This window comes from Cupressus sempervirens, chromosome 6 (genome assembly GCF_028749045.1).
Source record: "Cupressus sempervirens isolate cs-2001-9-10 chromosome 6, ASM2874904v1, whole genome shotgun sequence".
Lineage (NCBI taxonomy): Eukaryota > Viridiplantae > Streptophyta > Pinopsida > Cupressales > Cupressaceae > Cupressus > Cupressus sempervirens.
Window position 1 is genome coordinate 153,059,075 of NC_143123.1, and position 144,179 is coordinate 153,203,253.

At 34.8% G+C, this 144,179-nt stretch overlaps 1 protein-coding gene across 3 annotated transcripts; it reads left to right on the forward strand.

Moving 5' to 3' along the window:
• Positions 1-637: 637 nt before the first annotated feature.
• Positions 638-61,002, forward strand: LOC149551697 (C4-beta,C20-epoxidase-like). 3 transcript variants are annotated; one of them, XM_089789729.1, is made up of 4 exons: positions 638-714; positions 824-1,139; positions 60,277-60,604; positions 60,687-61,002. In XM_089789729.1, exons 1-4 carry the CDS (start codon positions 654-656, stop codon positions 60,909-60,911), a joined length of 930 nt encoding a protein of 309 aa, XP_089645855.1. In that variant the 5' UTR covers positions 638-653; the 3' UTR covers positions 60,912-61,002. The 3 variants fall into 3 exon arrangements, with proteins under 3 accessions (XP_089645855.1, XP_089645858.1, XP_089645856.1); XM_089789732.1 differs by having other exon boundaries at positions 60,277-60,539; positions 60,687-60,910; XM_089789730.1 differs by lacking the exon at positions 638-714 and having other exon boundaries at positions 734-1,139.
• The last annotated feature ends 83,177 nt before the right edge of the window (positions 61,003-144,179 follow it).

Sequence of the window (144,179 nt, forward strand, 5' to 3'; positions counted from 1 at the left end):
GAGGACTCTCCTAATTGAAGAATTCAAGGCTTCCAATGAGAATTGATTTTTAGATTCTTGGTCACTACTACTTTTGTCAAGCATGTGCTATATTTGTTAACTATCTTTGTCTATCCTAGTGGGGGAGCAATAACTAAATGAAAATGTAAATAAATATTAGCACCTTCAAACTACTGTATTGTGGACTACCAAAAAAACAAAGTATAGGAACCATCCTACACAATGCCACCCACCCACAAGTCAACACATACATAGTGAAAAAAGCCAATATATACACAGTGAAAAATATGAAATCAGCAACCCGAAAAAAGATTACTTGAAAAAATACCCACAATTAATAAGAAAGAAAGAAATAAAAACTTAAATTACACTTTAGTAGAGAAATTTGCTTAAACCATAACTTAGGAGATGTCGCAACCTTTTGACTAATAACTAACATTGCTACCTAATCCAAGATTTATAGCTTGATAAATCCCTTTGTTCACTAGCAAACTAAATGTTCGTGGATGCCCGTGAACCAATAGTCTATACAACACCCCAAAAACTCACGCTAACTTGGAATCAACTTCATTGCATAATTCTTTCTAACAGTCAACGTGACTCTTATATTAAATTCCAATCAGCTCTATTAAAAGTTTATCATTTTCCCTTTAATGGGGAAGCTAGTACCGGCAGATGCACTTGACTGTCAGCTACATTTAGCAAAAGAAAATAGTATATATTTCTTCATTGTCCCCAACCCATCTGTTACAATTTTCATCTATTCCAGCAACTATGGCTGATCATGAGCTCCCAATTATTGATGTTTCTGCTCTTCTTTCAGATCTAAAAGAAGACGATCCTGATCTTCAAAGGCTGTGCAATGAAGTGAAAGAAGCGTGCCAGCAATGGGGAGCTTTCCGTGTGGTGAACCATGGAGTGGAAGAGGAACTTGTAAACAGTGTGGATTCGGTCTCTCGAGATCTCTTCAATCTCCCACCCCAAGTGAAAGAAAGAGCCGTTTCTCAAATATTTGATGGGTATTCAAAGACTGGCCGTCTTTCATCTGGGGAGGCCATGAGTTTCCCAGCAGTGCTCACTTCTGATTCGCTTCAAAAGTATGCACAAAAGCTATGGCCCCAAGGACATCCTCAGTTCTGGTATGTCCCTCATTGATCTTTAATGGAGTTTAAAGTTCACTTTTCTTTGATATTTTTTTACTTCAATAGTTAATGCAATTGATAATGAATAAGATTATATATATACACGCACATGATCTAGTGTTACATTAGATTGTGTCATGTGTATTAGTTCATATGATATAATCTTATGTTGATGCTTTTGAATTCGTTTATTTTCATTCATGACTTCATTTGATTTTGAATGGATTTGTACAAGTAGAAGGACAAGGATCTTACTTTAAGATAAAATGAAGACCCCTGACCTTTTATTAGTAATCAAATCTCTATAAATGAAATAATTATTGTATATATGTCTTGTGCGTCAATGTGGATGCAAATCTTATAGATCAATAAGGAGATGAAATGCTTAGATCTAGAATTCAACTTTTGATTGTCTAAAATAAAATGCCCTATGAACTAATCTATAGTATCAAATGACCTATAGATGTTGAGTACTCGAGACTAAGATGGTGTGTAATGGTGTTTGGCTAATGAGTCATACTAGTAGGGGTCAATTTGTGTACCAAATACATTGGAATGGAACGTTTAGAATGTGTATTTGTGATAGTTGTACAATGTGATTTAAACAAAGGTATGAAGTGTAACATATAACACTATATTACCCCTTCATTTTACCTCCACTTTGATGTGTGTATATATAAATTATAATATCTTTGTGTACATGTAAAAAACTACCTATTTTCACACAATTGCATGGAAGAAATAAGTTGACATGCATTAAGTGTTAGTGCTAACGACTATGATCATCATCCAAAGCATGAAAAGTGTGAAGTGAAAAAATAACGAGATGTCAAACATAGAGCAATGCGTCATGACATGTAAGATAGCGTGGATTCAAAACTAGTGTCTTATTCATAGAAAAAGATAAAGCTAATGTCAAAGGGGTCATGGAATACAATAAAATTAAAAGCAATATGCTCTGCAAAAATGTTCTTGATAATGTCAAAAGACCTTATGACAAAATAATTTAAATTTGGAATTGATCAATGTGTCCCCACAATGTATGCACATAAAAAAGTAAAATCTAAGAATCATGGTGCCTAAGTTGATGTGTGGAGTTGAGCTAGTTTTCCCCCATAAACCTTATACATCACAACATGGCTGATCACAAAATAATGTTCCCTCTTTTTATCCTAAACAAAGCATTGAAATTAACATTTTTAATCAATTTAAAGAAAAAACTTTCCATCAATTTGAAGACAATGTGAACTACTTCTTTTTATTATTTTGTGTAGAATTTAAATATGATTTAAAAAATATATTGTTTAAAGATATTCTTTAAAAAACTTGTATTTATATTTTATAGTATTTTTAAACATGCATTTATTTCATAATACAATTTTGATTAGAAATACAATAAATTCATGTTTTCTTCTAGATAAAATCACTAATACTAATATCTAATGGATGAGTACTTTTCATTTTTCTTGTACATTTTATGTAATTTTATTCCATAAAACATATATTTTTCTTTATTATTATTTTATTTGATTTTTTATAGGATTTTATTTATGCTTAGCATTAATATTTATTTAAACATGAACATTAGCTATCAATAGACACATTTTAAAGAATTTTTTCCATACGCATTGAAAAAATTATTACAATGACTCTTCCTCAAGGAACAAATAATATGACCAAGGGATCTGGTTGTTGCACAACCAAAGAATTGCCATGAAGATGAATGTTTAATATCTTCATATTAAGGGTGACTCACAAGTTATTTTCACTGCATATAAAACTAGGAAATCCTTCAACTAGAATTTGAAATATATGTTACAATAGTCTTGGAAGATGCTTGATTCATTTGAAGGTTGCATATTGTCACACACATATAGGGGAGGTAATAGTCTTGTAGATTTTCATTCCATTGTGTTGGGAGATGGATGTGAGTTTAAGTGGAATGACATCCCCCATCTAACAAAGATTGTTGAAAAAGAGAAGGTCTCATAGTGTAGTTGTAGACATCACTTTTCATACAGGGATAAACTATATGAAATGTCACTTTTTGTACAAGGATGGATAATACATAGTGTAGGATTTAAATTTAGTGTTCAAATTCAAATTTTATTTTCATCACATAATAATAATGTGATGAAAAAATATTTATATATTTTTCTTTTCAATAAGGGCTATTTCAATGCAGAGTTACTATTTATGAAAAAACTTTCTAGTTTTAGTAAGTTGGTCATATGAACTCAAAATGTTTTGATTTCATAGGTGGAGGTTCATCTTAGTTATATCATCTTGCTAGTGGAGCTTCGTTGTCATACATATGTATTTAAGAAGTTATTGAGGTTTTTGGGTACAAAATATTTGAGCTAGAATTTGAAGGCCTAAATGGCTCTAAAATGAGGTCAAACCTCAATTGGTGGATGCTTGCATGGTTAGTAGTTTTAGATTAGGAGATGTCATTTTTAAAAAGTACTTATAGTTTCTGATAAGAGCTACGATTTGAAATTTATGGCCTTTGGAAGTTGAGCTACCTAAAAATATAATTTGTAATTATTTTGAGTTGGCTTTATGTAATAAATATGAAAATGATAATTATTTGGGGGTCGCTTGACATCAAGGGTTTAGGCTAAATGTCTAGAACCTTCCTAGCAGGTAGAAAATTGCTTATACAAGGAAGGCCTATAGGGTTATCTAAGGTAGTTCTAAGTGGTGGTTCATGGCTCTCTCTTGAAGAATATTGTAAAGAACGCACACATGTGGCCTTGCATATTGTATTTTTGAAAATATGTGATTCCATACTTTTGGAGATAATAAGAAGCCAATTTTTAGTTTTGTGAATTTGTTGTTATTTCTTTATTTCTATTATGTATCTTTGGTATTAAGGGGAGAATCCTTTATCAAATGGATTGGAGTAGGAGTAGTTCCTAAGTGTGTAGATAGATTACTAATTATGAGGTACTTTGCACTAGGACTATGGTTTGGGCTAAGCATATAGACATATTACTGATTGTGAGGTTGTTTGCACTAGGGTTTTAGTGAAAGTGAAAAAATACCTCCCTGATGTGGTGAAAGAGCCCAAGGTGTGACACTTGAGGGTTTTAGACCCCTCTAGAGACAAATACAAGCATTGAAAGAACATATTCACAGAGTGATGAATCTTGTTGTAAGTGATGAAAGGGAAGATGAAAGAGAAGAAGGAAACATTGAGCAAGGAGGAGACAAAGTTTTGAACCAAGAGGAAGAAATACTTTTTAGGGCCATCTCTAAGGTTGAGAAAAGACCTAGGTTTGAGGTTCCCATATTTTTGGGAATTCTTAACCTAGAGGAATCGATCAATTGGATAAATGAATTAGAGGAATATTTTGAGTACTTAAAGATATCAACGATCTTGACGAGATCAAGTTTACGAAGGTCAAACTGAAGGGTCATGCGAATATTTTATGGTAGGAGATTCAATTGGAGGAAAATAGAATAGGGAAGGAGAAAATCACAAGAGGGGATTAGATGATAGCTAAATTGTAGTGACAATTCATTCCTTTTGATTATGAGCTTGATCTATTGAAGAATATGCAAGGGTTGAAGCAAGCGAGAAGATCTGTTCAAGAGTATATAGAATAATTCTACCGAGTTCTCATTAGAATAGACCATGTAGAAGTTGACAAGGAGAAAGTTTCACATTACCTTAATAGGTTGAGGCCAAGATTTGAGGAGGATTTGAGACTAATTCAAATTGATGCAAGGGAGAGACCAAAAGGTTAGGGCTAGAGGCTCTCCAAACAAGAGACCACTCTTGCATAGTTAACACAATGGAAGCAAAATACAAGAGGACAGTGCCAAAAGGGATAGAGGAATGAAGATTCTTTATTTATTCATCAAATTTACATCAAACATTCATGACTATGAGAACTTCTATGTTATAACCAATATAAGTATTCAAATAAACATCAAAATGCATTCAATATGTGAGATCTGCGATCTCCTATCCTGACTCTAGCTTCTAACTCTATTCCCCAAAAATGTCATGCCTAAATATAAACCAAGACTCACTACTTATACTCACCAAAATAACTTACAAAAGATTCTAGATCATCATATGGTGAAGGACAACCAAATAATGGTCTACACACATCTAAATGAGCGATCCAATACATTTAATGAATAATACAAATGAAATACATGAGTCGCCTCTCAGTAAGAACCAAACAAAAAACTTTGTGAAAGAATAACTAAAGCATCACCAAACAACAACAATAATAGCAAGAGTTGCCAAGCAACATAAATAACACAGAGCAAGGATTCAACCGGGATGAATTTCAAAAAGAGGCCAGTGACCAAGTGAATCAGGGGAACCAGATGAACACTCCTACCAAGATTTAGGGGGGCGTGGCCAGTCAGAAGGACAATGATGCTGTAGAAACCCTGCAGGCCATGGACACGGACGGTGACTAGCCTGTTCGCCTGGCTTTTCTTTTCTGTCTCTGGCCTTTGTTCTTTAGATTTGGGCCTTCTTTTGTCTCTGACCTTTTGTGGCAATTTTTTGTTTGTTTAGTCTGTTTCATCTCGCTCTTTTTGCTGTAAAACTTTGGGTTTCAGGATCCCTGTAAAACCTGTTTTACCTTATCAAAAACATAAATAACACTTGATAAATGAAAAACTTGATCCACTTGGTGAGTGAAGACAAGAGAAAAATGAAAATGAAGTCATCAAGCAGGTCCACAAGCATAACTAAGCACACATATACTGAGTAGGATAGAAAAGCAACCCAGGATGCTCTTACATCAAAAAATTAGGATCGAAAGAAATGGTTCTCCTAAATCACAAGCACATCAAAACTTGAGCTAAATCCTACCCATATTGAGGAATCCATGCAACATCATCCACTAGCCTGTCCTTCTACTTTACTAAAATACTCAAAGTAATCCTTTCCTCTTGTACTCTTTCCAACTCTCTGATCCAAAATATGTTATATCTCTTTAGTCTATTTTTTAGGATAATAACTAGGTATAGCCATCTCATCATTAGATTCATAATACTTGTACAATTAATAACATTGAATATAGGAGATATATACATGTCATTAGGTAACTCAAATTCATAAACATTACTGCTATCATGTTGTCATATGGAGCCTAATTAGACTCGAGGGTTAATTTCTCTCACTTTATTTGACATGGTTTCCCCCTAGATTATTACTACACTTGGGTTTTGGAGAAGCACCCCCAAGATGGGGTCAAGAGGTAGTGTCCCTTGTGGGGTCCTGGGGCAAAGCGTCCGGTGCCCTTCTTATCATAGTATAGTGTGGGGTTGAGGGGCAATACCCTTGCAAGGATTTTTAGGGGTAGTTCCCCCAAAAGCTTAACGAACTTTATGATTGTAATAGGTGTCAACTACTATTTTTTTATTGGATGACTTATTGTAGCCCTAATTTTGTAAGTGGCAAAAATCTTGTATAAAATGGATTAGGGTTAGGGATTTCATAATGTATGATGAGATTGTAGCTTCTTGCAATGGTATTGAGTTGTAATAGATTGTAGATTGTAATCAAGGGATAATAATAATATTGGACTTGTTGTTGGTGGATGTAACTCAGGGATTAGGTGAACCATGCTAAATCTTTGTGTCTTGTGTTCTCTTTTGTGTGATTTATTATTTTATGATATTGGTTATATTTGCATGTAATTTTTATTTTTGTCTCTTTAGTCCTAACATGTCAAACCTCTTCAAGATTCTACAAGGACCAAACTTCTTCATTTTTAACTTAATGTATGTGCCAATAGAAAATCTACCTTTAATTAAATGAACCATTACCTCATCACCAAATTCAAAACTAGTATGTCTCCTTGACTTATCTGTATTCTATTTGTATCTATGATTATTTTGTTCCAACTTATGTTTCAATTCCTCATGCAAAGACTTCATAAACTTAGAAAATTCATCACCTTCAACACTTGTCTTCTCTTCACCAACACTATCTCTTAAAGTCTGATATAGGTCTCTAGGTTGTATTCTGGTAATAATCTCAAAAGGTGTCTTTCTAGTAGTCCTATTCATAGAATATTGTATGAAAACTCTGTTTGTGCCAATACTAAATCCCAATTACTTAATTTATCTCCAACTAAGCATCTCAAAAAATTACTCAAACTTCTATTCACAACTTCTTCTTGTCCACCAGTCTGTAGATGGAATGTAGATCTAAACTTCTACTTAGTATTCAATTTCTTCCACAAAGTCTTCTAGAAATAACCAACTAACTTACTATCTTGCTCAGATTCTATACTCCTTGGTAATCCATGCAATCTAATAACCTCTTCAAAGAAAATCTCAACAACATACATTAAATCAAATGTCTTTCTACATGGTATGAAATGTGTCATTTTAGAAAATTTGTCAACAATAAAAAAAACAAAATCATGCTCTTTTTTAGTCCTTGGTAAATCAAGTCCAAAATCCATATTGATATTATTCCAGGGTTTATCAAGTAATGAATTAGGTTTAATTAATCCAGTATTCTAACTTACTCCTTTTGCAACTTGACAAACTCCACAAATCTTTACAAACTTCTAAACATCCTTGTACAATTGTGACCAATAATACTTATCCTTAAGAAAACTCAATGTCTTAAACACCAAAGTGTCCATCCAATCCACCACAAGTTTTCTCTTTAATAAAATTAACTCTCATAGACCCTCTTGGTATACATAACTAAACTCTAGTAAACAACACACCTTCTTGAATAAAGTAATCTTCATACTTACTCGGTTGATCAAGTATCGATTCTATGCATGCTGACCATGCCTCAGAAAAATCAAGGTTAATATTATACAAATCCTTCATCTCATCAAAGCTATGAACTTCAACCTTCATCTCGGTCAACAAAGATCTTCCTTTGCTCAATGAATCTACAACTCGGTTAGATACTCCACTCTAAAGGTTGATCACAAATGTAAAATTATGCAAATACTCAACCTGCTTTAGATGTCTCTGGTTCAATTTATGTTGACTCCCAAATACTGTAAAGCCTTATGATCAATATACAACACAAAATCCTTAAGAATCAAATAATGTCTCCACTTCTTCAAATATTGAACAATAGCATAAAACTCTTGATCATATACATAATATTTCCTCTTATTATCATTCAACTTTTCACTAGATAATGCAACAGGTTTTGCTTCCTGACTTAACATAGCTCTAATTGCACTACCACTTGCATCGCATTCAACTTGAAATAATTCATTGAAATTAGGTAAATCTAACATAGGTAATTTAACAACATTTTGTTTCAAAGTTTGAAAACTCTTATTAGCTCCATGTGTCCACTTGAAATCATTTTTATCTCATCTCATTGTCTCAGTCATAGCATTATAAAAAGAAACTATTTTTTTTATAGAATTCATGTAGAGACTTTCTAAACCATGAAATGATCTTACCTCACTCACATTCTCAGGTATAGTTCACTCAAGAATCACTTTAAACTTCTCATGATCTATCTTCAAACCATCAATTGAAATTACAAATCCCAAATACACAATTTTCTCTTTCATGAATGAACATTTTTTCAATTAAATCAATAGTTTGTCCTTCTTCAATATCTATAATACTTGTTTAATATGTTCAAGATGTTCTTCCTTAGTTGAATATCAAAATGTCATCAAGATACACAATCAAAAACTTACCCAAAAATTTATTCAAGACCTCATTCATCAACCTCATAAAAGTACTTAGTGTATTAGTCAGACCAAAAGGCATAACCAACTATTTATACAACCTTTCCTTTGTCTTAAAAGTAGTCTTCCCCTTATCATGTTCTCTAATTTTGATTTGATGATAGCCACTCTTCAAATCAATCTTGGTAAAATACGTTTCTCCACTCAAACAATTCATTAATATATCTTCCATCCGCAACATAGGGAACCTATACTTCACTGTTATCTTGTTAATAGATATGGAATCGGTACACATTCACCATTCACCATTCTTCTTAGGTGCTAGTACAACATGTACAACACATGGACTCAAACTCTCTCTGATCAAACCATTTTGCAACAACTCCTGCACTTTCCTATTAAGTTCTTCATTCTCAATAGGTGTCAATTTGTAGGGTTCTTTATTTAGAAAACTAACCGATGGAATCAAATCCATACAATGACTTATACTTTTGATAGGTGATAAACCATCAGGTACATTCTCAGAAATAATATCCTAATACTTGGTAAGAAATCCTTCAATTTATGTTGGTACTTAGTGAACACTGCCAATACTTGGTGATCTAGGAATCACAACAAAATAAACCTTCTCTTTCTTCATCTCTTTCACAAATTGGTCTCCATTAACCATATGTAAACTCATACAATCATATAATTAACCTAGTCTAGAACTGCAATTCAATGCAACAATACTTTTCTCCTTCCATTTACCTAGAGAGTATATTGATTCAATCTCCCATCATGCACAACATGTCTAGCATACTATCAAGGTCTACCCAATAGAATATAACAACAATTCATAAGCATAATATCACACAAGACTTCATCAAAGTAGTTCCCAATCTTGAATTTTGCAAGATATTTCTCATGTACTAGTAACTTATGTGCATCCTTGATCCATGAAATCCTTTGCAACTGCAACTTTGTAACTAGTTCTTTTGATGCCAAATTTAGTGAACTACCATTGTCAATCCTTGAAACATTTTCCTACCATCTTGCATTTGGTTTTGAAAAGAATCATCCTTAGGATAGGTTCCTCATCATTTTTCTCATTGCAAAAAATTCTTCTTACCATCAAATTTTCTCTAGCCTTAGGCCCATTCGGTGGACTCATGAATTCTCCAAGAACCACAACATTCTTGCTACTACGTTCATTCTTTTTCCTAGAATGGTTACATTCAAAGGCTCTATTTCCTTCTTTACCACACTTGAAATCCTCCTCTTCCATAACCACCTCAGTAAGAACTACCTCTTCCTTGGTAAAAATAACACCTTTCCTCTTGATTTTGCCTTTCTCGCCACTTTTCCATTCATATTTTCCCTTATCGTACACAACATTATAAAATCTACTATTTTCTCCATCATATCTACCTCTACCTCTTTGTATTTATCCATGCTTCTTTACTAAGATCTCCTCAACGTTCAAGGCATATTGATATGCTTCTTCTACACTATCCAATTTCACAAAACTAATCTCATACTGAATTGTAGTTATCAAAACATTCAAATACATAGCCACTTTCTCTACCTCATCATCAACATGTTAGGATATAATATCCAATCTGTAGAACTCTTCAATATACTCTTTCAGACTCATATCCTTTTCTCTAAAGTTTTGCATTTTCCTCAACAACTTGACTCAGTAATCAATGTGAAGGAAATTCCTCTTTAATTTACCCACCATCTTCATCCATATCCTTGATGGCAAGTTGGCTAGGTTACATAGTGTGAATTTGTCATTTATGGAAACATATAATCAAGATTGAGTGAGCAGATCTTGAAGATGAAGTTTCGGGTTGTAGATTTAGAAATTTGTCTAAAGTATGACAAAGTTTATCTGTCAGTACATACTCTATTTTGATTAGCACATTTCATAGAGTTATTTCTATCACATACACACTAAGGTACAAATAGAATAGAGTATGAAGATTCTATATCCATGAGCATGAGGTTGTACATATGAAGTTATTGTAGTTTTCCCAGTTATGGTAATGGGTCGACAATGCAGGGTAATGGAATAAAATATTTTATATTAAGGAATTATTTTACTTATGAAAATAATTGCTTGGTTAATTAGGGACAATATCTTAAATGTTAACCCTAAGTTAGCAAGATTTAATTTAATATTTTGGGAAGCATGTAAAGGTATGAAGGCTAACAATACAAGTTATTTAGAAATAACTTGATATAAAGGAAAAAACTTGAAAAGTGAAGTTTTTAGATATCTATGACATTGATAAGCTATTGTTTTGAGATGAAAATTCTGATGTTTGATAAGAGAAGTGCAAATTTATGATTAGTGTTTTGAAGAGAAGCAAAGGAAAATCATATACTGAAGATATCAACAATAGTAAGAGGTTATATGTACACACACGCGCGCGCACACACACACACACACATCTTGCATTGAATAACATTATTGTATATTGCATGTTTGGGCAATGGGCTCATCTTGCATATCTTGCATACTTAATTATAATAACAACTCCTTGCATGGTTGAGGCTTCTAACAAGGCCTTGTCCTCTAACAAGGACCAAGGCACTATATAGATGAAATATAATCCTAATAGTGTCAATGTATTTTACTACATACTTTTGATTAGTGGATCATTTTGTGGGCACCATCCCCACCAAGGTTTTCCCTTGGCCATGGTTTCCCTAGTTAAAAAAATATAGTTTTATGTGTTGCATTACTTTATTTTTGTATTTACTATTTATATTAATTAATCTACTTTCATATGAAAGTTATAATATTGTTAATGATATCCATAATTGGGAAAAAGTTTATGGAATATTGATTCACCCTTGCCTCTCAGTATTTCCTATTTCTAACAATTGGTATCAGAGCATAGTTACTTAGGGAAGCTCTAACAGATTGAGTAAGATCTCTATGGATATGAATAAGTTATAGAAGAATCTAGAAGAAGCTCTTGAAAAACTTGATGTACTTTTAGAAGAAAGAGATACTTTGGAAGACAAGTGTGAAGATTCTAAAGACTACACTGAGAAGGTAAAGGACAAGATTGAACATCTTAGATCTAAGAAAGAGTCTAAAGATCATACCAAGGATTGTAATGAAGTTTCAAGGCTTAAGAAATAAGATAGGATCTTGAAACATTAGCCAAAGATTAGAAATATAAAGTTGAGCTTAAAGGACGAAGAGAAGAATATTGAATCAGATTTGAGATCAAAACTTGCAAAGATGGCATCTAAACTTGAATCATCAAAGTTGCACTATGCAAAAATTTAAAAGTACAATACAATTTTGAAAGGAGAGTTAACTGTTAGAATAATTTGGGGGGAGGGGGGGTGGGGTCAATCAATTATCCTTAGGTCTAGATGTACCAATTCAACTTTTAAGCACTTCAAATACCTCAGATATAAACATTCAATAGTTTGGTCTCTATAGTAGATAATTAGTAATATAAACTTGCAGTCCGCTTTCCTAATAGGCTTGCAGAATGTAAAACATCAATGGTTAAAACATCTCAAATAATATCTGCACAAGTATGACACTAGGATTTAACATGGAAACCCAATTTGGGAAAAACCATTAGTAACATGTCACCAAATTTTCACTCGTCTAAAGTGAGCTTTGTTAGGAGCCAACCCTGATTAAGGTTACAAAATACACTGTTAAATGTGACCTTGTTAAAGGATTTAATCACCCTATTAAGAGTGGCCTTATTAGAGGGCTTAAGAACATTCCATTATAATGTCACCTTGATTAGAGGATTTACATATGACTATTAGGTCAACCTTGATTAAAGGATTTTAAAACTGATACAATGGTTAGAAAGTAATAGTAGGTTGATATGAAAAATACAACTCACTTTGCAAATACAAATCACAATTTGGTTTATATGTTGATCCGATAACTAGCCCCCATTGTCATCTTTGTCTCTAGCATGCTTGGCAACACTTTAAGCAATCATATTTCACCTCTTAACAACTCTTCTCAGCCTCCTTCTCAAGTTTTCCAATCAATAATATCAACAACTGCTCCAATCTCATCAAGGTTAGCCCTTATACCTCCTTAAATAGGTAATTTTGATTATTTTCCACTTAAAATTCACTATATATCTTAGGGTTGGGTCAGATTCATTGAATCCTTCCATCATTTTGTCTCCTCTTTTCTCTTCTAGAAACTTCTCCAAACTTCTCCTTGAATTGTTGCACAGAAATGCTCAAACATGGTTTCCTTGAATTAAATTCTCTAGGTCATCCATCCTTATCTTCAACATGCTTTACATATGCCAAGAAATCAACTATGTCAGCTAGAAATCATAATTTCCTTGTAATCTATCAAATGTTGTCCCCCGACCAATACTGGGTTTTGAAACTTGGTCATCACTGGATTACTTGATCACTACTAACTGTTCTATTTGGCACATTTACTAATCCTCAGCCAATATTGATGCTCGGTCAACACCATATTTTCTCAACTTATACTATCACTTGGTCAACACTAGCATTGCTCAACTTAAAATTCAAGTTCCTTAATCTTTTGCTCTTTTGCTTAGTCAAGCCTATGCATTTGATCTTTCTTTGATCACTTCTTCCTAGATTCAATACAACTACCTTCTTCACTTGTATAATGATTAAAAAATCACTTTATTTTATCAAAGTTCAACTAATGAAGTGTCCATTGTAGTTACTCATTACTCAACCTTTCCTCTAGGTCCTTTTTAACGTCCTCCTCAAATCCTCTTCATCAACCATCTTGATATGGAACTATAATTAGATAGAAAACTATCTTACCAATAAGGTTTGACATCAATAACAACATAAAAATTGTTCCAATTGTAGTTTCCAACAATCTCCCATTTTGGCATTGATGGCAACACCTCTAGCTACCATGCAATTTGAAACATGTAATTTCTTTGAGAATATCCCTTTGTATTTAGTATGAGATACTTGATTATATTCTTATTTTTATTCTGATTCACATCTCTATGTCCAACAATCTCCCTTTTTCATTTTCATTGTCATTGTCATCTGTGTAGCTTTGATATGCAACACATAGTCTCCCTCTATAATATTAGATCATGAAATCAATCAACTTCCTTTGTATTGTTGGCATCACCTTGAACATATGATCCCTCTTTGCAATATCTCTTTAACTTTTCATGAATAACTCCTTCATAGGGCAACAATATATTGTCTTTCTCACTTACATTCTCTCCCTATTTCACAGTAATTGACATTCTCTCCCTCTTTGATAACACTGCCAAAGACACTTCATCTTTCTAATTCACCTTCATCATGTAGATATATTCATTTAAGTACTTTTGGTTCTTATTTATCATATATCATCTTGGCTTATGACTGATACAACATTCTATTCTTCCCACTTCACTACTTTAGGCATCTCCTAAAGTATGACTTTCTACATCAATTTATAATATATTCTGATCAACTCATTTGATGCAGAGATCTCCCTTATCTTAGGTAGCCTTATATAGGAGAATCACCCCTAGTTTACCTCTTAGATAGTCATTTTTGGAAGGATTATTGGGAAACAAGATACTAAGAGGGGGTTTGAATCAGGATCTTAAACTTTAACTTCAAAAATCAAATTACTGAATTCACACCTAGTTCATCTCATATCTTAGATCTAACATTAAAATTGTAATACTAAAATGTAAATGCATACATCACATCCATGAAAGATTCAACATTTAACACAAATGATTTGGTAACCTAGAAACACTTCAAGGTGAAGGTAAAATTGGGGTGGGGATGAAACCCACAGATTTTCATTCTTGCAACAATAAATTTAACTTGTTAGGCCTACAATGTTTGATCATAATATATGATCTACCTTGTGAGGGGTATGCTATGTTAAAAGCTTCAATTCTCTTAAGTCCTACCCTATTAAAGGATTTCACACTTACAATTAAGTAAAGACTCTATTAGGAGATTTACATAGACTTATTAGGATCAATCGGTTAAATAATTTTCCCTGATTCAAAAAAGATTCAATACCTTACCTGTAGTTTTCTCTGCAATATGATTTTGAATCTCCTTTGTATAATGTTTGATCTAATTTCTTAATCTGATATCTCCTTTCAACCCTTCACTACTTTCATTGCTCTTTTTTGAACTGATTCCATACTTAGCCTTTCTTGCTCTAGTATGTCCTTGTTCTCTCCTTCACTTGCACATTCATTAGCACATACATATTATCCTCTATGACTCACTCATTTTTATTGTAGGGTTAGAATCCTTCTTAAATAGATGTTCTATGAATGTTCTTGACCTCAATTGACGCTTTACAATTCATCATTTTTTTTGTTTGTATATGGTTTTCTGATTGGTTGGTCTCTCAGGATCATCTCTTCCTTCTCTAGGCTATACTATTGGAGAAAAAAATCCAAATACCTCTTCCCACACCTGAATAGTGTCCTACTCAATTTCATGAGCTTTATTCTTCAAAATTTTATGTACCCCATCTCTTGGCATAAATTTCTTCATAGAATATTTAAGGGCTATAGACATATGTGTCTTCCCCAAATTTGGCATAACTTGTACCATTGTAGTTTGTCTTCTTTATTTTTTAGTGGATAATGCCTACTTCCATTTGACATATATTCGTTTGTACAAACCTGCTTGGAATCCATCTCCCAATTCCAAGGGTGCATGTCTAAATTTAATCATCATATCTATCATAGCTTCTTTAATTTTAACTTGATCATTATTATTCAAAGAATCATAAGTAATGTCTTTGAATCCTATGAAATTTCCAATTGTTTTACTTTGTAACCTTTTCACATACTTGATCTACAATCATTGGAGGAGTCTCTTTACAATTTGCACTTTTCTTGGTTCATCAGACTTGGTCTCTTCATCATCTCCTATGAAAAAATCAATTTTCTCTTTGGCCTTTCTTGTATATTCTTTTGTCGTGAACTGGTCAATCTTTTATTTGATGGACTTCTTTTGGTCTTCATAGCTAGGGGCTACGATGTCTTAGATCTTGTTATGATTCTTACTTTTGGCTTCTAAGGTGTGACAACCTTCTTCACATCTCTGCTAAGATCATCTTTAACCTTAGGATCAACAATTATTACTATTGATACAAAATCTTGCACCCTAGCCTAAGGGAATACTTCTTAGGTAGCCTTGTATAACATGGAAACAACCTCTAAGCTATAGGACTTGAACTGTGAGGTTGTCTCTTTAGAGAAGGCCAATTTCCTTTTCTGTCAGAGTGCACCTAACTACACTTGGAGAGGAAAGGGGAGAAGGAATGTATGAAAGAAAATCTACCTATTCTAACCTAAGGGGTGACACACTAAGATAGAGTTTTCAATCCTATCTCTACCCATACATGCACAATTAATCATCATGACATCAATATATACAGATTCAAATTTATTTAATCTATCAATCACATACAAATTAGACAACCAAACAAATGACATAAGGAAGAAAATATTCACTATATATCATTCATAGGCCAAAAGAGATAAAGTTATGCAAATGATAGACAACCACAATACATTAAAAAAAGGTAAATAGATCTTACATAATACATCCATGGCTGAAATAGATAAGGTAGAATATCATGAATAGTTCAGAGGAAAAGGAAATTTACAATGTACATGCCAAGGAAAATTGAGAAGGATTAACCCTAGCAAAGATTACAAAATTTTCTTTTATAGTTCAAGCATAACTCATATAACTTCTACCCTATGGCAAAGCACAACTACTACCATTAAGATTTCAAAGAACAATCATACATATCAAGAAGATCTCATCTTGGTACATATCCATATGCAATGGAATCCAATATTTGCAGAAAATAGAGCCCTAAGAAGATAGAAATGACACTAGTAATCGCTCTAACCAAGTAGATGGATAACCTAGATGGTGGAGAGATGTCCTTTGTATCATTTCTAGCCTTGCATTCATTTAGGAGTGGTTAGAATGGATCATGGAGATTGGATTGTGTAGGAAAACCATACGTCTCCCAATTCTGGCTTGACAAATCAGCAAGAATCAGCACCCAAACTTGGTCCTATAACTGGAATTAGCCACATAGCAGGATGGACCTATTATCCACTACTTATCTCATGTTATCCTATGTCTTAGCCATTTTTATGTTATATCCTTTGGAGTTTTAAGTCAGGATTGTGCAACTACCTTTCCCTCGTCTAGTCATCGCAGTTTGTGGCTTAACCATTTGTAGATGTGCGGAGGTGTGATGATGATCTTCTCACGGTTCATGTAAGGTTGGAGGAATTTCTATAATTGTGTGGTTTTGGCTATGATGCTATGATCACATGATGTCCATGGATGTAGGTTACAAGCTAAGGGACCCACTAGTCTCTGCCATCAGATTTTTCAAGATCAACGACGGGTGCTTTTTTGCTTTCTCAAAATGCAAGATGTTTAAGCAATGCGGGCAAGCACCTTACTACCATGTGGCATGTGGATCCAATTTCCTTTGTGGGCTGCAGTCAGTATGGATGTGTCAGGGCATGTTGGCAATTTGGGAAAAGTTGATGACTAGGCCAAGTCATAATATAGATCTTGCATGACCATCGATCTTGTGGTGATCGATGGTTGGCACTTCCCCACTTTATGAAGTTTATGAAGATGCAAGATTGTTAAGGAAAGCAAGAAAGTGCCTTGCCGATGCGTGGACATGTGGGACCTATTCTCATTATGGCCTATAGGTAAGAGAGTTTTCAAGATGAGTCAATATACAAAAGGCTTTTGGTTGGTTAAAGTATTGATATATTTCAGGAGGTGGGCTAGTTTTCTATCCATTGTCAAATCAAGGTTGATCAATGACAGGTGCTTTCCCACTTTTGAAAGATGCAAGGTTTTAAAATAAAGTGGGCAAGTGCCTTGAAGACACATGTCCTTGCGGGCCTAGGTGGAAGGTAGAAAGTTAACAACGGTGGTTAAGTTTGCAGTTTCATGAGTAGACATCGGTTAAGTTTGAAAGGGTGGTTGTAGTTTTGCAAGATATTTTATGTTATGTCCCTTTCATGTTGCAAAGCTATGACTCAAGGTATTCTAGTTATTGCTAAGTCACTGTGGTTAGAAGAAAATGCTAGAGTTAAGCTGCGAAGTAGTGACTGGCGGTTAAGTGCTGAGTTCGCAGTTTCGCATGGGTAAATAGTTTATGAAGTAAAAAGGTGGTAAAGTTGCAACTGAGTAAGGTGGTCAACATTTGAAGACTTCATGGGGTGGCAAAAATAAATAGGACTATTGGACCACATGGCTCATTCCAGTTGTAGGACCCAGTTTGAATGCCAATGCTTGTCAATTTGTCAAGCCAAAAATGGGAGAAGTATTATTTTCCTACACAATCTAATTTTCATGATCGATTCCAACCACTCCCAAATGAATTCAGGGCTAGAAATGACACAAAGGGCATCTCTCCATCATCTAGGTTATCCATCTACTTGGTCAAAGCAATTAATGGTGCCATTTATGTCTTCTTAGGGCTTTGTTTTGTGCAAATGTTGGATTTCATTGCATCTGGATGTGTACCAAGATAAGATCTTCTTGATCTGTATGATTGTTTTATGCAATCTGAATGGTGGTAGTTGTGCTTTACCTTAGGGTAGAAGTTACCTGAGTTATGCTTGAATTATAAAAGAAAATTTTGTAATATCTGTTAGGGTTGATCCTTCTCTATTTTCATTGGTATGCACATTGCAAATTCCCTTTGCCTTTGAACTATTCATGATATTCTTCCTTATCTCTTTGAACCATTGATATACTATGCAAGATCTATTTTCCTCTCTTCAATGACTTGTGGTTGTCTGTCATTTGCATAACTATATCTCTTTTTTCCTATGAATGATATATAGTGAATCTTTTCTTCCTTGTGTCATGTGTTTGGTTATCTAATTTGTATGTGATTGATAGATTAAATAAATATGAATATGTACATATTAATGTTGTGATGGTTAACTATGCATATATGGGAAAAGATAGGATTGAACACTCTATTTTGGTGCATCATCCCTTAGGTTAGAATAGGCATATTTTCTTTCATGCATTCCTTCTCCCTTTTCTTCTCCAAGTGTAGTTAGGTGCACCCTGATAACAAAGGAAATCAGCCTTCTTGAGAGAATCAACCTCACAGTTTGAGTCCTACAGCTTGGAGGTTGTTTCCATGTTATACAAGGTTGCCTGAGAAGTATTCCCTCAGGCTAGGGTGCAAGCTTTTATGTCAACAATTACCTTTCTTTGCTTTTTTTCCTTGGGCTCAACAATAGCCAATTCTTTTCCTTTTCCTTCCTCAGCCTAAGCAGGTTGTTTTGATCACTCCCCTTCTTCATTCTTCTTGTCTTCAAGACTCTTTCTCTTTCTTTTCTTCTTAGTATTAGGCACACTTGATTCTGCATTTAATTCTGCCATTTTTGTTTCACATGTGTGTAATTGCTCGACAATAGCATCAACATCCTCAATCAAAAGTGTAGTTGTTGCTACTAAAACCTCATCAACATTAACTTCATAAGGCATAGGCCTTAACCATGTGATTCTTTGTATTATTTCTTGAGCATGTACAAAATTTGTGTCCACTACAAAACATACCTCATCATAATGCTTATCAATGACCAACTTAGGAATTCTCATTCTGTTTCTCATTTTACTTTTGAACTCCTCAAAATAGTTATCCATTATGGCTTCAAAATTTTCTCCCAAGATATTAATTATGTCATTTAATTTCTCTATAGCAGGTCAGTTTCTATCCCATGACATTGTTCCAATCATACAAAATAATTTTTGTACATAGAAAAATATGCATACTAGACAAGATCTAAACTTACATGATGTATTCTTTTCTTTTCTAATTTCATATAGGTTCTCTAATAATTTTTGCAGTTGTAGCTCAACAAGGTCATAAGTATGATCCTTTTTGATAATTTTATATCCCAAATCCACTACAATACATGGCACACTATTTAGTTGGCTAGATTGGTAAAACTTGTGTGCAATCACACAGACTACAAATTCAACTACACGATCTTCTATCCCATCAATTAACATTCCTCTACTATTCCACTTTGCTTTTGTTAGCTTTTCAATTTCATTCTTTGTTGCATTCATCATGCTTTTAGGTTGATTCAAGGTAGGGTAATCAGTTACTCGGTGTATTATAGCCTTGTTGATCTTGATTGGTCCACCTTCTAACCATACCTTCCTGGTGTGAATATGACTGAGCACAACCTTTATCCATTCTACCTTGAAAGCCTTAGGGAACCCTAGGGCATAGGTAAGCCCTTTCTTGACAACTATTTTGTTCTCATCTTTCAAGACTCCATTTTTGCATAGCTTCTTGTAAGATGCCCTTATTTCAAAATCTCCAATCTCTCCTACTTTGCATAGGTGGTAGGATCTTACATCCTAAATAGTTAACACTCTAGGTGTAATTGACGATAGGGCACAAATATCATCTTTAATCTTTTCAAAAATTATACTACTCCTAAAATTTGGTGGAGGACACTATTCATTCCTCACAATTTGAGCATTTCTATCCTTCAACATTTTTCTTGATGATGCCATTTGAACTAGGGTTTTGAGAAATAAACTTTTATATGATATCTTCTAAAAATAATTTACTTGGTACCAAAAATTATCAATTACTAATGTTAACAAGTTTGTCAATGCTCCACTATGATTTTCTTGCTTCATTGTTGAAATTGCCTTAATCACCTTTAAATCACTTGTGAGCTCTAAAAATGCTTGGTGAATAAAAATTTATATTCAAATTCGATAAATACCTTCAAATTTTCATTCTAGGTCTACAATAAATGCTCTTGTACTTGGTTGGTGTATGACAACTAGCTCAATCTCCATACTTTCTCAGTCAAGGTTGCCTTACTCAGCCAACACTAATTCATTTGGTCAATACATCAACTGTGTCAATCACCCGATCTATACTACAAAGCTTGATCAATATAGACTATACCACTGATGCTTAGTACTTTATGTAGTAAATAATTCTCTTTTACTTTCCCTTTCTATGGTTTTTTTCTTAATGCATCTTTACTTATGTAGATATTAACTTTTAGCACATCTATGTTAGGAACTAATGTAAAATCTATAATTAAATTTATAGTTCCCACATACCTTCTTCATTTAGTTAGATGTGGTGTGATCACCTGATCCACTGGATTGAGTGATCTCTTCTTTGTTTGTTCTACTACTTCCAACTTGTACTATCTCTATCCATGTTTACCTTCTCTCAACCTTTTCATTTCCATTCCTTGGTGCTGGTGCTCTATTTCTACAATTTTTACCAATATGTCCAACTCAGAGACAACTAAAACATACTATTTCTCCATTCAACCACTTCTTGTAATTTCCTCTCAAATATGTCTTGATGTAGTTCTTTGGGATGTGATCATACTCTCCACAATAGTGAAAACTATACCATGTACTATAATCCCAATTATAGGAATTGACTTTTCTTAGTGCATGAGTTTGTTTCTTAGGTGTCCAATTGAACTTTGTCTTGAATCTGCACTCATGAGCTCTATGTCCATATTTTTGACAATTATAGCTATGTCCTTTAAATGTAGTGAATGAATCATTTTTATTTGATTTTCATTCATGTGTTTGATATCCTACATTCTTTCATTTAGAACAATTACTAATAGACTTAGGTTTAAAAGTTTGCATAGATTCTTGCTTCTGCAAATGTTTTCTATGTGTCTAGGTTTACCATAATGATGGTATGTAGGTTTTCCTTTAGAATTTCTTTGTTCTCCACTTTTTGATGATTCTCCTTTTTCAAAAGAGGCTTGTTGTACCCTAGTCTAGAGGTGTCTTTTGTTCTAGGTGATCTCATCAATTCTTCAAAGTGTTTGACCACTTCACTTGGTTTCTTCATTCTTTCCATAATTTCATTTGTATACCTTAACTCACTTCTTAATTGCTCATTTTGTGGCCTTAGGTTTTTGATCTCCAAGTCCTTTTTATTTTCTTCCTGAGTAGCAACTATCAATTGATTTATCATGTCCAACTAATTGTTTATGAGCTTCTATACAATAAATGATCTCTCTTCAAGTCTGATTTCCATCTGTCTTTTGTCTTCTTTAGCCATGACTTTGTCTTCTTCATCTTTCTTCTTTTGTTATATTACTTTACATAATAATATTGATTGAGTTTCCTATTCTATCTTGAGTTCTTTTGCCTCTTTGTTTAGAGTACCATTCTTCTCCAGTAGTTATGATATCATTTCACTATTATCACCAGTCTTTCTACTATCAAGTAGTCCTTCTATGTCTACTTCCTTGTATTGAATGTCATTACTTTGTATTTCTATCTCTTTCTTTTTTGTCAGTGATTTCCTTAACTCTTCTCTTTCTCCTTCAAGTTGCAATATGGTTTGGATTTCAATTATCTGGTTCTTAATGATTTTTTCCAACATGTATTCCTCCATCTCCATGATCTGATCCTCTTAAGTTGTTAGACTTCATTCAAGACAACTAGGCTTTGATATCAATTGTTGGAAGGATTATTGGGAAACTAGATACTGAGAGTGGGGGTGAATCAAGATCTTAAACTTTAACTTCACTTTTTTAAAATACTGAATTCACATTTAATTCATCTCATATATTAGATCTAACATTAAAACTATAATACTAAAATGTAAATTCATACGTCACATCCATGAAAGATTTAACACATAATCCAAATGATTTGGTAGCCTAGAAACTTTTCAAGGAGAAGGTAAAATTGGGGTGGGGATGAAACCCACAAATCTTCACTATTGGAATAATAGAAGTTAACTCGTTAGGATTACAATGTTTGATCATAATATATGATCTACCTTGTGAGGGGTCTTCCATGTCAAAATATTCAAGATTGTTAAGTCTTACCCTATTAAAGGATTTCACACTTACAATTAAGTAAGGAATTTGTTAGGAGAGTTACATAGACCTGGTAGGATTACTTAGTTAAGATATTTTCTCTAATTTAAAAATGATTCAGTACCTGAGCCTCAATTTTATCTACAAGATGATTTTGTATCTCCTCTATACAATGCCTGATTTGATCTCTCAATCTAATATCTCCTTTCAGTCCTTCACTGCTTCGATTGCCCTTGTCTGAATCAATTCTAGACTCAACCTTTCTTGCTCTATTATATCCTTGTTCACTCATCCACTTGTGCATTCATTCACACACATATATTCTCCTCTACCACTCACTCATTCTAATTCTAGGGTTAGTATCCTTTTTAAATAGATGTTCTATGAAAATTCAAGATCTCAATTGACGGTTTACAATTCATCATCTTTGTCTATTTGTATCTAATTTTTTGATTGGTTGGTTTGCATTCCTTAGGATCATTACCTTCTATAATGATATGTAATCTCCATTTTAAATGTCTCTACAAACATTAAATATCATATGGAAGTTTGCCAAAATGATTTTCATAGTTGTTTGTGCAATCAAAATCTCAAATAACAAAACTAAACTGCTTGACATCTAAATATCTTGATAGTTGGTCATTGTTAACATTCATACTGGAACTCAACTTCTCTATGCATAAGCTTCTCTATTCACTCAAAAAAAACTATCTTTTTAGTTGACTTGGTCTCTACTAAAATAACTCAGCTTACATATACTTTTAGTCTCAATTAAGGTACTCGGTAATCACTAACTTGTTTGGCAGGTAATGCAAAATAAACAAGTCCTTTGTTATGCTTGACCTTTAGTAGATGACTCAGTCACAATGATGATTATTCATCCTTACCTAGTAAATGACTAAGTGTTTGGACAGTAATAAACAACATACGCTTAGAGATCAAGACTAATGTACCAACTCTCTCAAGTAATGATACTTCATAGCAATATGCTTGGTCTTTATGTGCATAATAGGGTTATTTGATATATTTATAGCACTTTTGTTATCACAATATATAATAATAGGATTAGTGATCTCTTCCTTCATCCCTTTTAGTAATTTCTTGATCGACATAATGTTTGAAATATTTACTAGTGCTTCTACTATTGATTATGGAATACAATTCTGTTTCTTACTTGTCCAAGGAACTAGTCTCTTTCCTAGAAAGAAAGCTTTACCACTTGTACTTCTTTTGTCATCAATATTGCCTACCCAATCAACATATGTATACACTTTTAGTTCAAACTTGTCATTCTTCTTATAATATAGATCATAATCCTCTATTCCTTTTAGATATCTTAGTATTCTTTTCATAGCCATCATTTGATTCTCCTTAGGATTTGCAAAGAATCTTGCAACAATCCCAACTACCAATATAATATCAAGTCTATTGTGAATAACATATTGTAACTTTCCAATCATTGATCTATATAATGTCTAGTTCACATTAGTAAAATCATCATTCTTAGATAACTTATGTCCTATAGCCATAGGTGTGCTAACTGGTCTTGAGTCTTCCATCCCAAAAAAATTTAGTTTCTCCTTAATATATTTTGATTGAGTAATGTAGATACTTTGCTTCATCTGATATTATTGTAAACCAACAAAGAATTTTATCTCATAAGATATAAACATTTCAAATTCCTTCTGCATTGCATCTACAAATGATTTGCATAATGCATGTTGTCCTTGAAATATGATATCATCAATAAATATTTCTACTAACAGTATCCTTTTACCACCTCTAGTCTTCAAATACAAATTATTGTTATCATTAGTTCTAGAAAATCCAATCTTTACACAATAGTTTTGTAGCCTTTCATACCATTCTCTAGGGGCTTGTTTCAATCCTTATAGTTCTTTGTGTAGTTTACATACCATGTTCTTCTTGCTGGGATCAACAAATCCTTCTAGTTGTTCAATGTAAACCTCTTCTTCTACTATTCCATTTAGAAATACATATGACATCCATTTGGTATACTTTAAATCCTTTGTAAGTAGAATATGCAAGTAATGTTCAACTTCTTCTAATCTTGCAACTCGGGAAAATATTTCCCCATAGTCAATACCTTCTTGTGCATATCCTTTACATACCAATCTAGCTTTGTTCCTTGTGACTTCTCCTTTTCATTCAACTTGTTCCTGAATACCCACTTTGTTCCAATAAAATTCTTGTCCTTTGGTCTAGGTACTAGTGTTTAGGTTTTGTTCTTCTCTGTTTGTTCAATTTCTTCATTCATCACTTGGATCCAATATTAATTATCCAAAGCATATTTTACTAATTTAGGCTCAAATTCACAAACAAAACATGTACCACTCCTTAATCTTTTCCTTTTCATAACTCCAAATTCTTTGTTTACAATGATTTTCTTAGATGTATGATGTCTTCTTACATACTTTACTAGTACATTTCTTTTCTTATTTCTTCTTCCTTAGGTTCATCTTGAAAATTGATTTCAAGTTCATTTTGTATCTCTACTTCTAGTTTTGGTTGCTCAACATTGTCTTCATGTACCTCGACATCATTATGCTAATGCTTGGTATCTACAGTCTATTGCTCAACGGTGTGTTGCTATGACTTGGCAATTATATTTTGTTGTTGCTTGCTAGCTTTATTCTCTAGTTCACGTAAGGTGCAAGGAACACCTTTATTCACATAAATGAATGTGTTGTAATCTTCATATTCTATCTTGCACTCAACTTCATTATTTTCCACATATTCATCAACTTTCACATTCACACTTTCCACAACTTTGTTAATGTTAGAATTCAAAAACTTATAAGATTTACTCTTAATTAAATATTCTAGTAATATGCCTTCATCACTTTTAACATCAAGTTTTTCATTCCTATTTTCCTTCAATATGTAACACTTGCTTCCAAAAACTTTAAAATACTTCACATTAGGTACATATCCATACTATAACTCAGAGGGTGTAACATTTGTACCTTTCTTGAGTTGTACTTGGTTCAAAGTATATATTATCGTACATACAACTTCTCTCCAATATTTATGTGACATGTTCTTCTCCATCATCAATGTTATAACATAATCCATGATTGATCTGTTTCTCCTTTCAGCTAGTCCATTTTGTGGAGGGGTCCTTGGTGCTGACATTTTCCTTTTGATTCCTCTATCATTGCAGAATATGTTGAATTCATTAGAGATAAAATCTCCTCCTTTATCACATCTCAAGCACTTCAGATTCTTAACCATTTCATTTTTATTGCCACTAAAACAATTGAAAAACATCAAATTTTTCTTTAAGAAACATCACACTCATCATTCTACAATAGTCATCAACAAATAGAATGAAATATTTGTCTCCATAATAAGCACCAACAAATTTGATACCAATTGTTAGAATAGATTTAGAATAATTATTAACATAAACTTGTAGTCAATTGTCCTAATAGTAACAAACTTGTAGAATGTAAAACATTAATAGTAAAAACATGTCAAATGACATCCACACAAGTATGACACTAGGATTTAATGTGGAAACCCAATTTGGGAAAAACCACTAGTAAAATGTCACCAATTTTTTACTCTTCTGAAGTGAGCTCTGTTAAGAGCTAGCCCTGTTAAAGGTTACAAAACACATTATAAAATATGACCTCGTTAAAGGATTTAATCACCCTATTAAGAGTGGCCTTGTTAAAGGGCTTAAGAACATTCCATTAGAATGTCACCTTGATTAAGTGATTTGCATATGATTGTTAGGTCAACCTTGATTAAAGAATTTGAAAACTGATACAAAAGTTAGAAAGTAACAGTAGGTTGATTTTGACAAATACAACTCATATTAAAAATATAGATCACAATTCAGTTCATATGTTGATCCACTAACTTGCCTCCATTGTCATCTCTATCTCTAATTTGCTTGGCAACCCTTCAATCATACTTCACCTCTTCACAACTCTTCTCAGCCTCCTGCTCAAGTTCACTAATGAATAGAATCAAAAAATGCTCCAACATCATTAAGGTTAGCCTTTATACCTCCTTAAATAGGAAATTATAATCTTTTTCCACTTAAACATCACTGTAGATCTTAGGTTTAGGTTAGATTCATCAAATCCTTCCAGCATTTTGTCTCCTCTTTTCTCTTCTAGAAACTTCTCCAAACTTCTTGTTGAATTCTTGCATAGAAATGTTCAAACATAGTTTTCCTTGAATTAAATTCTCTAGTCATCAATCCTTATCTTAAATATTCTTTACATATTCCTAGAAATCAATTGTGGTGGCTAGAAATCATGATTTCCTCATAATCTGTCAAATTTTGTTCCTCAACCAACATTGGGTTCTGACACTCGATCATCACTAGATTACTTAGTCACTAGTAATTTTTATGCTCTACACATTTACTGACACTTGGTCAATACTAATGCTCAATTAACACTATATTTTCTCGGTCAATACTAATGCTCAATTGACACTATATTTGCTCAACTTGTAGTGTTGCTCAGTCAACACTAGCATCACTTGGCTTAAACTTCGAGTTCATTAATCTTTTGCTCTTTTTCTTGGTCAAGCCTATGAATTTGGTCTTTCTTTGATCACTTCTTCTAGGATTTAGTACAACTATCTTCTTTGCTTTTATAATGATTGAACAATCACTTTATCTTGTCAAATTCTAGCTAATCAAGTTTGCATTGTAGTTCCTCATAGCCCAACCTTTCCTCTAGGTCCTTTTGTTATGCCCTTCTTGTCAAATCCTCTTAATCGATAATCATCATGATATGGAACTATACTTAGATAGAAAACTATCTTACCAATAAGGTTTGACATCAATGACAACATAACAAATGTTCTAATTGTTAACAATTGTTCCAATTGAATCATAAAAGTTGCACTATGTAGAACTTTAGAAGTATAATACAATTGTGAAAGAAGAGTTAACACAATCTAAGTTACATCTTGAGAAGTTGTACTCCATCACTAAAATTCTTGATGAGAAGATATTTAAACAAAGACCCTCTTATGATAAGACTAGCCTTGGATGTTTTGAAGGAGAATCATCTAAGAGGAATGATGCTACAAAAGAATTAAAAACTATGATCCAACATCCTAAGCAAGAAAAATAAAATTTGAACAAGATTGAGCCAAATCAATTTGAAGATGCACCTAAGCAACCTAAACAAGTTGAATCAACCAAAGAAGTCAAAAGTCAATTTAGAGGAAGATGCTATGCATGTTATGAATTTGTTCACATGATGAAGGATTGTATAAGGTAAGTAATTTGAGCCCCTTTCTAGTTACTATTATAATTGTAATGGTTTTGGTTATAAAGCTATTGAATGTAAGAAACCTAAATTCAATAATGATAATAGTAGAATATTTAGATGCACTAACCCTATAGCTAATATACCTATTGAAGGAACCAATGTTATAAGGAATGTCATTATGTGTTATAAGTACAATAGCTTTGGGCATATAGATAGAGATTACATAGCATAGATCAATTAGTCAGGACCTAGATATGGAAATAGTGTTATAGTTTGTTAGATTTGTAAAAACATGGGCCATACAACAAGATATTGTAGGATGAATAATATGAGAATTCCTAACAACATGAGGAATAACATAAGAAACCCAAATATACTATCAAAGAATGTCATGTAGAGAGGGAGCAGGAGTAGGAGCGGGAATTGGCAAGATCAAAAATTTGAATTTTGCTTCATCACCTGGCCAGTCTAGGATGGTGCAGAGAAGGGCTCTGGGGCCTGCTAGGAAGAGGAAGATTAGGGGAATAAGAAAACCTGATTGAATGAGGACCCATGTGAACCAAGGAAGGATTCTAGGAAGGATGTAATGATATTTGGTTAGTCTATACCAAGCCCACACTCTACTTGTAAAGCCCTCAATTCAGATTCGATTGGTTAGTGGTCTTCTCTCTTTGGTATCAAACCCATAGGTAAGTCTTCCTTCTTGGAGAGAAAGGATATCTTCGATAAGGAAAAGGGGCAATATGCCATTGATATTCCCAATGAGCTAGTAGATCATAATATTTCTACAATGGCCTCTTCTCTGGTTGGGAAGTTCATTGGACCAAGGTTGAATAATTATATTGTGTGGACCTATGCTAGGAACAAATGATACCTAAAAGGTCATGTTGAGATTGTGGCTATGGAAAAGGGTTTCCTCTCCTTTGAGACCTATTTTTTGGAAGATCTCACAAGGATTCTTTGCACAGGGTCTTGGTCCTTTGGTTGATCCACCCGTGCTCTACAGAAATGGAATACAAAGATGGATCTTAATGATTCTTTCTTTGTTCAAGCTTTTGTTTGGGTTTGCCTTCCTAAACTTCCAATGGAGTTTTGGTCCAAAGATTTTTTTAATGGCATAGAAAAATATTTTGGGGAGATTCTATCCATTGACCCCATAATAGTGTCAAGAAGTTGATTAACCTATGCATGTATTTGTATTGGGATTAGTGAGGGCAGAGACATGCCAAAGATTGTGTATCTTCACTCCAAAATGGGAATGCATATTTAGAAGCTTGTCTTTGAAAGTTTCCCTTTTATGAGCTTCCACTGCAAGAAAGTAGGTCATGTGGCTAAGATATGCCCTAGATTTCTAGAGGAAAAATCTAGGAAATAGTCGTTGAGTAAGAATAAGACCAAGGGCATTTCCAAAGACAAAATCAAGAATACAAAAGATGGATATATGGTATGGAGACTAAAGGAAATTATAAACCAAGAAGGAGGGACCAAGAAACAATAGAAGGACCAAGTGGGAGCCCAGTCATTGGTAGATATAGTAGTTCAAGAGGTAGAATCTAGAGGAATCTCCATTATAGAAGTTGATATGCTTAAGCCTTTGGTAGTTCAATAGTGGGCTACATAAAAGGTAAGCACCAAGGTTGTTTCTCATGGAAAAGAATCTAAGGATATTGCTATCCCTTAGATTTCTAATCCAACAATGGCTAATTACAAGGTGGATCTTTTTTTTGGGGAGTTAGGGATTGTAAGCACTAATCATTCAAAAAATGAAGCTATATCACAAGTTCACAACTCTTAGGTTCTTAAAGGGCATTGGGATGCTACTCAAAAGAGTAGACCTTCCCCTAGGTAATTTATTATCAACCTCAACCTAGAGGTAGCATCCCTTGGGAAGGTTTCAAGAGTGATGGAAATGGTTAGATCCTCATTGCCAAGCCAATTAACAAGAATTGAGGCTCTTTTTGCTAGCTATGTAGATGAGTGATAGGGGGAGTGGACTATAGTTAGAAAGAAAAAGAAAAGTAGAAACCCTTCTTCAATTCCCCAATTGCTACCAAGAGTAGATTGAAAGTTGATGTTGGAGAAAAAACTAAAACCCCTAGAAGGAACAATCATAACCAAAATAGGAAAGAGGAAACTAGAAGGAATCTAGCAGATGGAAGTCAAAAGCTCATCCAAAAGGCCTGCCTTGCAAAGAATAGATGAAGGTCATATCCTAGAATATATGCGGGCTAAATGGATCCCACAAAAAAGAGGTAATTAGAAATATGATTAGGGACCATAGACCAAATTTTATGCTTATTCAAGAAACCAAAATGAAAAAGGAGTCCGTGTAGTGAATCTCTTTCAATAGTAGTTTGGAGAGGTTTTCTATGAATTCTAATGGGGCCTTGGGGGGTCTGCTTACCCTCTGTAACTCTAACATTTTCAAGCCCCAAGTCTTATATGGTGAAGGTAGTATTCTTCTCATTGAAGTACTTTATATCAAAAATTATGAAAGTTAGTATCTTTTGAATGTTAATGCTCCTAATTCTATGATTGGTAGGAGGAACTATTGGGTAAATATTAAAAATATTTTAACTAGATTCCAAGTGGGAAATTTTATCATTATGATGGACTTTAATACTCCCCTAAGGGACAATGAGAAATAGGGTGCTTTGGCCCTAGATCTAGATAGTAGACAGGACCTTTCAAACTTCATCAATGATTAGGCTTTGCTAGATGTTGAACTTCAGGGAGGCTTCTTCACCTGGTCTAATAGAAGAGTTGACAAAGATTACATCTAAGTGCAGCTGGACAGGGCTCTCATATCTTTAGATTGGATGAATTCCAACAACTGTAATTTATCATTATTGGCTTAGACTGGCTTAGATCACTCTCCTATTTTTCTCATTATTGACCCCCTTTCCATCAAATGTAACTTCCCTATTAGATTTGAAAGAATGTGGAGGTCCCACCCAAATATCTCTCTTCATATCTCAAAATGGTGGAATATTCACATAGAGGGAACTACCATGTTCAAGGTGGCCAAGAAATTGAAGCACATCAAAACCAAAATCAAGAAGTGGAATAAGTTAGATTTTGGTAACATATTCCAATCCAAAGAAAAGATCTCATAGGACCTCAACATCATTCAAGGTGTTATTTAGAAGGAGGTCTATAATGAGGAGAGGTTGGAGGAGGAAAAAATTGTTCTTTTTGAGCTTCACAATATTATTGGTCAAGAGGAAGCTTACTAGAAATAGAGATTGAGAGCTGTCTAGTTAAAAGAGGCGGACCAAAACACTAGATTTTTCCATATCTCTACTTTGAAACATAGAGTCCATAATAGAATTAGTAGAATAAAAAGGGGGCTATTGTTTTGGAGGAAGAAAAAGATATAGTGGCAAAGGCCATCTTTTTCTTCACTAATCTTTTGACTGGAGACCTTAATATTTTGGAAGCTGATCAATAGGAAATTATCTCTAATATCCTGACTTTGATCTAGCTAGAGCACAACTCTATGATTGAGGATATTCCTTCCCCTTTGGAAATTGAGCAGACAACATTCTCCCTCCCCGTGGAAAAATTCTTGGATTCAGATGGTTTCCCTACTTTCTTCTTTCAATTGTTCCAGGAAGTGGTTCAATAGGATGTTATCAAAGTTGTCCAATAGTTTTTTAGAGCTAAAATTTTTCCCAAGGAGGTAAATGCTACATTCTTAGTGTTTATCCCTAAAGTTGCAAAGGTGGTTTCTATGGATCTTTTCAGACCTATCAACCTTTGCAAATCTTCCTACAAGATTATTTATAAAGTCTTGGCTAATAGGATTATCAATATCCTTCCTATTATTATTGCTCCTCAATAGTCTGGTTTTGTTCCAGGGAGGAAAATCCTAGATTCAATCATGACTATTTATGAAGGCATCCACTCTTTGGAAGAAGGAAAGAGAGAATGATTTCTCCTCAAGTTAGACCTACCCAAGGCTTATGATCAGGTTGATTGGTCTTTTCTCATCAAGGTTCTTAGAGCCTTTGGGCTAGATTCTAAGGTTTGCAAGCTTATAAACTAAATGATTACTGCTTCCTCTTTGGCTATTATGATCAATGGTTCTCCATCAACATTCTTCAAACCCTCAAGGGGGTTAAGGCAAGGGGACCCCCTATCACCCATTCTATTTATCATTTTTGCTGAGTGTTTGGGAAGGATGATTTTAGCTAACAGAATTTCAAGGGCTTTGAAAGGAATCAAACCTTATTCTAGAAATAATATTGGAAATAACCTTGCAAGTTTCATTAAACAAGGAGATAGATAAAAAATCATCCAAATATTTAGATGCATATTTCTTCGGGACTAGGACATTACAATTAGTGTTTATATTTTGAAACATGTGACCTAATTTTAATGAGACATCAATAGCCTCACCTTAGTCTTGAAAAATAATATTCCTACATTTCTAAAAGAAACTAACTATAATATCATTAGGTCTAGGAGCCTTCTTTGGATGTAAATAAAAAAGCGGCTCCTTTACTTATGATAAGAAAAATTATGTATTTAAGAAGTTGTTTTGATCCTTTGTTATGAGAGAGGGGATATTTTAGAGTAATCCATACTACACTATAAGCTATGATCCATTGTGGTTTTTATAATGATTTTTAATAAAGGAAACAACTTCATTTATCATCTTCTAGTTGATAATATGATTGTTAGAATGTGATTAGCATATCTCCTTTGTTTGGTGATGTTATGAAATTATTTTATGTGTTAATCACCCTCACTAAGACAACTCTCCCTTGATTATATTTAAAAAAAATCTTCTTTAGAAAGATATTTTGATAGGCTAACATGAACCCATTCTCTTTGAAAAAAGTTCCTTGGCTCATTCCATTCTTTATAGCCTTGTAGCCAAGGGTTTACAATTTTTATTTTATAATGTTTTGGTTTTTAAGATGTCTTCGAAATGTTGCTTGATTGATTGTTTCAACTCTTCTTTGAGATATTTTAGTTTTTTTGTCAAAAGAAATATTTTGAGTCCTCAAATATTTTCTCTATCCCACCATTCCTTCATAAGATAAAAAAAATATTAGGTTTTTCATCTACGTGTTCTCAAATTGGAAATATTTCTTATGTAGTTTCTTGTCTCCTAAGATTCCCAACGTTGTGAAATAGTCTAAAGAAGTAGAACCAAGAATTAAAAGAAAAATGGAAAAGATGCTAGATCTCCACAAACTAATAAATCTTCCATCTTTTTCTACAATGTGACTAAAATTCAAATGTCTATTGGTCTAGGTATAATTTCCACTCGAGACATTAATTCCTATCAAATTTATCCTTTCAACCCAATTATTAAAATCTTTTCGGGACCAATTTTTTTTCCAACTCTTCTAACTTGTCACTTTTGTGGAGTATGGTATTAAAATAACCACAAATGATGAAATTTTTACTAAGAATATAAACATCTCTAACTCCCTCCACACTTGTCTTTTTTGATGTAGGCATCCAAACCATAAAAATTGATAAGAATAAAAGCTAGATTCAAACACTCTTGAACAAGTACAAATAAATCAATTTTTACCTTCAACTAATTTATCCATGCAAATAATATATGAGTTCCATAGTATAGATAACTGACTAGGAGAAAATTAGACCTAAATTGAGAATCCTTACCATACATTCAACTTTATCTTGAATGTAAATCAATATCAACATTAATTATTTTTCTTTATTGTACAAGAACTATTATAACTCCACTTGATTAAAAAAATTAAGCAAATGACCAAGCACTATTTGTTAGGGGCATTTAAGCCCCTAACATTCTATGTTATGAGTTACATGGGTCTTTGAAAAGGGTGCCTACCTACCCTAGTCTTAGAATCCATGAAATCTTAACTTAACCTTTGGCTTCTCTATCCAAGGCATGTTGTTCCTAATGAGACTTCCTTCTTTTCTTTCTTTTTTCCCCAAAATATAGTTTCATTTTTATAAATTAAGTCTAACTTGTGCATCAATTTTCATTATTTTTCCAAGGGACCTCTTTAAGAATTGATGTCATTAAATCTTTAAAAAGTAATTTCTACGAACGTTTCTTCATCTTTTAGATCTATCAACTTAGGATCTTCCTATTTTTGTGGATTCATGTCTAGGTAAGCTATATCACCTTCAAAAAAATCCCTATTTGTAATGACATTTTTCACCAAATTTTAAGCTTCCTCTAGTATTTTTCCCTCTAAAATTGAGAGAGGATGCTCATACTTCCTCTATTATGTACTATGTGGATTATCCAAGTGTGTAGGTCATGATTAGGGTTAACCTTGTGAATTTCTTTATCTTCATCCTACTATGTGCTCCTCTTGTGAACCTTCACCCAGGGTTCCTTTAGGTTTACACATATTTTTCATATGAGGATGCCTCTATATTTCTCATATCCTTTTATAAATGATTAATTTTATTGACTACCACCTCCTTCATTTTCTCCTCTTCCATTGAGATTGGATTTTTCCTTTGGCATGTTTGGTCTCTAGATTCCATAAAGGATCCTCCATAACAAATGCAACCTCTATTTTTTCATTTTTAGGAATCTTATCCTCTCATCCTGCAACATAACATGTTTCTCTTTATCATTTCATTAATTTGATGGATCCATTTCCTCTATGTGTATTATTCTTGTTATAGATGGGGAATGCATTTGATCCACCATGTTCCTAACCTAAATTTAGGTTTCTATTTTCCTCATTAATGAAACCCTTCTTAAAATAGTACAAAGGATCAAAAAATTGTCTACTTCATTTCCACACCAATATTTTGAAATTACTTCATGTTCTTAGTAATGATCTCCAATTCCTCACAATATCTTCTTTTGAAATCAATTTCCATAAGTAGTTAGTCATAGATCCTTCTTTCCTATTGATAAAATCTTCATCTATACCTAGTAGGGATCCTGAATCATCCCCAATTTTGACTAGGGCCTCACTCCAACATTATATGAGAAGCCCTACTAGGATAATTCAAATGTTGTGTAATGCCCCGCCAAGGGATCCAAAGAATTAACCTAGAATTTCACTAAGTTAGGTAGCATTTTTTTTAAAAAACATGAAAGAAAATCACACATATAACTTATACACAATAATGGAAGCAATAGCAATGTCCATCTGAAAGTAAACATAACATACATAACTGGTTACATTCTTAAAGATCCCTTAATGTTGAATTACATCTAAGTCAACTAACATTATTGAATCCATCTAATATAACAACCACATGAAATAATAATGATAAGTCCAATGTTTATACATTACATTTCAAATGCTCAATCATCCACTGTACATGTCACAAGGTATGAAAAGCTTAAAAGAATATACATATGTGAAATAAGGTACATCATCCTATTCTAATCCATGATACATCAAAGTAAAGATAATCACATGTCATACATGATACATCATCATAGAAGATATAAACATAATAGACTAAGTGCACGGTTCCTCCCAACCGTTAATAGCATCATTAGACCATCGTGGGCCCTAGACATCCCTCCGTGCGTAACATTCCAAAACCACCGAAGAGATCATCGGTATTAACATAGTAGGAATGTCACTCCTAACATATACTATATCATATGCAGAAAGTAATCTAACATGAAAATATAAGCATAAGATAACATCATCTAACATATGCTAATCATCAATGAAAGGATACATGTCCACCATCATGAAGGACGCATCAACCATGATGTCTCAATGAATCTCAAATGATAAGAGTGGAAAAAAACTACCACTCGACCGCGTGGTACCTAAGTGGTCCACTCCCATCGTGCTGAGGAGATAATCTCAAGTCCCAAATAGGCTATCCAAAACACATAGCATAAATCTTTACAAGTCCAGGAATCTTAAAAGTATAATAACTCAAGGGTTCCAAACACAAAACCGACATCTAATTCCCAAAGGCACACAATGACATGTAGGAACCTACTATGCAAGCGGGAAAGTGTCATCGCATATATCATGTACAATTTACCCTGGAAGTTAGCTAAACTCCATGGTTCCATACTGATCTCATGTGGCCACTAGTATCCTCTCATACTAACAAGGCATAATATGGAATGCAAGGTCACAACCATGCGTTCTCTCTACTCCCATCCTAGTCTGTACAAGCACTCAAGGCATGGGCAAGAACAAAACACTTATCTTTTTAGGTTCATTTAGTTAGTATTAGGTGTGAATGTTTTCACTTTTAACCAACTTACAATGAGTTACCCTGGCAGCCTCTTAGGGTCCTGGCCCTCATTGCAAGCCACTTCCCGACACTACATGCAGATATCCTACCCTAAGCTCATGGAATCAAAAATCTCAAAATCACAAAAGATAATCCATAATAAAATCATCAAATATGCATAAAAGCATCAAATCTCCATGAGCAAGCATCCATAGAAAATCATGATCACAACAACTCTCTATTGGCAACTGAAGTATCACTGATAATCAAAAGTATCCATTGGTTCTCAATAAACAAAATATATCTCAATCATATTGATCGAAGACTCCAAAATGGTTGAGTCAAAACATGTCACAACATGACATCATCAAGAATAAATCTACATTTCAGTCCCATCATGGCGACTAGAAAATAACCAAGGATAACTGATCGATGAACCAAAAAAAATGGTTAAGTGAAGTGTCTCATACATAAGAATCTCAACTATAACAATAAGTAATTACAAACATTACATAGAGCATTCCATCACATAACCATGGTTGGGTTTATAAAGATCGAGATTAAAACATCATCATGACATCACAATCACATCACCCCCAAGCCTCTAGTAGACGTCATATAATTGGTCAACACTAGTCAACCCAAAACCCAAAACAATAGCATAAAGAATACACAATGTAAACACATGTTTTGGTTTTGCTAAATTTACAAACTTGAATTTAAATGTAGAGGTCTCAGTTTATGTTTCCAAGTTTGGAGAATGAATGGAGGAACATTTTGTACGTTTTTCCTAACACATGTATTGTTTTGGATGGATAAAATTTTTCCTTAATAGGTCTAAAATCTATTTTCCAATTATAATATATGTTTGAAAACGTTCCCCACCAAACTACCAATTAAATTTCATATACTTTATTTAATAATTTAAAACAATTAATTAAATCTTAATAGTTGAATATTATACAAGAGTTCACCATTATAAAAATGAACCTTTGATATAAACCATTTATCAATTATATAATAATTCAAATTTATTAATAACATATTTACATATTACACACACACACACACACACACACACACACACACACACACACACACACACACACACACACACACACACACACATATAAATATATAAATAATTATTAATTTTGCATTTTATAAAAATTGAATTACAATAATTTCGATTGATACAATATAACATATGAAAATTTAATAACAATGAAAATCGATTTCATATGAAACGATTGTTATACCAACACACATATATAAATATGTACCATCGGCGGTATGCAGGACCTTGCGATCGTAGGGCCTGCAACGTCAGTGGGTACTATGTACCCCTGCCATCGCAGTACCTATGATAGTAGGTACACTACGATCGCAATGGGTATAGGGGCGCGGGTCTTGTCCCCCCCCACTTTTGCATATTATTATTATTTTTTTCAAATCGCATAAGCGATTCATTCGCCATTTAATATATGCGAATTCGATTTTTATCAAGTTTTTCTTGAATAACATTTTTAAAATGTATTCAATCAATCATGGTACAATATCATTAAATTTTTAATTTAATAAATATATATGTATATATATACATATGTATGTGTGTGTGTATATATATATATATACACACAGAGTTTTTTTTTCAAATATCACAACATATAAACATGTATACATATATACATACATATGTGTGTGTGTGTGTGTGTGCAGATTCAAAAATAAATAAGAAATTCTAATTTTTAAAATTTTCCTATAAACCTTTGATCTTAGATTTATTCAATAATTTATCTAATGGCTTGGCTACTATTTAAACCCTAGCCCCGTGTTCTTTCCGGATCTATGCATATAAGATTCTCAAATAAATTTAACTACCCATATTGAGAATGCATACAATTAAAATAGAAAAAATCTTCAAAAGACATATGGAAGACACGAAGAAGACAGGGAATGCAAGATGCGGAAATAGCATAAGTAAAATCACAAGAATCTACCCAGATTCTGATGCTAATTTGCTCTTCCTCAAAAAACCCGTAGAGCAAGCTCCTCCCTTCTTTAGAGTTCTCGAGTCCTCCAATGCTCCAAATGCTCTCCAAATGCTATGTCTAAGCTTCTAGGAATGCCTGAATATAAAGAGCTCTCAGGAAACACCTAGAATGTCTCTAGAAACAGCTAGAAGGTGTCACCAACTAAGCATGTGTCTTTTCCAACCTTCTAGATGAGTCATAGGGTTGTAGACACCATGTGCTTAATTGATGCACTAATCCCCGTGTTGTTGACATATTAGAAATAGAAAGGTGCGTTAACTCCTATGCAAGCTTATAACTCTAATTTACTTTTTATATAATTTCTATTTAAATTTTTATAGCTTTTATTATTATTAATATTTATTTATTACTTTATTATTATTTTATAATTATTATTAATTTTAATTTCTAATTTTATTTTATTTAATTCTTGATTAATCCTTATTTAATTAATTATAATCAAAATATCAAATATCATGATATTTTATATTAATTTTCTCAAATAATTAATTTATTAATTAAATCTATTTATTAAGACTTAATTAATAGAAAATTCACCATAGACCTCCAAGATAAAATATGAAAACCCATCATAGAACAATTCACACAAAATCAGTCTAAAGGGTTAAAAATCATGAAATATGTCATCTAACACATTCGGTGGGTAACATATCCAGATACTTGTCCTTCCTTACTAGGACAATTGGTTTAAGGGTTTGGGATTTGGACTTGAGAATTTATCTCCCTTTTCTTATCATTGAGATAGTATAATAGGGTATGCTCATCCTGGCAATTCAGGGAAGTCGATACCTGGTACCTGCAACCTGCAAAAAAACCATGCATGTGCATACAATATATATAATGCTAAGCTAAACAGGCAATGGCAGGAAGTGGTGCATCGTGTAGATCTTGACTAAGTAGGTGAATACGACTCCCTTCCTTAACCATATCAGAAACACCATACAATAAGAAAACACGCACACCATACACATGCAAGTATGGGGTAAGTATCCATAATAAAGCACATGAGATAATAAACCATCTAACTAATCATCAACAATAACTGAAAGCAATGTAATGATCATCATGCATACATGAAATGTAAAGTCTAAATGATCTCATCATATATCAACTGAATCCATAACATAATGTCTGATAGTCTCAAAACAATACCACTAATCCATCAACATAAAGCTAGTCTAACATAGTCTGATAATAACAGCAACAATGTCGAGCAAAGATGTGAACGAGGGCAGGCACTACATCCACCCCCCTTGGATTAGGCTTACTCCTGGAAGCCTACAAATAGGTAGGGATATAACTCTCATAATCTAGCTGCATCTTCCCATGTAGCTGAAGAATCATCAGTAGGGTCCCATTGGACCCTTACCTACTCGATGGTTCGACCCTTGAGGGTCAACTCCCGCTGCTCTAGAATACGAACCAGCTATAAAGCCAGCTGCCCGTCCTCTACCTGCAACACATTCCAATCAAGAACATGTACAATATCAGAAATATACTGTCAAAGTACTAAAACATGAAAAACATCGTGAATGCGAGCTAGGCTAGGTGGTAGAGCAAGGCGGTAAGCAACTGGGCCAATCCTCTCTAAAATCTCGAATGGTCCCACAAAGCGAGGTGCTAGCTTAGAACCCTTTTCGTATCGGATCAGACTCTTTCGTAGATGCACCCTCAAGAAAACCTTATCACTCACAGCAAACTGCTTATTAGTCCTATGAGCATCGGCATACTTCTTCTGCCTATCCTATGTCGTAGTCAAGTGCTCACGAATTCGCACTACCTGTTGCTCATATCAAGAAGCATCTCAGGTCCCAACAACATGCGATCCTCAAGGATGTCCCAACTCAATGGTGTAGGAAAAGGACATCCATATAATGCCTAAAATGGTGCCATGCCAATAGAACTATGATACTTGTTGTTGTAAGCAAACTCCACTAGGTAGAGACAGTCCTCCCAATGTGTCTGCCTATCCATCACATACATCCGTAACATATCCTCCAAAACTTGATTCACCCTCTCTGTCTGACCATTAGTCTTTGGATGATATGCTGAATCAACGATGTCCAGAATGCGGATGTGAATACAGGATCCATGTAAGAAATGATCTTTCTAGGAATACCATGTAATCTCGTAATGTCACGCATGAAGACATTAGCTATAGAAGCTGCAGTGTAGGAAGACCTGATCGGTGAGAAATGTGCCACCTTAGTCAACCGATCTATGGTGACCATGATAGCATCATGACGTCGAACAGTCATAGGTAATCCTACTATGAAATCCATGGAGATGATATCCCACTTCCAAGAAGGAATGAGATTTGGCTACAAAAGTCCAGCCAGGTGCTGATGTTCTGCCTTAACTCTCTGACACTCAAGACACCTAGCCACAAAATCAGCAATATCTCACTTCATCCTAGACCAAAATAACAAATGTCTCAAATCAGCATGCATCTTCTTGACACCTGGATGTGCTGAGTAAGGTGTATGATGGGCTTTTGCTAGAATCAAAGTGCGAAGCTCATCCAAAAATGGCACATAAATCCTCCCCAAATGTCTCAAAAGACCATCTGATTCTCAAACATAACCTGCAAACTTACCCTCCAAAGGTCTTCCTGAATCCATCTCTTTGCACACTTCCTAATACCAAAAGTCTATAGGAAGTGCCTGAATAATCCGACTCCTCAAATCCACACTAAGAGTCATAGATGATACCACATGGCTCTTGCGACTCAAAGCATCCACCACCACATTCTCCTTACCCTAAATGTACTTAACCTCAAAATCATACTCACATAGAAATTCCATCCATTGTCTCTGGCGAGCATTCAAATTAGGCTAAGTGAAAATGTATTGAAGACTGCGATGGTCACTGTGTAACTCGAATATGTGCCCTAACAAGAAGTGTCTCCACCTTGTCAAAGCATGAACTACTGCTACTAACTCAAGATCATGCATAGGGTAATTTAACTCATGATCCTTGAGCTTGCGTGATTCATATGCAATCACTCGTCCATTCTACATCAACACTACCCCAATCCCTTCAAGAGAAGCATCTATACACACCATGAAATCACCTTCTAGATCAGGTACGGCTAAAATTGGTGCACTGGTTAAAATCTCCTTGAGCCTCTGAAAAGCTTCCTCACATTTCTTCGTCCACACAAACTTCTTTCCTTTCCTCTAAAGAGAAGTGATAGGATGTGCTATCCTAGAGAAGTTTTGGACAAATCTACGATAATAACTAGCTAGGCCCATGAAACTACAAATCTCTGACACATTAGTCGCTGTAGGACAATCTATTATCGCTTGAATCTTTGTAGGATCCACTAAAATACCATCACCTGAAATAACATGCCCTAAATACTGAATCTCTAATTTGAAGAATTCACACTTAGCTGCATTGGCATAAAGCTGATTGTCTCTCAAACATTGCAATACCAACCATAGATGCTCCTCATGCTCCTTTTGAGTCTTAGAATATATCAATATGTCATCAAGAAACACAAGTACAAACCTGTCCAGATAAGATCGAAACACACCATTCATCAAACTCATGAAAACCGATGGAGCATTAGTCAACCCAAAGGTACCACTGTGAACTCATAATGCCCATAGCGAGTTCGAAAAGTAGTCTTGTGAATATCGGCTTCCTTAATGCGAAGCTGGTGGTATCTTGACTCAAGGTCAATCTTGGAGAATACTGTAGCTCCCTTGATCTGATCAAATAAGTCATCAATCCTAGGTAGAGGATACCTATTCTTAATAGTCACCTTATTCAACTGTCTGTTATCAATACAAAGGCGTAAAGAACCATCTTTCTTCTTCACAAAGAGCACTAGAGCTCCCCATGGTGATACACTAGGTCGAATGCTCCCTTTGGCCAAAAGTTCCTCTAGCTGAAGATGTAACTCACCCAATTCGTGTGTAGTCATGCGATAGGGAGCTTTAGAGATAGGCTTTGCTCCAGAAATCAGATCAATACTAAAATCAATGTCCCTCTTTGGAGGCATGCTTGGAACCTCACTTGGAAAGACATTTGCATAATCTTGTAAAATTAGGTGATCTAGAGACTTCCTCATCAAGATCATTTACCATAACAACAAATATCTGACATCCCTTACAGAAAATTCACTTCAATTGCATAGCAGAAATCATTCGCAGAGATATAGGCCTTGGTATCCCTACTATCTTCACATGATTCCCATGGTCATCTTGGCACATAATATTCTTCTTCTTGTAATCTATACTGGCTCTATGAGATCCAAGCCAGTCCATACCTAAAACCACATCATAGGAACCAAGGGGTATGACTCGAAGATCCACTGCAGTATCCAAGCTTCCTAGGCTAAGCCCACACTTAAGAACTATAGAATCTGTGGAGACCTTAATGCCTGAGGCTAGTTCCACTTGCCAACCATGATCTTGCTTCATCACATCCAACTTACACTTAGAAACTATAGATGGTGAAATAAATGAATCTGTAGCTCCTGAATCAAACAATACTGAAAGAGATATACCTCAAATAGCACCTGTGGTCTCAACCACTGTCCCCTGATGATCTGCCTGACGGTGATCTACTGCTGCAAAAACTCTATGAGCTTTACCTACATCACCCACTATAGGCTCTGAAATTGTAGGCCTAGGTCCTAAAAATTGAGGTGCTCGCTGTGGACACTGAGCTGCATAATGGCCAATCTAATCACAAAAAAAACATTCTGTATTTCTGCCAGATCCTCTACCCATAGGTGGTACATTTGATTGCTGACGATTGTTCTTGCTAACAAAAGATTGGCTGCTCTGAGCTGGCTGATTGGGTTGATTTTGTTTATTGCATTGAGCATTGCGATTGTTCTTGGAATTAGAACCTTTGCCACCACCTTGGGCCTGAGAATTCAATCCCTTTTGTTGTTGTGTCTGCTGAGACTGCTTCTGATACTATTTCCCCTTAGAGAAAGAAGGCTTCTTGTTACCACCTGAATTGTAGTTGCCTTTAGATCCTAATGCTGCTGGCGCTCCTACAAAACCTCCTTGACCAAGGTTGACACTTTTCTCAACAAGGATAGCTTGATGTACCACATCCTTGAGGGTTTTTGGCTCAAATACCTTGACACCCCCAATTATACGGTTGTTCAAACCCCTAATAAAATGCTGTATCAACTAAGCTGAATTTTCATTGAACCCTAAAAAAGATATGAGCTCATAAAACTTACGCTCATACTCGATCACTGACATAGTGTACTGCCTGAGATTATGAAATTCATCAGCCCTTTGCTATTTCCATTCCTTTGGTAGGAATCATTCATGGAAATTCTCTAAGAATAGTTCCCACGTGACACTGCTCATATCGATTCCTAGCTTCTTCTCCTCAATTGTCCACCAAGTGGCCCCAAAATTCTCTAAATTAGTGATCGCAAATCTTGCCTTAACATTGCTGTCAAAATCTTGCATGGAAAATATCCTGTTGAGGGAAATAAGCCACTGCTTGGCCACATAACCAGAACCTTGCCCATTGAAAGGCTTAACCTTGGATCTTGAAAGATCCTTCATCTAAGTGGACATAATGGACTTCTGACGATCCTTCCAAGGGCTCCTAGATCTGGGTCTATGCTCTTGTTCAGTCTGATGTGCTTTGGGCTGTTCTTGAACAAGAGGTAGACGTTTAAGAATAGTCTGCATCATCTGTCTCAAACCAACCTCTTCAGACTCAACTTGGTCCTCTCTATGGCTCTCTTCCTACTGCCTACTAGCATGCTCTCCTCTGCTCTCTTCATGAGCAGATCCCTCATGGGAAAACTCATGGACACTAATAGCTCTGCCACAACCATGGCCTCTACCACGACCTCTACCATGGCCTTTAATAGAAGACCTAGTCCTAGATACCATCCTACAACAATACAAAGTACTATTAGAAGAAACATGTTTGCAATAGAATAAGTTCAATTTTAGTTTACCTATGTTTAGGTTTAAGTAAAATTTCCAATTTTGAAAACTAAGTGTTGAAGTATGAAAAATACACAAGTAACAGTTCAAGTTTTGTTTTCAGTTCACCTAGTTTCAAGTTTCTAGTTGTTCCAAAATACCTAGAGCTCCCAATGTAGAAACTCGAGCTCTGATACCAAATGTAATACCTCGCCAAGGGATCCAAAGAATTAACCTAGAATTTCACTAAGTTAGGTAGCATTTTTTTTAAAAAACATGAAAGCAAATCACACATATAACTTATACACAATAACAGAAGCAATAGCAATGTCCATTTGAAAGTAAACATAACATACATAACTAGTTACATTCTTAAAGATCCCTTAACATTGAATTACATCTAAGTCAACTAACATTATTGAATCCATCTAATATAACAACCACGTGAAATAATAATGATAAGTCCAATGTTTATACATTACATTTCAAATGCTCAATCATCCACTGTACATGTCACAGGGTATGAAAAGTTTAAAAGAATATACATATGTGAAATAAGGTACATCATCCTATTCTAATCCATGATACATCAAAGTAAAGATAATCACATGTCATACATGATACATCATCATAGAAGATATAAACATAATAGACTAAGTGCACAGTTCCTCCCAATCGTTAATAACATCATTAGACCATCGTGGACCCTAGCCATCCCTCCGTGCGTAACATTCCAAAATCACCAAAGAGATCATCAGTATTACCATAGTAGGAATGTCACTCCTAACATATACTATATCATATGCAGAAAGTAATCTAACATGAAAATATAAGCATAAGATAACATCATCTAACATATGCTAATCATCAATGAAAGGATACATGTCCACCATCATGAAGGATGCATCAGCCACGATGTCTCAATGAATCTCAAATGATAAGAGTGGAAAAACATTACCACTTGAATGTGTGGTACCTAAGTGGTCCACTCCCACCATGCTGAGGAGATAATCTCAAGTCCTAAAAAGGCTATCCAAAACACATAGCATAAATCTTTACAAGTCCAAGAATCCTAAAAGTATACTAACTCAAGGGTTCCAAACACAAAATTGACATCTAATTCCCAGAGGCACACAATGACATGTCGGAACCTACTATGCAAGCGGGAAAGTGTCATCACATATATCATGTAGAAGTTACCCTGAAAGTTAGCTAAACTCCACGGGTCCATACTAATCTCATGCGGCCACTAGTATCCTCTCATACTGACGAGGCATACTATGGAATGCAAGGCCGCAACCATGCATTCTCTTTACTCCCATCCTAGTCTGTACAAGCACTCAAGGCATGGGCGAGAACAAAACACTTATCTTTTTAGGTTCATTTAGTTAGTATTAGGTGTGAATGTTTTCACTTTTTAACCAACTTACAATGAGTTACCCTGGCAGCCTCTTAGGGCCTCGACCCCCATTGCAAGCCACTTCCCAACACTACATGCAGATATCCTATCCTAAGCTCATGGAATAATAAATCTCAAAATCACAGAAGATAATCCATAATAAAATCATCAAATATGCATAAAAGCATCAAATCTCCATGAGCAAGCATCCATAGAAAATCATGATCACAACAGCTCTCTATTGGCAACCGAAGTATCACTGATAATCAAAAGTATCCATTGATTCTCAATAACCAAAATATATCTCAATCATACTGATCGAAGACTCCAAAATGGTTAAGTCAAAACATGTCACAACATGACATCATCAAGAATAAATCCACATTTCAATCCCATCATGGCGACTAGAAAATAACCAAGGATAACTGATCGATGAACCAAAAAAAATGGTTAAGTGAAGTGTCTCATACATAAGAATCTCAACTATAACAATCAATAATTACAAACATTACATAGAGCATTCCATCACATAACCATGGTTGGGTTTATAAAGATCGAGATTAAAACATCATCATGACATCACAATCACATCACCCCCAAGCCTTTGGTAGACGTCCTATAATTGGTCAACACTAGTCAACCCAAAACCCAAAACAATAGCATAAAGAATACACAATGTAAACACATGTTTTGGTGTTGCTAAATTTACAAACTTTAATTTAAATGTAGAGGTCTCAGTATATGTTTCCAAGTTTGGAGAATAAATGGAGGAACATTTTGTACGTTTTTCCTAACACATGTATTGTTTTGGATGGATAAATTTTTTCCTTAATAGGTCTGAAATCTATTTTCCAATTATAATATATGTTTGAAAATGTTCCCTGCCAAACTACCAATTAAATTTCATATACTTTATTTAATAATTTAAAACAATTAATTAAATCTTAATAGTTGAATATTATACAAGAGTTCACCATTATAAAAATGAACCTTTGATATAAACCATTTATCAATTATATAATAATTTAAATTTATTAATAACATATTTACATATTACATACATACATACATACATAAATACATACATACATAGATACATACATACATACATACATACATACATACATACATACATACATACATACATACATACATATATATATATATATATATAAATATATAAATTATTATTAATTTTGCATTTTATAAAAATCGAATTACAATAATTTCGATTGATACAATATAACATATGGAAATTTAATAACAATGAAAATCGATTTCATATGAAACGACTGTTATACCAACACACATATATAAGTATGTACCATCGGCGGTACGCAGGACCCTGCGGTCACAGGGCCTGCGACGTCAGTGGGTACTATGTACCCCTGCCATCACAATACCTATGACAACAGGTACACTGCGACCGCAGTGGGTAAGGGGGCACAGATCTTGTCCCCCCCCACTTTTGCATATTATTATTATTATTTTTTTAAAAATTGCATAAGCGATTCATTCACCATTTAATATATGCGAATTCGATTTTTATCAAGTTTTTCTTGAATAACGTTTTTAAAACGTATTCAATCAATCATGGTACAATATCATTCAATTTTTAATTTAATAAATATATATGTATATATATACATATATATATATATATAAAGGTATATATGTATATATATGGGAGGAGAATGGCGACTGCTGCGAGTTTTGTAGGCGCGAGGGCCTGTGTGCCCTAGGCACAGTGTGGACATCTGTTGGTGGTGGCGTTCGCGCAGCGTTTTGGCCGCAGGGGTGGACTGTGCAGGCGGCGCCATTTTGGATTAAAGGGTGGGTTTGATTGCTCGGGCAGTGGTGAGACCGGCAGGGGCAGGCCTGCGTCCGTTGCTTCCTTATTCTGGGGCAGCCAGTGTGGGGCATACAGTTGGGGCTGGGCTTTGTGGCTTCTTTTATTGATTGGGGTTTGGATTTTGGTCCTTGCTCATGGGGCAATCAGAGGTCCCATCTCAGATTTTCTCTGAGGATTTGGTGATGGCTGAGTCCTCTCCTTTTTTGTGGGGAGGGCCTGCAGGTAAGGGTTTCAATACTTCATTTGGGATGCATGCATCATCATCGAAAGATTCTATCCGTATCAAGAAGAAGAATGGATGTTTGGAGCACTCTGATGATCGACCGGTGTTAATCATTCAACCAAAATAGATTTCAGAGGATGTGGAGTATTGGGGCAAGCATGTGCTCATTTGTAAGTTTTTGGGTCTCTGGCTCTCCCTTCCTGTTTTGGAATCGTGGGCGCATCGGATATGGAAATTCTTCTAGCGGCCAACAACTATTTTTTGGTCATTTTTTCAAGTATGTTAGACAGGAACAAGGTCTTTGAGGGGGGCCCATATTTCTTTAACCAGGTTGGGCTTTTCCTCAAACACTGGCACATTGGATTTAACTCCACTGAGGAGATATCGTCTCGGGTCCCTGTGTGGGTTAGGCTTCCTCGATTGCCTCTAGAATTTTGGAGAGAGGAAATCCTTCATTCGATATCGCTTCTGCTGTGGAAATTGGTTGGGTCGGCCACACTAACCCAAGATCGAAAAGTAATTTCATATGCTCGAATTTGTGTGGAAGTGGATCTGAATAATCCACTTCCTAACTCTATGGAAATCTATATGGGCACTTCTTCATGGGTTCAACAGTTGGACTACGAGACTTTACCCTTTAGATGCAGGATTTGTTGTGAGTATGGGCACCTACAACGCAAATGCCCCAGGTATAAATCTTCTCAGTCAGCTATGGCCGTGGTTTTGTCTCCTAAGGAAGACAAGGGTAAGGCCCAGATGCCAAATGGTCCCTCTGCGGATAAGGAAGGTTTTATCCCAGTTAAGCCGCGTAATAAAGGAAAGGGGCAGAAGAGAGCTTAGACGAATAGACAAAATGATGGTACTTTTAATAGGTTTAATGTTCTAGAGAATTTGATTCAAGAGGAAGGAATCCCTATGGAGGTACCTCCGGGTGATGGGTCCTTGTCTGCTCCCCAGCTAGTTGGATTAGATGGAGTGGTTCAGGAGATTAGTTGTGATATTTCAGGAGGGTCGCATCCTGGTGAAGCTCCAGGTATCGCAAGTGCAAATCTTCCCAGCAAGAAAGGGGTGTTTGATAATACAAAAGGCGCTAAAATTGCTTCCACTTTAGGTTTACAATAGAAGCCTTTTAAAAAGGGGACCACAGAGAAGTCTGCTAAGAGTGGAAGGAAGACGGATCAAGAGAAGGTCAAGATGATGGGCGAGACTTTGGTTGAGGTAGGGTTAGTGATGCCCATTGACTCTCATTTCTCTCAGTCCTCTAAATGATTATTCTATCTTGGGATGTGAGGGGGTTGAGCAGCATCCCTAGACAAAAGGCTATTCGTAGATTGATAGAGTCTCATTCTCCAGATGTTTTGTTCATTCAGGAAACTAAGCTTTCAGTTGATGAATTGAATAACTGTGGACCAAAGATTTGGCCCCAAGGTTGCTGGCAGGGAGTAAGTGCTCATGGGAACTCGGGGGGCCTTGCTTGTCTTTGGAATCCTACGAAGGTGACTCCTTTGTGGTGGATTGCAAGTAGGTCTTCTATCTCCTTCTTGGCTTCTCATTTTGAGACAGGTGAAAGGTGCTTATTTTCTAATATTTATGCTCCTAGTGACTTGGTTGGTAAATCTCATATGTGGTCTCATATTATGTTTGTCCGTTCTTTGGACCCCTTTCTTCCATGGATTGTGGCTGGAGATTTTAATGCTATTATGAGTCTAGAGGAGAAGAGGGGCGGACATTCCCATTTGGGTCCTTCTTCCAAAATGCTTAGCGATAATATTGGTTCTTTGAATCTTATTGATGTTAAACTCAGCTCTGGTATATTCACCTAAAACAACAGAAGGAATGGGACGAAGGCTATCTCTGAAAGGCTCGATAGATTCCTAGTATCCTGCTATTAGATGCATAGTAGATGGACTACCAATTCAGAAATTCTTGATTGGAGAGGCTCTGATCACTAGCCTATTAGGCTCTCTGTCACCCCTTTCAAGACCTCCAAGAATCCCTCTTTCAAGTTTTAGCTGATGTGGTTGAGGGATCACTCCCTACAGGAGCTTATGATTGCTTGGTGGTATGAGGGTAAGCCTTCACATGGAACTTCTATGTACACCTTCGAGAAGAGACTTCAGCATGTTAAGTTCAGGTTGAAGAAGTGGAACAAACAGTGTTTTGGAAACCTGCAAGAGCAGTTGAGTGATGCTTAAGCTAGGTTGAATAATGTCACTTGCCAAATCAGGGACCTAGGCATGACTCCAGATTTGATGTCTCAAGAATCCTTAGCTATGAAGGAAGTTGAAGAATGGGAGCTTTGGGAGGAAATATTTTGGAAACAAAAGTCTCGGGTAGACTGGTTGCAGGAGGGAGATAGAAACACTACTTTCTTCCACAACACCGTCAAGGCCCACAGGTTTGGGAATTCTATTACTTCTCTAGTCTCTACTTTTGGTGATCAGATATGTTCCAAGGAGGCGATTGCTTCAGAGGCCATTAGATACTTTTCTCAACTCTTCTTTAGGGAAGATCCTGCTTCCTTGGAAGAGACTAGGTCTATTTTAGACTGCATTCCTCATCTTGTTTCCAGCAGTATGAACAGAGATCTTTTAAAACCTATTATGATTGAGGAATTGGAGAAAGTGGTTTTTGGTATGCCAAAAGGTAAAGCCTTAGGCCCAGATGGGTTTCCCATTGAATTTTTCCAAGAGTTTTGGGAGATTATTAAATTTGATCTTCTAGATGTGGTCCAGGAGTCATATCAAAATAAACAAATGCTCAGGTCTATGAATGCTACTTTTTTGGCTCTCATTCCCAAGATTGATGGCGTTAACAGGTTGGACCAGTTCAGACCCATTGCTCTATGTAATGTCACGTACAAAATCATCACCAAATTAATTGCTGAAAGGCTCAAGCCTTTCCTTACCACTCTAATTTTTGAGGAACAAGGAGGTTTTGTCAGTGGGAGACAGATTCTTGATGGGGTGGTGATTGCTACAGAAGCTATTCATTCTATGGCCTCGTCCAAGGAAAAGGCTATGTTTATTAAGCTGGACTTAGCTAAAGCGTATGATCGAGTTAGTTGGGAATTTTTGGGTTGTGTGCTTCTAGCTTTTGGATTTACTATAGAATGGGTGGATTGGGTTCTCAGCTATGTGTCTTCCCCATCCTTTTCGGTTCTTATCAATGGAGAACCTACTGACCTTTTCTCTGCTTCTCGAGGACTTCGCCAGGGGGATCCTATCTCTCCCTATCTATTTATTATTATGGCAGAAGGCTTAGGTAGATTTATAAAATCTCAAGCACAGCTAGGACTTATTCAAGGGTGGAAGTGGGGTAATGATATTCCTTCATACACGCACCTCCAATTTGTGGATGATACTGGCCTGATGGGCTTGGCTACTGCCAACGAGGCAAGGAACTTTAGAAAGATTTTGGATATTTATTTAAAAGCTTCTGGACAGAAAATTAATGAAGGGAAATCTTCTATTTATTTCTTTAATACTCCTCAGACGATTCAACTCAGGATCGCTAGAATTCTTAGGTTTCAAGTTGGATCCCTCCCTTTGATCTATCTCGGAGTTCCTTTAGCTTTGGGGACTCAATGAAAAGAGTATTGGCAATGTTTTGTTGACAAATTTCATAGTAGAGTGAGGCATTGGACACATAGGTGGCTCTCATCAGCTGGGAGGGTTACCCTGCTCAAGACTGTGATTCAGGCCCTCCCTATTTACAGGTGCTTAGTGCAAACCCCTCCCGTGGGTGTTATGAAAGATTTTGATGCTTTGTCACGACAATTCCTTTGGTTAGGCAACCTTCAATCTTCTAAATGGAGCTTAGTCAACTGGGACACTGTTTGCTTGCCTAAGTTTGCTGGGGGTCTGGGCCTTTAATGTATGGCTCTCGGTGTCAAAGCTCTTGCTGCAAAGTTATACTGGAGATGGTGCAAGAATCAAGATTGGGATTGGGCCAAGATTCTGACCCATAAGTATTTCCCAGGAGTGGAGGTTCAGGATATTCCCAGACTTGAGCTTGATGGTAAGGGGTCCTTTATTTGGGACACCCTTAAAAGGGGTGCTCCTTTAATTAAGGATGGTCTTTTCTGGATCTGTAATGAGGGGTCAAGTGTGTTATTTTGGTAGGATTCTTGGGATGGCCACCCTCCTATTCTCTCCAGTTTTCCCCACCTTCGGCCTCTGTATCAAGTTTTTTCTTCTACAGGTTAGACCACAGTTGCTCACTTCAAGGCTGTCCAGAGGCATAGTTTGATGGAGGTGGTTAGCTGGAAGGATCCACAGCTCTGGCCCACAGGGGGCTCCTCAGAGAATCGGGCTGAACTGGCACATATTCTCTTCTCTAGGCTTTGTAGCTCTTCTAAAGACAAAGACATCTTGGCGTGGAGACCTTGCCCAAAAGGTAAGTTCAGCATGGCCCAGGGATATGCTCGGCTGGATAGGCAATGTAATGTTATTCAGGAGGTTCCCTGGTGGAGGCAGGTCTGGAATAAATTTTCTTGGCCGAAATGTAATTTTTTTCTTTGGTTGGTTGCACAAAATAAGTGTCTTACTTGGGATAATCTCCAGCGAAGAGGATTTCAGGGACCCTCTTTCTGTCCCCTATGCTTGTTGGATGGGGAAGATGCTTCTCATGTGTTTTTCTTATGTCCTCTCTCTAGGGAGATCTGGCATAAGTGGTGGGAGGCATGGTGCCATAGATGTATTCATGTCGTATCTCTTATTCAATTTTGGGCCAGCCTTGGCAGACCCCCTACGAAAACTTCGTTCCTTCAAGTGGCCTAGGCTATTGGACCTTCTTTCATTCTATGAAATCTTTGGTTGGAGCGTAACCGTCAAATTTTTTGTAATTCCAGCTTGGGAGCCACTAAACTATGGCAGTTGATCCTATCCAGGCTTCAAGAGACTATCTTTGCTAAATGTGATATGTTAGAGCCGGTGGATCCTGGGGATTCTTGTATTATTAGAAATTTGGGATTAGTGGATAAAGGATTTGAAGCTAGTAGAAGTAAGAGATATCAGCCATGAAAGAGGAAGGTCTGTAGAGTGGGGAGATGGAGCCCTCCTCCTGCGACAGTCCTAAAGATTAACACTAATGGCTCCTCCCGTGGGAACCCTGGACAGGCTGGAGTGGGGGGGATTGGGAGAGATGCAGATGGTAATGCTATTTTCATTTTCTCTATTCACAAAGGAGTTCATTCCAATAACGTGATGGAGGCTTTGGCCATTAAAGTGGCTATGGAGTGGGCTTGCTCTCTTGGATGGAGGAGAATGGTGTTTGATTCTGACTCTCAGATAGTTGTGGATATGATTAATAACCGAAGAGTGGATGAATCTAGCTGGCAAATTGCATCTATTGTTAGAGAGATTCTCCACTTGAGTAGCTTTGTGGATGGGATCCTTTTCTGTCATATTCCTAGGGAATGGAATGGAGTGGCTGATGTTCTGGCAAAATGGGCATCAGAGAAGGGTGCTGGTTGGGATATTTCTGATAGAGATGATCTTCCTGCTGATCTTAGTGGGATCTTCAAGCAATTAGTGGATAAGGATAGATCGTAACTGTGTTGGGTTGGTGATTTGGTTGTTGGGCCTGAGGCCTCCTGTAATCCGGATTTAATCGAATAAATTTTTACCCCTTTTAAAAAAAAAATAAAAAAAAATGTAGATATATATATATATACACGCAGAGAGTTTTTTTTTCAAATATCACAACATATATACATACATACATACATACATACATACATACATACATATGTGTAAGCAGATTCAAAAATAAATAAGAAATTCTAATTTTTAGAATTTTCCTATAAACCTTTGATCTCAGATTTATTCAATAATTTATCTAATGGCTTGGCTACAATTTAAACCCTAGCCCCGTGTTCTTTCCAGATCTATGCATATAAGATTCTCAAATAAATTTAACTACCCATATTGAGAATGCATACAATTAAAATAGGAAAAATCTTCAGAAGACATATGGAAGACACGAAGAAGACAGGGAATGCAAGATGCAGAAATAGCATAAGTAAAATCACAAGAATCTACTCGGATTCTGATGCTAATTCGCTCTTCCTCAGAAAACCCGCAGAGCAAGCTCCTCCCTTCTTCAGAGTTCTCGAGTCCTCCAATGCTCCAAATGCTCTCCAAATGCTATGTCCAAGCTTCTAGGAATGCCTGAATATAAAGAGCTCTCAGAAAACACCTAGAATGTCTCTAGAAACAGCTAGAAGGTGTCACCAACTAAGCATGTGTCTTTTCCAACCTTCTAGATGAGTCATAGGGTTGTATACACCATGTGCTTAATTGATGCACTAACCCCCGTGTTGTTGACATATTAGAAATAGAAAGGTGCGTTAACTCCTATGCAAGCTTATAACTCTAATTTACTTTTTATATAATTTCTATTTAAATTTTTATAACTTTTATTATTATTACTTATTTATTACTTTATTATTATTTTATAATTATTATTAATTTTAATTTCTAATTTTCTTTTATTTAATTTTTGATTAATCCTCATTTAATTAATTATAATCAAAATATCAAACATCATGATATTTTATATTAATTTTCTCAAATAATTAATTTATTAATTAAATCTATTTATTAAGACTTAATTAATAAAAAATTTACCATAGACTTGCAAGATAAAATATGAAAACCCATCATAGAGAAATTCACACAAAATTAGTCTAAAGGGTTAAAAATCACGAAATATGTCATCCGACACATTCGGTGGGTAACATATCTAGATACTTGTCCTTCCTCACTAGGACAATTGGTTTAAGGGTTTGGGATTTGGACTTGAGAATTTATCTCCCTTCTCTTATCATTGAGATAGTATAATAGGGTATGCTCATCCTAGCAATTTAGGGAAGTCAATACCCGGTACCTGCAGCCTGCAAAAAAACCATGCATGTGCATACAATATATATAATGCTAAGCTAAACAGGCAATGAAAGGAAGTGGTGCATCGTGTAGATCCTGACTAAGCAGGTGACTACGACTCCCTTCCTTAACCATATCAGAAATGCCATACAATAAGAAAACACGCACACCATACACATGCAAGTATGGGGTAAGTATCCATAATAAAGCACATGAGATAATAAACCATCTAACTAATCATCAACAATAACTGAAAGCAATGTAATGATCATCATGCATACATGAAATGTAAATTCTAAATGATCTCATCATATATCAACTGAATCCATAACATAATGTATGATAGTCTCAAAACAATACCACTAATCCATCAACATAAAGCTAGTCTAACATAGTTTGATAATAACAACAACAATGTCCAGCAAAGATGTGAAAGAGGGTAGGCACTACAGGTTGCATTGTTGAAATTGTATTTTGTTGGATCAAACTTGGGGGTCCAATCTAATTGAAGAAAACTAAAAACTTGTAAAGGGAGGTTCTCCAAAAAAAAATTCATCATTCAAGGAGGAATTGATGTGCTTGATTTAAAAAAAAAATTCAATAAAGTTTTAACATTTAGTCTAAGGTTGAATACTTATAGCCATTAGTCCGAGGTTTTCTAGTCTATAGAATCTCATTGCACTATTGACAAAGAGAGCACAATCCTGCAAGAATTATACTACTAGAGTGGTGATCTATCATGATAGAACAAACACTTTTCTTTTGTTCAATTTTGATTGGAATAATCATTATTTCTTCCCCTCTTAGGGGTTTCCTTGTACTAAAACCCTATATTCCAATTCAACTTTATTATGAAGTTTTTCTATTGCTTCCATAGAAAAGGGATCTCATTTTAAACTTTATTTTCTTAGTCTTCCATTGTCAAGTGGATTCACATTAGCACTCATGAACAAAGAAAGGGTGTTAGTCGATGCCTTTTGTCACCTATCAATGTTCACCTTCCTCCATAAGTAGTATAATTTCCTCAATCACACCTACACATAATTGCTCTTGTGGTTACTCCTCACCATTTTATTGTAGGTTTTCTTATTATTTTGTGTTGATGAAATTTTTTACACCATTTATTCTTTATAAAATTTTATTCCATTTTCATGTTGGAATTCATGTAAGCTTGTTTAGAAAAATTCCATTTTTTTATAAAATATCAAAAGAAAATTTAAATATGAATTAATTTTAAGCACATCCGAACTTATGTTACGTGTTTCTTTGGGAAACTTGGTCAAGCCTCATGATTAAGAAGAAATAATTAATATTTTTATATTTTATATTAATAATTATTAAAATTAAAAAAATTATAAAATACAATACACATTTTATTTTTGTAAATCAATAATAAAGGTCACATAATTGTAAAATTACATATCCAAACTACATTTAATCTTTCAAAACATGAAGAAATTTTGTTTATAGGCACAAATTAATTTAAACAAATTGAATTTGATTTATGCCTACAAGGTTTCTATTTGAAAGGGTTTGATATAACCCCCTTCTACTAAATTCTCATAGATTAGACCTATCTAATGTTAAAATTTTAATTTAAAAGAAAAATTCTAAGAAAAAATTAAGATGTCACACAAGTGAGACACATTAGTATGTTTTTCAAATACTAAGTAGCCAAAACAAGGGGGTTGGCCCTTACAAAACAAGCTAGAAGACTACCAACAAATTACCATCCAAAAAAAGATCACCCCTAACATAGCTTAACACACCAAAAATAACATACAAAAGAGCATAAAAATACCAGGCATCCTACTAAGATAACCTATAACCACATTGCTTAAAAGTAGAGAGTTTTTAGACAAAGGAAATATTGACTTAAAATTGACCAAGTTTGAGATCCACCAAAAAAACTAGAAAAAAATAACCAAAAAAGAGTAAGGCACTAATTAGGCTTTCCATCAGCTTTCCCTTTGAGAAGGATATTCACCCAGTCTTCCACCAGGAACTTGAACAACAACTTGGAGTCCTCCTAATTTAGATCCTCATCCTAGTTGTCGTTCACCAAATGTAGGGTAGTAGCTGCCACATGGGTCACCTTGATGGTGAACTTTGACAAAAGACTGAACCTTTCCTCCAGGACCTACATTTCTCCCTTAGCTCCTTTACCCTCAATTTTAGAGACTCCACAATTTCCTCTAGATTACCACCTGACTTTCCCTTCTCCATGTCCACTTTGTTTATCTTTTACCTTTATGAATCAGACAAGCTAGGAAGGACATCATAGTAGGAGAGGGGGCCTTATCCACTGTCTCTGGGAACTAATCTTGCATGAGGTGCACCATATTTATCATAAGTGACAGAGATGTGAGTCACCTCCTTACTCTCCTTTTCCTCCTCTCTCGAACCAAACACAGAGGAATTTGAAATTTCCACTCCATATCCATATTGTCTACCTTTTCTGCTTTGTAATTCATCGTCTTCTATTTCATCCTTTGCTTGGGGGGGGGGGGGGGGGGGCATTTCATCAGTTTCTCACTCATTCTCCTCCTATAAGGTTGTGGTTCTCAGTTTTCTTTTAGCATTCATTTTTTCCAGTCTTCTAGACCTTATTATACTTACTCTAACCTCCTCTTCCAAATCCCACTAGGTCCTTCTCCTTCCCTTTCTCCAGTTTCACCCTTTTCCCAGGTGGGGTCTTCTTTCTCTCCTTCGATGACCTGCTAGGAGAGGGTTGGGGGGTAGGGGCCCTAGGGCCAATAATTCTCAGAGGGACATGATGAGGGTAGGGGTTATGAAAAGTAGGGATATCAACCTCAACAATTCTAGGTGGTAATAAGGCCAAATGAAAATGGTATAGGTAGAACATCAAACCTTGGTGAAGGATAGTATAATTAGCACCCTTTTTCATTTTTTCCTTCACATCCAAAACAGTGTCAGCTAACTCATGCAACAAAAAGAGAGGAATGGGAGGGCTATTCCAATGTTTGAAATGATTTAGGAGGGGAAAATGGTAATAATATCACACTTCATACCTCACTTCGAGAGTGATATACTTCATTAACACTAGACACACCTCATTCTAGGGCTTTTGAAGCTTTTCCCTTAGAAACCCTCTATGGTGGTAGATGAGCTCTTCTCCTTGCTGAAAAAAGTAGCTCAAGCTAGCCTTGTTTGCAACCCTTGTCACATTCTTCCATTTCCTACCCTTCAATTCAAGGCCTATCACCATAGCAATAACTTCCTCAGACACTTGGAACATGATACCATTCACCGTCACCCTTTTGTCCTTGCAAGAATTCACAAATTGAAGTGAACATATCTTGTCATAACCATTCATTGCCTCCAAGAATAGGACCAGTTCCCCTCCTTTAACATGTATCAAGTAAGGAGTTTTTGAGTACTATCCTCAATCATCAACAATTCAATTCGCAACAAGTGTCCCCCCATTTCAATATTCTTCACAACACTTCTCACACCCTTCAGAATTCTAGGCTAGGGATGAATTTTGAAATCACAGTCACAGTTATGCAAAAATAGAAGTTGCACAAAATAATACCCATAAATGCCTTTAATGTCATGGATACCCATGTCATTTCTTGATTTTGTTACCATGTGCCAACTGCCACTACCCTTATTCCACTCTATCTCATCATCAACAAGACACTAATGCCATTAGAAATTTGATTTATTACTCGATGTCTAGTACAAATTCATAATAAGGGAAATCATAAAAAATACACTCAAATTGTACTTCAATTTTCTTTCCCTCTTGAACCTCATGTCTTTATTATTGGGAGTACCCTTTCTAGAACTTCTCGCCATCTTTCTATGTTGACCCAACCCCATCAGTCGATTCAACACTGAGTTGTCACTATAATCAATATATCTATTCTACATAGACCCAATCATGGGTGGTTGTGTTTATTCATCAAAGGTATTACCAAATTTGGTAATGCCCCAATCTCTCTCTAGCAACCTAAGCCATGGATCCTCATACACATTAGTATATTTATTACAAAGTCATTGGAAATTAATTGTAATGCTAGGATACAATAAAACTATCTAGACCTAAGAGACTAAATGAGTTTTTAGTATTTATTTTCTTGTGACACCATTCTAGGTTTACTCCATTATGTTTTCCTCACTAATGAGATCCTTCTTATTTCATCGCTCTCAGCTAATTACTTCCTAGTATTTTTAATGAAGACATCAACCCACTACTACTTCACACCAATCTTTTGAAAACACTTATTATTCTTAACAATCATCTCTTGATCCTCCAAAAATCTTCTTTCTAAACAACTTATACAAGCAATTCATTCATCGATCCTACTTTTTCATTGAAATTCTTCATCTATACCCAATAGGAATGGTAGAGAATCCTTGACTTTTACTAGGGCTTCATTCTATTTTTTTTCAAAAGCCCCCCTTGGCCAATCCAAATGAGTATATTGATCTTCTAATTTTTTTCTTGGTCTTCCACCATTGAGTGGAAGCACATTAGCACTTATGACCAAAGAAGGGGTGTCAATAGAGACCTATTTCCATCTGTGAATATTTACCTTGCTTCTTGAGTAGTCACTCATACATGCAAACCATTGCTTTGTCAAATACCCCTCACCATTTTAAAATAGATTTTCTAATATTTTTAAAATTTTAATGCCAAGTTTTATGCCACTTATTCTTCATGCCACTGACATGTTGGAATTCAAATTTAATCTTGTTAAACAATAATATTTGTTAGAAAGTTTCAAAAGAAAATTCAAATATGACTAAATTTCAAGAACATCCAAACTAATTTTGCATGATTATTTGGGAAGCTTGGTTAAATCTCGTGATTAATAAGAATTTAATTTTTTATTTCCATATTTTATATCAATAGAAAAAAAAATAATACACAATATAATTTTTGCAAATCAATAATAAGGGTTTAATAATTGTAAAACTACATATTCAAGCTACTTCATCTAATCTTTCAAACTTGCAACTTTATTCATAGGAATAGAGGAGATTAAACAATTGAGTTTCATTTAAGCATATGAGGGTTCTATATGAAGCGGTTTGATCTAACCCTCTTTTAGCAATCATCATAGACAAAAACTAATTTAAAAATTGATTTAGGGAAAAAAATCAAGATCTCACACAAGTGGGACACATATGTGTACTATTACAAAGTCATAACTATTATATTTAAAGACACTCTTTGTTTGATATGAAATTATATTGACATGGTAAAATATGAGAAATATATCTAGACCTAAGAGATTAAGTATATATATTTTGGTACTTTTCATCTTCTGACTTTATTTTAGGTATACTCTATACTTGTTTTTAGTTTTTTCTCAGAACTATGAAATTGGTCCAACTAAGAGTTTGACAACATGGCCCTCAAAATTTAACATATCTCTAATAAGTTTTATAAAAATTATCAGTTCTTGTAACATACAAATGTTAAAAAACTAAGGTGAACAAGTTTAGAATATAGGAATTAATGAGATCAAATTTTTGAATTATGAGATTAGTTATACACTTATTTAGGTGTCCTTAAAAATATTAGATTTATTTTTATTTTCTTATTTATTTGAACATATAATTTCACAATCTTGACTAATTAATCTATACTTTATTAAATACTTAAATTTATCTTTAGAAAAAATATATAAATAGGATTGAAAATAGTAATCTATATAGTAGTTAATCGTACATAAATAATATTATGATTTCTCACCTTCACTATAAAGATGTCATATGCTCTACCATGAATGGTCATAAATTAATTTTATCTTACGGTTGTGTATTGCAGTGAGAACTTAAGAACATATAGCTCCAAGTTAGCAAATCTTACCAATTCCTTGGTAAAATTGAGTCTTCAAGGTCTTGGCCTCAACAAACATTTCCAGATTGATTTTATAGATTGTGAGCATGTTCTTCGTCTCAATTATATCTCAGAGAGTGATAAATCAAGTGATGGAAATGCTATTCGTTTTAAGGAGCACACAGATTTGGGTGTGATGACAATTTTATACAATGACCAAGTAGGTGGTCTTGAAATACTTTCCAAACAAGGTGATTGGTTTAGCATAAAGCCTCTAGTAGGATCATTCATTGTGATCTTGGGTGATGCTCTAAAGGTAGAGAAATTTTAGAGTTTTTTAAAGCTAGTTTAATTTGATCTATTTCTATAAACGAGTGGTGATAATATTTTCGTTGCAGATATGGAGCAATGATAGATTTTGGAGTGTAGAGCATCGTGTAGTTTATAAAGGGAGGGACCCTCGACTTTCCATTGTTCTCTTCTGTAATTTTCCACAGGAAAAGGAGGTAAATGTTCCAAAGGAACTCATAGATGATCACCACCCTCTCCATTATAAATCTTTTCTCTTTAAAGACTATAGAAATGCAAAAGGCCAAGGAGCTCCACTCAACATTTTTTTATAGACTTAACTATATATTTCTATTGTCCTTATACAATTGAATAATTGGAACACAACCTAATTTTAATATTAAGTTTTTAAAAATATTTGCTTAATTCTCAGAATAAATAGCTCACATAAATAATATATATGTGCTATGAGCTAGTTAATTATATAAATGGATACTAAAATATATAATGAATTTTATTTATATTTCATAATTAATATTTATGCTTTTGTTATGAGTTGTCTATGATATTTTTATTCTTGATATTTTAGAAATAGTCTTTTTAAAGATGATTGTTTTTGTTAATTGAAATGTTATGATATTCTCTAAGTTCAAATTTAAAAATATTGTGAGCTCAATATATCTAATGTAGCAATTAATTTTTTGACATAAAAAATAATATACATAAATATACAACTATACATCCATCAAATTTAAATCTTAATTGAAATAATTTATTTTGAGTCTTTTAAAATTATTTGTGTAACAATTGTTTCTTTTAAAATTTATTTATTATTTACAATGTTTTAAAATGTTACCTTATGTGAATAAATTAAATGTTTTTTCTTGGATTAAATGCATGTTTAAAATAAAATAAAATAATGCTAACATTTAGAATTATTATATAAACAAAATATACTTTCTTAAAAAATATCAAATTATAGTATAAAAAACCTATTTGAAATTTATTTAAGAAAAAATAAAACTAAAAAAATGTTATACTCATGGTTGATATTTTATTATATTATTTAGAAGGGAAAATATAGAATTCAAGAGTTATTTTAATACATTATATCTAAGAAAAAATATTTAAACAAAAAGTGAATAATTTTGAATAGTTGACTATGGTATAACTAATTGGTATTTGTGAAATCAATTTGAATGCAAGTGGTGAAAAGTAATTTAAAAAATTAAAATTATTGTGCTTCTATAGAGAAAGATGAAGGAGACAACAAATGTGATGAACATGTTGAATAGGTAACAAGGGGTGAATCAACTACTCAAATTTTTTTTCTAAAACTTTTGTTGATCTGATAATTACTTAAAATGTTCAAAACATTATAATAGTTATAAAAATAAAATAAAAAAACTATCACCAACATTATAACAATTATAATCACCAAAATTTACTTGGAAACCCAAATTGGGGGAAACCACAAATAAACTAGATGTCTTATAAATGTCTTACTTTTGGTTTTTCCACTATAGTTTGGGATAACTATATAGAAATTAGAAGTGGCTAAATACCAATACAAATAGGCTCACTATTAATACAATTAGTCTTATAGCCATAATACAAGAAATGAGAGTTGAATGCACCATTGAAGTCAGCATCACTAACACATTACAATACAAAAATGATATAACATTCTACTAGCAATTGCATTGACTCACATGATCATCAATGCATAGATTCTACTTTCTCAAATTCATAGTCACTTCATATATTACTCACATACAAGCATCATATAGTGCACACACTTCAACAATTGATATCATCACTCTTTTAATATTGTTTGATATCATTAATGAAGTTGACCTAAATTGGTTTAAAATAGGCCACACCAAAGGATTCCCATGGTTGAAAGCAACAAAACATAGACCACCTCACTAAATACAACATGCCTCACGCATGCCAGCATGCTACACCATCTCTAAGAATTTTAGTGCCAAGAGACATAAAAAAATGTATTATAGGCAGTTGTTTGGACCAAGATATAAATTAACACATTTCAAATATGATTGAACCCAAACAAAAATTCCACCATATGTTGCACATGAAATGGAACCATCATTGACATGAACAAGGTAAAATATTTGAAGCACATACTTTGGTGAACACTTCTATTGATGCACCTGGGTATTGGTACACACATCAATCGATAAGAAAAAATAATCAAATAATAAATGGACCTCCTCTATGCATCAACTATGTTTACATCAGTGACAACTATTAATGACAATAACACGAATAGTGCTATTAATCTCACATTCTAAAAAAATGATGTGTAAAAAAGTTTATACAAAAGATGAATAAAGGTAATATATAAAATCCATAAAGATAATATATTTGATTCTAAACTTTATGTATGATTGCATATAGAAAACTATCTATCCTGGGTTTGGTTTCTTATTTTATTTAACCTTTTTTTTCATCCCTTTCTTTTCTAATTTCTCAATCCCTTTCCTTATGTGTTTTTCAAATATTCTCTTAACTTAGTACTAGCACATCACTTTACCATTTTCCAAATCCCTAATTTATCATAACCATTTTAAGATTTTAGATTCTGCAATGCTCCGCCAGGGAACCCAAAAGAAATTAACCTAAAGTTTCACTAAGTTTGTCAAACATTTTTTTTTGAAAGATAATAATTAAACAACTTAAAAACAATAGATAATACAATGGAAGCAATAACAACAAAAGATAAATTATAGTGGAAGTATTAACTCACATACATAACAACTATCATAAACATATTACATCTCTTAAGGGTCCCATGACAATGAATCACATTTAAGTTTTATTAATATTAAATCTAAGACATAACAATTCCACATCATGGAGTAACTAAAAGTATGAATCCATTTAAATAATATACAATTACAGGATGCCACTTGGCAATAAACATAATACACAATCATCCACTATACAAGTCATAGGATATGAGAGGTTGAAAGAATATACATCATAGAATAGATTACATCATCTCGTAAGATCTATGAAATCAAATACAATACACTTAGAGTATAACCATCCATCATAAAAAAACAAGATTAGATAGAAAGGAACATATGCACAAACACATCTAGCAACAACACCCAATGGTTCGATCTTAATGGTATAAGAAAATGCACTACCACCTGACGTTGTGGAACCTAAATGGTCCACTCCCACCACGCTGAGGAGATAAACTCAAGTCCCATATAAATTTTTGGTGTTTGAAATTACTGAACAACAAAATGCTTAATACCAAAATGATAAAACTCACATAATCCAAGGATTAGCCACTTCCTATTAACAATTATATGTGCAAACCACTTGGATCCAACTTCAACAAAACCAAGGATGGTTTTCTACTCTTTAGGCTCTATAGAACCAAGGGGGGTATACCTAGGGGATGATTCAAATGCATACTATTGTATGAGAATTATATTAGTTTCATTCTGATTCTCATCTTCTATCTTTAGACACATACATAGTTTATCCATTTCTTGACATTTTTAGATTCATATACATCCCTCATAAGCAGATCTAGTCATAATCCTCCTAGGGTTCACAAATATTTGTAGAAATAGCAGCTACCTAAGACTCAAAAATTAGACATAAATGAGTGGTGACCAACATTTATAACCTTGAACAAAATGGAATGAAAAATGATTTTGATTTTATAATTGATTTGATATGTAGTGGTAGAATTTATTCATACTTCCTTCTGATTTATGTGACCAGTGCCTTATCCATTGGGCAAAAGGTTAACTTATTGGTAGGAGATCTAGTTCAAATAACTTGTAAATGAATCTATCAATTGCAATCACCCATTTCCATTCTTATGAAATATCCATTTCATAAACTCATAAACTCTATTGATTTACCGAAACATTTACATAATTCCTTGAATTAAAAGCAACAATAGAACCAGTATACAACCCATCCAAACTACATGAAATCAATTAAACCTTATTCAAATGACTTCAAACCAAACAAAATCATAAAATGGAGATAGAAATTGGTGACACAAATATAATGTAAATACCCCTTTGTATTATCCTTTTAGATGATTGATACAATGACCAATAAAAAATCAATGAAAAGCTCATAATATCTTGCTGATTCTATCATTTCTATATATTATTAGAGAGTACATAATTGAAAGTAAACTCAAAAAAACTACATATAACTGGACCGACTATACTTTTCTTGAGAGAAGCAAAATTATACAAGCCTTTGAACCTATAACAATGCCTTGAAAACTCATTTATATAAGCATGATTTACAACAAACAAAGGAAAAAATGTGACTGACAGGTGTCCTTTTACAACAAATAAAACAAAAAACTTTTCAAAATATCTTTGAAACCTTAATACAAACAGAAAAAGCAAAAAAAATTGCACATGATAGCTGGAGCATCAAATCTTCAATTTTGTCTTCTTCTTCAACTACCTCTTGTTGGTAAAGCCTTTATTTCTGTGATTGCCTCCCATACAATGACTTCTCTTTTTGTTGGCCACTCGCATGCTTTGATAGTTGTTAATTCACCAACAAATTTCTGCCACTTGACATCTGTGATTGCTTTTCCCTCTATAATGAATCTGTTCATTTCAGTTTCAATCTTGAACAGAGTATGAATGAGTTCATTGAAAGCAAACTCATTAGTGTCACCTTCAAAAATGGATACCACATGTGTCAAGTTTGCAATATGGTCAAAAGAACTAGACCATTCATTCCAATCTTTTATTTGGCTATCAGAATTAAGGATTGAAAGGATTAAGGAATAAAAGCCATTAATCAACACTTTCATCTTATTCTAAATTATTGTGAATTTTCCTATAAAGAATTTTAGCAAATCCTTTACTTTATCCATACCCTCTTTAATAAAAATGACCTTATTAGGAAGGTTTGGCTTCTTAGCTAATAGAGGTATCAACCTACCAAAAAATTGCATGTAAGGTCCCCATTGCTGGAAAATGGGGTCAAGCCAAACTACTGCTTCTTTGCATAGTTTCTTAGCAACTTGCAAGTTGGTGAATGCATTATATGCATCTTGAGAGATTCTCTTCAAGATGATTACCTTGTGATTTAGCGTAATTAGCATTACACCCATCTTTGGTGCACTATCAGATTTAGGAACCTCATCTTCCACATTCACCATAGGTACTAGCACTGACACTATTACCCCTATGGGTATATCCTCTATTTAGACTTCTACTTCAATTGTGTGCCTAACCTCCTCCACATTCCCTTGTGTATGTTCTGCCTCTGTTGCAGTTTTGAGTTGGTCCTTTAGAGATTGAACTTCCTCTTCTAGGCTCAGAACCTTTCCCTCCAACTCTTCTATTCTTTTTTTTGCACATAACTTGTTTTGAGCTCTTCTTCATACAATTTCCTAACATCTGGGCATTCATTATATGTAGCAACAAGCCTATCCTTAATCTGATCCACCTTTGCCTCATTCATGAGTGCAAAGTGTTTAACCAAGCTGGAAATCTCTTTGCCTGTGGTACTATCCAATGTCCAAACAATCATATTGCCCTGAGCAGTCTCCTCTACATTCATCATTTTAGGTTTCTTAGTGTTAGGGGTAACACTCCATATAGCCAAGGTGTTAGTATCTATACTAAAACCTGACCCTCTCTTCAATCCTTCACTGCTGCTAGCCTCATAACTGATTGCCTCTTAATCTGGTCAAGTACAAAGGCCTTTTCAATGTCCCTTCCTAGCACTAAAATCATGCCACTTCTATGTACCAATTCCCTGGCTTCTACAGGGGTCATTGTTTCACTGTCTGTATCATATGGCAGTAGTTTATCCACCAATTCTTTATTCTTTTCAGGGTCTTCTCTTGGCATAAAGCTCAATGTGAGCTCATTTTTCTTAATTTTATATAAAAAACTTTTAAATTCAGATGATTTAATAAAATCATCATCTTCCATGAATTTCTCAGATTGGATGAGTCTATCATCCAATTTGGAGGCTGCAATTTGTAGATTAGTTGAGGCTCTTCCTACCTCTGTTTCCCTTTCCTACAAGTAATTCTACCTAATATCAAAAAAATACTGATCATTTCCTAGTATAACTTGTAGGGCTTTGCTCACCACCCTTTCTGGGATATGCATGTTTTTTGTCTTTTGTTTCCTTTTGCCACCTATGTAAAAGATGATGGCTATTCCTCCTCCTCAACATCAACTTCCAACTGGACATTAGATTCAAGGGAATCCCTATTTATTGTTGCCTCTTCTTGTACTGGCTCTCTTGGCATTTGGGCCATGATATGATCAAAATTCTGAATCATCTTCCTCAAATTGCTAGGATATGGGATATCTATGTAAAAACCCTTGAAGTCTAGGTTGGTCCTCTTTAAGGCCTCTTCTACTTTTCTGATCTCACCATTCTTCCCTAGTAACTCATTAGCCTCCCCTGTTGCTACTATATTAGCAATTAAATCTTCTACAATGATGGGTTTTCTGGGAGGTAGAATGTAACCCCTAATGGCTTTTACCTCATTTGTTACATAATTTTTTGGGTCATACATTCTATAGGGTCTAGTGGAAAATTTATATTGGCTTAAATATTCACTAAGCTCCTCATAATCATTCTTCCCAATTATAAAATCTCCTACTTTAAAGAATCTATAGACAAATTTAGGTTTATGCAGGGAAGGAGGAATCATCTCTTTGTTCATCAGTAAAAATTGCCAAAAGAATTTAATAATAGCTAACCTAGGAGGCAGATATTTGGGTAATATATGGGGAGGCTGTGGGCATGCATAAATTGTCATCAAGGTGCACTCCTTTAAAAAAAATATATCACCCCAATTATGATCCAATTTTAACTTTTCCATCCAAAAAGGAAAGTCTGAGTAATGTTTTCAAAACATTAGGGGCCTTAAAGAAAGTGTGGTCTACCATCCTCATGATTGTAGAACTAAACAAATTGAAAAATACAATTGCATTTGAATAATGAAATTTTTTATCCCAAATGTGAGTCCATAATTGCACATGCAGTTCACCAAATTCATTAGATGTTTGATCAATGAAATCCTGACTAATATAACCAATATTCTTATACAGGATCAGGTGCATCAACAATGAGTAATGATGAAATTTGAAGTCCTTCATCTCTCCTTTCTTGGCATTCACAATCTAATGGTGCATACTATCCATAATGAAACCCACATAATCATATTCTCTATTGTGGAAAAGGCTTTGTATGTCACATGCTATCACAAACAATGAGCCATACATGCAATCTTCTACCCCATCACTTTCCAAAACTTTATGTAATCCATACACTATATTCTTGAAGTAGTTTTTGAATCTACTTAGTGGCAAGTGATCCTTTACTTTCTTTGGTATCTGCCCTACCCTTTTTACATTGTAGGGGATGTGGGGCAGCATCACATTATTTAGATAATGAGTCTTATTTCTCCCAAATTTTCCTTATAAATCATCAATATCTATGGGCAGATCCATTTGCCCCTCCAAACCAAAAAAGAAGTCCTATCAAGTGTGCATAAAATACTCCCATTATGTCTATAGAATGACCTCATGACTAGATTATAGGAGTTTATCAAAGCCTTTAACAAATCCACATCAATAAATACTTTAGGAAATATCAAATTCACCATATTCTTGTTCCATGGGTTGCATACTGGTACATTCTCAATTATGTTCTGGTAAAAATACATGAATAGATTAAACCCATGGACCTTAAGGCACTTTGCATCTTTGCATAAGAAGTAAAGGTCTTTGAAAACATGGTCATTAGCTGAAATTGCATTGGATGACCCTAGAGGTTTCTTCAACCAATCCTCTGCATGCTTATTCGGCTTCTGGACTCTTGATTTCTTTTCTGTTTTTACTATACCCTTCTTCTTCTTCCCTTCTGGTGTGACCTCTACAACATCATCACCTTCCTCTTCAACCTCTACTTGCTCAGTAGGAATCTCTTCAACATCCATGTCAACCATTATTTTCTACAAATCTATCTCAAACTCCTACAATAATGGTACATAGAACAAAAAGCTATGGACGCCTGGAGAATTTATAGAACAAAAAACACAGGCTATTCGAAATGAAAAATACTCTAAACTTTCAATCAAATCTTTATAGTTTTAATCATGCAATCTACTAGCTTTAATAAATTCTGCATGCACGAGCTTTAATACCATCCTTGTAGGGTGTCAGCAAAGAATATCAATTATGTAATTCAATCCTAAAGTACCTTTTTGTTTTTGTTTTTACTTGGCTACGGTGAATTTGTCCTTTTTTCTTAACTGGCATGACACCTCAGTCAACCTCCTTTTTCAAATTTGATCTTCTTCTTATACTCTAAGTCAAAGCCCTTCAATCCTCATAACTCTAGAGATACAACTATCAAACCCTTACATTTGTCCAGTGATGCTTTAGAAAACTTCAAGCATAGAAACATTAGGGTTCTTTAAGAATGGCTTTGCAATTCATTTTATGCTCCTACACGACCCCTTTTATCATAGGATCTCAAACCCTCTCAACATACCTTTACATGCTTATGCTTTAACACATCTTGTACTAGTGTAAAGCATTCACTTCATTCCTCATTTTACCCTTTACACTCATACGCTAAACCAATTTTGTACCCACAAAGAAAGACATGAAACACCTCTTCGTCCACATAGTATCCTTGCAAATGTAAGAGCGTAAGGAAAATTTTTGTTTTCAAAAAATCAATGACCCAGATCAGATCTTAGAAAAAACATCACCATTGATTTAAGCACATGCAAAAAGAATGACTTAAGTTATCTTCCACGCAGGCCAAGGCCAAGGCCATCTGACACATGGACGTATCGCAACCTAATTAATTCTTTTCAAGGCCCAAGTGGCAAGTTATTAGGTCCCACATGACACATTCCTCTGTATGACATCACTTTACGGTTGTTTGCAAACCAAAATAGTAGAAGCACATAGATAAAATCAAAACTTGCTTTGCTCTTGTGAGCTTCCCTTGTGTGTAGAACTGTAAAACCTTTTTTTATAATTTGTGATATACCTTTTATGATGTGATGGGTCTTTACAATCTTACACCACTCAGTAAAACATAAGGGTGTGAACCAAACCAATCCATCCTTTTGCTCATCTACTCAACTTGTTACTCGTACGCTCATAAGTCAATAAACATGACCACTTTAAACCTTATTACATCCATATGCTTAAAAGGACAATGTATAGCCCAAGGTACCTTAATGAAAAGCTTTCATTCATTTGGGCTAACTCATCATCGTGGAACCATAAGACAAACTTACCAAGCATGAAAACCTTTTATGCACCTTCGTTGTAGGATCCATCGTATGATTGAAGAGATCTAAAGTGCACCACTTCACTGTTATGAAATACTCAACCGTATATCCATGAACCAAGGATTCCTTTATGCCCGTACACTATTTAGTAAAGCATGACCATGAAAACAAAATAAAGAGAGCATAACGCTCCTACGGGAAACCCCAACACTGTAGAACCGTAAAGGAGAGGAACTTAGGAATTTTGTAAACCCGTTCAAAAAATTGAAAATAAACCTAGGGTTTTAACATATGTAGAACATTTTGAAGAATATGTTGATAAAAAACCTTGAGAATTTAATAAAATTCAAACAACATAGAGATCAGGGCATAAGTAGGTTAACACAAGATTTTGAAAAATGATAAGAAGAGAAACCCTAATCTATAGGACACAAGGATTACATGATTGTTCACACATATTTTTGGAATTTCTCTGCACTATGAAAAATTAGACCACCACAAATATCAAGACACAAGTCAAAGCCAACATCTAGGTCAAGGAAACACCTGAAAAAAAAACTATCTCAAAGGGTACCGAGACATAAGTATGTTGGAAATATAAGAGGAGTAATTGAGAGGGGAGGGGTGAATCAGTTACTATATAAATAAATTCCAGATCCCTTAGATGTCAGTGCAAAATGCAAATGGATAACTGAATACTATTTAAGCTCGGTAAACACACAAAATGCTGTAACTTGGTAATAACTAGATTAGCTCGGTAAAAGATTAACATATAAACCTTTAGATATTATCTATGATTACCATTACTTTTATTTAGTTGCAAACACATAAAATAAAATAGCATGAACACATTTGACACCGAGATTTAATGTGGAAACCCAATTTGGGAAAAACCACCAATAGCAACTAGTTACTGATTTTTACTCTTCTAAAGTGATCCCTGTTAAGAGCCAACCTGTTAAAGGTTACAAAACACACTATTAGGTGTGAAATTGTTAAAGGATTTAATAACCCTATCAGGAGTGGCCTAGTTAGAGGTCTTAAGAATAATTCAATGGAATTTCCACCTTGTTAGAGGATTTGCAAATAGCTATTAAGCCAACTCTATTAGGAGACTTAGATCACTACTACAATGGTTAGAGAGTAATAATGAGATGACCTGATTTGAATGCAACTGAATTACTAATTTTATTCTGGCTTATACTTGATCCTTCCTAATCAAATATGGCTTTGCTGCACCACAAGGATATTCTACTTATCCTTCAAATTTGTTTCCTCTGCTCATCAATAGATCTTCAATCACATCATCACAATTTGCACATTCACTTGCACTTTTCACACTTTGAATCACAACTTGACCTTATACTTATATCTTCCACTTTGTTAAGTCAGCTCAAATACAACTTACAATAATCAATATTCATTACTTTAGTCGACTAGAATCTATAGATAAATCAATTAAGCTTAATACAACAAAATAAGAAAATCCTTTGTTAGCCGACCCTGCTTGGTAGAAACTAGCTCTAAAATGATTTTCTTTGTTAACCAATAGAAGCTTGGTTAACACTAAAAACTTATGAAAATCATTTGGCAATTGAGTGAGCTCAATTAGCATTGGTTCCATCCAAATTTCCTTCATTACCTGAGTGAGCTTGGTTAACACTCACTTTCTGCAACTTTTCCTTCGACACTTGAGTGTACTCGATAGACACAACCTTCTGAACTAGGCAAATATAAGAATGCTCAATAGACATTGAGAACTGTCTTCACTACCTAAGTGAGCTTGGCATATACTAACTACAAATGATGCGACATTTGTGTAACATCAAAGACAATACACAATCAACCAATTGTATCAAAAAATCTCCCTCTTTGGCATTAATGGCAACAAAACATGTCATAACACAATGAAATTTTGGATTTTAGATTTGAGAACTCCCTCTATCAGAATGAGCTCTTTCTTTCATTGGATTCTATGTTCAATGGTAATTACCAAGTTCATTCAGAATATCCTCCCTCTTTCAACATACTTCTTGTTTGGAAGACTTCTCCCTCTGTGGTTTCTTTATTCTGGTTCCAAAAATTTCTCAGAGATATGACAGTAAACTTCTCCCTCTTTGATAGCACATGCCAAAGATAATAACTTTATAAATACCAATGTACCTTAAGTATTGATTCATTTGCAATATGCCCTTGCCAATTCTTGCACCAACTAATTGATCTTCAATAGGTTTTGGTTGATGCATTCACTAAAATTTATTTAATAAATTTTAGATAGGGGAATGACCCCTAGTTTACCTCTTAGATATAGAAATGCATCGTTAGGTAATGGCTTGGTGAATATGTCTGGAATCTATTCCTTTATATTCACATATTCCAATCTGACTTCTTTATCTTGCACCAACTCTCTTAGGAAGTGATATTTTATAGCAATACACTTTGTTTTGGAATGTATTACTGGATTCTTTGATATGTTGACTGTACTGGTGTTATCACAATATATGAAAACTGGATCTTTGATCTCTACCTTGATTCCTTCCAATAGTTGTTTGAACCAAACAATGTTAGAACAATTGACTGCTACTACTACATATTCTACCTCTACTATGGATTGAGATGTACAATTTTGCTTCTTGCTTATCCAAGATACTAGTCTTTTGCCAAGAAAGAATGGTCCACCACCAGTTCTTTTTCTATCATCAAGACTTCTTGCCCAATCAACATAAGTAAATACTTTCAAGTCCAAATTGCCTCCAAGTTTGTACCATAAACCATAGTCTTCAGTACCTTTCAAATATCTCATGACTCTCTTGATTTCCATCATGTGATTTTTTTAAGGATTTGTTGAGAATCTTCCCACTATTCCAACTACTAGAGCAATATTAGGCCGTGTGTGTGCTACATAATGCAATTTTCTAATAATTGATCTATAAGTGTTCTTATCTACTTCTTTGGAATCATCATTTTTGGAAAGTTTATGTCCAGTAGACATAGGTGTTCTAACTAGTCTTGAATCTTCCCATACCAAATTTCTTCGGTATCTCCTTGATATACTTAGATTGAGTGATGTAGATACCATTCTTGTTTTGCTGTATTTGCAATCCAACAAAGAATTTTATTTCACCAAACATGGACATCTTGAATTCTTTACTCATTTCTTTTGAGAATGCTTCACCTTAGTCATCATTTCCTATAAATAGAGTATCATCAACAAATATTTTCACCAACACAATCTTCTTATCTGGTCCTTCCTTGATGTACAGACTACTGTTATCATTAGTCCTTTGAAAATCAATCTGTACTAAGTAATTATGGAGTCTTTCATACCTAATGCTTTGCGTAGTTTGAAAACCATATCTCCTTTTCTAGGATCTACAAAACCTTCTGGTTGCTCAATGTAAACTTCTTCATCAAGAGTTCTATTTAAGGATGCAGATTTAACATCCATTTGATATACTTTAAATCCTCTATGTGTTGCATATGTTAGTAAAGTCCTAACACCTTGTAGTCTTTCCACAGGAGAAAAAGTCTCACCATAGTCAATACCTTCTTCTTGAGAATAACCTTTGCATACTAATCTCGCTTTGTTTCTTGATACCTTTCCTTCTTCATTCAGCTTATTTCTAAATACCCATTTTGTACCAATCACATTTTTATCCTTGGGTCTAGGAACAAGAGTCCAAGTTTTATTCTTTTCTATCTATTCTATCTCTACATTCATTGCTTCAATCCAACTTTTATTTTCCAAAGCATCTTCAACACTTATAGGTTTAAATTCAACAAGTAAATATGTACCTTTTAATTTGCTTCTTGTCATTGTTCCATTAGATTTGTCTCCACTAATATGATCAGATGCATGATGTCTTCTGATTGTAACATAGGCTCCTTGTTCTTTGAATGAGTTCAACCATCTTCTTCTTGAATTTCGAATTTCAAGCTCGGGTCCTTCTATTTGTGAGTTGGGTCCATTAGGCTCGATTTGAACTAGCTCGATAGCCTTTGATTGTGACTAGGATCATTGCAGTTCAGGTTGCACTATGTGTAACTTAGTAACTATTGGAGTTTTTGGGGACTTGGGAGATGAAGCTTCTTTTCTCTTAGATAGATTTGGTAGAGTATTAGGTTCATAGTAAATGAATCTTTTGTAGTCTTCAGGTTCCTTGTTGCTTTCTTATTCACTCGTTTCTACATATTCATCAATTCTGACATGTGCACGTTCTATAATTTTGTGAGTAGACAAATTCAAACATTATATGCTTTACTTCTACAAGAGTATCCTAGAAATAAGCCTTCATCACCTTTTACATCAACTTTTTCTTTTCTAGATTCTTTCAACATACAACATTTGCTACCAAATACTTTCAAGTAATTTACATTAGGTTTGTAGCCATACCATAGCTGATAAGATGTCTTGTTTGAATCTTTCTTCAATTGAACTCTATTCAAGGTATGAACTATAGTGCTGATAGCTTCCTTCCAGTATTTGAGAGTAGCATTCTTTTCAATCATCAGGGTTCTTGCATAATCCATGATAGATCTATTTCTTCTTTCTGCTATACCATTCTACTATTGTGTACCCAGGGTAGATACTTGTCTTTTGATTCCTCTTTCAATGTAGAAATTATTGAACTCATGGGAGATACATTCACCACCTCTATCTGATCTTAGGCATTTTAACTTCTTTCCACTTTCTTTTTTTACTCTTGCTAGATACCACTTGAATTTTTGAAAGGCGTCCGATTTTTCTTTTAGGTACATTATTGTCATCATTCTAGAGTAGTCATCAACAAAGAGAATGAATTTTTTTTCTCCACTATAACTTTCTATTCCAATAGGTCCACATAAATCTGTATGAACAATTTACAAGACTTCTTCTAACTGATAGTCTTTTCTTTTGAAGCTCGTCTTTTCCATCTTACCAATTTGGCAATTCTTGCATAGACCCATGTCAGGCTTCTTCAAACTAGGAATACCTCTTACTATTTTATGTTTGCTTATCTTAACCAAATTATCAAAATTCACATGACATAGCCTTTTGTGTCATAACCAACTTTCCTCTACTTGAGTAATAAAACATGAAAAATCACTAAGATCAAGATAAAATAGATTACCTTTTTGTTTGCTTGCTAGAACTAACAAAATTTCCTTTCCCATCTAGTATTTTGGCCATCCATTCATGAATTCTACCTTAAATCCAATGTTATTCAGTCATACCACACTCAATAGATTATGCTTTAGTCGTTCAACCCAATAAGCATTATCACACACAAGTTCTTTAGTCAACAAGATACATCCTTTTCCTTTTATCAAGGTTCACTGTTTCCAAATCTTACACTACCTCCATCATAATATTCCATATGCTCCAATTTTTTTTTGTCAATAATCATATGATGTGAGCAGCCACTATCAATAATCAATAGATCATTTTTGCTAACATGAGAGATAAGTGCCATCTTATCTCCTTCATCATTAGATTCATCTTTCACAACAATATATACCATTTCATCTTCACTGTTATCAGAATCTTTAGCTATGAAACACGATTTTCAAGATTTCTTACCTTTGTCCTTAAAGCTCTTGTAGTTCTTGGAGTCCTTCTTGCCTTTATTCTTATTGCTTTTCTTCTCATCCTTAATTTCCTTGTTTGGATACCTAGCAACAATTTGACCAATTTCTTCACAAGAAAAGTAGATTAGAGGAACTTTACCTTTGTACTTTCCTCTTCCTTTGGAATACTTCCTTGCAAGTAGGGCTTCAACAACTTCAAGATCACTATCTGGAGTTTCTTCTGATGATCCATCTTCTTCACTTCCTAATTGACTGGATTTTGATTTTTTACTCTTTTCTTTGAGTGAAAGCTTAGCTTTAAATGTAGATTCAATATTCTTTGAAGCAGGAACATAATTATCATAATTGTCTAACTCAAAAGCTGTTAATCTTCCAACTAGAGCATCCAAGCCTATTTTATTATTTGGATCACATCTCGTTTCTTGAATAGCAGATACTCTAATTGCATAAATAGGAAGAAGAGTTTTGAGCACTTTACTTACAATAGTTTCCTCCTTGATGTCTCTTCTAGATGCTTTGATTACACTTACACTAGCCTTGATCCTTTCAACATATTTTTCAATGTTTTCATCTTCTCTCATTTTCATTTGATCAAATTGTCCTCTAAGGCTTTTTGCTTTGGCTCTTCTTAAATTGTTATCTCCTCCATAGATATCTTTCATTTTGTTCCACATTGCAAAAGTAGTTTTGCAATCTTTCACCTCATCAAATTCAACATAACTGAGAGTAGATGCAATATTAGTCATCATGATATTATGATTCTTCTTTTCAACAATGTCTTCAACTGATAATGTTCAAGTGGGAGTCTTATATTCAGCATCAAGATACTTAAATCCTAAATCAATGATGGTAGCTAGATGTAATCTCATAAGTCCTTGCCATGCTACAAAATTGTCTCTATTCAGCTTGGGAATCTCTATTTTGTAAGACATCCTAATCTTTAGCTTAGGTCCTTGAAACCTTCTCTGCAAGAACCAAATGCTCTAATAAAAATTGTTGGAAATATAAGAGGAGTAATTGAGAGGGGAGGGGTGAATCAGTTACTACAAAAATAAATTCCAAATTGCTTAGATGTTAGTACAAAATGAAAACAGATAACTGAGTACTGTTGAAGCTCGGTAAACACATAGAATGCTGCAACTCAGTAATAACTAGACTAGCTTGGTAAAAAATTAACATATAAAAATTTAGATGTTATCTGTGATTACCATTACTTTTCCTTAGTTAAAAACACATAAAAGAAAATAACATGAACACATTTGACACTAGGATTTGAACGTGGAAACCCAATTTGGGAAAAACCACCATAGCAACTAGTTACTGATTTTCACTCTTTTGAAGTGAGCCCTGTTAGGAGCCAACCCTGTTAAATGTTACAAAACACACTATTAGGTGTGATCCTATTAAAGGAATTAATCACCCTATTAGGAGTGGCCTGGTTAGAGGTCTTGAGAAAAAATCAATGGAATTGCCACCTTGTTAGAGGATTTGCAAATAGCTATTAAGCCAACTCTGTTAGGAGATTTAGATCATTGCTACAATGGTTAGAGAGTAATAATAAGATGACCTGATTTGAATGTAACTAAATTGCTGATTTCAGATCTCTGTTCTGACTTATACTTGATCCTTCCTAATTGAATATGGCTTTATTGCACCACAAGGATATTATGCTTATCCTTCAAATTTTCTTCCTCTGCTCATCAATAGATCTTGAATCACATCATCACAATTCACACATTCACTTGCACTTTTCACACTTTGAAATCACAACTTGACCTTATACTTATATCTACCACTTTGTTAAGTCGGTTCAAATACAACTTACATTAATCAATATTCAATACTCTAGTAGGTTGGAATCTATATATAAATCAATTAAGCTTAATACAATAAAATAAGAAAATCTTTTGTTAGCTGACCTTGTGTGATAGAAACTAACTTTGAAATGATTTCCTTTGTTAACCAATAGAAGCTTGGTTAACACTAAAAAATTATGAAAATCCTTTGGCAATTGAGTGAGCTTGGTTAGCATTGGTTCCATCCAACTTTCTTTCATCACCCGAGTGAGCTTGGTTAACACTCGCTTTCTGCAACTTTTCCTTCGACACCCGAGTGAACTTAGTAGACACTGCCTTCTGAATTAGGAAAATATAGGAATGCTTGGTAGACACTGAGAACTATCTTCACTACCTAAGTGATCTTGGCATATATTGACTGCAAATGATATGACATTTGTATAACATCAAAGACAACACACAATTAACCAATTATATCCAAAAAAGTATCATCTAATCCTAGAGGCAACAAAACATGTAGAAAATCTACTATGCTAGTGGGAAAGTGTCATTACATGAGCCAAATCTAAGGTTACCCTGGCAGTCACTATGGACTCTGGACCACCTAGTGTCTCTATGCGGCATCAATATCCTTTCATACAGATAAGGCATACTAACAAGTCAATTCTAAGGTTACCCTGGCAGTCTTTTGGGACTCCGAACCCCCTAGAAATTTTATGTGGTATCTTATCTTATTAATTTATTTTAACCCATTTAATAAAATATTATCACTTATTAAAATAACCTATAATGGGTTACTCGACAGCCTCTTTAGAGCCTCAACCTCTATTGCAAGCCACTTCGCAACATGGCATATAAATAGCCTACCCTAAGCTTAGCAAAATAAAAAGATCTCAAATGACTGTAAACCACACATTAGTTCTTAAACAAGAAAATGAAAAGATATTGAAAAAATTACTGATCATAATCATAGATTTCACCAATATGATCATCCTAATAGGACTGATCCAAAATCAAGAACAACTAAACCAAATCCACATCATAAAATGAAATCACCAAAAAAAAATGTTTAATCACCTCAGTCATATACAAGAAATTGAGAAGTAATCAAGGATAACTAATTGAAGACTCAAAGGTTATACCAAAAAGGTCATATCATTCACCTTAGTTCTACAAAAGAAACTGGAAAGCACAACAAAACATCTGATCAAAATCATCATAGAACACACATGACACATCATCATGGTTGGGTATAAAAGATCATATACAATATCATCATGACAACACAAAATACACCTTCAAGCCTTTGGTAAACATCCTAACTAGTCAAAGCTAAGACAACCCCAAAAACCCAACACACAAGAAAGCATACAATTGACAGTGTAATTTCATAGTTTTGTTTGGTTTTGAAAGCACATAGTTTGAGTTAACAGTAAGGTTCAAGATTTTGTTTTGATGAAAGTTTTTTGACTTTACTAAAGTTGACAAATTTCCCCCTTAACATATAAATGATTATTTAGTTAAACCACTAATATATTTAAAAGTAAATAATTCAAATATACCTAGTTGATAATAAAAACTAAAACTCATTATCTAGAAATTTGAATTTTAATAATTAACAAAATTATCCTACATTCATCTTAACAAATTAAACAATTAATTTTCCCTATTAGAATAATAATTATCAACTATTAATAAATAATTTTAATTTATTAATAATCTTATTACTATAATAATAAAATGATATTAACATATTCAATAGTAAAATATTTAACATTAACTACTTTTTAATTAAAACAACTATATTAAATTTTTTTATACATTTAATTTTTTTTTAATAAATTAAAATTTCTAAAAATAAAAATAAAAATAAAACTATACATTTAAGGCCTGCTGACCATCCCTACACTGTTGCAGCAGCATTGCTATAGTAACAACAACATACCGCCTTACGACAGTACCTACTACTATAACAACAACGTCTGTTGTACGACGATACTAATAATGGCCACATGTGGGTGGGGGGTTGGTGGCCCCCCACTGTTTATATTACACACACACACACACACACACACACACATAAAATAAATAAAATCGTATCCCTCCCTATTAAATTCATTTTTTTATATGTTTAATAATATAATTACATAGTAATTGATGTAATTATATTATTTTGTCTGTGTGTGTGTGTGTGTGTGTGTGTGTGTGTGTGTATTCATAACTTTTCCAATAGCAGATCTGAGAGAGAATTTACTAGCAATCAAATGAATTTGATTAATCAACAATCTTTCTTCGATTTTAAACCCTACCCACAATTTCATTTTCTAAAATTTACCACGTGAGGGTTTCTAATTCATAATTCCTCAAATATAGACAATTTTGAAGACAAAGAACAATGATAAACTATGACAAGGATTTCAATAAATTAATTTGTTCAAGAATAGAACCCACTAAATTACAACACAATGATATCAATGAAATATAAAAAAAATTCTTAGAATGGATTTATCCAGGCAAAGAAGACAAGAAATTGAAGAATGAAAATCTATTGTGCAAATTAACCATGAGATTCTACTTGAATCTAATGCTAATCTAACAACACACGAAGCATGCAAATATTTCCCTTTCTTTTTGAAAACCTTCTCCAAAATTGCTCATCCAAAACCCGATTATTGCAAAAATGAGCTCTAGATCTCTAATAAAGAGTTCTCCACTAAATTTAGGGCTTCGATTTTGCAATCACACAAGAAGACTCATTAATCTTTATCTTTTATTATTTTAATATTCATGCACAACCTTTTTGCCATTTGATTAAAATATTTTTATTAAATAATTTTCTTTCTTTCTTTAATTAATCATGAGACACTTTTAATAATATATTTATTAATTTAATTAATAACATTATTTAGAGTTTATTATCTAAATAAAAGTCCTAGTAATTATTATAAAATAAAATAAATATAAATACACCAAAATTAGAAATTTAATAAAATCTTTAAATTTAAATCTTTTATTTAATTAATTTCTCAATTAATTAAATATTGAATTTTCTTTATAAAATTTCCATTAAATTATCTTTTAATATGATTTAATTATAACTTAAAATTACCATAGACTCATAAAAGTAAATATGACAACTCAATTGAAGACAAAGAACATAATCAAATTCCAGGGTCAAAATCACAAATTCATGTCACTTGAATTTAGACAGGTAAACAACTCAAATACTTGTCCTACTTTCTAGGATAATTGGCTTAGGTTAAGATTTGGATTCAAGAGTTATCTCTCCACTTATATCATTGAAATGCTATGATAGAGTATGCTCATCCTGGCAATTTAGGGAAGTTAATACCCGATACTTGCAATCTACATAAAATTTGAGCATGTATACACACTCATATATCCTAAACTAAACAAGAAATGGTAGGGACTGGTACATCATGCAAATCCCCACTAGTAGGTGACTATGACTCCCTCCCTCAACCACATCAGAAACATCAATCATAAAGTAAAATATACATGTACACCATACACATGCAAGTGTGGGGTAAGTAACCATAGAACTACATATAAACCATTCCTCTAATTAACATCATGAAATAAATGAAATCACTATATAAGCATACATGTAACATCATCAAAATAATCTTGAACACATAACTAAGTAACTCAACACATATATCAATTGAATATGAAATACATTTCATTGAATATGGTAAGCAAGTACCCATAATCATAAACATAAACATAAAACAAGACCAAAAGAATCTAACAATACCATCAGAAAAGTCAACTAGGGGTAGGCATTATAGATTCTCCCATCAAAGCATCTATTTTATTTTATTTATATCAAGTTAGTGAGTCCCACATATTGGATATTTTAAATTTTCTTTTCTAAATTCCATATCTTTATCTCTTATAGCTTCATTCTTTCTTATCCCATAATTTTTTAGAGTTTTGTTTCTTTCTCTTCATTTTGTTCAAAGGAATGCATCACCTTGACCCTTGACCAATGAGAAAGTAGATATTTTTAAGGTCTTAGATTTTTTACATCATTGATTTTCACATTTTAAGTACCAACTTTCCTATACAATTTCCCTTGTATTAGAACCTTTAATCCAAGCCCCCACTTCTTTTTAAAAATTACATGTAATTTTCTTGAGTTTTATTAGTCCTTTTATGTTATCTTAAATAATTTGATAATTTTGACTCTTGAAAAATACTATATCATGTAGGTTAGATTTTTTTTGGCTAGCATACCTAAAAAGTATTAGCATCGTCAAATATTGAAATCTAATTCCCTCTCTTTCATTACTCTTGAATATGTGGAACTTTAAGTTTCTATATCCTACATCACATCAGTATAATATATTTTGTATTCCCAATACCTAATCCTTAGTAAATATAATCTTCGATATACTAAAACTATGATCTTTACTTCCTCTAGATAACATTAGATCTTGAAATCCCAATTCTACTTTTTTCCAAGTTGGGTATCCTTGAAGCATGATCCCCATTCCTTTGTACATTAGGTATCTTAGTGGTCTACCCCCTCTTACTCCAAGGGTATGCTTAAATCCCAATACCTATTATCCCACCACTATACCTTATTAGGCTCATAGGTATTTGTATCCTTGTACACCTTGGTATCCTTTCATTTTATTCCCTAAATTAGTAATTATGAACCCTTAAAAATGATAATTTCTATTTATCAAATGAGTATCAATCTAATAGCATAAATTTAACCCTAGTTGTCAATTGCACTTGTAGTCATGTTAATCCTTGAATCTATATATTATCGTATCCTTTAGGCATATCAATCCTCAATCTTATAACATCCAAATCTTGGCTTATTATTTACTTGTCCTACAAGTGTGCATTTTTATGGACACTCATTATTAAACATATTCTTTCATGGACCCCATTGTGTGAAAAAACATACTTCATTGGAAACCATGTCCAAAAAAATTACACTAGATGGACATGACAAGATAGGACAAGACCATTAAATTCATATCTATAAATTTAGCCCCTCTAGGGATATTGTTTGTGTACAAGGAATTTTTTTTCTACTTTTTAGGACATTTTTGTAGTTGTGTGTTCAATACATACATTTTTGGTGCTTAAAGATAGGTTTACTTGGTTCTACAAATGGATTACATATTTTGGTACACTAGTATGCTTGTAGGAATCAAAGTTTCATGGAGTTTTCTATTGCTAGCTATTGAGTGCTATACTTACAGTTTTCTTCAAATTGTTCTTGGTATCTAGACAATCATGTAGTTAATCAATGTCAGACATATTGATATGTTGATGACATTGTTGTCATTCATGTTAAAACATTCATACTTAATCTTGGAATTATCAATTAATTGTTGGCATTTTTAGTTGTATACTTATTGGTTGTTAGTAAAATATCAAAATTATTTGTTATATCTATAGAATATTTTGAGTATGTAGGGTTTTGGTGCTTAATTAGAGGCTTACTATATTTGGTAACCATAGATTAAATATTTTGGTACACTTGTATTCTTTTGGTAGTAACAGTTGCATTGATTATTTTGTCCATACTTGTTGACTACTATATTTGTAGTTTTCTTCTAGGTGTTCTCGATATTTGGACAATCATGTAACTCATCAAATGGTTTTGATATATTGACCATATCATGTTCTAAATATATTCTTTGAGTTTCATCTATTAGTGGGTTTAGAAATTTTGAAGATTAATTTTAGTAAGATCAAGATGAAACTTGCATTCAAAATTATAATTTACTAGATAGTAATAATGATAAAATCAACAATCAGACCCACAAAAATGGGGTAATTGAGTTGAATAGCATATCTATTTCATGCATATTCAAATGCTTAAATATATATTACATATGGGAAATTAGATTGGCGAATAGTGAGTCAAATGATAGTGAGCCAACTTGCAGTAAGAAAACCAATAGTGATCCATTTGTCAAAAATGCCTTAATTAGTGTTTTTCATGAGAATTAGTTTCTCCTTGCTTTTCTTAGTTTGGGTTTCCATATAAACTTTGATGTTCATTTTGATGATTGTTATGTGCTTCAATATTTATGTAATTTTTTAAAGTGTTAATTGGTAGAATATTTATTTTTATAGATATATCTATCTTAATCTCTTGTAAGGTTTGTGAGGTTACCAATATAGTAAAACTTTAAGTCTTTGTGAATTGCTAATTCACACACCTCTTAGTTATTTAATATGTTTTCTGTATATTAAAGGAGGCATTGTATGGTTGAAGAAAATACCCAATAAATGAGATGAGAATTCTCCATTAAAGAATGTTGACTTGACATTGATTTGATAAAATTTGAAATCTTTGAATGTTGTAAAGATCAAGAATATTTTAGTTACTTCCATTGAGAAATAGGGGTATAAGTCTCATCAAAATCAATGCCTTCACTATGAATATATCCTTTGCAAACCAATCTTTCCTTGTTCCTTATTATTATTCCATTATCATCTAGGTCTCTCCAATAAACTCATTTTTTACAAATCACATTTTTATCTACTAATCTGGGGACATGATCCCAAGTTTGATTCTTCTCAATTTGATCAAGTTCTTCCTTCATTTATCTAACCTAGTTTTGATCATTACACACTTCTTCCATAGATTTATGCTCTATTCTTGAAAGTAAACATAATAAATTTATTTTATGTTGCTCCACTTCTAGTAACAACTACTCTATTATTATCACCAATGATATGATTCTTAGAATGATTTCTCTTCTTCCATTTTGTCCTATGTTTCTTTATTCTCTATATCAAATTCATACTCAATGTGTTCCATAGGATTTTTTAAAAAATATTCATCAAACCTCATATTCACACTTTCAACAATCTTATTCAGTCTCTTGTTATAACACATATACACTTTTCTATTATTAGAACATGCCATAAATATTCATTGATCAACTTTATTTTAAAACTTGCCTAAATTATCTTAATTTCTTTGAATGTAGCATCTTCTTCCAAAAATCTTGAAATATTTTTCTGTATATGCTTTCCCATGCCACAAATCATATGAATTATTTCCATATTTCTTTTAGTAAATAACTTTGTTCAGTTTGTAAATTAACTATGTGTACTACTTCTCTCTTCTAAACTTCTGGTAGGCTTGCTTCCTTGATCATTGTCCTTATGCTTCATGTATTGTTTGATTTATTCTTTTCATTACACTATCTTTCTACAGTCTTCTAGTTTCTAAAAACTACCTCTTAATTCCACTTGCTCAAAAAAATTCTTAAACTCATTAGAAGTAAATTTTCCTCAATAATATCTCAAAAATTTAATATTTCTACCACATTCACACTATATTCTATCCTTAAAAAATTTGAGCTTCTCAAATATTTTTGATTTTTCTCTTAGAAATACATGTCAAGTTAATCTTGAATAATCATTAATTAAAAGTATGAAATATCTCTCACCTTGTAAGATTCTTGTCCCTTTTAGGACCATATAAGTCAATGTGCCCTAGATCCACTAAATTGATAGATGAATAATATTTTTCCTTAAATTATTCTTTCCTTTTTTTCCCTTCTTAACATCCTTAACAAATAACACTATCTGGTTTACATAATCTTGGTTAATATATAGCAATATAGGATGGACTTATTCTTACCAAATTGTCAAAATTAATGTGACAATATTTTGGTGTTGAATCTAACTATCATTAATTTGAGATAAGCAAAACATCCTTCTATAAACCCTTCAAATTTTTTATTAATGCAAAACTAGGTTTTGAAGGGACCCGCAACTCTTTACAATGAGATTACAAAAGATTAATCATTAAAGAACAAAAGTATGCATTAGAGGAAACCCCAAAAATTCCAATAGTGTAAAGACCACCATAAAAAACCAATAGAGAACCAACAAAAAATCCAACACACAACTAGCAAGACCCTAGAAAAAGAAACAAGAAAAATATCATAATTAAGCAAGTTTCTTCAATCTTGCAATGACATCTTCTTCCATTTGACTCATTCTTTGAACCAATTTTTTTATCGCCTAAATATTAGGATGCATGGAATCCAAATTCTTCCTAATGCTAGCCCTAGTACTCAATAATAATAAAATTGTAGAGCACACAAGTGCTTGGAGTATAGGATGGTATATTTAGCCCCCACTTTAGTAGTATATGGAACTACGTGCATATGCAAGATAAAGTAAAGGAAGAATCAATAAATGAAAAGGATATATTGAATCTACAAGTGTGTATATCCTCTAAGAAAGAGTTAGTAACTACAACATAAAATACAATACACTAGTAATAAAAAAAATTAGAGATTACTAAGGAAATTGATAACGTCTGAGGGTAGCTATATGCCCCCCATTTCATCTTGCTATTAGGAATCTAAAAAAAATATTCATGTATATTGAGATGAACTAGGTGAAAATTGGTTAGAAATGCTTATCAAAACCATTCTAGATGAATTAGAAATGATTCAAACAAATGCTTTGATAGAGAGGAAACCATATCATAATTATAGTGCCTACAATGGTATAAAAATTGGAGCTTACTTTCTCAAGTTATGATCAAATGATTGAAGAAAGTTAACTATTAGTAAGAGTTGTCATAGATAAATAGGGAGTTATTGATTAGATGCATAAAGGTTGGGGGAAAGGATATAAAAATTGAATTGATGGAGAATGGTAGGAGGGAGGGGAGGATCATGCCTAGAAATGACTATTCATCAGAAGTTAGGAAGGGTATGAGATTTTGGATCTGAGCAAAAATGAGATCTTGGGACTTATGGTCCCGTCATTCCTTCTTTCACTTTCACAATCAAACCTTTGTAGTATTTACTTATCTCCTCACTTTATTGTTAAGCATTATTTAAGGATCAATAATCTGCTATAATTTCAATGAAACTATCTTACCATACTTCATATTGGCTTGCAATAATGTCTATATATTTAAAAAAATATATATACAAGTTATTTCATTCACAATTCTTTACATGCCTCAATTTCTTTCAACTAAAGTTTATTACAAGGTTAGTTTATTTGGAGAATCCCATAACAAGTAGTAAATACATTATTGCACATGGAAGTAAATTATTCCCCAACATTTGATTATATGTCTATTCATATTTCTTCATCTTTCCACACTTGCCATGCCTTTAAATTAATTTATTATATGGAACTACATTAGGAAATCAAAGCAATTGTAGGACACCCTTAAACATCACATTAAGGAAGAAATTAAGCTTAAATTTTTTGTCAATTTTGACTATTTAACACTTTTAGTTTAAGAATGAAATCTTAGTGTGTGATGTTTAAGTCATCGAACAATTGTATGCAATTCTTTTAAAGGAAAGGATCTATTGCCTCACCAATCATATGTTTCTTACATAAGCCTTTGATCAATGCATTGAGTTATGACAAACTATAGTAGGCACAAGGCCACTTCCTATCTCTTGGCCTAAACAAAGAGATTTTAGAATATTATGGACATGAGATTTGTGAGATAAGAAAAAAAGTTTGATCTTCTGAAATGTGTCCTCTTTGGCACTAGAAAGAAAAAACCAAATTTCAACCTTTATCAATGTAAACATATAACCTAGATGCCCCAAATAAAAATGTGAAACTAATTAGCTGATAGGCTATTATAGGTAGGCATTTCATATAAACCTGTCCAAAACCTTCAAACAACTAATTATTTTTTAGACCCAGTGTGCTGAAGTTTAGACACAACAAAAGGAAACCTAAACACACAAAACTTCAAAAGGCACACATGTGTTTTAAAATAAATTCCCCTTTCTTAAAAAAAGATCAATACACATACCTAAGAACTTACCTATAATATTAGCCAAATGTAATAAGCTTTTAATGAAAATACGTAACTGCTCATACCTATTTTAAAGTGTAGTAGTCAAGTGAACATTTGTCCTTCTAACTGCCAACAATTGGTAGAAATATTCAAACACGTCGGTTGAGGTAATTTTCATTCATTTATTTTAATTATTTATGAGGTGGGTTTTGATTCAACTAACTAAACTAGAATGCCTACATGCATTCCACTCAATCTTCAACCACATTATATTATTAAAAAAAATATGAAGCACCCAAAAAAAATTATTGGTGCCTTTAGAGGACGTTATCAAGAAGAAGACTTTTCCTTAGATGAATGTACATTAATATGTATTTGAGATTCTCTAAGATAGGTTAAATGGTACTAATAATTTAACAGACCATTTAATTTACATATTTGTTAGTTCCTCTCATAGCACCCTATAAAATCATAGTTCCCTGGGGGGATGGAGCCCAATGAGCTTGTCTGACGTTAACTTATTTGTTTGAGGAGGGGGTGTAGGTGGGATAGAGAAGACACAGATTCCTGAAAGTGGTGCAGAAGAAGGTAGATAAGTTGGATTGGCCTAATGCTTGCTAACCCATGCCAGTGAGGTACCTATAGTTGTTGTTGAGGTGGGCCCCTACTATTTTAAGGAGGCTCAGTGGACCAGTGTATTCAGGTCCAATGAGGTAGATTAGCCCTAGCCCTAGCCCTAGCCCTATATTGAAAGGGAAAGGGAAGGGGAAAGGGGGCATGTTGAAACGAGTGGTAATATATACTGTATGAGTGGAAATTTCTATGCCCCAATGGCCCCTACTACTATAGCTGAGATGGTTAACCTTAAAGTGTGATCAATCCACCTTGATGTACCTAATCAAATTTTAGCTTTTTCAAATATTTGTTTTATGTATTTGTGTATGTTTTTTTAAAGATCTATAATAATATTTTGTGGCATATTATTAAGTGTCGAATTAATGATTACAAAATGTTTGAGAAGCTTTATACATTCCCGACAGAAGAGGTCATGCTTCTTCCAAGGTATTGATTTGAACTCTGCATAATAGCATAGGTCTTGGGGAATTGGTTTTTGAAGATTAGTGTGTTTCCAAAGATTGCACCAAGAATGATTAAGATGAACATTTGGCAATTGAAGTTTTAGTCTTCTTCATGAAAGAAAAGAGGTGGCAATATTCTATGAATAAAAAAGGTTCCTAGGCAATCTTCATATCTTACCGAATTGACACACAGTAGAAATAATTGACCCAAGATTTGATGGAGAAGTGTTTTTTCAAGAAATAGTATATTTTCTTACATGCCTTGAGGAGGAAAGTAAGGAATGTATGTGCATCACTTCTTTAGATTTTATTAATGGTATATTGGAACACTTTAACAAGAGCACAACTATGCATTACACTGAGAAATGTTATAATGAGTTTTCAAAGAACATTTCCAAAATTTACTAGGGTTCTCTTGGAAAAAAATGTAACTAAGATATTTAGTGGCTTTCATTGTGGCTTCTTTTTTCCTTCCTATTGTCAAAATATTTTGACATCAGTCGATTAGTAATTAATACATGTTAGATCCATCTTTTGTGGATCTTCCTATGGAACTTTTGGCTAAAAGCCAATTTCAACCTTGTGGTTTTAGAGAGCAGTGTTTAGGATTTTTTAAATACCCTTTTCTTTCAACAAAAAAAACCCATCTTGATCTCAATGAATCAAAGAGTTGGGCTCTTCACTAGATGATCACCCATGTCAATATTTAAGAGTCATTTGAAAATATTAGTACACTTTTACAATAGTCCATTGCAAATATATCTTTATGTTCTTTTTGAGAGTTTGACCTACAGTTTTAGAAATGATCTTTGAATTCAACAAATATCCATCTAGATTTTAATGAATTCAAGAGTTGGGCTCTTGAGAGAAGATTGTAATGAACTAAAGAGTTGAGTTCTTGAGAATAGATTGTTTCTTAGTGCATATGTTAGATCCATCTTTTGTGGATCTTCATGTGGACTATTTGGCTAAAAGCCAATTTCAACCTTGTGGTTTTAGAGAGCAGTGTCTAGGATTTTTGAAATGGCCTTTTCTTTCAACAAAAAAAACCCATCTTGATCTCAATGAATTAGAGAGTTGGACTCTTCACTAGAAGATCACCCATATCAATATTTTAAGAGTCATTTGAAAATATTAGTACATTTTTACAATAATTCACTAAAAATAGATCTTTATTTTCTTTTTGAGAGTTTGGCCTACAATTTTAGAAATGATCTTTGAATTCAACAAATATCCATCTAGATTTTAATGAAATCAAGAGTTGGGCTCTTGAGAGAAGATTTTAATGAATTGAAGAGTTGAGTTCTTGAGAATAGATTGTTTCTTAGTGCACATGTTAGATCCATCTTTTGTGGATCTTCATATGGACATTTTGGCTAAAAGCCAATTTCAACCTTGTGGTTTTAGAGAGCAATGTTTAGGATTTTTGAAATGGCCTTTTCTTTCAACAAAAAAAACCCATCTTGATCTCAATGAATCAGAGAGTTGGGCTCTTCACTAGATGATCACCCATATCAATATTTTAAGAATCATTTGGAAATATTAGTACACTTTTACAATAGTCCACTAAAAATAGATCTTTATGTTCTTTTTGAGAGTTTGGTCTACGATTTTAGAAATGATCTTTGAATTCAACAAATATCCATCTAGATTTAATGAATTAAAGAGTTGGGCTCTTGAGAGAAGATTTTGATGAATTGAAGAGTTGAATTATTTAGAATAGATTGTTTCTTAGTGTACATGTTAGATCCATCTTTTGTGGATCTTCATATGGACCTTTTGGCTAAAAGCCAATTTCAACCTTGTGGTTGTAGAGAGCAATATTTAGGGCTTTTGAAATGGCCTTTTCTTTCAACAAAAAAACCCATCTTGATCTCAATGAACTAGAGAGTTGGGCTCTTCACTAGATGATCACCCATATCAAGAAATCAGACTACGATTTTAAAATAACACATAGCCTTCATCATCCAACACATTTTGTCTAGACTGGGGAAAAAGAAATGTCGATACCTCTTTTGATCTTCAAAAAAAAAAAAACAGAGTTGATATTGCATACACGAGCCACAAAGAGAAATTATAATGACTGCATCAACTTGGCCATTCTCAAATGCCTCCACCATTCATGGGTATGGCTCTCATTGATATCATCTTATAGATTTTTCAATTGCCATGTTTTTGGATCTAATTGTGTTTGCATTATAATTATAAATTATATACAATCAATGAATTGTAATGATCTGATGTCTCTAATTTACTTATCAATTCATTTTAGATGTTTATCTAATGGGGCACTTTCTTTATTTAGGTTGCAATTTTTGTAGTGCAGAGAGTAGTTGAAGATGAATCAAGCACTATAAATATACCTCATAAGTTAATATATTTATTATTTCAAGGAGATTTTTGGTTCTTCCTTTTGTTATGGCTATATTGTTATAGATTGATCAGACCATAAAGAATGATGTGAAAATGTTTTGGTGGGATCGTGTAGGCCGCTGCTTTTACCAGCGGACTAAGATGCCCAGTTAGATTAGTTGAATTGGGTTGGTTTAACCAAACTTCCCAGCAAACAAGAAAAGACATTCCCTTTGTAGAAATCTCACTGGGAAACATTGTGAGTGTGCGCATAATAAATTATAGCAGCTGGGAGAAATAAGACGCACTTTCTTATTCATGCCTCACTATTCTTAGAGCCTATTTCAATTGGTACAAAGGTTTATATTCTTGCACATTCTATGACTCCATGGATGGCAAGAAAATTATTGGGTTAGCAGTATGGGACAACTTTAAATTTGCAATATGAAATAGACTTTTAAGAATATAAAATGTATATATTGAATAAGGTTTTAGTTTTGAACGTGATAATGATGGAGTGAACTTGATGGGAGTCGTGTTGAAGGATTCAATTTGATATTTTGTGTTCTTGAGAATTGTATAATTTTAATAGTTTATAAGATAGTTTTGTGTTTAAATTTTATTTGAAAGTTATGAGATTTTGGTAAGTGAAGTTTGGTTTTATATTAAAGTTGTCAAAATGAGGGGATTGTCTCAAAATTACAGGGCATAGATAAATATTACAACATGAACAATAAGAAACAATAAAAATTTATAATAATATACTGACAATAGGCTATCAAAATATCAAAAGCTCATCCTAGGAGCTAATAGAAAATAAAATTAGCATAATCTCATCTTGTCCCATGACATCCACAACTAGACAGTAAACTATGAAGTGATCATAATAAATCATCTACATAAGTCTTGATCAGATTAATAAACATAAACCTAAAGCCATAAGGTTGGTCATAGAGAAATCGATCCAAAAACTAATAACTAAACTATATATAGTATCACACAGGGTAAAGCTATAAAAGAGATCTTTGAGGATCCACTAAAGTCTACTAAAGATGAGAAAACAAAACCTAAAACTAGAGAAAGCCTAAAAACTTGGAACACCAAACCACAAAATGCCCTACGCAGAAACATGTAATTTTAAATTGTTAATTGTTATTTTTGTCCTCCTTCAACTTTTTACAACATCAATAGTGTCCAATCATCTAAAAGTTTTAAACAAATCCTTCATGAAATCTTCAATAATGCCCTCATTTTTCTCCTTGACCTGTTGGAAAAGGTACAAGGTTGTAGCCGAAGAGTGCATAACTTTATAACTTTAGCACAAAGTTGGCCACCGTGGATAAGCTTTTATCCAAAATATCCAACTCATTTTTAATTTTCATGATTTTCTTGCCATCGACATCACAACCTCCATAACTACTAGCATTGGCCTTCTTACCACCAACATCTTCAGTAATCTTACCACCAATATAAACTAGTTTACTTCCATCAAAGGTATTAGGCAAGGAAGTAGCAGTCATAGGAGACATATTTTTTCTTTTCTCCACATATTTGTTAATGGTGAGATATGGGATTTCTATCTTTATGCTCGCAGTGACATGTGTAGAGTTGGTGTTGTTATTTGTGGTATCTTTGTCAAATAGAGACTTATCGCTACCCTCAAAATTAGTCAAGTCCTTATCCTCCATGAGAACTCCCTCTCTCATCATCATCTCCTTCATTTCTTAGTTTAGCCAAAATCCTACTAAATTAGTAATGGATTATATTAGCCTCAGTTTCAAATCCACCATATGGACTTTGGGCTCAGTTTTAGGTTTCTTAAGAGTCTTGAACTTGGAGCGCCCTGCAAGAACATTTTATTAAATTTTGTATGGACTTAAGTGTAGGAAAGCCTCTTCTCCTTTCCTAATAATTTTGTATATAATAAGATTCAAATCAAAATATTTGAACCTTGAATGACGTGCCAACCTATTATCATGAAATCTCATCAAGTACAAAACATATTCATATATCTCAACTTGTTTACATCAAGGTTTCAAGTGTAATGTAGTACCATTCGAGAAGAGTTTGGCAAAAGCCATGTCTTGAAGACCCTCAATGTTATATTCATTTATTGAAGAAGTGTTAAATTATGGTGAGTGAAAAGGGGTGTCATGTTTATTTTTTATTTTTAAGGTTTCTTTGAGGATTTCTATGTGTTTGTTATGAAAAATCTAGATGATTGCATCCCAACCACAGTGAAAACCTTGCATCCACATACAACAATTTCTCAAAACTCAATTGGATGGAGAATAGATGCATTTTGGATCTTCCTTGTGGGAAACTTGAGCATACTAGAGAAAATATTGTGGTGAGATTTCAAATACATATGATTAACTAACTAGAATGCCTTACTCTATTCTTCACCTTTATGTTGTGGATACTAAATGGCCAGAATTTCAATAATTATTTTTAAGTGGCATTCCATCTATCCGTAAAAGTAAAAAATAAAACACAAATAATATTATTAATAACTTGCATACCACGTCCATATTCTTGCATCAAAGGTTCACAATTTTCTACAAAGAAGCGATAGAGAAATTTTTTTCTACGACAAACTAGTGGTATAGACAAGAATGGAAAATGAATTAAAGAACAAAGTATGTATGTGACCCACTATTTATTATTTAACCATGTTTATTTTGTTTTGCTCTTTTAAATTTCCTTTCATATTATAACAAAAATAATCCATCCATATTATACCAAAAATAATATATGTGAAACCATCGTATATAAGAATCCATTTTTTGTCAATATCGGTGTACCACTTGCTCCTCTGGGTGCAAGTGCTAGTTATGTTCATCCTTGCTTTTGGTGAATACTTATGCGACTCTAGCTTGTCTTGCATTATAGAAATATATTTTTTGGTCTTTATTTATTTATAAAACACAATTGGCCGCCACTATCATTTGATTATGTTGGTTATTTTATTCATTTGGGGCTGTATAGTGTTGGCTTATAGTAGATTAAAGATATGAATTGATCTTTTCCCAATTACTAGTTTTTAGTTGCTTAAAGTAGAATAAATTGTTGGAATATATGTTATTTATCCTTGGCTCACATTCTCTGTTTCCAAAGTTTTATTTTGGTATATTTGGTAGGTTATGGTTTCTGTTGAGATGAATTCACAGTTTTGAATTATATAGACTAAAGGGAGCTTCCACATTTAATCTAGAAATATATTTAAACGTTCAAATATAATTTACAATTGAATTATGTACGTCTAGAGAAGAGGTTGCCTATTACAATATTAGTTGATTTTTTTATTGTTAGATTGTTTTAATTAAATCGATATCAATCAAAAGATTAGATAATTAATCTACTTTTATAATGTTTAGCTAAGTTTAAATTAGATATTATATTATTAATATTAGTTTTTAAAGCTATGATTACTTTATGTGAATATTTTGTTCTCATTTTTGTTATTAAAAATGGGGTTAATTATTAAATGGTATTTATTTTTGGTAAATAACCTATAGTGGTAGAATATATGATTCATAAATAAATAAATAAACAAAAAAGAAGATATTCTAAGTTTTATTTTTTGGATAATTTATTTGATGGTGTTTTAGATTACATAATCAATACAATTTTGATGAATGAGTGCTAATTTTTTCATGATAAATTAATTAAAGGTAGTAATAGGTGATGATAATATCATGATAGGCACATGTGTGGAGTGATGAGGTATGTATGCTCATACCTTTATTATCAATTCATACAATATTAGTAGTATTTGACAAGATGGGATGGATAATTCGTAATGTAATTTCCTTTGAGATGGTTATCATGATAGTTGTATATTTTTAGTCAGGTCCTGTAATACCCCAAAATTGGCTCATTGCCATCTCAACCAATTCTAACCCATTTCTGATCAATCCTAAAGTCCTATTCCATTAGGCAAATTCTTATTTGGCTACTCGCTACTTGACTTAATTGTCAGATGCAGAAAATCCTAATCTGCATTCATCATGCTTATTATTTAATTCCTATAGTATTTACTCATATTAGTCACATTAAACCTATTGATTAATATTTAATTTAATTACTAAGTATTTATACTTTAATTAAATTAAATTATATCTTAAGGCTAATGTATTATGGAATTAAATTTATTTAATTTAATAAATGTGCCTATTTTAATTAATTAAATGAAATTATTTAATTAAATGGAGTAATTACTTCTAATTAATTAAACAAAGTTATTTAATTAAATGAGAAGCCATTCTTGATTAATTAAATGAAGTTATTTAATTAAATAAGAAAAGTGTCTCTAATTAATTAAAGGATTATTTAATTAAATAGAAAAGGTAATTATGAGAGTATATCTCATTTTGTTAAATTAAATATCTCACCAAAATCTCTCTTTAGTTCAAAAAGGGAAATTTTCAGTTCACTATTGATCAAAAAGGAATTAAATCAGTTAACTCCCTTTAATTTGGGAATCTTCCTTTATGACTGAACTTCACCTTTAATCCTGACCGTTGATTGAAATCAATCTCAACCGTTTATGGATTCCAGGAAAGTCTATTTAAGAGACCCTCATCTCTTCATTTTGAGAGATGATGAATTTGGAATTTGCATCAAATTGATGCTGGAATTCATATTCACATTTGCTCATATTTTACATATATTTGCATCCTTAGCTTAATTTCATTTATCATAATATGCATATGATTAATCTAGTTTCCTTTACTTGTTCTTAGATTAGAATGAATTTCTCATTCTAGATTAATCTGCACAATCATATAGATTAATTTTGTTTCTTAAATCCTTCATTCTTAGAGGGTCTGGTTTCTTAAACACCTCAAATCAAAGGATATCTAACAAGTAATTCCCTTTAGATAGAAGGCAATAGGTCGCCTTGCCGACTAATTTTTGAATGAACAATCCAATGTTCATTTCGGGATGAACCCGTAAATAAAGATCTTGTTGAAGTGTGTGTGTTAGCAGAGGCCGCATATTCACGCATACATTTCTGGCGCCCACCGTGGGGCAGAGAAAATCAAAATTTTTGGCCTCTTTTTGCATTTTTTAAAAAATCATTTTTTTGTTCTTTGTCTGTACTGTTCCGTACAGATTCGAGAATCTTCGCGCGAGACTGTTCATTTTCGCGTGAGCATCCATAATCTTCGCATGAAGATTCTTTCCGTATCACGCGAAAAAGTGACTAAGCAAGCGAAACTTTACACGACACCTGTTTCTTCATGTGGGCTGTAATATAATTTCGTGCGGGTCGTAAAACTTCTTCGCACGGAATGTCAGGAATTTTGCGCGAGACTCTACTAAAAGATGCTATTTTTTGCATTGATTTTTGTGTTTTCTAATTTTTTTTGCTAACTGCTCATTGTTTCTGGTTTTTCTGTGTTTTTTGATTTTTTGGAACAGCATAACAGCAGTTTGCAGGACAATTGGAAAAGTGTGATAAAGTTGTTGAAAACAGGTAAAACATCTACAAAGTGTGTTGCGAGGATTACTAGGTAATTCTCTTTGATTGATAACCCTTCATTTGGAGCTAAAACGAACATCTCTTGTGTCAAGCTTGTGTGTATTTCCTTCCATGTTCTCATTTTACAACACATGCATAATTTGATACTAGGTTGTGATCTCTATTAGTTTCATCTAACAGGCTTAGTTACTAGTGATAGATCTAATTAGCTATCTTGGGTTATTGGACTCACTAATTCGCCAGCCCCTCGTTCCACCCAGTGGTTGCAAGATCAGCACCATGTTAAAGGGGAGGGGTCTATAGGAAAGAAGTGTTAAATGCTCCATAAGGAAACCCTTTTGTGCTTTCTAGAACTCACTAGTTTCTAAGTTGTGGACTCATTTTGGCTTGTGTGAGGGGTTAAATGTTCCACATCTGTTAAGTATACCACCTTGTGATTTTTGATTACTTTTGGATAGATTTTCTTTCAGGAATTAACATCTGTACACACATAGTAATTAGGCCCCCATGAACACTATTCGTGGATCTTGAGGGAGTGGGTTCCTAGTGAAACTCCTCTCTAAGACAAATTCCTTGTAGGTGGGGAGCATACTTTGAGCATCTCACAGATAGATGAATCTTCAACTTGTTGATTGAGGCATCCTTTCTTTGGAGAGGTTGATAGATCACTGGGAGTTGACATCATAGATCTTTAAGAGATACTCTTAGTTTAGCGTGTTAGATTAATCTGTCTGCTTTGATTGGGCTAAAAGTGAAAAGGTGTCAAAACCTTGAATCTGGAAGCTAAGTCCCCTTGTGGTACACTATTGTGAGTTGGTCACCTTTAGAGAGGGTTAACTCTAGCAGACAATCCCTCTACAGGGAAAATTATATTGACGAAACCTCGAGTGGTAATAGCCATTTTTGACGTGGTAGTGACAATCGCTATATAAATTTCCTTGTGGAAGAAATCTCCACGAGTGTGGTTCATTGTGGGTTGTCAGATCTCCCTAGCAGCTTTTGAAGATTAAGTTCTTGGACTGTGTTGAAACCTCAGTGCGCTGGGATTGGAGGTCACCCCTGTGAGTCATAAAAGTTGCAGAGTCAAAACATTACTAAAAACCTTAGAGAGGCAAAACTTTTCACTTTCTAGGAATGTGTGCAATGATTGCAAAACTCTTTGAAAACATACACAAATAGCTCTCCTAGGGATTAGCACAAACTAAGTCACTTGATTGTTCATGCACAAGGTTTATTTTTCCCTTGCTCAATGTTTTTAGACGTGCTTGAAATCACCTGCTTGCTATTCTACGTGCCTGTTTATCTGCCTGGTTACTGAAATGATCAAAATTTGTCAAAATCAGTTGCTGTTGTAAAACTGGTCTGCCTTCTCGTGCGAAATCATTTTGGTCTCGCACGAAATCATCTGGTCCTCATGCGAAATCATTATGTTCTAGTGCAAAATTAAATTGCTGTTATGAGTCTTCACGCAGCCCTGTGAACTTCTTCGCACAAAATTAAACTACTGTCACTGACCTTCGTGTGAGCCAAAAATTTTTTTTGCGTGGTCTGTAAAACTTCTTCACGCAGCCCATAAAGGTTTTTTGTGCGAGATCTTGTGTCAGCATTACCAATTTGGGTCTATTTTAGCTAGCTGTGACCTGCACGCTGTCCTTTTCCGCATCTGTTTATCGCTCTTTGTTTGTAAATGGTCTTGAAATAATGACACTTCGCTTAGCTAAAGACTTGTGTCTTGCACCTTGACTAGTCTCATCTCATAAGTAATTTTTGGTCCTTGTCTTAATGCTTGTCATACTTTGTGTCGCATTGGTCATAATCTCTGGCTGTTCTAGCCTTTAAGTCAAACCATTTGTGCCTTAGTGAACAACATTCTTACTATTATCTTGTCTTTTTTGAGACTCAGTCTTAGTGTAGTCCTTGTCCAGTTTCTAGCTTCTTGTCCTTGTCTATGACTGTCACAACCAGAAGCGGCAACATGTTTTATCTCGATAACCTTAGACATGGTTGTGCTAGGGGTTGTAACCATGGCAAAGGTTGCTTACCTTTCATTATGCAATCTGTATCTAGTTCAGCTAGTAAGGCATCTTCACGATCTCCCTCACCTGCCAAGTCATCTCAAGTTCAACAAACATTTTCCAATTTGCAACAAATTAGGAATCCTTTTTACCAAGAGGATACTGAGACAGGCAGAGGTCCTGCATTCCCAAACATGATGTATGATCCTTTCTCTAGAGACCCTTTTGAAACACAACACACTAAAACTGAACATGTTCCTATAATGACTAATTGTGAACTTGAACAGGGTAGTCATAGTCGATATCAAGAACCACCTAGGAATGACAAAGAGAAAGAAAAAGACTATGACACTGATGAGGAACAGGAAGAGGTGGAAATACTCCTTGAACACATAGCAAAATGTTGAAGAAACAAAAATTTCCAAAAGGTCATGGGAATCCTAATCAACGAAGAGAAAGAAAAATAATTTCTCAAACTTTCCCAAGAGGGAGCAAAGTTACCTTCTCATTTCAATATAGAAACTATTGTCAAAACTGAAGAAGAAATTGAGACCTCCAAACTCCAAAAACAATTGAAAATTATGCAAGACCAATTGGTTCAGATGATGCAAGAGAAAGAGAAACCCATAAAGATATACACATTGGATGCTCTTTGTTCATTTCCATTTGACAAAAGTATAAACATGCCGCCTTTCCCACGAGGCATAGAACTACCCAGATATGACAAGTACTTTGGTACTACTGATCCCCAAGATCACTTACAGGAATTTGGTGCTCTGTTTATGGAGTTTATACACAATCAAACATACCTCATGTGTTTATTCCCAAGAAGCCTAGGTGGTCAAGCTTTGGAGTGGTTCTCACATTTACCTCCTAGTATCAAGACGTTTGACGAAATTGCCAATTCATTTGTTCAGCAATATTCTTATAACATTCAACATCCTATAAATATTCGAGATCTATGCAACCTTAAATAGAAGGTTGGTGAGCCTTTCCTCACTTTCCTCCAATGGTGGAGACAACTATACACTAAGTATTCTCGTAAAATCCCAGAAACAGAGAAGCTTGACATTTTCACTGATAACCTCTTACCTGATTTCGAGTATAGAGTCCAACTACAAGGTCCACATACCTTTGAAGACATGTTTACATAGGTTATCTATATCAAAGAATTTATGGTCAAGAAAGGTGAGCTCACTCTTTAAAGAGACACAAAACAAGGTTCCACTTCCAACAGGGATAAAACCAAACATGTCAACAAGAATCGAGAAATTATACATGATGGGGTTGTTGACAATGTCACACCCAAACTTGCTAAAATGACATTTAATCTCACAGACTGCCTCAAAGCGACCAAAAATGCTGAGAAGCCCCCCCTGACAATAAGACATCTGGGAAAAAATCAAGAAACTCATGGAAAACATGCCCCAAGTGAGAGTATACGCCTTTGGGGGAACCTTTGGATGTAGTTTACAAAACATTGCTACAACACAAGCTTATCTCACCAATGGATAACCTCATCCCTATGATCCATAACCACATCCACCATGGTGGAATGAGACCTCATTTTGTGAGTATCACCAAAACAAGGGACACAAAACCAGCAACTGTATAAACTTGCATCATAAAGTCCAAGACATGATTGATGCTGGTGATCTTGTGGTAGATGGACATAACAAAAAATTGAACCGCAAGGCATTCAAATAGCCTTTCCCATCTTATGAAAAAGTAGAGACTTCGAAACCAGAACCCTACAATAAGGTCAACTATATATATTCCAATGATGAAAATGTCATTCACATGGTTGAACCTGTAGATTTTGAATACTGCAACGTTATTACCATAAAGGGAAAGAAAGATAACGATAAACCCAAGACACCATTTGTCTTGAGAGGCCCTACTTCCAATAAGATGGATAATGCATCTTTGCAACACTGTTCTAACACTGTTATTTGCTCTCATGCGAAGTTGGTGCTCAAAGGCCCTGCACCTCCTACTTCAAATCTTGAACAACACAAAGACAAAGCCCTTGTTGGTCCATCCAATAAAGGTACAAAACACACAATGAACTTGACTGCAACTAGTTATAGTGTTCTCGATCAGTTGAAATGATAATGCTCAGATTTCCATCTTTGAGCTACTTAAAATCTTGCCTGCTCACAGGAAAATTCTGGACAAAGCCCTCACTGAGGCAAACGTTCCTCAAGATCTTGATCTTGAGCAATTTCAATCCATGGTAGGTCACCTAACCTCACCTTATCTTATGAACTTCTTCGAGGAGGATGATAACTTGCTGAATCATCCACACAATCAACCTCTACACATTGAGGTTATGATCCACCAGACATGTGTTCATCGGGTACTCATTGACAATGGTGCTGGCCTAAATATTGTCTCTACTTCTCTGCTTAGACAATTCGATTATTCTGAGGACTCTGTTGATCCTCGATGAAAGATCACTATTAAAGCATGTGATGAAGTGGAATGAAAGTCACTAGGTCTTGTGATTTTACCAATTCGCATCTGTCCTGTCGAAAGGGATGTCACCTGTCAGGTGCTTGACATTCCCCTAGCCTACAACATTCTGTTGGGATGGCCATGGATACATGAGATGCACACTGTGCCATCCACATACCACCAATGCATCAAATTCCCATTTCATGGTTTCGAAGTTACTATTCCTGCCACTACTAGCTACACCTGCATTATGCTCAAAGCTGCTGAAACTTTCATCCCTACTAACCGTGAGCCTACTAATTGTCACAATAATAAGCTAAAACAAATTGAGCAGTCATTCAAATTGAAAGAAACTAGTATGGGAGAGTACCACATTGAACTAGTGCTATCATTAACATCTCTCCCAGAGTCCCCTCGACATTTTGGGAGACCCTCAGAGGCAAAGAAGCCGTTCGTGCTGACACCTCAGACCAAGTATAATGGTGCTTTTGTTAAGGCTACAGTTCCCTTAGAAGATGAAAGTGAAAATAGAGCCATTGCTACATGGCTTTACAAAGAAGAGGCTCTAGTGGATCTAACAGAACAAGCTCGAGAAATCACTCCTAAGAAATATGGACCTGGTCTTAGGCTTATGAAGCGTTTTAGTTACAAGAGAACTGGCCCTATTGGGTGCAATAACAATGGCCTAATAGATCCTATCAAAGCAACAGCTCAAAGCAATAGCAACACAACTGACCTAGGGTTTAAGAAGGTCCCTTTCCATTTGGGATCCAATAAATTCATACCCGTACTTAAGAGTTCATCTAAAAAAAAGTCACAATCTGAGTCAAGTACTTGAGAGGAAGAATCTGATGATGAGGATTCCTACCCTCATCCTATTCCTTATGATCTCACTAAATTCTTTGCTGAGCCAGATGACTTTGTGCCACATGTTAGCACTGTGGATGATACTAGTGATTCTTCTGAGGATAATACTGAGCAACTCAAATATCATTCAGAAAAGGGAGAATCTAGTCAGTCATGCCGTATTGAGTATTTGTGTAAGAATCTAGAGGCTGAAGGAGAGTATGTCCCTATCACTGTTGGGGAGTTCTATAGTCTCTCACCATGTAGCACCAATTCTCATGAATATGAGTTTGACAATCTTTTAGAAGCTACTACTGATAAAGACATTGACCAAGTGCATGTCTATGAAAATCAAATCGAAGTGGGTGAAATGTCTAGGGAACGGTCACAGGTGTTTGATCTAACTAGTGTCCTAGAGTTGTCAATTCCTGACGTTAGTATTTCGAGGCGTTTGAACACACCTGTGGATGAGGTCACCGTCGGTCTCAAATTGCTAGTACACACACTTAATGACTATACTATGAACGCAATTGAACCAGCCACTACTCTCTCACTCACACATTTTGAGCTTATAGACTGGAACCCCAATGCATCTAACAAAGTCCCCATGTTCCAGAATGACTATGCTGTTGCCTATTACCTAAACACTATCTAACCTATAACATCTTCCACCAATGAGTAGAGCATCAACATGACTGAGGCTGACATCAAATATCTCAGTCACACAATTAAAAAGAAAAAATGCAAGAGGTCCGATGGTGAAAACCACATTGTGGTAGTGTCGGATCCCAAAAAAGTAAAAACAAAAGACGTATCCAAGGGTGAAAACCTCTCTGAGGCACCTGCGGATGAGATATTTTATGTTCTTCTCAGTCACTTTTAGGAGAGATCATCAATGTTAATAGAGCCAATGCAGCCAATTAACCTGGGCACATAAGAACATCCTCATGTGATACATCTGGTACAGTCATTGTCACCTGAAGAGAAGGAACAATTCATTGCCTTTTTCAAGGAAAAGAAAATAAATTTTGCCTGGACATATTTTGATATGCCAAGATTGGATCCTGATCTTATCATGCATCACATGTCCATAGCACCAGGCATCAAACCAGTTAAACAAAAGCTTCAAAAAATGCACCCTCACATTGCATTGCTCGTCAAAGCCAAATTGGAGAAACTTCTAAAGGATAATTTCATCTGTGCAATTGATTATGCTGAATGGATATCCAATATTGTTCCTATTTCCAAGCACGATAAATCTATCAAGGTTTGTACAAACTTCCACGATCTTAACTTGGCATGTCCTAAAGATGACTTTCTGCTCCCTAATATTGATATGATCATGGACATGATGGCTGGCTATGAGATGTACTCACTTATGGATGGTTTTTTTGGATACAATCAGATAAAAATTGTGCCAGAAGGTCAGGAGAAAATGGCTTTCACATGTGAATGGGGAACCTTTTGTTGGAATGTGATGCCATTTGGTTTAAAGAATGCTGGTGCTACATATCAATGGGCCGTTACTACAATTTTCCATGACATGATGCATAGAACCATGGAGGACTATGTTGATGATACCTTGGTCAAAAGTGCTAAACGCAATACTCATCTACAATATTTGGGTCCCATCCTAGATCGTATGGAAAAGTTCAATCTTTGACTCAATCCTAAGAAATGCGCATTTGGTGTCACATCAGAGAAATTGTTGGGATATATTGTTTCTGCAAAAGGAATTGAAGTAGATCCAAAAAAAGTACAAGCAATAATAGACATGCCACCACCTTAGAACATCAGTTAGATGAGAGGACTACAGGGAAGGCTTCAATCTATTCGCAGGTTTATTTCACAATTGGCGGATAGATCACAACCCTTTACAAAGACCTTACATAAGGGTGTGAAATTCAATTGGAGCTAGGATTGTGAGCAAATCTTAACACAAATCAAACAATATCTTGTCAATCCTCCAATCCTTATGCCTCCTATTCATGGGAAGCCTTTTCTTTTATACATTTCAGCCACTGAAACATCTTTGGGAATCTTGTTGGCTCAGGAAGACAATGACAACAAAGAAAGAGCTATTTATTACTTGAGCCAAACATTGGTCTCTTATGAGAAAAATTACAACATTATTGAGAAAGCTTGCTTGGCAGTTGTCTTTGCTTCCCAGAAGTTGAGACACTACATGCTTGCCCACACTACACAACTTGTGGCTAAAATAGGTCCATTAAAGTACTTGCTCAATAAGGCAGCTCTCACATGAAGATTGGCTAAATGGGTCATGATACTAAGTGAGTTTGACATACAATATGTTGAATGCAAAGCTATAAAGGGACATGCAATTGTAGATTAGCTAGCTGAGGCACCCATACAAAGTCTTCTACCAATGAACATTGATTTCCCAGATGAGTCAATTCTGACACTCACACACCATACATGGGTTATGTTCTTCGATGGGTCCTTCACACAACAAGGATCAGGTGCTGGATTACTCTTCATTACACCATAGAGATACTCATTGCCCAAAGTGTACAAGATTCTATTTCCTTGTACAAATAACATTGCTGAATATGAAGCTTTGATCAATGGTATGAAAATTGTAGCTGAATGGAGACTAGATCAGTTGGACATCTTCAGTAACTCTTAGCTTGTTATCAACCAAGTAAATGATGTGTTTCAAACAATGGATGAGAAACTAATTCCTTACAAATGCATGGTTGATGACTTGATGAAGTATTTTACACACATCACCTTCCAACAAGTTCCATGTGCAGATAATAAAGCAGATGATGCCATGGCCACTCTGGGCTCCTTGCTACAAATGCCAGAAAATGATCTCCGACATGAGTTCTTAATGGAAGCATTACACTAACCAGCCTATGACACACCTGATTCCAAGATGATCTATTCTATTATAGGACAAGAATCATCCCACTACCATCACATCTATTCCTACCTTCGTAATCAAACCATTTCGAAAGGTCTGACCCAGAATGAAAAATGTTACTTAATCCATAATGCTTCACATTATGTCATTATTACTGATGATCTGTATAGGAGAGGTCTTGACAGAACACTCCTTAGGTGTTTAGAATCCGACGAGTCCAAATGTGCACTAATTGACATTCATGAAGGCATTTGCGGATCTCATTCCAATGGCCTGACACTAGCTCGCAAACTCCTTCATGCTGGTTACTACTAGCCTAAAATGGATCAAGAAGCTATTAAGTATGCTAGGTCCTACAAGAAATGTTAGGTACATGAGAATCTCATTCATGCTCTAGCCAGAGAGTTGATTCCCTCTACTAGAACATGTCCATTTCAACAATGGGCCTTCGACTTGGTGGGGCAGATTCACCCAACCTCTTCTAATGGACATAAGTTCATCATCACGGCTACAGATTATTTCACAAAATGGGTAGAGCTAGTACCTCTCACAGTTGCTGATGGAAAAAATATAGCACTTTTTATCACAAACTACATCATTTTTAGATATGGTGTACCATCCTCAATCATTACTGACAATGGGGGACAGTTCAAGAATAAAGACCTCAAGGAATTGTGCAAGAAATTCAAGATCACATAGCATTGGTCTTCCCTTTATTACCCCCAGGGTAATGGCCAAGCTGGGGCATCCAATAAGATGATCCTCAAAATTCTTCATCGTACAGTCAACAAATCAGGTAGAGACTAGCATCTCCAGATCAATCCAGCTCTATGGGCATATAGGACAAGCATTAGAACTCCAATGGGCATAACTCCCTTTGCATTGGTGTATGGGGTGGATGCTATGCTTTCAATAGAGGTAGAGATTCCTACCTTGAGAATCTCTATGAAAGGCCTTATCATTAATGATGACTATTGGATAGCTCAGCTTCAAGAGCTTGTGTTACTAGATGAACGACGACAAGTGGCATGTGATCATCTATGAGCATATCAACAAATAATGGCATGAAGCTACAATCAGAGGGTCAGGTCACGTGACTTCTAGCTGGGTGACCTCATCCTGAGAGAGAACCATAAGAATCAACAACAACGAATGCAAAGGGGAAAGTTTGAACCAAACTGGCTAGGTCTTTACATCATTACTGCAGTATATGGATATGGCGCCTATCAGCTTTCCACAATCGAAGGAGAAGTGCTTAAAGAGCCTATCAACACTCTCCACCTAAAGTGGTTTTACAGTTGATTTAATCTTAGCAAGCTCTTTGTACATATCTAAATGTCCTAAAAAAATCATAAAAAATCAAGAAAAGTCCTAAAAAAATTGTTACCCTGGTTGAAACCTAGCAAATAGGCACCTTGGTAACACTGAAAAAAAAGAGAAAAAAAAAGATAGAAAAATACAAAAAAATTGAAAAACAAGAAAAGTGCCATTGGCGAAAACTTGGAAACAGGCATCATGGTAGCAAAAAAAGGAAAATACAACCAAGAAGGTGAAAACTTGGTAAATAGGCGCCTCTTGTTCCCAATGCTCCATCTTGCAGCGCATCTTCTAGCTATTATGTATAGTCGCTTTCATGCTTTCACTTTCCTACTTTCTGCTCATGTATCCATGAATTGAGTCTTGTTATAGCTCGAGGGCATTCCCCCTTTAGTGTCACTATTTTTGAGATTCTCCTCATAGAATCTCCTTCACGAAAGTCACCAGTGGTCCTCACTACATCTGCCTACTGTCGCTAGTGTCACTCTTTTTGAGATTCTCCTCATAGAATCTCCTTTACAACAGTCACCAGTGGTTCTCACTACGTCTACCTACTATCGCCAGTGTCACTCACTTTTTGAGATTCTCCTCATAGAATCTCCTTTGTGAAAGTCACCAGTGGTCCTCACTGTGTCTGCTTATTGTCACTAGTGTCACTCTCTTTTTGAGATTCTCCTCATATAATCTCCTTCGCGATAGTCACCAGTGCTCCTCACTGTGTCTTCCTACTATCGCTAGTGACACTCTTTTCAAGATTCTCCTCATAGAATCTCTTCTATGACAGTCACCAGTTGTTTCAACTATGTCTGCCTACTATTGCTAAGTTCATGTCTCCAGATTCCTTTATGGAAGATCTCTTTTGTGTTAGTCACCAGTCATCCTAGCTATGTCTTTCTATTGTTACTTAGTCCTTCTTAGGTTCTTTATTGTGAAGATTCCTCTTTGACCTCAGTCACCAGTCGTTCTGGCTGTGTCTGCCTACTGTCATCACCCTATTGAAGAGATTTATTTCAAACATGTTCTAGACACTAACACTTGACATCAATCCCAAAAATGAACTCAAAAATGATATACTTGTTTGGATATGCTGAGCTTTTTCTTTATTTTCTTTGTTTTTGCTTTATCATATCTCCTCGAGCAACTTGATGATGTCATCTTCAACTAGAGAAGTAATGACTGGGGGCATGATCTTTTCTTTGCTTTTTTTTTGCGGTTTAATTCTAATTAGTTGACATATTCCTATAAGAGAGGTGTCCACTATAAGAGCCTCTATCTCGTATTGGATGGCCGTGTGTACCTCAACTCCTTTTTATACAAATATGCCAATAACATTGGTTCTTCTTCTTGTTTGTTGGAGTAAAATCTTCATGCTACAGTAAATACTGATATTCGTCCTACTAAGTGAACATACGGGTCACTGCGAGTATATCTAGCACACTTCTATCTTAGGTTATGAATGCAAGGGTTGTTGTGGATAGAATGAATACTGAATACTTAGCATAAGAGGGATCTCTCATGTGTTTGGTGTGCCTGTCATGCAAGTAACATTCAGGTCATCCTAGCGTTTATGCTTTGATGCTTATGTTAACTTGCTACATTAAAAGGGACAAATATTCTGGTCATTTTGGCTTCTTGTGCCTTGAATTCTTACATTCAATCTCGAAAAACCAATAACATATGTTATATTCATATTTCCATGATTGCAATGTCAGTGGGAATTGTATGACCTATGAGCTTTGTTCTATATCCAGTGATGATAAATTGTCGAGGCTTGGTAACTAGACCTAGGGTTGCATTTAACATAGTCTTGCATTACATACTTCATTTGCATAAGCACGCAATTGGATGGTCATTCTATTCCTACTCCACATGCATTAGATTCTTCCACGGCTATACAAGCATTTGGTTCATCGATTCACGCTCCTCAATGGAATACCTATGACTGTCAAGCATAAACACGCATCACTACGTGAGATGTCAGTTCATACATATGCATTCTATCTAAGTACAACATACATCTCATGTACATCAAAGTAAAACAAAACAGACAATGACATGTACAGAGGAATACTTGGCTCAAGATCTCATATATATATATATCAAAAGAATGGGTCAGTACAAAAATAGGTGCTACTCGAGCGCAATCGATAAAAAATGATACATGTGGTATTGGCACACCAATCGATACATAGCCAGGGATCAAAATCAAAGATCAGGCACAGAGTGTCTAACTCTATCCAGAACCCTCACCTCCAAGAGGAGCAGGGGTAGTAGGTGGTAGAGGCAGCGGTGGCATATCTAGCCTAACAGGAGGTTGTGTGCCCCCAGACTCCCGTGCATACTGAGAAAATTGCTAAACTTGAAGTGTCTCATCGAGTACTGCACTCGTATATGCCGCATAATAGTACACTACCCGAGCTAACTGGAAGCAGATCTCATCTTGCACTAACTCTAATCTCTACTCTTTAGTCTCAGTGTGCTCTCTCCAAATATCAGTGTCCCGTTATTGCTCCACCAGTTGTGCATCCTGGACCGCCACTGCAATCTGTAACTCTCCCAACTGTCGAGAGGCCTGAAAAACCCCTTCTCGATATCACCATACCATGTCCTACACCCCACTTGCTGACTGATCTGACATGTCCTCATCTAGCATCTCTAGTGCCTGCTGCTGTGGAGGTGCCTGCGGCTGTGGTGGCACCTATTGCTGTAGAGCCTCCTACTGAGGGGCCTCCTCCTCTATCCTCTGCCTATAGCACCGACTCTATCCAGTCCCACTGCCCCTAGCACCTAGGTCTAATCCCATCTGACGTGGGGGAATTTGCATATACTAAACTTGATGCCAGACTCGTGACTATTGCTGTGGCTAAACTGGTGGCTATGGCTATGCCTGATGGTGCTGAGGTGCCTGTCTCTCTACCTACCCTACCATCCCCACTGGATCTATAAAACATGGGAATGGATGGCTGATAAAAAATGCCTGATATGTAGGCATCATCCCGACATTTGCTACCTTTGGCAAGTAGTCCCACTGAACTACAGCTAAGCTGTGAATGTCTATCATGGATCACCCTGGATCCATCCGTGCTGGCCACCCCCGCTCAATGTCCTTTTGAAACTTGGCATAGGCACAAAACTTAGGAGAAATATCTTGTGGTCAGCCATACTACCACCACACTCAAGAGATCATGAATCTCTCCATCACAGATGTCGTCCTGCCCACCAGAGGTCGAGAACTGAACATTCACATTAACTCTCTAGGAGCATCATCCTAGTCCTCTGTCTCTCGCCAGGGTTGCCATACAAAAAACACCAGGTCATCAAGATGTATCCTCCACTGCTCTATCTTACCCAGGTGGGCCTGGGTAATATGCCCTTGATATCTACAAATATAGGGCTCCATGGGTTCTCTGGCATCCTCAAAAATTGGCCTACATACGGGAAGATGCTCCCAAGCCCAGATTTGCAATACATAAACTCTAGCTGCCATGGTCTTTTTCTCATGGAAGACAACCTTGTGCATCTCATGGAAAAGGTGAGCCAACATGCACTGACCCCACCCAAAAATCTTAGGTGCCTCTAGCATCCTGCGAAGCATGGCACCCCACCCGCACTCCAAACCATGTTTTCCTCTGTCAAGACATAGAAAATAGCTAAAAAATATAGCCAGTACCGATGCTAGCCTGTGCGTGGGTCTATAAGTGTGCATCAACTCATCCCAGCTAATGGCCTTGCCTCTCAGTAGCTCCCTCCAAAATACAATGGATAGTGCCTCTATCCCTAATTGGGGCACTGTATCGTAGACAACCCGGGTGCCGTGGAAAGGAATCCACAAAATCCCCCATATGTCCTCTGGAGTGATAGTCATCTCACCCATCGGCAAGTGGAAAGTGTTCGTCTCCAAATGAAACACTCAACCAATGTAGTGAGAAGGCCGTGATTCACCATCATGGTTGGAATCTGACACAAAGAAGACAAACTCAATCGAGCAATATGTGCCCGATCTGCATCATCAAGACTCCGCAATAGCTCCCCATATGGTGGGAAATGAGATCTGAATGCAACGTCACCAAAGACCTCCTACACGCACAACAAATGACAAGAGAAATAATTAGTATCAAGTCGAAAAGATGCATCAGAACAAATTAAAATGCAATTTTTGAGTACGAAAATCAAACTTTTACACATAACTGTCACAAAATTTCACGCAAAATTCATGAAATCTCGCACGAAATTCTATCAGTTTCACACAAAAACATTCTTTCTTCGCGTGAAGAATCAAGCATTCGCAGGAAAAAATAGCTGCTCGCGCGAAGAAAGAACTGTCTGCGCGAGAAAAGAGATTTTTGTGCGAGAAACAAATCGCCTCATGCAAATAATCTCTTCCTTCTCACGAAACATAATGTCTCCTGCGTGAAGATCCTCACCGCTGCGCGCGAAGAAACAACAAACCCTGTTTCTTCGCACGAAGAAAGAAGATCTTCCCATGAAAGTCAATAGATCTCGTGCGAAGAAAGATTTGACCCCCTAAAAACAAGCTAAAATGTGCAATAAATGACCTCAAAATGCATAAAAGTGAAAGTACAAAGGAGGGGAATCGATTACTCACCGATGGTTTGTAGTCCGCTAGGTGGCTGTGACGTCTAAAGGTCTCAAATTGATGATGTCTCATGCTAATTGCCTTTGTCTCTTAGAGCTCAAATCAGTAGAAGACAAAAAACACAAATGAATTGAAAATGACCCATCGAGCCCTTATATAGCTATTGACCTAAATTTTTCAAAGTGCTCGGATATGCGCAAAAATCACACCCCTGGCTAATTGGACCGTTCTGGATCCATTTTCGAGATCACATTCAAAATTTGACAACTTAAGAGCCTAAAAAATGTGTTTTAAAATTTTGGGGACCGACGCAATCGAACGCTTGTGCAGCCCAAATCTTTCTGATACTTTGTGATTCTTAGAATCCTTTCATCTCTTCATTCTCCATATTTTCAAAAATAATTTTTGAAATAGTCAACTCAAGTCAACCATGGCTAAATCTGATCAACTTTTGGTCAAACTTGGTCTTTGCGACTTCGCAATCATTTCAAATCAACCCTGAATCTTCTTTCGATCATTTTGATCTCTTCTATATTCTGCTGAATCTCCGATTTCTTCTATATCTCATGATATACTACTTCAAATCATATTTGTGATGTGTCATCTTTCGATTTTACTCCCGAGGGGGCAGGATGATTAACATCATTAAATACCTATTGCTTGGGGCATCTGGTTCCCATCTTGTGTCCTTATCACTTGGGGCATCTCATCAGTCGGGGCATCTTGTTCCCTTCTATCTGGCATCTTTGCTATCTATCTTATCTTTTCATTAATTGATCAACCTTATAACAACTCTTCTCAGAGTTTGATGGATAGGTATTGAGATAGTCTAAACCCTGACTCTTGAGGATCAAGCCTCGTTCTAGGGATGATTCTACGACTCATGATTGGACCTTGTTATCTTTTATCAATCTTAGGTATCTAGGTGTTCTATCTGGATCCTTGAAGGTTAAGCTCCGTTCTGGAGATAATCTTCTAAATGCTATCAATTTCAGGTATCTAGGTGTTCTATCTAGATCCTTAACGATTAAACTCCATTCTGGAGATAGTCTTTTAAATGCTACCAATCTTAGGTATCTAAGTGCTCTACTTAGATTCTTTGGGATTAAGCTCTGTTCTAGAGATAGTCCTTAAAAGCTTATCAATTGGTCTCTGTGTCATCATCTTCGGAACCAATCTCATCTTCGCAACATGCTTTCTGATTATCTTTGAATTGAATGTGCTACTCGCACATTCATTCAAAGAGGGGCAAAATGTAATACCCCAAAATTGGCTCATTGCCATCTCAACCAATTCTGGCCCATTTCTGATCAATCCTAAAGTCCTATTCCATTAGGCAAATTCTTATTTGGCTACTCGCTACTTGACTTAATTGTCAGATGCAAAAAACCCTAATCTGCATTCATCATGCTTATTATTTAATTCCTATAGTATTTACTCATATTAGTCACATTAAACCTATTGATTAATATTTAATTTAATTATTAAGTATTTATACTTTAATTAAATTAAATTATATCTTAAGGCTAATGTACTATGGAATTAAATTTATTTAATTTAATAAATGTGCCTATTTTAATTAATTAAATGAAATTATTTAATTAAATGGAGTACTTACTTCTAATTAATTAAACAAAGTTATTTAATTAAATGGGAAGCCATTCCTAATTAATTAAATGAAGTTAATTAATTAAATAAGAAAAGTGTCTCTAATTAATTAAAGGATTACTTAATTAAATAGAAAAGGTAATTATGAGAGTATATCTCATTTTATTAAATTAAATATCTCACCAAAATCTCTCTTCAGTTCAAAAAGGGAAATTTTCAGTTCACTATTGATCAAAAAGGAATTAAATCAGTTAACTCCTTATTCTACTCAAATTAAATCAGTTAACTCCTTATTCTACTCAAATTAAATTAGTTAACTCCCTTTAATTTGGGAATCGTCCTTTATGACTGAACTTCACCTTTAATCCTGACCGTTGATTGAAATCGATCTCAACCGTTGATGGATTCTAAGAAAGTCTATTTAAGAGACCCTCATCTCTTCATTTTGAGAGAGGATGAATTTGGAATTTGCATCAAATTGTTGCTAGAATTCATACTCACATTTGCTCATATTTTACATACATTTGCATCCTTAGCTTAATTTCATTTAGCATAATATGCATATGATTAATCTAGTTTCCTTTACTTGTTCTTAGATTAGAATGCATTTCTCATTCTAGATTAATCTGTACAATCATATAGATTAATTTCGTTTCTTAAATCCTTTGTTCTTAGAGGGTCTGGTTGCTTAAACACCTCAAATCTAAGGATATCTAACAAGCAATTCCCTTTAGATAGAAGGCAATAGGTCGCCTTGCTGGCTAATTTTTGGATGAACAATCCAATGTTCATTCTGAGATGAATCCGCAAATAAAGACTGTGTTGAAGTGTGTGTGTTAGCAGAGGCCGCATATTCACACATACAGGTCCTTGTCTCTTTTAAGCATGGTCACTACTATTGATGATAACTTGTTCATTTGATTTATCATTTTGACATAATTATATTAATTATTAAGAAAAGGGAGGGCACTAAGACCATGATATGGTTGTAGGGAAATTAAGAAATTTTAATGGCTATAATGATATTAAATTTAAAGATCTTAAATAAGATGATATTATTAGTGTTATGAATTGTGGTATTATATAAGGATTTGGTTACATTTTATGCCTAAGTTGTTTGAGAGATATTTTTGTGCATACTATCTTAGTGTAGGGTAGAATATATCTTTCATAATGGTATTAAGTTATCAATTAAGTCTAGGCATAGAAATTTGCATTCCACCTAAGTAGGTGACATTTAATGAGAAAAATTTGTGGGGAATAACACCCTAGAAAAGTGTTATGTACTTGCTTTATGGATTTAATGAATAGATAGTTAGGTTTTGGAAGAGTTGAACTACAAAGTCTCTAAGCGTGAACTTAGGCAAGACCATCAGAGCCCTAAGGCTTAGATCCATTCCTTAGGTTTTGTCTTTAAGTGCTAATACATTTATTTCACTTTTTTATTATTAGTTCACATATCTAAGATGTTAATAAGAAATTTATTTATGATCATATATCTAATGGATTATACCTATAGTTGTTTAAAATGTGTGTAGTTATAGGTATTGGGTATGTGGTTATTATGAAATGAGTTAGGGATATTCAAGTATGTAACAATAACTATTTTTAGATTACAATGTCAAGCAATATATTCTTTCAAACTTATCAAATTATATGATATATATCAAATGTGATAAAAACATGTTAATTAATTTGGAAGTAGATTATTTATTTTGGATATTATAATGAATGTGATATAACCATGTAAATTATAGTTAGTGTAATCTAAAGTAACCATGTCTTGGGAACTCTTGATAAATTTTGAAAAATTAAAGTATTTGATTTAACATTTAATAATGTCAAATTTTTCACAAGTTATCTTAATTCCACAATCATGTTGTATTACATACATTTAATGTAACATTTTTTTTTTTTGCATCAAATTGATATCTAGAAATGTTACTTTCTCATGGGTTCCAAGGTGTGACATTACACTTTAGTACAATAGATTGTGAATTCTATATGCAATGGTTTATTATAGCTATAGTCAGGACCACATAAGTCCTTATCAGTATAGATCAAATGTTGTTGGGCAACAAGGTTACCAATGATGGCTTCAAAATTGGTTGCATTTATGTTTTTTAGGTACACATGATCCTATAAGGGGTTGTTCAAAGATTTATTTATGGATGGGGAAAGTATGTAAAAGCTCAAGGATTTGTTTATGAATGGGGAAGTATGTAAAACCTCAAGGATGGATATATGTGTGGGAGTCTTCCCCAATTGGCATATCAAGTGAAATTGAGAGGCAAATAAAGTAGATGTGGATGGAGCAATGGGTTGATGATGTATCAAGGCTAGCTTGAATAGTACTATGACCTCTACATGTAGTGACATTGCAATCAGATAATTTAAGCATGACTATAGTTATGGATGTACTAGACTCCTCAAAGTGGTCACAAAGAGAATCAAATCCATATATATATTGTTTGTATTTGAGCCCATGATCAATTTTTTTGAACGGTCAGAAGAGGTTATATTGGTCTTATTTCTTGTGGATGCATTATTTTTGTTATTTTTAATATAAGTTCTTGTGTTATTTGTGTTTTTATTTTGATTGTGATTAATGAAAGTAGTAGTGTAAATATTTAGTTTAGCATTTGACAATTGGCGTTGTCAATTTCAAGTTTTCCTTTATCAACTAAATCCTATGCATAAATCTTAAATTTCATGCACTTCTTAATGTCATGTCCCTTAATGCGGTGATAGTCACAAAATTTATTCTCCTTGAACTCTTTGAATTTGAGTTGATCATCTGGATAAGGTTGTGTATTTGGAAAATTGATAAATTATTTTATGTTTAATTTTTGAAATATGGCGTCAAGAGGGTTAGCTAAATGAGTATAATTGCATCGAGGTTGATCAAGGTATCATCGCAAAAGAATTGATCCCTAATTTTTTTGTAATGATCCCCTTTTGTACGAGTCCATCTTCAATCATTTTCCCATTATTAAAAAGCGTGTAATAGGTTTCTAGTGATGTCATTTTTATATGGAAGGCCATAATAGAAATCATGGTATTGGTGAACCTATCAATCACTTATTGTTCAAGAATATAACAAGGTAGGTGATGTAAAATGTTTTTTCAATGTTATAAGAAGATAGAAAAATATGCATCATTATTTTGTTTCGTATTGCATAAATCACTAAGGTTTGTTGGATGTTCTACATTGTAGGCATATATTATAGCAAAATTTTCATTAAGGTAATAAAATGAGGATACTAATCCACGTGAAAGGTGCGTCAACCATTAAAGAGTGAGGACAACACTAATCCTAGGAAAGAGTTTCTTAAGTTAATCCTTGTAATATGAGACCTCTTGATAAACAACATAAAACTAATGGAGATGTTGTTTAGGGATTGTGTCCCCTTTATAAGTTTGTCAAATTTGGGTATCTCAAAGTTAGGTGAAAATGGAGCCATATGATTTGAGTTCTTAAAAGGATAGGAACATATCTCATTGATGGAGAAATCTTTATTTCCACTACGTTGAAAAGTTTTCATTTGACATATGATTTGATCAATTTCATGCTTCTACTCATGTTCATTTAGGTCTATATTGGGTGTGGGTGTTGGTGTAGTTACTTGACCCCAAGAATTTGAAGAGTGGACACCCATGGTTTAGATGATGTTTAATTATTCAATTATTTTTTTTTCTTAGGTTGACTTTGGTTGTTTAATGGAAATGTAAAGTGTGAATGAGCATGTGTTTGTAGGTTGTGGAATGCATAGTGCCTTAGGAAAAGATGATGAAATAAAATGTCTAGGTGTCAAGATAATTGATTAGTGATTGATATTAAAAACAATAGAGGTATAAACACTTAACATAACATTTGTTGATAAAGCATTTATGATCTTTTGAAGTTCACTGGTAGTTAATTTGAATGATTGTTCTTGAGTTGTTGCAATTTATGGTGTCATAACTTGAGATGTTAGTGTTGCTTGGGGTGTTGAAGCCATTTGAGAAGTTGACATAGTATCTTATGATGTGGCAACTTGAGATGAACTTGAAGATTGGGATGCTACCAAACTATTAACTTGAGTCTTCAATGTAGTATTATTTGAGGTTGTTATTCCACTAAAAGAGACTCATCCTTCGATTGTATCCAAGCATTATTGAGATTACTTGTAGAAGGAACAGCTTCTTGCAATATAGATAAAATGAAAAATTTTGTAGGAAGTAAGACCCCTTTAGTAAGGAGGTTATTAAAAACTCCATCTTTATTTTGCTGGATAACCATTTCAACCATGCGATAGTTTTGATGATCATTAATAATTTGATCATTAGGATCATTAGAGGTGTCTATTATTTTAAGATGAATGTTTGCAAAAGGATTCTTGTTATCTTTTCCAAATGAAGATATATTGTTGGATGTGGACTTGCATGATTGAGTAACAATCATGCAAGTGAGATCTAAAGAGACTATGATGAAGTGATGAAATATTAGGAAGGTATTTGATGTGAATGTTTAATTTGGTGAATTTATTAGTGATCAAGCGAAACTAGGAGCAATTGGAATTGATTTTATTTTTGATGATTTTTTGGATTAGAGATAGATTTGGATAAAGGATTAATTTGATTGAAATTTATTTAGGATTTAGACTGATAGATTTGGGATGATTAATTTGGATTAAAATAAAAGATTGAGATTGATTTGGATTAAAAATATTGGGATTGATTTATTTGGATTGTAAAGAATGGGATTGACTGGTTTGAATTGAAATGATACAAAAACCCAGTTCTCAAAGGATAATGTTGGAGACCAAAACATTTGAGAATAATCCTTACTAAAATAGGATAATATAATAATAAAAATAAATGATGATTGATAATGATCTTTCCTACTCAAAGGTGGATGACTAATGTTGAGAAATATTAGATAAGATTAGCCACTCAAGAAATATTTTCTTGAAATGAGCAAGAGTGATAATGTTTTCTTGTGATATGGATTTTTTTAACACTTTAGAAAAGTCTTTCCACCTAAAGATCTATTGAAAATGATGATAAGGATTGATTTAGATCAAAGATTTGATTTGATTAATGTCCAATAAGATAATAGTGCTTCAAGTTACCAAGAGGAAAGTTGTGATGAAAGATTAAAGAGATTAAAGTAAAAAAGATGAATGGGGGATGAAATATTTCTAGAAATTGAAAGTTGTAAGTCCCAAAATGCTGGCCTAAAATAAAATTTTGCCAAAGTTGATGTTTTTATAATATCTTGTTGATGTTTGGTTGATGCAAATCAATGTTAAAAAGGTATGATGTGTTCAATGGTGATAATTGTTTTGCATACTCAAAATAAAAGGCATTAACTATGCTAATTATAAATTCTAAAAATAAAAAATATGACACAAATAGTTGTCTTCAAATAATCTCACAAGGGACAAAGAAAAATTTCAAGAGAAAAATACTTGGGATGTTTGGTTTTGGGTAAGCCCTAGATAATGTCAATGTGTATGTTTAAAATGATATCCATGGGTCTAACATTTTTCAAAGACATACCAAGAAAATTCTACCTAAAGGAAACGACTAGTATCAAAACCTTTCTCCACAACTTGGTATATATCCTTCACCTCACACATAGTGCTTTTGGATTTTCCAAGGACTATACATGTTGTAGATCAAGAGAGGATCCACAAGGCCCCTCATGCCACATTCATGCTTTAATACATCTAAGGTAATACTTATGGTTAGTTATCTTGAGGTGATCTAGGTAGCCCACTTGGATCAATTCTTGTACAAAGATAATGATAATTTTAGGAATAAAAGGGGTGGCCTCTAACCTAAGGTTCTTAGTAATGGTTCCATTTGCAACACTTCCCTAGTCTTAGGTGTAGATTGAGGACTTTCATCCCTAGGAGTACTTATGTATGGTAGTATTACAAGCAATATTTAGACCTCTTAGTTCTATATGTAAATAAGTAACCCAAATTAGTAGTCTCAAAAGAAAGATTGAAACCTCAAAGGCCCTACTAACTAGATAGAAGTAACTAAATCCTTTGAGACTTTAATCTCAATATGACCTACATTTTTATTATTTAGTGGGCTGGAATAGCCAAGTTTTCTTGTTCCCACTTGGGTCTTTCTCATGAAATTTTCTCCTGAACAATGAGCCCTCTAAAAGATCTAAATGAAAAAATAATGACAAGTGAAGGTCACAATTTCCAATCTTTCTTAAGAGGGAAAGATAATACTCTCCTACTTTTCATTCTTGTCCCAAACACCCCAAATACTTGTTTGTTAATTAAGGCTACTAAAGAGAAACCTTCTCCAAGCTCACTTTCTATGATTAATCCAAAGGGTCTAGGTTTTTTATTATCTTAGAAATCCATAAGAGTGTAATCCATACCAATCAAGAAACCCCTACTAATAAGATATTATTGTACCTAATAAAATAAAATAAAATATAACAACAAGAACAATGTTTACTTGATCCTCCAAGGAAATTTACAAAAAAATTACATTAGTAGTTCTTTCTTAGTTTTCTTGGCCAAATGTCTTGCAAAACCATTATTAGACACAATAGTTAAGCAAAATCTGCAAGACAAATTTGTTAGTTGCCTCAAAAATTCAAGTTACCTTCCAATGAAGTGTGTATATAGTGTAATCCATACCAACAAAGAAATTCCTACTAATAAGATATTAATGTACCTAATAAAATATAACAACAAGAACAATGTTTACTTGAACCTCCAAGGCAATTTAATAAACAAATTACATTAGTAGTTCTTTCTCATTTGTCTTGGTCAAATGTCCTGCAAAACCATTATTATACATAATAGTTAAGCAAAATTTGCAAGACAAATTTGTTAGTTGCCTCAAAAATTCAAGTTGCCTTCCAATGGAGTGTGTACAAATAGAGTTCAAGCTAATAAAAATTTCTTTTTTATTCTTTTTTTGTTTTGTTTTTAACCTACTAAAAAAGATCTGATTTTTTTTCTATGATTTTGGTCTCAAAAATAGAAATGCAAAGAAGAGACCCCTACTAAACATCGAAAACATTTCCAAAAATGTAAAAAAGTTAGAAATATCCCTTAATTTTTTCATTAGACACCCAATTTATAAAAATAGACTATATTTCAATGATTGACATTTTGAGCTATTTATTTTTATCGAAATCAGTAACACAAAGAACTAAACCCCTTGTATAATTCTTAGACCTTTTGAAAATTATAATTTAAAAAAAAAAAAAATTCACTGTTTTGCAACCAAGAATGCTTTTTTTAATGAAAAATCATAACTCATAAATTTTTTTATAGAAAAATCTGATTTTTGGATTGAGACATCGTTGATCTCTCACAAACCTGTAAAACAAATTCAAAGAAACTTCCAAGTTGTTCACAAGATATAATCAATTATTTTACAAAGCTATGGTTTTTCCACCTTGAAAATTGTGATTGTGGACATAATTAAGGATAAGGTTGTTAGAAATAAGGAAAATAGGGTGGGTGCAAATTAGTATTCCAACACTTTTTGCCCAAATATGGCTATCATAAATTAACCTTAAACATGCATAAATAATTAAACTGAATAGTAATAATAAGCATCCCATTAAGAAACTCATAAGACCATATTTTGTTAAATAGGGAAACCCTATCCAAGGGAAAACCTTAGTGGGGATGGTACCCACAAAATGATTCACTAATCAAAAGTACCTTGTGAAAGGTTTTGACCCTGTTAGGAGTTTATTACATGCATATAGTGTATTTGTCCTTGTTAGAGGACTTGACCTTTATAGAGGTCTCAACCTTGTTAGGAGTTGTATTACAAAGAGGTGAGCTCACTTCTCTTACAACAATATACAACTTTACAAGTGGTATAAATAAATACCAAAACTTACTATGCTAATATCTCAAATATTTGATTAGTAATTTTTTGTTCCTTGCATTTTCACATGCTCATATACCTTTTCTCTACTCTGATCATCAGAACATAATCTTTCCAACATGAATAAAGTTTGTACATAGAAATCATAACTTAGGATAAGCATTGGTAACTTCTCCCATCAAAATATTCTATTGATATACCTTTTCCACTAACAATTAAATTAGTTGGCATAATATGTTTTACCAAAACATGATATTAAGATCTTCTAGGTAAGGGTTAAAATATTCATCCCTTTATTCCCAAATCCTTGAATTGACAATTCAATTCAATTCCTTAGCCAAAATGATCATATTGTCTTACGTGCTCTGATTTTGCAATATCAAAAGGCTAACTAATTTTCCATCCAAAACCTATTCCAACTATCATAATAACATAAGAGGTCATACATGTGTCATTGAGATTAATCATACTAATGGGTAAGTGCACCAAGTTGTGGTGCCAAAAGGGGGGTATAAGTGGACACCTTTTTTTTGAAATCAACAATTTTTGAACTTCAACAAGAATTTGAAGATAGTTACGCTCAAAATTTTAAGATATGACAAAAACAAAAGTAGTAGTCCTTTCAATCTAGTTTCTAAACTACTAATTATTTTTTTCCAAAATGGTTTAGTTTTAGGTCCTCAAAAAGGGGCCCACATAAAGTGGTACTATTTATTCATAAAAAATATAACACAATACAAAGTGTGCGCCCCCTAAAATTTTAACTTTATTTTGAAATTCTTTAATTGCTTTGGTCAAAAGTTACCTAACACTATGTAGTTTATCCTAGATTTTTTTGGGTAATTTATTTTTTTAAATAATTTTTTTAATTGGACACATCCCAAAAACATGAAATATCTATGTGCTCCCCTTAGAAATGATTGAAAACTAATGTAAAATCAAAACTTCTTTTTTTCAAAGTGTGTATAATAGAGTTTTGTTTCTAAAAAATTAAGTTGTTGTGAAATTAGATGAACGAGCTAAAATCTACAGCCCAATTAGTACATGTTGGTTTTTGACAAAAAATGGACATACATTCAAAAAAAGTTATAGTTGAAAGGCTTGAAATAGTTCAAATAAAAAATAAATTATATGGTTAAATAGCTAACACAGAGACCTACAATGTCATGTAACCTAATTTTATCAATGCTCAACCACGAGGAAACTTGAAGGAGAGCACACAATAAAAATCAATAATTTTTTGTATGTTTGTAGCAAAACACGTCTCATACCAGTTTAGAAACTCCAAATCTTTGGGTTGGATCCCCAAGGCAAAACCAAGCCTTAGGCTTGGTAGAATGCAAATCTTTATATAGTGCGTGCATACTATAGTGTATGTGCATTATAGAGTGCATGTGCTATTTAAAGGTTTTTAAATTTTGGTCTTAATAGAACATACATGCTTTAGTACGTACACACTTTAGTGTGCACACACTATTAAGACCTAAATTTGAAAGGAGAGAAGCAGAGAAAGAGTGTGTGTGTGTGTGTGTGTGTGAGAGAGAGAGAGAGAGAGAGAGAGAGAGAGAGAGAGAGAGAGAGAGAGAGAGAGAGAGAGAGAGAGAGAGAGTAGGGGATGAGAGAGGGGAGAGAGAGTAGGGGATGAGAGAGGGGAGAGAGAGTAGGGGATGGGAGAGAAAGGAAGTGTGAGGGAAAGAGTAGGGGGTGTCAAAGAGAGAGTAGGGGATGGGAGAGAGTAGAGAGGGAGAGAGATAGAGTGGGAGAGGGAGAGAGAGGGGGGATGGGAGTGTGTGTAATAGAGAGTAGGGGATGGGAGAGAGTGAGTAGGGGATGGGAGAGAGAGAGTAGAGAGGGAGAGAGAGAAGGGGGATGGAGTGTGTGTGAGAGATCTAGAGAGTAGGGGATGGGAGAGGAGAGAGAGAGGGAGGGATGGGAGTGTTTGTTTATGAAAGAGAGAGAGTAGGGGATGGGAGAGGGGAGAGAAAATAGGGGATGGGAGAGAGAGTAGGTGGTGGGAGAGGGAGTGGGAGAGGGAGAGATAGAGAGGGGATGGGAGTGTGTGTGATAGATCTAGAGATGAAAGAGAGAGGGGGGATGAGAGTGTGTGTCTGTGAAAGAGAGAGCAAGGGATGGTAGAGGGAAGAGAGAGTAGCCTGAGAGAGAGAGTAGGTGGTGGGAGAGGGAGAGAAAGAGGGAGATGGGAGTGTGTGTAAGAGAGAGAATAGGGGATGGGAGAGAGTATTAGATTGTGAGAGAAAGAGTAGTGGTGGTAGAGAGAGATTATAGGATGGGAGAGAGAGAGTGAGAGAGAGTAGGTGATGGGAGAGGGAGAGAAAGAGAGAGAGAGGAGGATGAGAGTGTGTGAGTGAGTGAGTGAGAGAGAGAGTAGGGGATGAGAGAGAGAGTGTGAGAGAGAGTAGGTGGTGGGAGAGGGAGTGGGAGAGGGAGAGAGAGGGGGGATGAGAGTGTTTCTAAGAGAGAGAATAGGGGATGAGAGAGTGTGAGATTGTGTGAGAGAGAGTAGAGGTGACAGAGAGAGAGTATAAGATGGGAGAGAGTGTGAGAGAGAGTAGGCTGTGGGAGAGGGATTGGGAGAGGGAGTGTGAGTGAGAGAGAGAGTAGGCAGTAAGAGAGGGAGAGCAAGAGAGAGAGTAGGGGATGAGAGAGAGAGAGTAGGCAGTGGGAGAGGGGGTGGGAGAGGGAGAGTGAGAGAGAGTAGGGGATGGGAGAGAGAGTAGGCAATGGGAGAGGGAGTGGGAGAGGGAGATAGATAGAGAGAGAGTAGCAGTGGGAGAGGGAGTGGTAGAGGGAGAGTGAGAGAGAGAGTAGGTAGTGGGAGAGGCAGTGGGAGAGAGAAAGGTGAGAGTGGAGTGTGTGTAAGAGAGAGTAGGGGATGGGAGAGAGAGTTAGAGAGAGTAGGGGATGGGAGAGAGAGTGAGAGAGAGTAGGCGGTGGGAGAGGGAGTGGGAGAGGGAGGGTGAGAGAGAGAGTAGGCAATGGGAGAGGGAGTGGGATAGAGAGAGTAGTAGTGGGAGAGGGAGTGTGAGAGGGAGAGCGAGAGAGGGGGGAGGGGAGTCTGTGTAAGAGACAGAGTTGGGGATGGGAGAGAGAGTGAGAGAGAGAGAGTAGGTAGTGGGAGAGGGAGATAGATAGAGAGAGTAGCTTGAGAGAGAGAGTATGGGATGGGAGAGAAGAGAGAGAGCAAGAGAGAGTAGGGGATAGGAGATGAGAGAGTGAGAGAGAGTAGGGGATGGAAGAGAGTGAGAGAGTAAGTGGTGGGAGAGGGAGATAGATAGAGAGAGTAGGGGATGGGAGAGGAGAGAGAGTGAGGGAAAGTAGGGGATGGGAGAGGAGAGAGTGAGAGAGAGAGTAGGGGATGGGAGAGAGAGTAGGAAATGGTAGAGGGAGTGGGAGAGGGTGTGAGAGGGAGAGCAAGAGAGAGAGGGGGGATGGGAGTGTGTGTAAGAGAGACAGTAGGGGATGGGAGAGAGAGTGAGAGAGAGTGGGGGATGAGAGAGAGAGAGTGAGAGAGAGTAGGTGGTGGGAGATGGAGTGGGAGAGGGAGATAGATAGAGTAGCCTAAGAGAGAGAGAGTAGGGGATGGGAGAGGAGAGAGAATGAGAGAGTAGGGGATGGGAGAGGAGAGTGAGAGAGAGTAGAGGATGGGAGAGAGAGAGTAGGTGATGGGAGAGGGAGATAGAGAGAGTAGGGGATGGGAGAGGAGAGAGAGAGCAAGATAGAGTAGGGGATGGGAGAGGAGAGAGAGCGAGAGAGAGTAGGGGATGGGAGAGGAGAGAGAGTGAGAGAGAGAGTAGGGGATGGGAGAGAGAGTAGGTAGTGGGAGAGGGAGATAGAGAGAGAGTATGGAATGAGAGAGGAGAGAGAGAGTAGAGGATGGGAGAGGAGAGAGAAAAAGTGAGAGAGAGTAGGGGATGGGAGAGGATTGAGAGAGTGAGAGAGAGAGTAGGGGATGGGGGATGGTGGGATAGGGAGAGATTATTCTTCACATAGTGCATAAGTACTATAGTGTGTACATGCTTTATAGTGCGTACATGCTATAGTGCGTATGCACTATATGAGAACACCAAAAATGGTCATAATGCAAGTTTGGGTCCCTGCTGATCCATATTCTACTTTTTGTCTGTTGTGCATTTTGTAGTTTTGACAAAAAATATGGGTTTCAAGCTATTGGAAGTTAGCAAACACTATTTGAAGGCTTTTTGAATATTCTTTCATTCTATTTGAAGCTATCAAACACCAGATTCAATCATTGGATACACTATTTGAAGGCTTTTTGAATATTCTTTCTATAGAAAAGGTTAGTGTAGTCCTTTTTTAATATTCTTTGTTGTTATATAGAGACAAATTTGATTATAATTTGACATGTTTAATATATAGTGAGTTCATTGAAATTTGTATATTTGAATGAATTGTTATTTGGAAATGGTTAGAAATTTGACAAGTTGTTTAATATATATTGTGTGTTCATTGAAATAATTGTAATTTTTATATGCATTTGAATGATTTGTAATTTGCAAATTGTAAGTAATTCAGATGTTTGAATAATTTGACATATAGAAATCATCATCATGCCAAGGAAGAAACCAAAAACTCAAACAACAGAAGAGAGGGAGAGAGATTTTGCAATTAAAAGAGATAAAATGAAACTACTACATGAACAAATAAAATTGCAAAGAAATAATGAAGAATTGACTTTTGAAAAGGAACAAGAACCACCGATACAAAGAAACAAAGAGGAAGAATTGGAAAGACAAAGAGAACAAATGAGACTGTTATGCTCAAGAAGACAATTGAATTGTGAAGCTACACCATCTTCCAATGTTGGAGTCATATCATCATCTCATATTGAAGAGATGCTAATTTTTAGATTTGATGATGTACACACTCCATCATGTCATGTTTGAAGGCACAACATCAACATATCAAGTAGGTGATATTCCATCTTTTGCATCTTATTGCCAAGGCACATATCCTTTGGTTCAAGATACACAAAGCACTCAACCTTATGTTGATGTTCAAAATGTTGAGAGAATGGAAGAGATTATAACACCTTCTACAATTCATTTTATAAGACCAAAATATTTGATTGATATTGATACTAACATTTTGAAATCAATGCTTGACAATATTAACAAGCATACTTGTCAAAAAAAAGTTAATCATATGTGGAGATTATTCTTTGAAGAATTAAATATTATAGGTCAATGTCAATTATTTGTTAAAATGATGAGAAATTTTAAATTTAGGCCTATCATAAAGATTCTTGGGCTAAGAACAATGGATGATTCAAATGAAAAAAACATTGTAAAGAATCCATTGAGTGCTTATGAAAAAGTGGGTTCTAAATCACACACCAAAGATAGTAATTTTAGAAGATGAGTAATTACATAAATAAGAATAAGTACCCAAATGAAGAAAGCTCAACTCATGAGAAAGACAAGAAAACTATTTAAAATTGGTAGAGGTACTCTAAGGAGAACTATGCTAAGGTGTGAGAGATTGGAAGATCCAACAAAAAATAAGTTATGGACATTTAGCGGTAGACTACTGCGAAAGGATAAAGAAATTAGTGAAGATTTGAAATCATTGATCAAATATTTTTGGATAAATAATACACATGTTTCTCCTAATCAAAGAGATATTATAAGAAGGAGGATTGGTAGCCAAAATTGTGACTTACATGTGAAACATTTTTTGGACTCAACTCAAACAATTTTTTTTGCAAAATTTATTGGTATGTATCCTCATATTCGAATAAGTTAAATATTTTTTGAGATGGGTAAACCTTTTTATGTGAAGATAAATCACACACGTACAACTTGTTGTAGGATACACATTGAATTTTCTAACCATTTTGATGTTTTAAAGCATATATGTGTGTTTTTGCATTCTGAGCTTGTTTTGCAGGATTGTGACATGAATGAGCCACCTAGATCTTCGAGGGAATTCATATCCAAAATTTTATGTGAAATATGAGACAACTAACAATTTTACAGACATCATGCTTGGATGGTACATGCTTATTTTGTGATTCTTTACAACTTTTATCAACTTGTGAACATATGGATAGTACACATGCAATTGGAAATGAAACAGTAGATTACGAAAAAATATAAGACAGTGACATATGCTCTAAAAGGTGGAAAAAAGGGTAAAAGATGTGATTTAGTCATTGAAAAGATACTAGTGTATGAGTTCACGAAGATTTTTTGTGAAAATATTATTTATGAGTATGAAAGGCATACACATAGAGCTTGATGGCTGAATTTGCAATTCAAGTTGTGCAAGGATATATTTCCACTGGATACCATTGTTTTAGTTGTAGACTTTGCAGAGAACTACACACTAAAAACACAAAATGAGGTGCAAGAAAAGTATTATACTTCTCAATAGGTTTCCATATTTTTTCACATAACATTCATGCATTCACCTACACGTATAGAGGATGACAGGAAGATTTTGAAGGAGTACCATTTTTACATCAGCAATAATTGATCACATTCTACAAAGTTTGTATATGGTTGTTTTCAACTATTTTATGGAGATTTAGCTAATAGGGGCATACCATATTGTCCACACATTATTTAGTTAGACAATTGTGCATCTCAATTAAAGAATGCACAAATGTTTTATTGGTTGAGCAGGATGCACATGTTGTCTAGAATTCAATATATGTGGATTTTCACAGAGGCTGGTCATGGAAAGGGAGACCACGATGGTGTAGACACATGCATCAAAAGAGCCTTAGCTCATGAAGAACTAAACTACAAATATGGAGCAATATTGATAGATGCAAAATCCATCATCCATTGGTGTAACACTATAATGGGTCCAGGTAAGGAAGGTGAGTCTATGGTTCGTAGATTTTTTTTTGGTTGATAGATAATACTAACATTGCACCATATGAGGATTGTTGCACACCAATAGGATCAAGTGAATTGCACTCTTTTAGAAGCTCTGATGCAAGTTCATAGAGTATCCACACATGAAAAAATGGTATGCTATTGTCCATCATGTGCAAAGGAAAATTGGGATGACTGTGAGTCAATTGAATGGGTGGACAAATGGGATATACAGGTTTTGGACCCAACTGACACTTATCATCCCCCACAAGCACTAGAAATGGTAGAGATGGATTTGTCCATTGAATTTGACCACTTGTCTAATCTAGTGCAACCCGGTAATATATATATTTTTATATCTTTATAATTTCAATATGTAACTTTATAACTTTTACCTAAGTATTTTCTGAATTAATGACCACATTTTGTACATTTATCATTGCGGACCATGTTATTGTTGTTATTGCACATGAAGAAAATGAAGAAGAGACATATTATTATTTGTGTCATTTTGTCCAAGCTAATTTTTTTTTGTATCCCTCAGTTATAGATGGTGAAAGTTTAGAGTACCATATCAGTGCAGTGGTTGTAACTCGCACATGGCTTAGACAATATTCTATGAAGAACCCTAACTTGTGGTTATTTGAGGATTGGCAAATAGAGAGGAAGATTCTTCATTATTTGAACCTTGTTGTCACATCAAATGTCCACTTGATAAAATATGGTAGAAAATCACATAATAAGACTCTTTGGAAAGGTCATGAGTGAGACCACAAGGCAATACTTGAGACATTAAAATGTAGAGTAGATCTAGTTGGTTCATTAGATTGAATAGGGAGAGAGAGAGAGAGAGAGAGAGAGAGAGAGAGAGAGAGAGAGAGAGAGAGAGAGGTATAGATTGGTACAGATCTTGGGACATGTGCTAGTGACCCTGGGAGTTAGAGGGATGAGTTACCTTTCATTTGCATTTGGTTTCATGTTTTGATCCTTTGTAGTTTGCAAGTTATTCAAGTTTTGCTGAAGGTGCCTAGAAATGAGCATTAAACCAAAGGTTTCACCTAGGGCCTTGTTGTTTTTCCACTTTCCACCATGGGAATTTGATTCCCCTTAGTGGAATGCAAGCTCTATTAGTGTACTTCATGATTTTGTAGGTTTTACAGATGGCCAAGCAAGGAATGAATATTGCCACCATATCTTAGGTGTATGGCTCCATACATGCACCATTAATTATTTCACCACAGTCACTATAATTTTTGCTCCAGAGTGATCCAAGTTATATAAATTTGGATTTGGACTTGTTTCACATGCCCCTAGATGTTTCAATAATTTTTTTTGTAGATTGGCACATATGAAAGGGTACCTGTAGTGTAATTGCAGCCTAATTAGGCCTAGCAACACTTTCCAAATGTTGTTACAATAGTGGCTTCTAGTCTCCTCCAGTTTGTGAGGTTTAAATATGTTTTATATGTCCTAAAAGGGTGTTTGAATCTCACTTTAAACTATGTCTTCATGTGGGGTTTTTCCATATTATGTTCAATTTACAATTTGAAGGGCTACTAGCCTTTTCAATTGCAAACTATTATAGTTGTATATCAGTGTTGTTTGGACACAACAGAATCACTTTATTTGCTGTATACAAACCTTAATATATTTCGATGAGAACTTTGAGGGATCATGCCCAACTTGAGTATCCTAGCTTCCCAAGTCCTATAAATGCAAGGTCATTAATGAATAAATATTTCTAATTGAAAAATATATGGTGCTAGAATGAAGTGCATGACCAAATTCTTCGCCTACTAATGAGCCAATTTGAGGCTTCACTTCACATTGCTCTGTGGACAATTCTATAGCACTTGTTACTTCTCTATTTGAAATTTTTTTGTAGCTGGTTATTCACTGTCTTTCAATATTCATGGGAAAATGAGGTATTTGGTTACCTAATAGGTCCTAGGAATCTTAACTAGGGTCCTAGAATAGTCCTAGATGGACCCATTTGACCTAAATATGTAAAGAGCAAAAATTGCTCAAAAGTTGCAATGTTGCTCAAAAAGTTGCTTGAGAAACTTTTGCAATTTAATGGAAGTTTTGGAAGTTGTAATTATCCATGCTTAGGAATATGAGCATGGGAAACATTTTTTTGAAAGGTTAGAAGGTTTCTAGTCAGATTTGCATTTTTAAACAACTTTTACAACTTTTGCAATTTTGCACACAAAGTGTAACTTTTGCAAAATTCACTAGATTTCACTTCTAGGACTTGGAAAAGGTTCCAAACTATTAAAAAAAAACTAGAAACACCTAATCCTAGGCTATCTTGACCAAAAACTCAAAAAGACCCAATTTTTCCTAATTAACAACTTTTTCTCATTTGCACAAAGTGGCCTAGGCATACATATCTTGCTCATATCTCTCTCACCATTTGTTGTGGGATTGAATTGTCTATTTTGTTAGCTATGGGTGGCCAGGTAAACCCTAGCACCAAGCTTATCCCATCTCATTGAGAGCTCAAATGTTCTCAGGCATGTTGAACCGAAATGTCCCTAAGAGTCACTAAATACCATAGGGCAACAATCTTTGACGGGGTATATCTCAAAGCTTGTGTGAGGTATGGATGTGATTCTAGGTGCTATAGGACCATGTTGTAGAGACCTACAATAAATTCTCTTACTTTTTGGAGATCTTACTCCATTTTAATTTTGTGGAGCCATCTCAGGTGATGCTAAAACTTGTAGTGTTGGCTAGTTAAAAGTTGCCAAATGCCAAATCTCCCTCACCATTTGTCGTGAGATCAAACTGTCTATTTTGTTAGCTCTAGGTGGCTGAGAAAACCCTAGCCCCAAGCTTGTCTTGTCCTATTGAGTGCTTGAACTTTCTTGGGCATGCTGAACTGAAATGTCCCTAAAAGTCACTAAATGTCATAGGGCAATGATCTTTGATGGGGCATATCTCAGAGCTCATGCAAGGTATGGATGCGATTCTGGGGGCTATAGGACTATGTTGTAGAGACCTACAATAACCTCTCTTTCTTTTTGGAGATCTTACTCAGTTTTGATTTTGTGACGCTATCTTAGGTGATGCTGAAACTTGTAGTTTTGACCAGTACAAAGTTGCCAACTACCAAATCTCCCTCACCATTCGTTGTGGGAATGAACTGTCTGTTATGTTAGCTTTGAGTGGCCAGGTAGTGATCTTTGATGGGGCATATCTTAGAGCTCGTGCAAGGCATGGATGCAATTTTAGGTGCTATAGGACCATGTTACAGAGACCTACAATAATATCTATCACTTTTTGGAGATCTTACTCTATTTTTATTTTGCGGCGTCATCTCGGGTGATGTTGAAACTTGTAGTGTTAGCTAGTACAAAGTTGCCAAATGCCAAATCTCCCTCACAGTTCATCATAGGATCAAACTATCTATTTTGTTAGCTCTAGGTGGCTAGTAAACCCTAGCCCCAAGCTCATCCCATCTTGTTGAGCGCTCAAATATTATTAGGCATGCCAAATTGAAACATCCCTAAGAGTCACTAAATGCCATAGGGAAGTGATCTTTGATGGGGCATATCTCAGAGCACATGTGAGGTATGGACATGATTCTAGGTGCTATAGGACTATGTTGTAGAGACCTACAATAACCTCTCTCACTTTTTGGAGATCTTACTCCATTTTGATTTTGCGGTGCCATCTCGAGTGATGCTGAAACTTGTAGTGTTGGCTAATACAAAGTTGCCAACTGCCAAATCTTCCTCACCATTCATCATGGGATCAAATTTTCTGTTCTATTAGCTTTTGGTGGTTAGGTAAACCCTAGCCCCAATTTTTTCCCATCCTATTGAGTGCTTGAATGTTCTTGGGCACATTGAACTAAAATGTCCCTAAGAGTCACTAAGTGCTATAGGGCAGCAATCTTTGATGGAGCATATCTTAGAGCTCATGCGAGGTATGGATGTGATTTTAGGTGCTATGGGATCATGTTGTAGAGACCTATAAAAATCTCTCTTACTTTTTGGAGATCTTACTCTATTTTGATTTTGCGACACCATCTTAGGTGATGCTAAAACTTGTTGTGTTGGCTAATACAAAGTTGCCAACTGCCAAATATCCCTCACCATTCATCATGGGATTGAACTATCTATTCTATTAGCTCCAGGTGGCTGGGTAAACCCTAGTCCCAATCTTGGCCCATCTTGTTGAGTGCTTGAACATTCTCAGGCATGTCGAACCAAAATGTCTCTAAGAGTCACTAAATGCCATAGGGCAGTGATCTTTGACGAGGCATATCTTAGAGCTCATGGAAGGCATGGATGCATTTATAGGTGATAAAGGACCATGTTGTGAAGACCTACAATAACCTCTCTCACTTTTTAGAGATCTTACTCCATTTTGATTTTGTGACGCCATCTCGAGTGATGCTGAAACTTGTACTAGTGTTGGCCAGTACAAAGTTGCCAATTACCAAATCTCCCTCAACATTCATTATGGGATCAAACTATATATTTTGTTAGCTTTGGGTGGCTAGGTAAACCCTAGCCCAAGCTTCTCCTATCCCATTGAGTGCTTGAACATTCTTGGGCATGCCAAACTGAAATGTCCCTAAGAGCCACTAAATTCCATAGGGCAATGATCTTTGATAGGGCATATCTCGGAGCTCATGCGAGGTATGGATGTGATTCTAGGTGCTATAGGACCATGTTATAGAGACATACAATAACCTCTCTCTCATTTTGGAGATCTTACTCCATTTCAATTTTTTGGTGCCATCTTAGGTGATGTTGAAACTTGTAGTGTTGGCCAATACAAAGTTGCCAATTGCCAAATCTCTCCCACCATTCATCATGGGATCGAACTATCTATTTTTTTAGCTCTAGGTGGCCGAGTAAACCCTAGCCCCAAGCTTTTCCCACCCTATTGAGTGCTCAAACATTCTCAAGCATGCTGAATTGAAATGTCCCTAAGAGTTTCTAAATGCCATAGGGTAGCGATCTTTGATGGGGCATATTTTGAAGTTTGTGCAAGGTATGGATGTGATTCTAGCTATTATAAGACAATGTTGTGGAGACCTACAATAATATCTCTCACTTTTTGGAGATCTTACTTCATTTTGATTTTGCGGTGCCATCTTGGGTGATGCTAAAAATTATAATGTTGGCCAGTACAAAGTTTCCAACTGCCAAATCTCCCTCACTTTTTGTTGTGGAATTAAGCTATCTATTCCATTAGCTCCAGGTGGCTAGGTAAATCCTCACCCTAAGATCATCCTATCCTATTGAGTGCTTAAACATTCTGGGGCATGCCAAATCAAAATATCCCTAAGAGTCACTAAATGCCATAGGAAAATGGTCTTTGATGAGGCAAATCTCAAAGCTTGTGCAAGGTATGGATACAATTCTAGGTGCTATAGGACTATGTTGTAGAGACCTACAATAACCTCTCTCATTTTTTGGAGATCTTACTTCATTTTGATTTTGCAGCACCATCTCGGTTGATGTTGAAACTTGTAGTGCTGGGCTATACAAAGTTGCCAACTGCCAAATCTCTCTCACCATTCATCATGGGATCAAAATGTATGTTCCCTTAGCTCCAGGTGGCTAGGGAGACCCTAGCTCCAAGCTCATACCATCCCATTGAGTGATCAAATTTTCTTAGGCATGCCGAATTGAAACGTCTCTAAGAGTCACTAAATGTCATAGGGCAGTGATCTTTGACAGGGCATATCTTGGAGCTTGTGCAAGGTATGGATGCAATTCTAGGTGCTATAAGACCATGTTGTGGAAACCTACAATAACCTTAGAGACCTACAATAACCTCTCTCACTTTTTGGAGATCTTATTTTGTTTTAATTTTACGGTGCCATCTCGGTGATGCTGAAACTTGTAGTGTTAGCCAGTACAAAATTACCAACTATGAAATCTCTCTCACCTTTCATTGTGGGATCAAACTATCTATTTTGTTAGCTCTAGGTGGCTAGGTAAACACTAGCCCCAAGCTCATCCTATCTTGTTGAGTCTCAAACATTATCAAGCACATTGAATAGAAACATCCCTAATAGTCACTAAATGCCATAGGGTAGCAATCTTTGATGGGGCATATCTCAGATCTTGTGCAAGGTATGGATGTGATTCTAGCGGCTATAGGACTATGTTGTGGAGACCTACAATAGCCTCTCTCACTTTTTGGAGATCCTATTCTATTTTAATTTTGTGATGCCATCTCGGGTGATGCTGAAACTTTTAGTGTTGACTAGTACAAAATTGTCAACTGCCAAATCACTCTCACCTTTTATTATGGGATCAAACTATCTATTCTATTAGCTCTGGGTGGCTAGTTAAACACTAGACCCAATATTTTCTCATCTTGTTGAGTGCTCAAACATTATCAGGCATGCCAAATTGAAACATCCCTAAGAGTCACTAAATACCATAGGGCAATGATCTTTGACAGGGCATATCTCAAAGCTTATGTGAGGTATGGATGTGATTCTAAGTGCGATAGGACTGTGTTGCAGAGACCTACAATAGCTTCTCTTTCTTTTTGGAGATCTTATTTTATTTTTATTTTGTGGCACCATCTTAGGTGATGCTAAAACTTGTAGTGTTGGCTAGTACAAAATTGCCAACTACCAAATCTCTCTCACCTTTCATCATGGGATCAAACTATTTGTTCTATTAGCTCTGGGTGGCTAGGTAAACACTAGCCCTAAGCTCCTTCTATGTTATTGAGTGCTCAAACATTCTTAGGCACATTGAACTAAATCATCCCTAAGAGTCACTAAATGCCATAGGGCAATGATCTTTGACTGTGGCAACTAGATATGTCATCTCATCCAATGATGGAGACTTGTGATAGAAGGTAAAGGGGTGATCATACCCATCATTTTGAACATGTTATATTTTTATGGTAATAAGGAAATCCTTGTTTGTAAGGTCAAGGAAGTTGAGGTCACCTATAAACCCAAGTTGCCTTAGTCCAAACAATTTTTCTTTTTTTGTTGTTTTTGTTAATAAGTTGATTAAATAGCTGTTTTGAGAGTCATTACACCTTATATAGCTACATGTTATCACTAAATGGAGTTAGTGGAATATGTTAAGGATATTCTTGGTTGTCTTAATAGTCATTTCATGGGTTTGAAACATAATCACTTCCCTTTGTGAAGAGTTGTCCAAAAATCAGCAAATTAAATGTTGTTGCAAAGAAAATATAGTCATAGGATGTTGGAAGATTGTTTTCACTCATAGGATGTTGAAGAATCTCTTAGAAGGATGGAATAGATGATAGAATGAAGTTTGTGAGGTGGTTATTAGGTGTTCATTGAAGTGTCTAAGATGTTAGTTTGAAGAAAGAAGTTGATTATGATCCATTTCTCAAATTTTCTTATTTTTCCCTTATTGCTTCCCAAGTCTTGAATAGGGAAAGTGATCAAGTAGTTTTGTGAAGTTGGGTAGAAGTTTGTTCAATATTATAACCAAGTTCGAAAGAGTCTTTAAAGACACTTATGAAGGTGGAAAATATAGTTTGCCTTAAAAGTGTTCTTGTTGGGAATCCACTAGCTTTTGGTGTGAACACTCTACATCATTTTGGATGCAATTTACATTAAAATGAAATACATGAAATGTACTTAAAACATAAAAAATAAGAATAAGATATATATTATGATAACCAATAATGTCATAAATGAACAAACATATAATATATTATGATAACCAATAATGTCATACATGAACAAACATATAATATATTATGATAAATAATAATGTCATACATGAATGAACATATAATATATTATGATAACCAATAATGTCATACATGAACAAACATATACTATAAAATGATAACCAATAATGTCATACATTAACAAACACATAATATATTATGATAACCAATAATGTCATACATGAACAAACATATCATATATTAACCAATAATGTCATAAGTCTAATAATGTCATGCATCAAATATATGTCATACATCAAATATAAAATATCATATATACATCAAATGTATATCCAATATGTCCACTAACCAGGGTATAATATACTGGCGAATTTTCATATTTTGGGGAATTTGACATTTTTCCAGTGTTATTTTTGGTGATTTATGAGCCCTTCCATGGTTTCCTGGTCGCCAAGCTTTGATGGGTTTACCTAGTTGCCTAGCATTGTAATCACCAAGGTGAATGTTACGTTTGAGTTTTTCCCTAGTGATATTTGCCTTTCACGCAGCTGACCTTGTAAAGCTTATCGTGGAATGTTCACCAAGTTTCAAGTTTCTGTTTCATGCAATATGGGAGAATTCGCCATCCCAGTTTCATTTTACCGTGGAGGAGTAAGCTCGTTTCACGTTATGGGAAGTGGAGGAGTCGACTCATTTCGCCAACACACTTTCATTTTGTCATGGAGGACTTAGCTCATTTGGCATGGTAAATTGGTAATTGCATTGATTTGTAACATGTATAAATCTGAATTTGCCCAAGCAATGAGACATTCACTAAATACCGCTGTCACTCCATCAAATTTATGGTAGTGCAGGACACATCGCGGGTAAGACTCAGACTCCAGAGATAGATTCCACAAGTGGTGGTACACTGGTATGTGCAACTATTCTGTAAAATACTCTCCTTGAGCTTATGTAGTTTAAATTAATCAGGAACTTATCTATAGTTTCCTTTCTTATCTCATTTTTATTAGAAATTTTTCAAAAAGTGGACGCAATGCTGAAAGTTGCCAGCGATGTTAATGGTTTTTAAAGCTTGCATGCATGGATATTGACCACCTAAGGTCAATATCCTATTTCCTTTGTCATGGAATGCCAATTCACCAACTGTCAAAAATCAGATTTGAAATTTAACTTTTTTTCTTTAAGTTTCAATTCCTAGTCTGAAAGTAATACTGCTTATTCTCAGGGAAGTAAAGTTTAAACATATTATCAGTGGATTGATATGTCAGGGGAGGTGAGTCTGTAACTAATATTTCTCAGTCTCAGGGAAGTGACAAGGGTAAGACCCTAAAGGGCAGTGAAGGGATTAATCTTACATCAAAATGCTGAAAACTTAGAGATACTACCATAAAGGCTTTCTTTGGAACTGACGGTGTTTCTGGTCCACCAATTTTGGCAAGTAGAAGTGCAGAAGGAAATCACAATACCTCACCTCCACTAGAAGAGTAGGTTGTTATTCAATTAAATCAAAATGCATCAAACAAGGATAACAATGTTCCAACAACAGAAGATGTTGTAACAAAATATAATATTGATGTTGGTAGGAAGACAAGAAAAAAGAATGTAAAAATGGGGCATGAGTGGGAAATGAAAAGGACTTTCCAAGTTGATTGGGTAGCAAAGTACTGGTTTATTAAACTAGTCATAAACAATGATGAACCACCAATAGAATGCAAGTGTATGATTTGTACCTGGAAAATTAAAAGATAGAAAAAGTTGCAGTTAAAGCTCGACACTATAGAAAAACATATTGGTAAGGTTTATGAAAAACAAATAATAGATTGAAAGGAAGTAGCAGCAGTGAGATGGAAATCAAAGGAAGAATGCCTTCATGTTAAGTATGCCATAGAATATGAAGAGCATTTCAAGAAAATAGTGGTAATTGGTAGTGGCAGTAGTGGCAATCCAATCAAGGATGGTCTTCAACATGCAGCCAATGATGCAAACTTGGCAAAGATCATTCAGATGAGTGTTATTTTTCATATTCTATCTAGAGGGCATCCTATGAGAGACTTTTTAGAATATGGTAATTTATTATCTTTTTTGAGAGTTCCTTACTATCCTATGTCACATTGGTCAATATATGTTGGATAGGAAATGGCAAGCTGTCTTGCTAAGGTGGAAAAGAAAAATGTACAAGAGAGAGTAAAAGAATCCAAGCTCATTTCATTATCCTTAGATGAAGTCACTGTGGTAGATGACACTGCTTGGGTCTATATGCTTGTATATATTGTAAAAGATCATGTCCATCAAGCTAATCTACTTTGTGTTCGTAAAATGAGGGCCAGTTCAACTGCAAAAAATTTATATTTAGAAGTTAAGAAAGCTTTGAATGAAATTGCTGGTACGGATGACTTGACAATTGCAAAGAAGTTAGTGTGTGTCGGAGCTAATGGAGCTACAGTAATGCAAGGGTATTGGACTAGCCTTTGTGCAAGATTACAAACTAGTATTTCACCTTACATGCTTGGCATACATTGCATGGCCCACCGAATGAATTTAGCATATAAGATTGTAAGTACTTTTCCTACAGTGTCAAAAGTTGAAGATCTAATCCATGAGCTCCACTCATACTTTTGCAGAAGTCCTAAACTCTTTGCAGAATTTAAGATTTTTTCTGAGGGAGTAACAATAGGAAATAAGATTCTCAAGGATGTTGAGACCAAATGGATATCTTTGCATGGACCAGCAGAATGAGTTCTAGTAGAATATCAATCCTTGATTGGATTTCTATATGAGCAATGCCTTATAGTGGACAGAGCTCCTAATTTGTTAAATAAGTTAAGTGACATAGAGAACCTATTAACTTTAGCCAGTCTTCTCCCCATGCTGGATTTATTGAACAAACTTGTTAAGAAAGCCCAAGACAAAACTATGTATATTCATGAGTAGTTTGATTTAAGTAAAATGACATGCATGGCTCTGGATTCTTTGTATTTAGATCTCTTAGGTCATAGCCCAATTTTTTCAAGGTGGGAGATAATTACAGATTTGAATCATGCTGAGAACTTTTTAAAATTCAATGGGAAAAATGAGCTATGTGTGTTTGTGAAAGGATTTGAAATACCAATGCACCAATCTAAAACAACCAAGAGAGGCAGAGTACTACCAGTTAGAAAGGATGATTTTGACAAGATTGTTAAATCTGTTAGTGAAAATGTGAAGTCTATTTCCTACCAACTTTCAAGTGAGATTCATGAAAGATTCCCTCGAGAAGAAATTCTTGAAGCCAGGAGTTGTGTGTTTCCTCAATTTTTGAAACACTTTGGACATAATCCAACTAATGCAAAGTTGTTTCATAATAAACTTGATGAATTGATAACACAATTTTCAAAGCATACAGATTGCAATGGACAACTAATACAAGGAATCTTAGATTCAAATAATCTTAAAAATCAATGTAAACTTTTTGCATTGTGTATGAAAAAACAGATGGAAAACTTTGAGAATCCATTCAATCCTGGTGCAATAACAAGGCTCTGGAAAAGGATAAGTCAGAGTGAAGTATTATGTACTTCAATATTAGAATATTTTAAACTTGCTGATTTATGTCAAACAATGATATTATTGTCAGTGGAAGATGAGAGAGTTTTCAGTGCATTGGGGTTTTTGAAATCAAATGTTACAAACGAACTAGACAAAAATTTGGAAACTTGTTTGAGGTTGTTGTAACTCAATACAATGTTAGAGATTTTCCTTATGATAGGTCATTGGCCATTTGGAATTCCACACATGAAAGATGAGGCGTTTGCAACACTTTAAAAGATGGTGGTTCTACTTCTACTGCCGACTCCAACATAAATAATGAATTTAGGTCTCAAAGTCAAAATGAAGATGAAGATTTTATGGATTTTGAATACTCGATTCAGAATGAAGAGGAACCTATTAGTACTAGTCAGACTTCAATTTCAGGATCTAGAGTCCATATGGGATATAGAAGCATCACATTTGAGACTAAGTCAATGAAGTGAATCATGATTTAGTAATGTAGCATTCAGTTCTAAGGAATTTATAGGTATACAATATACTCTACTTCAGTTCTTCCATATTCATTATTTAGTCATATTGCAATTACAATTTAAAAAAATTGACTTCAAGATTTTTGTTACTCTATTGTTGACATAATGTTATTTTTGTACCTTTCTCTTGATTTGAGTTCAAGATTTTTGTTAGTTGTTACTCTATTCATATTGTTGACACAATGTTATTTTTGTATCTTTCTCTTGATTTAGTTGTTTGAAAATAAAAAAAGAGATAATAGAGAAGTGTGCAAAGGCCATAACATCACAGAGAACTACTGACTACAAAACATAATGGAAAATTGAAATACATAGAGTTGGAACAATATCTGCTCTTAAAGAAAATTATACTTAATCTAAAAAATAACAATAGATCGAACCATTTCTAAGCCTTGGGAACTCATATTTATATCACTTGAGTTGCAACAAGCTTCAGGCTTAGAAAGGTTACATCATGATTCATTATAAAAGACAAAAGATAACAACAATTAAGATAATCATTACAATTTGTTGAAACCTTTTGTGACATATTTTAACAGAAAAAGGGGAAACAATTACAAAATGTGACAAGTGGCAACTGATCATTAAGCCTGTCTTCCAGTTCTAACTACAACATTACCCATAGTGAATGTACCACAAAGGTAAGGTAATTTGTTATGATGAACAACTTCTCTTTGATATTCTTCTGCAACACTTGTCCTCCAATTGATTCCCTGAGGCCACCATCTTTTCTGCTAATCATCTTCTACTGAAGGGATTGCTTTGATATTTTCTATAACCTCCCAGATGACAATATCTATATCCACAATAGGCCATGTTGTATTTCCAACTACCTCTAATTCACTCCTCTGTACATCTGATATAAATATGCAAAATATCCTAGCTACTTCCAGCCGACAGGGCCTTTATTTCACCCACTGCTTCCTAGACATAGATTTCTCTTTTGGTGGGCCAGTCAGTGTCCTTTGCCCCTTGTAAATCTTGTATTACTTTAGTCCATCTGGTGTCCATAATCACCTTAGCCTCAACAATAAATTTGTTTAGATTTATCTCTGCCTTGAAAAGATGACCAATCAGTGAGTGGAAAGGGGAATTTGATTTGTCTTCAAAAATTTCTGATGTAGATTCCCAGGTCAAAATGTTGTCAAATGAAGTTGACCACTCTTGCTAGTCCCTTACTACATTAGTAGTATCCAAAATTGATGGTATACAAGGTTCCATTCCATCTGAAAATGTCCTCAACTTGCCTTGTATAACATGTAACTTACCAGAAAAGAAACCACTCAATTATTTTACCATTTCTAGGCTCTCTTTAACCATGAAAATCTTATCTAGTAAATATGGATTCTTAGCCATCAGCATTATCAATCTATCCAAAAATTGCATATATGGTCCCCAGAGGTTGAAGGTAGGAGTTAACCATGAAAGTGCTTCATTGCAAACTTGCTCAGCACTCTGCAGAAAAACAAATGAACTATGAGCCTGTTGAGATAGGTTCTTCAGAGTACCAACCCTGTGGCTTATCACAGATTTAAGGATCCCAATCCTTACATTTTCCCCTTGCTGAATTGACTGAGAGTCAATGCTCATCCTCCTAGGCTGTGAGGATTTTTCCTCTTCTATGTCTTCAGTCTGTACTAGAGCCTCAACAATATCCTTGGCTGGAATTGAAGTCCCCTGTCCCTCCTCCACCTGAACTGGAGCCATCATTTGTTCTACTTGTGTTAATTGATCCTTGAGGGATGCAATTTCATCCTCAAGTATTTGGACCTTGGCTTCAAGTTCAACAATTCTTTCTCTGTATACATGACTACTTCTGAGCTCATTTTCATAGAGCTTTCTGACATCAATGTAATCATATATATCTTGGGACAATTTATCTTCTATCTCATCTATCTTGGCCTCAGTCATAAATGAGAAATGTTGAATTGCCTTGGAGATTTCCTTGCCGGAGGTGCCATGCAGAGTCCAAATTATCATGTTGCCTTGTTCTGTGCTCTGCACATCCATCAATCTTGGTTTATTTGAAGTAGGGGCCATGCACCAGACTGCCAAGGATTTGGTATCAACATTAAAACCAGTGCCCCTCTTTAAATGACCAGCATCAATTGCCTCATAGGAGATGGCATTCTCTTGTCTTCTAATTTGATCAAGCATAAATGCTTGCTCCAAATCCCAACCTGGTACTAGCAAAATACCACTTCTCTGAACCAGATCCCTGGCCTCCTATAATATCATTACCTCACTTTTAGGATCATAGGCTTGCAACTTTTCAATCAATTCCATCCTTAGCTTGTTTGGTTCATTAGGTTTCATTTGGAGGACCAACTCACTCTGTTTTATCTTATATAAAAAGCTTTTGAATTCATTGGATTTGATTAACTCATCATCCTCCAAGAATTCTTGAGCTTGGATAATCCTGTCGTCCAATCTTGTTGCTATAGTTCTAGATCTATCAAATTATTCTCTGGTGCATCAACCCTAGTTTTGATATAGTTTTGTCTTATGTCAGAAAAATACTGACCGTTTCCTGTCACAATTTGCAAGGCTCTTTGCCTGACCTGAGGAGGAATCTGTACAACCTTCTATCTTTTGTGCCCCCTTGCCATCCAAGATGATTGGGATGCCTCCTCCTCTTCAACCTTAAGGCCTACATCAGGTTCAGGACTATCTGGGCACACTGTTTCTTCTTCCCCAACTGGACCTTTTGGCATTTTAGCCATTATGTCAGCACGGTTTGCAACCATCTTCCTGATTCTATGGGGATAAGGGATATCCATATGCAATCTTGGGAATTAGGGATCAACTCTTTTTAATTCCTTTTCTACCCTCAATACATCTTGCAACTTTGAAAGTTTATCAGCTGCCTCCCCTTCTGCTACTATGTTTGAAATGATGTCTTCAAGGGGCGATTCTTTGGAATTGGGCAGCACATAGTTTCTCATTTATTTAAAAGTAGCCCTCATCCACCCATTAGGGTCATACATCCTATAAGGGTTAGTGCATAGATTATAGTGGTGTAGGAAGGCATGGATAGGCTCTAGGGCTTCCTTTCCAATCATAAAATCCCCAATCTTAAAACATCTACACAAAAAGGTTCGCTTATGTACATTAGGGCCTTAGTATTCCTTGTTAACCATGAACAGTTGCCAAATGAATTCAATTATTCCCAATCTAAGAGGAATGTACTTTGGTAAAATGTAGGGTGGTTGAGGGCAACCATACACTCTCATTAAAGAAAAGGTAGGAAAAAGGAAAATATCTCCCTAATTATGGTCTAGCTTTCTTCCCTCAGGCAACAATGATGGTCTTAGGAGACATTTTAAAATTTTAGGGGCCCTAAAGTACCTCGGGTCTAACATTTTCATAATAACAACACTAAAATTATTGAAAAATGAAATAGAGTTAGATAAAGGGTAAGAGCTATCCCATACCCATGTCCAAAGTTGTACTAGCAAGGCTCCATGTAGATCAAAAGTTTGCTCAATAAAATCAAGGCTGATGTATCCCACATTTCTATAGAGGATCAAATGCATCAGCAAAGAGTAATATGGGAAGGTGAACTCCCTCATTTCTCTAGACCTTTCCTTGGCAATATTCTCCCTCATTATATCCAATATATGACTAACATAGTCATATTCACAGGCATGGAAAGCATCTTGTGCATCTCTAGCAATTATATACTCTGCTCCCCAGACTTCATCAAACCCATCCTTGCCTACAACCTTATGGACACCATATATGGTTTTGACAAAATAATTCTTGAACTTGTCCATGGGCATCTTATCCTTTACCTTTTTTTGGGTAATCTCCCACCCTTTTTAATTCTCCATGGATATGCTGCAATAATGAATTTCTAGTGAAAGTAGTAGGGTGTGCCTCAAATCTTCTTTTCAAGTCCTTTAAATCTAGAGGTTGTCCCATTGCTCCAGTCAATCCAAATGCCTCAATGAAAGATTCTCTATCTAGTGTGCATAGAATTATCCCATATCTCTTGTGGAAAGATTTGGTGGCTAGATTATAACATTGAAATAGAGCTTTCATCAAATCCACATCCACGAATACCTCTGGAAAAATTAGCTTGGCAAGGTTCTTCTTCCATGGATTGCATACAGGGACCTTCTTCTCCTGCTTGGAGTAGAAAAAATAGAAAAGCTCAGCACCATTAGTATCAGGGCACTTAGCATCTCTGTAGTTGGCATATGGGTCAAAGAAAACATGATCATCGACAGAGTTTGCATTTGTGGATCCTGGAAACAATATGATCCACTCTTTCAAGAACCGACTAGGCTTCCTCTATCTGGCTTTACCTCCCTTTGAGGTAGATGTCTTTGATACTGTCATATTTGTGGCTGAAATTACTTCCACTTCCTGGTTTGACATTCTAAATTTGCAACTGGAAAATCTGTAATTGCAATTAGACCTTGGAAATGATAATATAACTTTCGCAAGCAACACAGGACTTGTGAATACTTGAAGAATGATGATGGAGATTTAGAAAATCATATAAGTTGAAAAGAGTAGCCAAACATTTAAATTGCATTAATTCCAGCATGCTTGGGAAGGATATTAGTTGAATTTGCCAACTTGGAGGAACATTATTATTAAATTCTATCTATTCACTTTTTATACCACATTCAAAATTGATTGGCCGAGAAGTTCAAACTTCATTTCTTGTCATTATGTTCACTGCAGAGATTAGATTCTATGATATTATGACAAGGTGATTGAAAAGACCTTTTGTACTATTGCAGCACTGATCTATTAGCTCTTTCGACCTTGTGCCAATCCCTTTTTAATCTTTATCAAGCAATCGAGAAAGCCAAGGAAATCTCTTACAATCCTACGATAACCTCCTTTATCTCTACATCAGCAGCTTAGTCATTCTCTTTTATGATCCCGCGACAAATAGCCTCAAGGCATCGTAAGTCATCTTTATGAACCCTACGATTTCATGAACATGACTGAGCTTACCACTTCATAACATCAAAACCCTTCAATTTTCTCTCTACGATGTTACGATTAGGTTGAAAATAGTATATCGTAACATCATGGGCTTGCAAATTTATTGCTACGATGCTATGACAAACCATAATCATGCCATCGACCACCTCACAACCCTTAGGTCCCATAATGCTGATGATGAACTCAACTAGCATGTACCTGCTGGCTCTGCCTTAATAGGAAGCTGACATCTATAGACTGTCACTATCAAGAGGGGATGCCTTTATCTTTATAATGCTTATGATGTTACAACAACCAGGTGTCACACCATTGCAACAAATCTTCACACCTCCTACGATCACACGATGAGGCTTTGATTTTCCCTTTTAAAAATCCCATCATAGAATCACAAGCATTCAAATCTAACAATCTCGATCATACGACAAACCACTCCTCATAGCATCGAGCTTGTTTTTAAATCATTCTTTGATCATTCGCCAAGCTCAAATCGTAGCACCGGAGGGGCCTTGAAAGTCTTTCCCAATATCATGACAAAGGTACACTCGTATCATCTGAGGGGCTCCATCCATCTATTTATGAACTGATGACAAAAGACTTTGTTGTAGGGTTGTGAGCTTTTTGTTTTTTGCTTTCGATGCTGCGAACAAGTGTCGATCGTAAGATCAAAAAAGACCTTTTCACCTACAAAACACAGTGCAATATGATCTCACGATACAAGAACCATTGTGAGATTGCAGAAGATCACAACATATGCCCACGATATTATGCCATTTCCCTTGTCGCAAGATTGGAAAGGATCATTAAAATGTGAAAATCACGCTCGAATTATGGCTTAAGGCTAGGGCATGATGATGCATATAAAATTCACTAGGGTTTCTCTTTTTTTTTTTAACCTTGAATACAATAAAAATGATTCGCCCAAAAAATTAAAATTTTACTATGATTATTATTTTTTGTTCGCCAATGTATAAATTTTTTGTGGTTTTAAAATAACACAATTTGCCCATATTTTACACATTGTTTGAGAGACTATGAATGATTTTCCAATGAAGATTATTATT

What these genes read in the sequence shown, in the direction of transcription:
- LOC149551697 (XM_089789729.1), top strand. Translation starts at nt 654, where the DNA reads ATGGGGAAGCTAGTACCGGCAGATGCACTTGACTGTCAGCTACATTTA. An exon ending in ACATTTAGCAAAAGAAAATA is followed by an intron (nt 715 to 823) that starts GTATATATTTCT and finishes CTCTTCTTTCAG; the next exon opens with ATCTAAAAGAAGACGATCCT. An exon ending in TCTTGGGTGATGCTCTAAAG is followed by an intron (nt 60,605 to 60,686) that starts GTAGAGAAATTT and finishes TTTTCGTTGCAG; the next exon opens with ATATGGAGCAATGATAGATT.